Source organism: Schistocerca serialis, chromosome 8 (assembly GCF_023864345.2).
Source record: "Schistocerca serialis cubense isolate TAMUIC-IGC-003099 chromosome 8, iqSchSeri2.2, whole genome shotgun sequence".
NCBI lineage: Eukaryota > Metazoa > Arthropoda > Insecta > Orthoptera > Acrididae > Schistocerca > Schistocerca serialis.
In genome coordinates, this window is record NC_064645.1 from 618,743,374 (window position 1) to 618,887,552 (window position 144,179).

At 42.6% G+C, this 144,179-nt stretch overlaps 1 non-coding gene across 1 annotated transcript; it reads left to right on the forward strand.

Annotated features, from left to right (window-relative positions):
- The first annotated feature begins 116,659 nt into the window (after positions 1 to 116,659).
- Trnas-cga (transfer RNA serine (anticodon CGA)) lies at positions 116,660 to 116,734 on the forward strand. Its single transcript has one exon. It is a non-coding gene; the product is annotated as a tRNA-Ser (tRNA).
- The last annotated feature ends 27,445 nt before the right edge of the window (positions 116,735 to 144,179 follow it).

A 144,179-nucleotide genomic window follows, 5' to 3' on the forward strand; every position in this document is an offset into this window, starting at 1 on the left:
CAAGGAAAGACGTCATGTTATCGTTTTTTTATTGCTTGCCTTTTTGATCTTGTTGCTAGCCCTCATTTTGCGCTCATGACTCTATATGCAGTTCAATGTATAGAGGCTTTCTGCCTATTGATGGAAGTTGACTTACCACCATAAAATAATTATCGATGATGAATTTTAAAAAAATGTTCTTGCTATGAAACGAAAACGTTTTCCTCTCCTTACGATTTATGTAAATGTAGCCACTGCTTTTTATAGGTAGTAGCTCGTTTGGTATTTTAATTTAATTCTGAAAAATAGCTTAAAATTAGTTTTCTTTCATTTCTCGTGCTCTACATTCTGAACAACATGCATTTAAACGTTATTTACGAAGTCAGATTTTCAGTTAACACAGCACAATTATCTTTAATTGTTGAAAATTTACCTTTATGTAAAACCACGCTAGCAGAAATTAGCATTAACTTTGGTTTGACCCTGAGGAAGTGATATCTCAGAATTTAAAAAAAAATTTCAATTTGTTTCGACTCAGAAAGAAAAATATTTAATATCTATACCAGACATAATTTTTTGTAGCACTAAGATACATCTACGATCTCAGAATAACAATTCCGGAGATCATGATATGTTCACATTAGTTAAAGTATTTACACTCGAAGTGCAATTTCTATTATTAAAAGTAGGAAGAGAAATTCATAATAATTCTTGCTTCCCCAATAATTGTTTTGGGAAATACTTTCTCAATTTGCCAAACTAAAATGAGGCAGGGTCTGGTTTATGCTATTTTCAGACTAGGAAGGTCACTTTCAGGAAGCAAGAGACACTAAGAATGGTGGGGCAGGGGGAGCATCAATGATGGGGGAACAACCAAAAGGAGCACACTGCAACATTAGGGCAAGGGAGACACCATTTTTGGGTCATAAGTTACTGTCTTTTTCATGAAGAATGTCTAATGTGAATGCAAGTGTCCTACTCAGCTGCCATGTTCCCTATAAAGTACAATGAATCACTGACAGTTATTGCCTATTAACTGTAATTACAAAAACAGTTTTAGTCCATTGACTGTAATTATCATGACAGTTACTACCCATTATTTACAACCTAAATAAACAAAACATAGGCTAGGGTAAGTGGCCCATTTGTTTACATAAGAGAACAATAAGGTCAGAGGAGATCTTGACAGGTTAAGGAGGGAGAAGGCTAAAGAGAGGTGGGAAGTGGCAATAGGCAACAGGAGGAACAGGTCTAGAACTTTGACAGCTTCACGGTGAATGTGGAAAATACATTTCACCTGTTGCTTCAGTTAGAAGCTTGTGAGCCTTAGGCAGCTGCAGCTGTAGACAGGCACAACAAACTTTCAGCAGCAAATTGAAAAGTATGAATGTAGGGAAATCAGTAATGATAAAGAAAGTATTGTTGTTAGGTAGTTCCCATGGAAGAGGTGTTGTCCAACTTTTGCAGGATGAACTAGGATCTGAATACCAGGCCACCAGTTTTTTTAAACCTAGTGCTGGTCTGGAGCAGGTGACAGAGGATTTACGATCTCTTTGCAAAGATTTCACTAAGGAAGACACCATGGTAATAGTGGGTGGGCCTGAGATCCTGGTTACAGTATAGAGTGTGACCTGGCAAAAACTGTATCAGCAAAGAAGCATACTTGTGTTGAGTTTGTATCTGTTCTTGGGCGTCATGACCGACCTCATTTGAACTCTTCTGTCAGAAGAGTTAATTTGGAGTTGGAACAGCTGCTTATGACAGGTGCAGGGTCACACATTGGTGTGGTTCCTATTGATTCTCTCAATAGGTGGGATTATACTAGGCATAGCCTTCACCTCAACAGGAAAAGGAAGGGTAAACTGGCTGGGAAAATAGCAGCAAAGTTAAAGGGGGGAGACACTGCCATGAGTGATAAAATACCAGTGGTTATAGGGTTCCAAAAATACCCTTTTTTAGGGTAAGGAGAACAGAAAGAAATCAAGTTTTAAAAGAGGTTAGGATTGGGACAAACCTTCAGATTGAGAAAGAAACCAAAAAACGTAATTCTAGATTATTACATCAGCATAAACAGCTGTTGGTTAAGAATTTTCGACAATCAGCAGAAATTTCAACTATACCCAATTTTAACTCAGTCAATGTCAAATATTGGCTATCTGTATTGCATCAAAATATTCGAGGACTGAGAAATAAAATTAATGAATTAATTATCTGATAGATGAATTAGAGTCCTCAAACACAGCTCATCTAATCTGCCTCTCTGAACATAATGTGAGCACTGGTATAGAACTTCTAAGTTTTATAGTATTTAGGTTAGCATCTCACTTTTGTAGAGCAGAAATAGGGAAAGGAGGAGTTGCCACATTCATCAGGAACTGTCATAAATTTAAGAACACAGGCCTTCATAAATTTTGCCTAGAACAGTTTATGGAAGCATGTGCAACAGAAGTAGAATTTTATAGAAAATCCTTAATAATATTAAGTGCATATCGAGCACCTGCAGGTAACTTTAATCTGTTCATAAACCATCTTGAAGCTGCACTGGCCCATTTAACAACCAAAAACAAAGAAATAGTGCATGCTGGTGACTTCAATATAGATTTCCTTAATGACTCTCCCAATAATAACTTATTTGAGCTAGTAACACCATCATTCAACAATTCCCACCATAAAGTTCCCAGCTAGGATAGCCAATAGCTCACAAACAGCCATTGATAATATCTTTATAGAAAAGTCAAATGAACAAAGTTATATTACAAAATAATATTCAATAGCCTCTCAGACCATGACATGCGGCTCCTTCTTTTAAATGTTAATACTGAACAGGATATAAAATCTGTTAAATCTTAACTCATGAGGGTAATCAATAAGACAAAATTGATTATTTTAGGACATTTCTCAGAGACATTCACTGGAGTGATGTTTACACTGCTCATGGCATGAAAGAAAAATATAACACTTTTGCTAATAAAGTGCTTACCTTATTTGAACACTGTCTTCTCCCAAAACTAACCAAGGTTAGAGCAAAGTGTACAAAGAAGCCTTGGATTACTCAAGGAATAGAGGTATCTTGTAAAACAAATCTGAAACAGATCTGATGTTGATGCTATAGCACATTACAAGAAATACTGCAAAATATTAAAGACTGTAATATGGACATCAAAACAAAAATATTACAAGGAAAAGATAGTGATATTTGATAACAAAATAAAGAAAATATGGGATATAGAGAAGGAGGAGACTGGTAGAACCAGATATGAAGAGGGTCAAATAGCATTAAGAGTACATTATTCATTGGTGACAGATGTGTGTAGTGTTGCAGAACTTTTTAACAAACATTTTATAACTGTTACTGAAAAGATGGGATTGTCAGGTTCTGTAGATGCTGCCATGGTATACCTCAGACCATACATTTCAATTAACTTCCATTATATGATTTTTACCCTCACTACCCCAGCAGAACTAATTCCATCATAAAATCTTTAAAACCAGAAACATCTAGTGGGTATGATGAAATATCAACAAACTTAATTAAAGAATGTGATTTTTAGTTAAGTAATGTATTAAGCTATCTGTGTAACAAGTCATTTATCAGTGGAAAATTTCCTGAACGCTTGAAATATGCTGAAATTAAGCCACTGTCATGAAGGTAGATAAAGAAATAACATCAACTATCCCTTTAATTTCACTTTTGCCACCATTCTCAAAAATTTTAGAGAAGGTAATGTACAATCGGCTTTATAACTATCTCATCACAAATAACATACTGCGGAAGTTGCAGTTTGGATTTGTAAAGGGTTCTGCTATTGAGAAGGCTATCTACACTTACAGTAAAAATGTACTTAATTTATTAGACAAAAAATTGCAGACAACTGGTTTATTTTGTGGTCTGCCAAAAGCAAATCACAATATCCTTTTAAGTAAATTAGAATATTATGGTGTAACAGGAAATGCTGCAAAATGGTACAAATCTGATCTCTGGTTGGAAACAAAGAACATTATTAGGAAAGAGAGGTGTATTAAGCTATCGGGCATGATCCAACTGGGAATTAATTACATGTGGGATCCCATAAGGTTGCCTCTTAGGGCCCTTACTTTTTCTTGTGTATGTCAATGACCTTTCATCAGTAACATTACCAGATGCCAAGTTTGTTTTGTTTGTCGATCATGCAAACATTGCAATAAATAGAAAAGCGAGTGTAGTCTTAGAAGGATCGGCTAAGAAAATATTTGTGGACATTAATCACTGGGTGTTGGCCAATTCTTTGTCACTTAACTTTGAAATATCAGATTAGATGCAGTTCAAAACTTGTAAGGGGTGTCACACGACTAGACGCCTAACATATGATGACAAGCAGATAGAAGAAGTGGACAGTGTTAAATTCTTGGGATTACAGCTTGATAATAAGTTCAACTAGGAGGATCACACCACAGAACTGCTGAAGTGTCTAAACAGATCTCATTTGCAATGCAAATTCTGCAGACATACGGGATATAAAAATGAAAAAGCTGGCAAACTGTGCTTACTTTCACTCCGTAATGTCATATGGGATTATTTTTTGGGGTAATTCATCAAGCCAAGCTTAAGTTTTCCAGACACAAAAACTTGCAATGAGAGTTATACGTGGTGTGAACTCAATAACATCCTGCAGAGGCCTGTTTAGGGAATTATGGATACTAACTACTGCTTCCCAATATATTTGTTCCTTAATGAAATTTGTCATTAAAAATATATCACTTTTTCAAACCAACAGCTCAGTTCATGGAATCAATACTAGAAATAAGAATAATCTTCACAAGGATTTAAAATTATTTATTCTTGTACAAAAAGTTGTGCATTATTCAGGAACTCAAATTTTCAATAACTTGCCAGCAGCCATAAAAAGCTAAAGAACCATTACATTCATAGTAAGGGAAGCCTACAGGATCTATTGGTGGCCAACTCCTTCTACACCAGTGACAAATTTCTCAGTAGAACCAACTAATTTATATATATATATATACAGACACTGTGTGTGTGTGTGTGTGTGTGTGTGTGTGTGTGTGTGTGTGTTTGTTTGTGTGTCTGTGTGTGTATGAGTGTGTGTGTATAAGTACAATCTAACTTCTGCACTATTTCAGTGCAGTAATGCGTTCATTGTAAATAAGTATTGTAGTATAAGTATAAATAAAAAACACTTTTTTTATTCTAAATTCAGTGCATTAATGCGATCTTAGTAAATGAGTGTTGTCAAATGATTCTTTCGTAAAGTGTTCATTAAAAAAATGACGATCATTGGGGCTTGTGGAAGGTACATTAGCTTATTTGTTTTAGTTGTAAATATTTGTCATGTATTATTGTTTTTCGGGCGTGTTCTACATCCTGGAGGACCTCCTCACTATGGTTCAATGAGAATGAAAGTAATTCTAAACCTAGCAGATAGGGTACATAGAGTAGAGAGAAGACATACTTCAAATAGATCTAAACATTTAGTAAAACACTTATCAGAACCAAAATACATTAATATAGGGGTTCCACAAGGTAGCATATTAGGACCAATACTATTCCTGATATACATCAGAGAGTTTCCCAGTAGTGTTACTTATGGAAAAATTCTCTTCGCTGATGACAGCAACATTCTAGTCACTGAGAAAACAAGAGACCTCCTTGCAGACAAAGCAAATTAAACTCTCAAGGAAGTTTACAATTGGTCAATAAACAATAAAGTGACATTGAACATAAAGAAAACTAATGCCATGAATTTCAGTTTGAAGAGGTAAAATGACGATGTTCAATTAAATGTAGATGGTACCTCTATAGACTGTGTAACAAATGTTAAATTTCTAGGAATAAATATTGATTCCCAGTTGAAGTGGTGTGAACAGAATATCATCAGCATGTTTTGCCCTTAGAAGCCTATAATCAGTGCATAACATGCAGTGTCTTTTAGTTACATCCTATTCATATGAATACTTAATTCTCAGCTATGGAATTCCGTTTTGGGGAACAAATTCACAAAATATGAACACAATTTTCAAACTCCAGAAAAGAGCCATAAGAATAATAACCAAAAATAGTAGTCGAGCTCATTGTAAAGATCTGTTCGAAACACTGGGGATTTTAGCTGATCTGCGTGAATGCATTTACTAGTCAGTTGTACACATCAAAAATAACATTGGTAATTACTGCACAAATAGCTAGGTCCATGACCATGGAACAAGAGCTAGACTCAACTCACATTTACCAAGAAAAAATAGACATAAAACTTAAAACAGTGTTTTCTACCAAGGAATAAAACTGTACAATAAATTACCAAAAGAGATTAAAGGAATTGAAAAAATACACTTATTTAAAAAGGCAGCTAAAAAGTACCTGTTATGCAATAAATTTTATTCATTGAGGGATTACTTAGACAAAACGGAGTAGGGGTCTGGTTAAAAAAAAGTTGTACACATAAACAATAATAATGATTATAAAATGTCCAAGATTCCACATAACACCTTCACACTATGTTCTTTTTTCCTTCTTTTTTTTACTTTTCTAGAAAATCTTATCGCCAAGCTATGCATAACACAATACTAACACCTCTAAAAGCTTTTATCCATTCTGGCTTTGGAACACTGCGACTGTCTTGTTAAATGTTTCAGGAATTACTGCAACCAAAAAAAAAGGCGATTGGTTGCAGTAATTCCTGAAACCAACCACTAACACCTCTTCCTCTTTCTGAGCACAACATTGCACTCATTCTAGAGGAATGCTGACTCAGTTTATCAGGATAGCAAATGGGAAGTTTCGGTACAGAAAGTGGCCCAGAGATCACCAGTGTGTGTGTGTGTGTGTGTGTGTGTGTGTGTGTAGTGTGTGAAGTGTTATGAGACAATGTGTGTGCAGTGACTGATAGTGAGATAAGAGTGAACAGTGTGGCATTACATTATGTCATAAATTATTTGAAAAAAATTATTATATACCAGGGGTAAATCTAATGATTGTATCTAACTAGAAGTCTGTAAGTGTATGTGTATACAAATTAGCTTATTTTAAATTGATCTAAACTTGTAAATACTTTGACATGTCCTATATCCTTGTAAAAAGAGAACTACGGATGAATAAAGCTACTACTACTACGATCGTTGTTTTCGTTATCCAGAAATATCACAACAAGGAAGCACAGAAACGTTCGAAAATTCTACAACAGACCGACGTCACAGATATAGGACTACAGTTCTGTGCGTCTGGTCGACGACGCATACTGAAAACGGGAATGAGCTGAGCTTTTTTCGTCCAGTCATTAGGAACACGTTGCTCCTCCTGCGACCAATGATAAAGAGCTGTTAGAAGAGGAGTCAATTCTTGGCATACAGTCTGTAAAATTGTATTGGTATCACGTGACGTCCGGTAGCCTTTCCTCTGTCGAGCGATTTATGTTGTTTTTATATTTTCTGTGAAGTCTGTAGACAGAATTTTACTTTAGAATTCTTTGAAGGCTTCACGCATGACTGCCCTTACGCTAATTTTGGCTTTGTCCAGTTTTTGTTTGTCTACCGAGGCGTTGACTAGGGATAAATTTGTAGCGAAGCTCTTCTTCCTTTAGTAGCAGCTTTGTAACACGGCTGCTGAAGCACAGCCGCTCTTTCCCATCGCTCACAACTTGTGTCAGCACATATTTATCTAAAGAGTACTGTATAATATTGTTGAACTGTATTCATTGGTGATTAACATTGTCAGTGCTGGAGATTAAATTATCGTGTTGATCGTTCAGGCAATCTCAAATCAATTTCATGTCGCTCTGCCTAAGCAGTTATATCTTTCTACTATCCTTTATAGAACTATTTACAACCGTACTCAGTGATGTTGTAAAGACCTCAGGATCACATATTTCTTGTTCTTTCTTGATTCTGAGTCATCAGGTTTCTGACTGGTTTGATGAGATGCGCCATGATTTCCTCTCCTGACCCAAATTTTTATTTACAACTACGTCCTCAATTATTTGCTGGGTGTAATCCAATCTCCGTCTTCCTCCGCAGTTTTTACTCTCTACATCTGCCTCTAGGACATGGAAGTTATTCCCTGATGTCTTTACAGACTTGACACATGTCCTGTCATCTTGTTCCTTCTTCTTGTCAGTTGTTTCCATATGTTCCTTTCCTCGCGATTCTCTGGAGAACCTCCTCATTCCTTATGTTGTCAGTCCACCTAATTTTCAACATTCTTCTGTAGTACCACATCGCAAACGCTTCGATTCTCATCTCTTCTGGTTTTCTCACAGTCCACTACTCACTACCACAAAATGCTGAGCTCCAAACGTACATTGACAGAAATTTCTTTCTCAAATTAAGATCTATGTTCGATACTAGTAGACTCCTTTTGACCAGTAATTTCCTTTTTTCCAGTGTTAGTATGTTTTTTATGTCCTCCTTGATCCGTCTATCATGGATTATTTTGCTTCCTAGGTAGAAGAATTTCTTAACTTCCTCTGCTTCTGATATATAATTCTGATGTTAAGTTTCTCGCTGTTCTCATTTCTGCTACTTCTCATTACTTCGTCTTCAATCGATATACTCTCAGTCCATATCCCATACTCATTAGACTATTAATTCCATTCAACACATCTTGTAACTCTTTTTCACTTTCACTGTGGATAGCAATGTCGTCAGCAAATCTTATCAATGATACCCTTTTACCCTGAATTTTAATGCCACTCTTGAACCTCTTATTTCCCTCAATGATGCACAGAGTGAACAATAGGGGCAAATTGCTACACTCCTGCTTTGTGTACAACTTCTCGGTCTTCCAGTCTTATTCCCTCTTGGTTCTTAAACATAATGTACACTGATGAGTCAGAAAACTGTGCCCACCTACCTAATAGTCGGTATGTCCACCTTTGGCTCGGGTAACAGCGGCGAGTCCGCAGCTCGTGGTCGTGCGGTAGCGTTCTTGCTTCCCGCGCTCGGGTTCCCGGGTTCGTTTCCCGGCGGGGTTAGGCATTTTCTCTGCCTCGTGATGACTGGGTGTTGTGTGATGTCCTTAGGTTAGTTAGGTTCAAGTAGTTCAAAGTTCTAGGGGACTGATGACCATAGATGTTAAGTGACATAGTGCTCAGAGCCATTTTAACAGCGGCTACGCGTCGTGACACGGAAGCAGTGAGACCTTGGTAGTTCGCTGGATGTAGCTGGCACCACATCGGCACACACAAGTCACATAATTCCCGTAAATTGCGGGGAGGGTGGTGATGAGCCCTCACACCACTTTGAATCACATCCCAGATGTGTTCCATCGGGTTCAGATCTAGCGAATTGGGGGGGCCAACACATCAATTGGAACTCACCATTGTGTTCCTCGAACCACACCATCACTCTCTTGGCCTTGTCACATAGCTCATTATCTTGCTCAAAAATGCCGCTTCTGTCAGGAAATATGAACTTCATGATAGAGTGTACGTGGTCTGTAGCCAATGATACTTCTTGGTCTTCAAGGTGCCCTGCATGGCTTCACTGGACCCACGGATGCCCACACGAATGCTCTTCAGAGCATAATGGAGCAGCCGCCAGCTTGTCTCCCTCCCACAGTACAGGTGTAAAGGAGCTTTTCCCCTGGAAGACGACGGATTCACGCCCTCCTATTGGCATGATGAAGAGGGTATCGGGATTTATCAGACCACTCAACGCTCTGCCACTGTGTCAACGTCATGTGCCGATGGCCACGTGCCATTTCAGTCTTAGTTGCCGATGTCACAGGGTTAACATTGGCACATGCATGGTTCTTCAGCTGCGGGGACCCATTGTTAGGAGTGTTCGATGCACTGTGTGTTCGGACACACTTGTACTCTGCCCAGCGCTAAAGTCTGACATTAGTTCGCCGCCTTTATCAGTTAGCCCAGCCTACGGTGTCAGACGTCTATAATGAGGGGTGGCTGCCCAGCCCCACGACGTCTGGACGTGGTTTCAGCTTGATTTCGCCGCGATTCGAAGACACTCAGCACTGCACTTCTCGAACACCCTCGTGCAGTTCTTGAAATGCTATTGCCGAGCCTCCGGTCCATCGGATTCTGCCCTTGGTCAAAGAGAGATCGCGCGACTTCTCTATTCTACACACAGGCTGCGCGCTCACTGATACTGAGGGGACCGTCATGCGTCTAACCAGCAGTCATTTCTCATCAGGTGACGCTGCTAACGCATGGACAGGTTTATACCGATAGTAGGTCGGTGGTCTCAATGTTCTGGCTGATCAGTGCATATTACCCGTCTTTCTCTACAGCTTACACATATTTTCCTCAGAACTATGAACATCTTCCACCATTTTACATTGTCGTATGCTTTTTCCATGTCGACAAATCGAATGAACATGCCTTGATTTTTCTCCAGTATTGCTTGCGTTCGCAGCCGCAACGTCAGAACCGCCTCTCCGGTGCCTTTACCTTTCCTAAACCCAAACCGATCGTCATATAACGTTCTTTTACATTCTTCTGTATACTATTCTTGACAGCAACTTGGATCCATGAGCTGTTAAGCGGATTGCGAAATAATCTTCGCACTTGTCGTCTCTTGCTGTCTTCGGAAATGTGTGGATGATGTTTTCCGAAAATCTGTTGGTAAGTCGCCAGTCTCATGTATACTAAAAACCAACACGAATAGTCGTTTTATTTCACTTCTCCGCATGATTTTACAAATTCAGGTGAATGGTATCCATCCGCTCTGCCTCATTTGATCTTAAGTCGCCCAAAGCTCTTTTAATTTCTGATTCTAATACTGGGTCCCCTATCTCGTCCATGTCGACTCCCGTTTCTTTTTCTGTCTCGTCATCAGACAAGTTCTCTCCATCGGAGACGCATTCAAAGCACTCTTTCCACCTGTCAGCTCTTTCCTCTGCGTTTAAAACTGGAATTCCTATTGCACTCTTAACTATGCCACCCTCTCCTGTTGGTGAGCAGAAAGTCTAATGCGTTATTTTCACGAGTCTGTTTCCAATTCGTTGCTCAAGGTACATTTTGGACAAGGCATGGCGGGTGCTGAATGTTCGTATGACGTTCCTTGTACACTATTTCGGTGTGCTACTTCCCAAACGCTGACGGCCCATGTCGCCTTAAAGTTACAATAAGGAAACGGTCTAAGTAGGAAATCCCTTTTTAAGTTAGCTGACAACAGTGTGCACAAGACAACTTTGTCCCATTCACAATTGGAAACACATCACTCCCTGATCAAAAAAACCATAAATGGCGGTTTATGTTTACCTTGTAAGTAGGCTGTTTAGGCCTTTATATTGGTAACGCCACGTAGCGCTCTGTATGAAAATCACTGGCTGTGCTGTGTGCAGTCTGAGGCTGGTTTCCATTGTTGTTTGCTGTTGTAGTGTTGGGCAGCTGGATGTTAATAGCGCGTAGCGTTGCGCAGTAGGAGGTGAGCCGCCAGCAGTGCTGGATGTGGGGAAGTGACATGGCGGATTTTTGAGAGCGGATGATCTGGACGTGTGTCCATCAGAAACAGTACATTTGTAAGAATGGATGTCATGAACTGCTATATATATTATGACTTTTGAACACTATTAAGGTAAATACATTGTTTGTTCTCTGTCAAAATCTTTCATTTGCTAACTATGCCTATCACTAGTTAGTGCCTTTAATAATTTGAATCTTTTATTTAGCTGGCAGTTGTGGCGCTTGCTGTATTGCAGTAGTTCGAGTAATGAAGATTTTTTGTGAGGTAAGTGATTTGTGAAACGTATAGGTTAATGTTAGTCAGGGCCATTCTGTTGTAGGGATTTTTGAAAGTCAGATTGCGTTGCGCCAAAAATATTGTGTGTCAGTTCAAGCACAGTCATGTACAATTTTTCTAAGGGGACGTTTCATATGTCGACCCTTAGCCGAGAATACCTCACTGGAATCTTCTGATTTTTTCTTGTAGTTTGTGTAATTAGTGTAGCTTTTGTTTATTGCAAGCGCGTAATTGTAGAGAGAATCTCCATTGTAGTTGCAGTCTTTCATTGTTGTATAGTAAAACAGTTGTGGCATACATGTAGATTTGCACCAAGTATTTCGCAGCTGCGCTTGCAATTAACTAGATATTATTTTCAGTGCTATGTTAATGTGTTCTCTTAGTTTTGCTCTTCAGATTGTGCTTTTCTGTGTGAAATATTGTGACAATAATGGCGTGTGAAAAACGTAACACTAGGCTCCAAAGTAAACTGAGAATTAATAGTGACGACGAGCGTAGCTTATCAGCACCACTGTGTAGTGAATTAACAGACATTCAAAGTAGTAATTTGGTAATTGAGCATAGGGAAATGGAGTGGGTGGCAAATAATTGTGTAGACGGTGAAACAAGTACTGAACAGGGAAGCATTATCGATCGATCGGTCGGCAACAGCTCGCCTCAGGAATCCGAAATGACCGAACACAATATTGCAAATACTGTAGACTCAGGTTTTGGGTCCTCTCAAATGAGTCAAGACACATTTTCTGCTTGTCAAAATGTGAATGCTGCCGGTGAAAATGCACTGCCAAAAAGCATAGGGAAACAGATTCCAGACACTAATACATTATTATTGCAATTAATGCAACAAATGGAACAAAATCAGAGACAAACACAGCAAAAGCTTCAAAAGTTAGACACAATGGAACAAAATCAGAGACAAACACAGCAAAAGCTTCAAAAGGTAGACACAATGGAACAAAACCTTCGGAAGTTAGACACCATGCTTGAACAAACACGTGAAGATTTAACTACTGAGCTAAATAACATTGAATCGAAATGTCAAAAAGTCTGTAATGACGTAAAAACACAAATATGTGAGCATTTTCAAGCTATTTTTTCTCGGCATGAAAATGCATTATAGAATCATGAAGCAGCCATAAAATAACTATTGTTCGTGAAAATCATGAGATCTTGCAAGCTAAAATTGACTCAGTTGCATCTACCGATTCGGTTACGCAACTTGCAAAAACTCAGGAAAACTTAAAGGTCACAGTAGATACTCTGAAAATTGGTTCAGAAAGACACATGGAGGAAATTAGTTCATTATCAGAGAAAGTAGTTGAACTTTCGGATCAGCTAAATAATTTATCTACGAAGCTAGATGATAATCTGAATGACACAAAACCGGTAGCCTTCAATGACACAGAAGAGTGCGAACAAATTAGGAAATTCAAACAAAATCAGAATCAAAATAATACGCAACACCAAAGAGAAATCCAAGAAGTACAAGATAAATTGACGCAGGTAATACAAGAATTACATATTTTAGAGAAGACTTGTGCTCCAATATGGGAAGTGGGACATTGAAATACGGAACAGCCACTAAATAATAACACAGTGCACTTCGGAAATTATGAAAGAAATTGGCAAGGTACACCGAATTTTGAGATGGAACCGCCGAAACGACGTAACAATGACCGACATGCGACTCGCCGACAAGAAGATTTTGACTATAAGCTGTTTACTACTACACGTAAATTCAAAACATTTAAGAATTCCGGCAACGACATTCATCCACAAGCGTGGCTTCATCAATTCTCTCATTGTTTTCCTCCCAACTGATCATTAGAGCACAGATTAGAATTTATGTGTGGCTATTTAGAGAATGAACCAGCTGTAAGAATGCGATCGGTCATTCACGATTGCCACAGTGAAGGAGAATTTTATCATGCCTTCCTCTCAGCATATTGGTCTCAAGCTACACAAGACCGAGTAAAACATAGATCATAATGATGAAACATTTCGAACAATCTGAATTTTCCGGTCTTGTGAAATATTTTGAAGACATGTTGCACAAGAATCAGTACCTATCAAACCTATACTGCCCCTCAGAACTCATCCGCATTTGCTTAATCAAATTGCCTGAACATTTACGACATATTATTGTGGCAGGACGTTGCAAAGACGACACTGAAGCTTTTGAGGGACTCTTACAAGAATTAGAAATTGACACTGACAATCGCGGAACGCGAAAACAGGAACACAACAATTACAGGTCACATCCGTCGCAATTCCGCGATGAAAGAAATAATAACTGGACACGACAAGGCTATTCTCACGACACAAATCGTGACCAAAACAGACACTACCCGTATGACAACAGTTGGCAGAGTAGTAATAATTACAGGAAAGATCATCTCTCCGCGGTAGTGACTATCACAGAGACAATCAGAGAAACAGACAATATGGGAACCAAAATAATTATCAAGGGAGACAGAATAACTTTAGACGCAACGGTCCAGCACGCAGTTACGATTCAGGGAGAAATTCTTCACCATGTGACCGACAAGAAAGAAACTGTGGAATCTACAGACATGACGACAGACGATATGATCGTAACGACAGACCTGAATTGCATCAGAACTGGCGGGAATCAAACAGGGCAGGGCCCTCTCGACAAGTTGAATTTGTAGAAGTTAGGTCTCCAAATCCCAATAACGACACGCGCCAACAAAGACACAATAGGCAATGACTCATACCGCTGGCACCCACAAAACGTACTTATGAAACTGACGACGCAGCTGCCGTAGCTAGTAATTACGTAAAAATGGAAGACCTTAGGGACATCTTACTCCAGGAACACGACGTAAAACATAACAACATTGCATATCCTGTGATTCACATTACAGTAAATGATGTAAAATTTACGGCAGTACTTGACTCTGGCAGTCCCATTTCAGTAATTAGTGAAACAGCCTTTAGCAAACAAATCGAACGATTGCCCCACACTTCCGTTACGTAAGATTAAATTACAAGGCGCAATCGTTGGAAAAAGTGTAGATGTACGCCAACAAACCAACTTAGAATTCTTTTGTTAAAGCCACAGCTTCTCTATGAATTTTCTTGTTGCTCCATTATTGTCGACGGAAATTATATTGGGAGTAGACTTTTTGAATGAATACAAAGCAATCTTAAACTTTCACGATGCTGAAATAAGTTTAGAGAAAAAAGGTAAGTCAATAGCTTTAAACTTTGAAGATTGGCTCTCAAACCATGACGGAGAAATTAATCGGCTTTACCTCCTGTTAGATAACAGTTCGGAATTTTCGACGGAACTTGACACTAACAATCACTCTGCAAGTACTGACAGGGATGATATCGATGGCGCATTTGATACTAATGAGTTAATTCAGAATAAAATTCAAACAATTGAGAATTGTAATGACACTGATAGGCAAGACCTTTCTGAGATTTTACAAGCACATTCCACAGTTTTTACTCACAAAACAGGAACAATCAAGAGATTTCAATACCAATTTCGTGTTCGTGAGCATATTAAATTTTGTGTTAGACCATACGTAATTCCGGCACATTATAGGGACCGTGTTAGAACAGAAATACAATCTATGCTTGACGAGGGCATTATTAAGTCTGCAGTACGCTCATACAACAATCCATTACACATTGTTGAGAAGGAAAATGGATCGATCAGGCTTGTCTCAGATTCGAGACAAATGAATACTATCATCATTCCTGAAACAGACAGGCCGCAAACATTGGAAGAACTTCTTCAAAATTTTAATGGTGTAAAAGTGTTGTCTTCTATTGATCTGAGATCCAGCTTTTATCAGATCGAACTTCATCCAGAATGTAGAAAATACACAGCTTTCCTTTGTTTCGGCGTTTGTTATCAGTTTCGGAAACTTCCTTTTTGTTTGAACATTTCTTTGGCAGCATTCATTCAAGGGCTAAATTCCATATTACCTGAGTTCTTAAAACGTCACATCACCTTATATGTGCACGATATTCTGATAGCAGCAGCCTCATGGGAACAACATAATCGCATCCTCAACAGTGTGTTACGTATCTTTGCAGAATCTGGAATTACAGTTAACTTATGAAAGTCTGAATTCGGTAGGACAAAGGTGAAGTTTTGGGACATATTATTTCTTCTGAAGGCATTCAGCCGGATCCTGAAAAGTTAGAAGCAATCAGAGCCATTCCAGTTCCATCCACAAAAAAACAAGTCCGAAGTTTTCTAGGTCTCGTAATTTTTTACCGTCGTTTTCTAAATATGCAAATTCTAGTTACACCAAAACTTCGTTCTCTCACTGGAAAAAATACTATTTGGAACTGGAACGAACAAGCACACCTGGAATTCAATTCTTTGAAAGAATCGCTACTTAACACGCCAAGACTAGCTCATCCAGACCTGTCACAAGATTTCTGCCTTAGCACGGATTCTTCTAAAGTCGGTCTTGGTGCCCATTTATTTCAAGAAGCCACATAAAATGACACTACTGTTCAGAAAACCATTGCTTATGCTAGCCGAGTGCTAACAAAATCTGAAAAAAATTATTCCCTTACTGAATTAGAAGCTTTAGCTGTCGTTTGGGCATTTAACAAATTCCGTTTCTTTCTTTCTGGTAAGCACGTAAGAGTATACAGTGATCATCGTGCATTACAATTTCTTATGTCTTCAAAATTAAATCATGATAGGTTAAAACGTTGGGCATAGTTTCTGCAAGAATTCCACTTCACAATAGTCTGCATTCCCGGCAAGGAGAACATTGTTGCGGACGCACTGTCACGCGCACCGGCTGGGCTTGAGAAAAGTACCACAGAAGGCAACCTCGAGAAAAATTTCAGTATTCTTTACATTCAGAAAGTCGCCTTTGAAAACTTCATCACCACATCTTTAAAGGACATAGCTCATGAACAAGATAAAGATCCGATTTGGAAAGACATCAAAAGTAAATGGCATGAAAAGACACACACTCAGATTCGGCATTAATATCTGGTTAGAAAGAACATATTCTTCAAACGCTGCACTGTTGATGACAAGCAATGGGTACTTTGCATTCCAGACGATTTCGTTAATAAGCTCATTTGGTACATTCATTTCAGCTACGCACATTTTGGTCCACGAAAATGTTATCATACTCTTCGAACGACTTGTTATTTTAACAATATGGAAAAGAGAATTCGAAGAGTCTTGTCTATTTGTAAACTTTGTCAAAAGGTGAAACCATCTCCTATCTCACATCGTGCTCCGTTGTTTGCTATCATTCCTTCTAAATTAAAAGAATTTGCTGCTGTTGATCTCTTGGGACCCCTTGTCAGAATGGATTTTCGTACATTCTAGTCGCTGTTGAACTTACTTCAAAATTTGTTTCTTTCACTCCGTTACATAAAGCCACTGGACGAACTGTATCCAACGCCTTTGTTAAAAATTTCTTACGTGAAGTTGGCCACATTGCTAAAATCATTTCAGATAACGGATCGCAATTCAGATCTGCTGTTTGGCCACGCATGCTTCAGAATCATAAAATCAAACCTGTTTTTATTTCATTGTACTCACCACATTGTAACCCATCTGAATGGATTATGAAAGAAATCAATAAGCTTTGCAGACTTTATTGTCACAGAAAGAATCAGCATTGGGACAGATATTTACACTTATTTCAAAATGTGCTGAATGAAATGCCTCATGACTCCACTGCTTTACCACCTACTCTTGTACTGAAGACTGAAGAACCACCGAACAGAATCAGAGAGCTTGTACCTTTCCCGAATACACGTAAACTTCGACACAAAGACGTAATTGATTTGGCTATTAAAAATATAAAATCTGCAGCAGACAAAAGGAGAACACTACACGGTAAAGCAAATGCAAAGAAATTATATATTGGTCAGAAAGTTCTCATTGAAGCTCATTCATTGTCACAGAAGAAGAAACACTTAAGTCACAAATTCTTTCTAGTTTACAATGGACCTTACAGAATCCGACGATTACCACATGATAATTGCGTTGAAGTTGGAACTCTGCATACTAGGAAGAGTAAAGGTTTACACCACATTTCACATGTAAAACCGTTTATTGAAAGATAATCTGCTTTTTAACTTTGTCTTTGCCATAAAACTTTTCACTTCACATTTCTAGTATGCTTTGTCAGACTTAAGAAACTGTTACCATGCAACAATGTTTGAAGTTACATATCCAGTCAACAACCAAGAGAAGTTATTCAAACAGAAATTACGAATGCATTGTTATAGTGAACAGACGACACAGTGTTGTTATTTGCACATTCTTGCTTGTTAGTTGCACGATTACGTAACGACTATCAGGCTTACATACTTAGAACATATACTGCTAATGAGATTTTAATGCAACATTTTGGTTTACTTGAAAAGATACTCTTTATTTGAAGTACATTCGGTGAGATTAAAGGTGACTTAGCATTTGGTTTCTTTGGTAGCTACACGATTATATCATGACGCTACTAATATGTGACACAATTTACATTGTTGCTTTTGCGGTGTATCTGTTTTATATCTGCACAGTTTTTCTGTATTATCCTGGAAAGTAAAACATGTTTTAGTGGTAACTTTTGTGGTATAGCTACAATGAGACAGCCTTTTCCGTAGCACAACAATACGTTACATTATAGTACTTTCTTGATCACGGTAAGGTACGTAATAACTACGATATCCGTACGGAAAGCATTTCACTTTCGTTTATGATGAGGTGAGTACATTGACTTCAGCAGAACTTTGCTTACAGAGGACGATAACTACGACACTTCCACAGAATTATCTTACAGCAAGACGCACATTTAGCGCTACAGGACACGTATTTGAGTGATTAATTTTGTACTTAAAACATTTATTTTTAAAGATTTTTGAATTACAAAGAAAGTTTTCCGTGATACATTTCATTCCATTGTTGTAATCTGTAACACCTGAGTGTATAATTACATTAATCCTCAGGCGGATACACACTTACTTTGTGTACCATGTGTGTGGCAAACACAAGGAGCCCTAGCTAATATGGTATTTGCTTATACAACTTTACACATCGGTACCATATTCCTCTAAAACAGAATTACACAGCTATCTGATTATTTGACAGAGGAACAAACATCTTTTTACTACATCAGTGATACATGTTTACACAGTTGGATAACTTCACACTTATGAAACTGTATTTTGTCTGTACTTTGTGAACTGTTCATATTTTTTTGGAACCATTGTGATACTATGAGAGCTTTGAATGATGTATTTGGTATGGGATCATGATTTTTAAAGTACGTTTGAGGTAGATGACACTATTGAAATGAGCAGAGAATTCTCTTTAGGTTTTGATATTATTGGAGGAAGCTACGACGATTTTGGGATTTGACTGAGGTGCTATGACCATGTGTATTTTGCTGTTGAGGTATGTTTATGATCAATAAGCTGATGCTATATGAGGAATTTGATTATGTACGTACTTATTATGATGAAATATTGAAGAAGTGTCGACGAATATGTATATGTGTAATAAGGTAAGGAATAATGAGTAGTGGTTAGGGACTCTGACTTGTGAAAAATGATGTTGGAAACCAAGAATCGTACTTTAAGAGTTATAAAATGTGTGTAAATGCGTGAATCTATCACAATGCCGGCGAAAATTTTTTGGACACTGTTATATTTATAGGATTTTGTTTCTACAGATTTGTAACGAAAATACTTCGACCTGTGAAATTTTATTTGTATCAAACTGTCACTGTAGCGGAAACTGACGTCGTAAATATTTCTGTAGGTCACTGTAAGCACCCAGCTGCATGACAGTCACCTGGAAAAAAGCCATTAGTTTGTGCTTTTCAGAGGCACAGGTGGAAAAAAAAATTAGAGGCCATTAACCTCGCTATTGACATTCCTTTCTAGAAAGCATCGCAAATACAACACGCTCATTACTTGGAAAGATACTTACATCTGCACACCTGATTATGACAGGCGTCTTTCTACGAGAGTTGAGAGAATTTCTACTAACTTATGAAATGCCACATGACTATTTAATGATATTTTTATGCTTTACTTTGTACATAGTTGCTTATTTCATTTGATATCTGGTTTCCAGCTCTGTTGCAACATTGATTTTATAAAATTAAATTAAATGCATTTGCTAATGTGAACACTTTCTGTCAACAGATCTATTAAATAATAATTTTATGATCCACATTCTTCGAAAAAGGAGCACTTGGAAAGGAAAGAACAATGAGAAGGGATTAGTAACAGTTACTGCATACATAATTTTCTTTTCAACTACTTGGTAATTTTTTTTGGTAGAATAACTCCTTGTGGTGCACCACTTTAATGACATAGGTATTAAGATGTGAACAGACATTTCCCTTGCCTGCATTGTTGTCTTTAGTGTACTATTTTTTCTGCTTGAGCTTTGTCATGTTTAGATATAAGTTATTGCATTTGCTGCTGCTGTTTGCCAGGCATAGTGCTACTGAATTTCACTTTGTATTACTCTGTTAAGCCAGTTTTACTACTGATTTATTTTTCTTGTTGCTGCACATTGCCTTATATTAGTTGTAATATTGCAATTGCTTTGCTAATTTGTATATACTGCTGCTTGCTTTGCCAATTTCCATTTTTTTGCATTGCTGTTTGTGTTAATTGTTTTGTGCTGCTGCATTGCGTCGTCCCTTAGTTTAGCATCTGAGCTCAGTAGATTTAAGTTAGCTTAAGATGGGGTAGGCTATATAAGAGAACGAGTTGTGATGAATTGGAAGAAATGCATTGAGAAGCTATAACAAAATGGTTTGGCCAAAAAAGTAGTGTATAGTGGAGAAAAACTATTTTTGAAAGAGGATGTGAACAGAATACAGAAAGCATGCTTGGACAGGATTTTTGTGGTGGAAACAAATGTTGAAATAAGAGGGAAGATCTACGGAATGAAGTTTTGGGTTGGACTGCAGTACCAAATGTCACACTGAAAACAAACCCTTCCCTGTACTTATGTGTTATTATGCTATGTGAATTTGTGTTTTCCTGTCTTCATGTGTTTAGCTAATAAGAATTATGTTGTAGAATATTTCTAATCATATGTTATTTACTTTGTAGAGATGTTTAGACATTATTTATTCTGTTATGTTTCAATGCTCATATGTGAAATTAATGTTTCGAAAACTATTCTCATTATTTTATATATTTACTTATGTCATAATTCTTGTAACACTGATGTATATGTTTATTTCTATTCTTTTGTAAAGCCTGTATTACTACAAATGTTATCTGTATTATTATGTTTTTAATGATGTTTTCTGTATCTTTGTAATTGTATTCTCATGTTATAAAATTATAATGGACACCAGTTCAGCAAATTAAGTAACTTGTAAGCATTCATTTCAGTGCACATGTTTCTGTTGGTCATAGTAATTCACAATATGTGAGAAGTTGGGACTGTTAGTATTTGCACGTGTGTTAATAATTCAGCAAGGGACTGGATAACAGCATTGCTGGTGCTAAGGACAATTCCAAAAACTTTGTGAGTGCACATGTGGTGGTTTATGGACTTGCTATATTGTCCGCAAGACTCTTTGATGGTGATTGTGCACCTGCACAGTCGAAACAGATGGCTGCTGGCCGTCTCTACAAGGACTGAAGTGGGTCTGCACCTTCGATGGCCCACCAATACCATTATTTCTACAAGGACTGCAGTGGGTCTGCACCTCTGGTGGCCCACCGATACCATACTCTCTACTAGGACTACAGTGGGTCTGCTCTGTCATGACCTACCTACCAATATTCTTCAAAATTTCTACTGACTCTGCTGTGGGTTTGCTCTGTTGTGGCCCATTACCTGTCTGCTTGTCAATTGTCAGCACTGTCTTTCCGTTGGAAGTACAACACTACTTCTTCAAGACTGCATGGAAATCCACTACTTCTGTGTGCAATTTCTTTTACTAATGAGACTTTGTGAAAAAAAACTATTATGATGAATGATCAGGACTTTCTTTATGGACTGTGAGAAAATTTTAGCTTTTGAACAACATTGTATCAATAAGTGTGTGCATTTGATTTCTTTGTTATTGTAATTATGATTATGAAATTTTTTTTCAAATCTGTATTGGTCACTGCCCAAAACAAGTTGTAAAATCTTCTGTGGGGAGCATGGGGGCTATGTAAGTAGAATGTTTAGGCTTTTATATTGGTAACGCCACGTAGCGCTCTGTATGAAAATCACTGGCTGTGCTGTGTGCAGTCTGTGGCTGGTTTGCATTGTTGTTTGCTATTGTAGTGTTTGGCAGCTGGATGTTAACAGTGCGTAGCGTTGCGCAGTGGGAGGTGAGCCGCCAGCAGTGCTGGATGTGGGGAAGTGAGATGGCGGATTTTTGAGAGCGGATGATCTGGATGTGTGTCCATCAGAAACAGTACATTTGTAAGAATGGATGTCATGAACTGCTATATATATTATGACTTTTGAACACTATTAAGGTAAATACATTGTTTGTTCTCTGTCAAAATCTTTCATTTGCTAACTATGCCTGTCAGTAGTTAGTGCCTTCAGTAGTTTGAATCTTTTATTTAGCTGGCAGTAGTGGCGCTTGCTGTATTGCAGTAGTTCGAGTAACGAAGATTTTTTGTGAGGTAAGTGATTTGTGAAACGTATAGGTTAATGTTAGTCAGGGCCATTCTTTTGTAGGGATTACTGAAAGTCAGATTGCGTTGCGCCAAAAATATTGTGTGTCAGTTTAAGGACAGTCATGTACAATTTTTCTAAGGGGACGTTTCAACCTGCATTACATAGTTAATTGCAAGTACCAGTTTGCTTTGGTCAGAAGAGCAATGAGAAAAAATTTTCCAGTGACAAAACAGAAAAAGAAAGGGGAACCCTGCTGGATATGAGGGTATTGCAACTCTTCTGAATTGTTTAAATGGGGAAGGCATGTTTTATATCCGTTTTTCCAAGTATAACGCATTATGGAATCATCACTACTGAAAACTGACGTATGGTGTTCAGTACAACAGAGAAAGATGCAACGGACGAGAGATTTCCACAATGGTGTCGTACCCGCTTAAGAATGTTGTCCTTGTAGATTAACAGAAGTTGAATCAGTTCAATATCAACCTAATAAAAGCAATTTCAGCAGCGTTCAATGAATTCAAAAGTAAAATCTTGCCTACGACTCTGACGAAATATTCCTCTTACCCGAAGTCAGCAAACGGATCGATATAATTTATTCCTGATCCTAGTGAATATAACAGAGAAACTGAAATACTGAATAGCATTATATAATGTATTTTATTTCAGACACTAAAGGAAACCAAAAACACTTCCGAGAAAATTCGCCCAGTGGAGGAGCAGCCAAAATAGGCGAACGCGTTTGTCGGCTTACCTATAGATACTAGACCGTTTCTGAAAAAACGACCGTCAAAGTTGCTGTATCCTACCTGCTCATCAAATATGGGGTGTCTACGAAACCTACTTCCTCGGATCGCTAGACAACAATTCAAGCAAGACGTATTAATGAGTTATTACCGAAAATAAATGACAATACTTAACTTTGAGAAATACGAGGGTGAGTCAAATGAAAACCTTAAATATTTTTTAAATATTATTTATTGTGTAGAAGTGGTACAAAGCGGTATCGCTTTTCAACATATTCTACCCCACGCTCAATGCAAGTCCTCCAGCGCTTGCAAAGTGCATAAATTCCTTTAGAAAAAATTTCTTTTGGTAGTCCGCGCAACCACTCATGCACCACGTGACGTTCCTCTTCATCAGAACGGAACTTCTTTCCTCCCATTGCGTCTTTGAGTGGTCCAGACATATGGAAATCACCTAGGACAAGGTCTGGTGAATATGGTGGTTGAGGGAGACACTCAAAATGCAGGTCTGTGTTTGTTGCAACTTTTGTACGAGCAGTGTGGGGCCTTGCATTGTCATGTTGCAAAAGGACACCTGTTGACAGCAATCCACGTCGCTTTGATTTGATTGCAGGCCGCAAATGACTTTTTAGGAGAACTATGTAAGATACACTGGTGCCAGTGGTCCCTCTAGGCATGTAATGCTTCAAAATGACGCCTTATTCGTCCCAAAAGAGAGTCAACATAGCCTTCTCTGCTGATGGTTCTGTTCGAAACTTCTTTGGTTTCGGTGTTCGCTCTCTTCGTTTCCCGTTGGTGTAAGTGAACCCAGGTTTCGTCCCCAGTAATGATTCTTGCAAGGAAGCCATCACCTTCTCGTTCACAGCGCTGAAGAAGTTCTTCACAAGCATCAACACGTCGTTCTCTTATTTCGGGAGTCAGCTACCTTGGCACCCATCTTGCAGACGCATTGTAAAACTGGAGCACATCAAGCACAATGTGGTGTGCTGACCCATGACTAATCTGTAAACATGCTGAAATGTCATTCAGTGCCACTCGGCGGTTTTCCTTCACTATGGCTTCAACTGCTGCAATGTTCTGTGGAGTCACAACTCGTTGTGCCTGACCTGGACGAGGAGCATCTTCCACTGAAGTCACACCATTTGCGAACTTCCTACTCCATTCGTAGACTTGCTGCTGTGACAAACATGCACCACCGTACTGAACCTTCATTCGTCGATGAATTTCAATAGGTTTCACACCTTCACTACGCAAAAACCGAATAACAGAACGCTGTTCTTCCCGGGTGCAAGTCGTAAGTGGGGCGGCCATCTTTATACTGATACTGCGGCGGTATGTGTGCATCTGCACTATTCTGCCACCTACAGGCCATTCTGCACGCTGTTTGTAGCACGCTTACCAATTTACATGATAACGGCGCTAAATTTCGATTTGTTAATACAAATTTAAGGATTTCATTTGACTCACCCTCATACATGACGGTTGCGGTCAGTGCGGGCTAAGGATGTGCTGTGGCTGCTGGAGGACTGCTTGTTTCTCTTTTTTATGTCCCTCTTAATACATATTGATAGAACAGACATCGCACTAGACTAATCTGTAAACTCGTTATCCAATATGCGGGGTAAAATTCCGCTTTAGAAATAATTTTGTTTGTAATGGGAAACAGGCGCTTTCCATTGACAGCGGGCGTCACAGGAAACACGTGATGACCAGTATTTGTTTGGTCTGACTCCAGCTACAATTGTAGAAACGAAATTGCAGGTATCTGCCGAAACACCAGTGAAAATGTGCCTGACGAGTCTTGGAGGTGACACTCTGCATAATGGTTAGTAGTGGACCCAAAATTGAACCTTGTGGCTTTCCCCTCGCCGTTTCTCCCCAGTCACTAAAATTTACTCTCGTTTCAATGCTGTTTGAATTATTCATCAAAACTTTTTATATTCTGTTAGTTATTAATAATAATAATTATGCTGTATTTGGTCTTTTTTTAATACGATAAATAAAAAAGAGGGACAGTCTGTGTAAACCTATCTAACTGCATGATAGTAAGGACTGTAAAAGAAAAAACAAAATAAATATTCAGTCTGGAAATTGTGTGTTTTACATGTAAAAGACCAATACATTGCTCTACTAACTCATGATAAAGAATATTTAAGAAATGAAAAACTGTTGAAGTTATAAAATGTAGTAAACAACGATGGTATGATCCCTAATTCTGTGATACTATATACTTCGTGATAAAGTTCTTAATTCTGCCATAATTTTCTTTCGCATTGACGAAGTTCACTTAACGCAATTTTATTTCATTTTCAGCATCGAGGTCACTGTCACTAAAATTTGCACAAATATTACACGTAATCACTGTAGCATCAGGGGAATCAATGGACTGACAACTTTCATCGAACCACCACAGACAGGAACAACACTGAACCCAAGCACTTTTATTCTTTCCACAGCTGTAGCTCTCTTAACAAGCGGCGCTGATGTCGTTTTTTCTGTTGTTCTTTGAATTATTTTTTTCTCTTAGACATTGATTTCAGTGGGCTATAATGGTTAGTGGATTATTTGGTTAAAATGAAGGTCGAACCCTATTTCCTGCGTTTTGCATTAGGTATGAAATTAACTAGCTTAATTTCCAGTTTACTAGTGAGGGCAAATGGTCTACCCATTTTGTCAATAGTCACATTGTCTTTTTCACCATCAATGAGCACTACATTCTACATAGTCTTTTTAAGTACTCCATGGAATGGAGAAATATTTAGCAGCTTTGTATGTCGACCACTCTTCTTCCAAAACTTTCTGATGTGCTTCCCGAAGGTCATCAGTTGAAAAGGATTGTCTCCTCTTGCTGACGTAACCCATTTTTGGCTTATCCTTCTTCGCACGTTCCCTTAGAGATGAAGCCATTGTTTCTGAAATGGACACAAAACTTAAGAATTGTTATTGTTTTCCTAAGCAGATGATTCAGTAATAAGTCATTTAAAGCTAACTATGACGATTAAAATTATAATTATGTTCCATTGATAATAAAATTGGGTATAATTCTCTGATTAATTATTAGAGCAAACCACATTAATGAATTTGTTGTAGCAAACGACATATTTCCCTCCGCACAACAAACAATAAATTACATGTTCCGCGCAAAGCGCTGATTCCCCTCCAGAATGTCTTGACCGTGTGAAGACATTCCTGCCATTTGTTGAGGGTAGTTGGTACTATGGGCAGAAGGCTATCTCTCTTAAGGGCGAAGAATATATCTGCTATCACGAATTAAAGCAGGTTAGGTAGGTTTACCCTACTTCGCTAAAGAGTAAATGGAAATGCCGTGTGGCTAGGGCCTCCCGTCGGGTAGACCGTTCACCAGGTGCAAGTCTTTCGAACTGACGCCACTTCGGCGACTTGCGTGTCGATGGGGATGAAATGATGATGATGAGGAGGACAACACAACACCCAGTCCCTGAGCGGAGAAAATCTCCAACCCAGCCGGGAATCGAACTTTTTTTTTGTAACCATATATATTTATTTAAATATATTAACAACGATACATTAAAAAAGGACATTTTATTCTATTAAGGTATTATATTCCTAGTGTTGGTTAACATTACTGTCATTTTATAGGTTTTCGTTTGTATATTATTTTCTTTTTCGTTTTTCTCTTATTGTTGTTCCTTGAACCCTTTTACACGGCCATTTGTCATCTTTTTTTGGGTAAAACATTGCAGGACAGGCATAATAATTTATGTGTAGCATCGACACATTGATTTTGAGTTCATGTTTCTGCATGTCATGCACTTGTGATACCACAGGCACATTGTGCATTCTGGTTTGATCTCTGCCTCTAGTTTGCACTGTTAGGTGCGGCAGTATGAGGGAAACATCGGCATGATAGATGGAGCAGAAGTGGAAGAAAACATTATTACATATACTACAGACTATACATAAAGTGAAAGAGAGAGAAAAATATAAGAGAAGGAGAGAGGAAAGTGTGAGTAAACAATATAAATTTTATGGGGCAAGTAGTAAAGGAAATCATTAAAAAAAATTATGAGTAATTTGCACTTTTCACTAAGCAATGCTTGTATCCTAGACAATGTAGTACAAATAACAAAAAAAAATAAGAAAACTGGTAGTACTACTGCGCATACTTTTGACACTGATTTGGCTGCGAGTATGACAGTTGTTTGGTGAGAAGCACTTTGTATCACTGATTTCACTAAGAAGAAACACTTTATACTACTGTATTTCACTATTTGTGGCGAGAGGAGAAAGCACTTTATCTTTTTTGTTGCACTTATTCACTATCACTGCACGCGTTCTTCTTGTGGTGTGAGTGGTTGAGGTGGCTGGTGGCGGTGCTGAGGGTCACAGGCCGGGGAGGACTCTGGCGGTCGCTGTCTGCAGTGGAATCTGCAGGAAGTTTCTGAAGTTCTCGCGGTAGCGCCTGTGCTGCTGAGCCGTCTTGTACTCCTCCCAGAGGAAGGCTAGATGGTCGGTCTGCCTCCGCACTACGATGTCGTGTGACGTCATGACGAGGATCCAGAGAGTCGCCAGTCGCTTGGGTCGTGGAAATGGATTGCAGTCTGGGTCTGTTATTGCTTCCACTGTGATGCTTCCCGGCGCCGTTCTGTTGATATGGGCCACCATCTGCTGGCACGCTTCCCATATGCTGGTGGCATCCCCGCAGGTGAACCGGTGCTCGAGGGTGTCGCCCATGGCACATACGTCGCACTTGTCACTTGCGACGAGTTTTATCTCCGCCAGTCTTTGGTTGGTTGGTACCGTTCTGTGAACTATTTTGTACCATGTCTCCTTCGCATGTTTAGGCAACACGTTTCTCCGAGACGGGCCGTTAGGTATGACATTCCGTCGCGCTGCCCACTCAGCTACCAGGGGCGGACCGCTAAAGAGCAAAAACGCGCTATATCAACGCAGTGAAGTTACAGTATTACGTGTGGTGCACCGTTAATTTTACGAACTCGGAGAACGGTGTGGGGGTTAGCGGCAGAGCGCTGGGGAACTAAATACGGCTCCTTAATAACGGCGCGTCGCCGGCCCTCTTAGGGAGGGTGTCGGCCGCCCTCGGCGAGCACTCGGCGCCCTTTGTTGCGGGCCGCCTCCCGGCTGCGGGGGCGTGCGGCGTGTCCGTTACTTGTCGCGCCCGCCGGCCGCCGCCATTGTGCGGGGGTGTCGCGTTGCGGCGTCAAGTGTTTGCCTTGCGCAGACACAGCCGCAGCCACAGTGGCAGCCCCCGCCCTGTGCGGGGGCGGCCGGGGGCGTGGGGTGAGGCGAGTGGCCCGCTAACACTGGCGCTGCTTCTGCTGCCCTTCCCTTTATGCCGTCCTGTCGGCTCCTCTCGCTTCCAGCAATCACTTACGTGTATCTACACGCGCTACGTCGAGACCCAAAAACCTGTAGTTTCCATATCCCATAAATTGCGAAAGAAACCACGAAAACCGTTGGGAGGAGAGAAGAGTATTTTTCACTCGTCTCATCACTTTCTGCGTTTACAGTATCCTCCATGGATTTAATCGTCACCGAAGCCGAGTTTCTACAGGCAGCGATAACATGCACATCCATTCCTCAAATGGTTCAAATGGCTCTGTGTACTATAGGGCCATACCCGTGGTCTAGGGGTATCGTCTTTGACTCAAAACGTCTTCGGTCCCGGGTTCGATCCCCACCGCTGCCTAAATTTTGATAAATAATCAGCATTGGCGGCCGAAGACTTCCGGCATAAGAAGTCAGCCTCATTCTGCCAACGGCCTTGTCAAACAGGGCGGAGGAGCGGATAGAGGTTCAGGGCACTCTCTTGTCCTAGGGGTGGGAAATTGCCCCTAAAGGCGGAAGAATCAGCAATGATCAACGACATGAGGATGCAGAAGGCAATGGAAACCACTGCATTAAAGACACGTAACGTGTATCCACAGGACATGTGGCCTGTAATTGAAGAAGTGTCATGATGATCTCTCCATTGGCAAAAGATTCCGGAATAGTCCCCCATTCGGGTCTCCGGGAGGGGACTGCCAAGGGGGAGGTTACCATGAGAAAAAGATTGAATAATCAACGAAAGGATAACGTTCTACGAGTCGGGGCGTGGAATATCAGAAACTTGAACGTGGTAGGGAAACTAGAAAATCTGAAAAGGGAAATGCAAAGGCTCAATCTAGATATAGTAGGGGTCAGTGAAGTGAAGTGGAAGGAAGACAAGGATTTCTGGTCAGATGAGTATCGGGTAATATCAACAGCAGCAGAAAATGGTATAACAGGTGTAGGATTCGTTATGAATAGGAAGGTAGGGCACAGTGTGTGTTACTGTGAACAGTTCAGTGACCGGGTTGTTCTAATCAGAATCGACAGCAGACCAACACCGACAACGATAGTTCAGGTATACATGCCGACGTCGCAAGCTGAAGGTGAACAGACAGAGAAAGTGTATGAGGATATTGAAAGGGTAATGCAGTATGTAAAGGGGGACGAAAATCTAATAGTCATGGGCGACTGGAATGCAGTTGTAGGGGAAGGAGTAGAAGAAAAGCTTCCAGGAGAATATGGGCTTGGGACAAGGAATGAAAGAGGAGAAAGACTAATTGAGTTCTGTAACAAGTTTCAGCTAGTAATAGCGAATACCCTGTTCAAGAATCACAAGAGGAGGAGGTATACTTGGAAAAGGCCGGGAGATACGGGAAGATTTCAGTTAGATTACATCATGGTCAGACAGAGATTCCGAAATCAGATACTGGACTGTAAGGCGTACCCAGGAGCAGATATAGACTCAGATCACAATATAGTAGTGATGAAGAGTAGGCTGAAGTTCAAGACATTAGTCAGGAAGAATCAATATGCAAAGAAGTGGGATACGGAAGTACTAAGGAATGACGAGATACGTTTGAAGTTCTCTAACGCTATAGATACAGCAATAAGGTTCAAATGGCTCTGAGCATATTGGGACTCAACATCTTAGGTCATAAGTCCCCTAGAACTTAGAACTACTTAAACATAACTAACCTAAGGACATCACACACACCCATGCCCAAGGCAGGATTCGTACCTGCGACCGTAGCAGTCCCGCGGTTCCGGACCGCAGCGCCAGAACCGCTAGACTACCGCGGCCGGCACAGCAATAAGGAATAGCGCAGTAGGCAGTACAGTTGAAGAGGAATGGACATCTCTAAAAAGGGCCATCACAGAAGTTGGGAAGGAAAACATAGGTACAAAGGAGGTAGGTGCGAAGAGACCATGGGTAACAGAAGAAATACTTCAGTTGATTGATGAAAGGAGGAAGTACAAACATGTTCCAGGAAAATCAGGAATACAGAAATACAAGTCGCTGAGGAATGAAATAAATAGGAAGTGCAGGGAAGCTAAGACGAAATGGCTGCAGGAAAAATGTGAAGACATCGAAAAAGATATGATTGTCGGAAGGACAGACTCAGCATACAGGAAAGTCAAAACAACCTTTGGTGACATTAAAAGCAACGGTGGTAACAGTAAGAGTGCAACGGGAATTCCACTGTTAAATGCAGAGGAAAGAGCAGATAGGTGAAAAGAATACATCGAAAGCCTCTATGAGGGTGAAGATTTGTCTGATGTGATAGAAGAAGAAACAGGAGTCGATTTAGAAGAGATTGGGGATCCAGTATTAGAATCGGAGTTTAAAAGAGCTTTGGAGGACTTACGGTCAAATAAGGCAGAAGGGATAGACAACATTCCATCAGAATTTCTAAAATCATTGGGGGAAGTGGCAACAAAACGACTATTCACGTTGGTGTGTAGAATATATGAGTCTGGCCACATACCATCTGACTTTCGGAAAAGCATCATCCACACAATTCCGAAGACGGCAAGAGCTGACAAGTGCGAGAATTATCGCACAATCAGCTTAACAGCTCATGCATCGAAGCTGCTTACAAGAGTAATATACAGAAGGATGGAAAATAAAATTGAGAATGCGCTAGGTGACGATCAATTTGGCTTTAGGAAAAGTAAAGGGACGAGAGAGGCAATTCTGGCGTTACGGCTAATAATGGAAGCAAGGCTAAAGAAAAATCAAGACACTTTCATAGGATTTGTCGTCCTGGAAAAAGCGTTCGACAATATAAAATGGTGCAAGCTGTTCGAGATTCTGAAAAAAGTAGGGGTAAGCTATAGGGAGAGACAGGTCATATGCAATATGTACAACAACGAAGAGGGAATACTAAGAGTGGACGATCAAGAACGAAGTGCTCGTATTAAGAAGGGTGTAAGACAAGGCTGTAGCCTTTCGCCCCTACTCTTCAATCTGTACATCGAGGAAGCAATGATGGAAATAAAAGAAAGGTTCAGGAGTGGAATTAAAATACAAGGTGAAAGGATATCAATGATACGATTCGCTGATGACATTGGTATCCTGAGTGAAAGTGAAGAAGAATTAAATGATCTGCTGAACGGAATGGACAGTCTAATGATTACAAGTATGGTTTGAGAGTAAATCGGAGAAAGGCGAAGGTAATGAGAAGCGGTAGAAATGAGAACAGCGAGAAACTTAACATCAGGATTGATGGTCACGAAGTCAATGAAGTTAAGGAATTCTGCTACCTAGGCAGTAAAATAACCAATGACGGACGGAGCAAGGAGGACATCTAAAGCAGACTCGCTATGGCAAAAAAGGCATTTCTGGCCGAGAGAAGTCTACTAATATCAAATACCGGCCTTAATTTGAGGAAGAAATTTCTGAGGATGTACGTCTGGAGTACACCATTGTATGGTAGTGAAACATGGACTGTGGGAAAATCGGAACAGAAGAGAATCGAAGCATTTGAGATGTGGTGCTATATACGAATGTTGAAAATCAGATGGACTGATAAGGTAGGGAATGAGGAGGTTCTACGCAGAATCGGAGAGGAAGAAATTTCTGAGGATGTACGTCTGGAGTACAGCATTGTATGGTAGTGAAACATGGACTGTGGGAAAATCGGAACAGAAGAGAATCGAAGCATTTGAGATGTGGTGCTATAGACGAATGTTGAAAATCAGATGGACTGATAAGGTAGGGAAGGAGGAGGTTCTACGCAGAATCGGAGAGGAAAGGAATATGTGGAAAACACTGATAAGGCGAAGGGACAGGATGATAGGACATCTGCTAAGACATGAGGGAATGACTTCCATGGTACTAGAGGGAGCTGTAGAGGGCTAAAACTGTAGAGGAAGACAGAGAGTGGAATATGTCAAGCAAACAATTGAGGACGTAGGTTGCAAGTGCTACTCTGAGACGAAGAGGTTAGCACAGGAAAGGAATTCGTGGCGGGCAGCATCAAACTAGTCAGTAGACTGATGACCAAAAAAAAACTATAGGACTTAACATCTGAGGTCATCAGTCCCCTAGAACTTAGTTCTACTTAAACCTAACTAACCTAAGGAGATCACATACATCCTAGCCCGAAGCAGGATTCGAACCTGCGACTGTAGCGGTCGCGCGGTTCCAGACTGAAGCGCCTAGAACCGCTCGGTCACAGCGGCCGGCCATCCATTCCTCCACCTGCCGGAAACACCCTAGTGGCTCATTGCCATATCAGCTGGTATTATGGACAGAAAAGTTAATGGCGCTTAACTCAATGGTCTCATCCACCTTCGTCTGTGCTACCTCACCTTGCTAGGTTCAAGCAAGTGTAGGATAGTGCCTTATAATTTGGCTTTCTGTGGTCTTCTACTAGCTTGCGTTAAGACCGTGCAGCTACTGTTTGAAGTCTGGTTGATTCAGTGTCTTAGTGATATGACACGAATAGTGTTTACTGATAGGGAAATAGTTTGCACATTCCCATGATGATGACCGGAAAGTACAGCGTGTGTGTACTAAGAGCAGTACCAGTCACTAAATTGAGGATTTTCGTTAGATTGCTTTACCACACCAGTTTTCGTAGCCCAGGCGGCCTGAATGAAAAGAGTTTTTGGGAGTTAATGGCCGAGATAAATACTGATAAGCCATTGGAATCTCACATTATTCTAGCCAGTAGCAGAACGTGGATAGACATGGACAATGACCCTACTTGCAGGGAGCCACTGATTTGAATCGATAAGGGGGGAAAGGAGGTAAAAATCACAACATAAACAAAAGATTCAGAAACTAACACAAAGGATATTTTCTGACATTACCACAGAACAACGTACTGTTAACCGGGGGTTGGCTCCACTGGACGTCATATAGAAACAGCATTCACCTGTAACTACACAAGTTTACCTGAGAACAATTCAGAGAGATCAACTGAACCATGGGAACTATGTTTCAGCAACAAAATGGGGCGGGGGAGGGGGGGCACAGAGTTTGGTGAATATTACTGCATGGCTGGTGCTGCTGTTCTTCCGTAGTATCGCGAAACACTAGCGATCGCCAAAAGGCAATCGAATACTTGTAACATTGTTAGGCTGTGGTCGAAGAGATGACTATTAAACTTCATCGTAGCACTGTGGAGCGTACCTCCAGGGAAGAGCCGGTCGTGGGCGACGCGGCAGCTGGTGGGCCTTCCAGGAAGACGTTGCTGGAAATGCCGGAGCAGCGATGCTGAGGGGTTTTGTTAGCTGGTCGGCGTCTCACAGCAGTGTGCGTACGGATCAAACAAGTAGTTCTGGTGCCAACATGCCGGGTGGTCAAGCGGCTAGCTGTCGCCTGCTGGGCTACAGAACTCACCGCTACCTTTTTGCACCAGAGTGTTCGTAACCTGACGCTACCTCGGCCATTGGGACGGAGGGCTTCTGCGTTTTGTGGGCCCCTAGAGACCAAGACGGCGTTCCGTTTGAACCTGAATCTTTTTAACGGCCGCCGCCAATTTGAACAATTTATTAATTCCTCTCAAAATGACGGCAGCCAATATCTTGTTGCAGATTACGATCCTCCATATGTAGGGAATTATTATTATATGATTTCTTTCGGTCGGCCGAGCGGTTCTAAGCGCTTCAGTCCGGAACCGCGCCGTTGCTACGGTCGCGGGTTCGAATGCTGCCTCGGGCATGAATGTGTGTGCTGTGCTTAGGTTAGTTAGGTTTAAGTAGTTCTAAGTTTAGGGGACTGATGACCTCAGATGTTAAGTCCCATAGTGTTCAGTGCCATTTGAACCATTTTTGAACCATATCTTTCGTTTCTATAATTACTTAGTGCTTTAATTCGTGGTTGAATCTTTAGATACTTGGAAATAAAACTGAAGTGCAAATTATGGACGGAAGAGCTGTTTGCTCCTTATCGAAAGGTCCTGAATCTGTTACTTGATTTCATATTCATCACTGACTTCTTGACACATCCTTTGTTTACGACCTGCACGTGACGTGATTGGGCGGGTTCGTAACATGAGGTATTACAACCCATATCTCCAACAACATCAGCAATAGCCACTAGATGGCTATGCTCTCATTCTGATTTTGTCCATTCAATACCACACGTCTTCAATCGTTTGTTTGTGTGCCTGTATGTGAATAGGTAGCGTCGTGGCAAAAACGTGAGCTTTGTCTTCAACAACGTAAATACTTTATAAAGTGATTAAATGTTCTTAAACTTTTTTTTTAGGTATCCGTGATCGATTGTCAAAGATCGCGGGCGGCGCTACCATGCCGCCTCGCTAAGAGGCGACAGAATCGCGACTCTGCAAAACAAAGGAGCGTGCACGGGGCGGCGAAGATCCCGTCTGCGAGAAGTGCTCTGTGTGATGTAGGAGGAATGCTGTCAGCAATGGAGAGACCATTGTTGTCCTTGTTATGGTGGTGGTGGTGGTTGTGGTGGTGGTGGTGATTTGAGGGAGAATGCTGCAGGCGTTGTGCGGTTGCCCCCTCGCAGTTGGATAAATGGTGTCCTTACTTAACCAACCTGGTGCACGAAGCAGTGGAGAAACAATGGTAGCCATAAGGGAGTACTTGTCGGATACGGTCGGTTCCTAAAGGTACTGCGCACCGCTGATTAGAAACACCAGAAGGAGTAGTCAGTCACTTCGAATATTAGCCACCTACGGTGGATGCTTGCCGAGATACGCTTGCTGCAGAGAAATAGAGCTACACTTCAGTGTATGGTGAGCGTCACGTTAGGATGCAAATAGTTCATTTTACTGGCGTTAGCATTAGAGGCTCATTTCTGCCCTGGACATTCGGGTGTGTGCCTGGGTTTTGAAGTTAGTGAATTTAACTGGGCCTAAGGCTTTTGTTGGTTTCAGAATCGCTTGTTTTAAGAACGGAAGTTCAGCTCTTTAAATTGTATTACGTCTTTGTTGACACAATTTTGCTTCACACGTTCTTATTGTGTGAGTACACTTGGCGTAGTGCCATAAACTTTCTGTAGTTTTTTATTTTATTTAAATAGTTATGATGTTTGAAGTGAGTTGCTGGCTTGTAAAGCCTTGTGGCTCTCCGCCAGCTGGTCATACTGAGTCGTAATTGAGTTTACACAAGTTGCAAGCGTTAAAATTCTATCTCAGAACAAAGTGTATTTCCTCTTAAAAATTTTCTTTGACACTTTTGGTCGTAGCCCTTTTAGCGAATATTAAGTTTTATTACTGGTTCTAAATTAGCTAATTTAATCTGATTTTTACCCCAAGACTGGCTACATAAGTTTCAAGCAGCTTTGCCAGTGTACGTTTTCTAATATAAGAGCGTTTTAGATTTTGCTTGCACCCGAAATGAGTTAATGTATTCTGCCTAGGCAGCGGTCAGGAAGGCCGTAGGGGCTGTTTGTTTGGAGGCTATACAGTTTGTTGTGTGCCAACGTCAATGTCATATGAACATATTTTTTAAATTACTAAAATTGTTATGGTTGTTAATTTACTCCTGAATAAATCTATACAATTTAAGTGTGTTTCTGTGGGTTTGTATCCACGGTCCTTCCACGACAGAATTGAGCATGGTTAAGTTTTTATCCAGCAGTACTACCAGGACTGCTCACTTACAATCACTCATTTAGCACAGCATATTCCAAAAGTAGGTATGGTGGAACTTAAATAGTGGCAACACTGCTGTGGATATACTATGCAATGGAATTTACTATTGTCGCTGATAGAACACGTTGTTGACATACCTACATTACCTCCGAGCCAATGGACTCGCCCGTTCCACGTCATCGGCGTGCGCACAATCGAGGGAAACAGTCACTTGCGAGCGAGCGGCCTAACGTGACGGTGTCACTGTTTTCGAAACAGGAACAACGGAGCTGGATCAAGACTGAACGCGCCAGAGGTCGTACAGCACGACAGTGTTATCAAGGTCTTCAAGAGACGTGCGGGCAACCGGCATTGCCGTACAGAACAGTTGCACGTTGGGCAAAAGCCTTCAACGAAGATCGGCAAATTGTGGCAGACATGCATCGGGCAGGTCGTCCTAGCGTCTCTGAAGAAGTGCGTGCTGTTGGCCGGCCGAAGTGGCCGTGCGGTTAAAGGCGCTGCAGTCTGGAACCGCAAGACCGCTGCGGTCGCAGGTTCGAATCCTGCCTCGGGCATGGATGTTTGTGATGTCCTTAGGTTAGTTAGGTTTAACTAGTTCTAAGTTTTAGGGGACTAATGACCTCAGCAGTTGATTCCCATAGTGCTCAGAGCCATTTGAACCATTTGCGTGCTGTTGCCGCCTTAGTTGACAGTGATCGCTTCGAGATCTCGCCCATGAAACCGGATTAGCGCATACGACTGTGCTTAGCATCCTGAAGGAACGCTTGGGCATGCGAAACATTGCATCACGATGGGTTCTGCATGACTCGACGGAAATGCAGAAATGGATGCGTTACGACGCTGCTCAGACGCACTTGGAGCTCTATGACCGCGAAGGAGAGGCTCTCTTACGCCGTATCGCAACAATGGATGAGACACGGGCCACATCGTACTAGCCGGAACTGAAACGCCAATCCAACGAATGGCGTCATTATGGGTCGCCGCGAAAGTCGAAAGTGCGTCAGTGCCTGGGTATGGTGAAAGTTATGGTGATTCTCGTGTACGACTGTGATGGTGTTATCCTAACGCATTACGTTCCTCCACTGCAGACCGTCAATGCACAGTATTACTGTTCGTTTTTGGAGCATCACCTGCGCCCAACTTTGCGCAACCTACCCATCATTTTGCACGACAATGCGCGGGCGCAAGCTATGGCTGCTCTGTTCGGTCGATGGGACTGGGAAGTACTGTACCATCCACCATATTCCTCGGACTTAAGTCCCTGTGACTTTGATTTGATTCCGGAGATGAAGGAACCACTTCGTGGCGTTCGCTTCAGAACTGTTCCAGAGATTCGATAGGCAGTAGACCGCTCCATTCGTACCATTAACAGAACAGGCTCTGCTAACGGTATATTACGCCTTCCACATCACTGGCAGCGAATTCTACACAACGCTGATGACTACTCTGAAGGACAGTAACAGGTGCAAACATGGAACTCTTTTGTATCGGTTGTGAATAATCAGATGCAACTATTGAAGTTCCAACCCTTGTAATCTGACTGAGAGTAGCGACTTACTGAAATTCGCTTGACCAGAGAATATCTAACATTGCAAAGGTGTTTTGGTTCAAAATTGGTGGTTCGTAGCGTCGCCAGAATGATTCCCCATGCGAATCTTCACTACTTATACAGTATCTGACAGAAAGTATTCGTACGCCCATATTTAATGAATAATTGAGCACTAGATGTCACGAGAGGCCCAGCCATTAGCGTAAGAGAAGATGGGGAGTACTGATACGTCAGTGGAGACGCAGGAACAGCAAAATGGGTCACTCAGGAAAGCTCAGTGACTTCGACCGATAACTAGTCATTGGACGACACCGGATCATCATATCCATCAGGGACATTTCAGCCATTCTAAAGTTGGCCAAGTCAGTTATTAGTTATGTGACTGTGGAGTGGCGAAGGATCAACCACCTGGGAGACGTCATGTACTGACGTGCTGAAACATTGAGGAGGGTGGTTGTAGAAAAGCGTGTAGAATCAACGGAAGAAATCACTCGTGAGTTGTAAAGTGTTACCAGCAGCCCGGCTAGCACAGTGAGTGTGCGTAGGGGCTTAAAAAGAATGTCGAGCAGCTCCTCATAAGCCAGGCTTTTCTCTGGTCAGCGCTAAGCGGCACTTGACGTGGCGTAAGGAGCGAGGCGACTGGACAGTGGATTAAAAACGAGTCACCCGGAGTGATGAACTATGCTGTGCCTTGTGGCAGTCTGATGAAAGCGTTTGGCTTTGACCGATGCCTGAAGAAACCTACTTGACAAGGTGGACAGTGCCTACACTGGCGTACAGAGGAGGTGGTGTTACGGTATAGGGGTGTTTTTCGTGGCTAGAGCATCGTCCTCTTATTCAGCTTAAGAAAACGCTAAATGCAGAAGGACATGAACACATATTGCAGTGTTTTTTAGTACGTGTAGTAGAGGAATAGACTGGAAACGACGATTGTGTTAGCTTGACAATGTACCGTGTCATAAAACAGCATTTGTAAGACAGTGGTTTGCCGACAGTAACATGACTGACATGGACTGGCCTGCCCATAGTTCCACCTGAACCCAACGGGACACCTTTGTGATCAGTTAGAACGTCGTCTTCGCTCCAGCGTCCACCATCAGTACTTTCTCTGGGTTGAGCTGTTGAGGAAGGATGGGCTGGCATTACTCCACACACATTCACACGCCTCACTTAAAGTGTCCCCAGCAGATTCCAAGCCGCCATAAACAGGAAGAGTCGACTCATTCAGTATTAATGTTAGCTATTAGATGTCCGGATACTTATGAGTAGATAGTATACGTGTACGGTATGACATTCTTAAGTTGTTCACCACTAATCTTGCGGTCGGATAGTATCGGGTTCTTTCTTTTTGTTGTAGGCATTATCATACTTTAAAGAGAAACGAAGTGGATATTCCCAGAATGAGATATTCACTCTGCAGCGGAGTGTGCACTGATATGAAACTTCCTGGCAGATTAAAACTGTGTGCCCGCCCGAGACTCGAACTCTGGACCTTTGCCTTTCGCGGGCAAGTGCTCTCCCATCCGAGCTACCGAAGCACGACTCACGCCCGGTACTGGCAGAAGTAAAGCTGTGAGTACCGGGCGTGAGTCGTGCTTCGGTAGCTCAGATGGTAGAGCACTTGCCCGCGAAAGGCAAAGGTCCCGAGTTCGAGTCTCGGTCGGGCACACAGTTTTAATCTGCCAGGAAGTTTCAAAGTGGATATTTCGTGCAAGTGTTTCAGCATGATCTCCGACTGACGATACTTTTCTGGAAAGGACAACACAACCGGAATTCAATCTTATACGTTTGCCGATCCTGTCTGATAAATCGTTTATGTACAGAGTGGTTGTGATTAAATTTCCGCTACTTGTGCCATTGTAGACGGAAAACTGTTTATCATGTGGCCACATGGCGACCGAACTTTATAGAAATTATGTTTAATCTGTGCGCTGCAGAAGTTAGTGCTCAGAGCCATTTGAACCACTTTTGTGCGCTGCACTTCGTGTCACGACTTGGCGTTAGCCGCCGGTACTGGCAGAGCGATGTAGGATTGAAACACAAGCACCAGTGTGCATTACAAGTGCAGACAGTCAACACAGGTCTGGACGAGGTGAGCAGGACTTTACTCGTAAAGCTGTTGGATCAAAACGACAGCAACAGCTTTGCTGCTCTTCGCGAGTATCTACACACTAAAAAAATACGGAGAGATCCTCTTTCCGCACCGGGGTTGAAGAACATGATTCGGGAGTTCGAATTGAGTGGCAATTAGGGAATCGCTCCTGGTAGAGACCAGTTGCGCCACTAATTGTTGAAGAAGACGCAGAGTTCGATCTCGAAGCAGTGCGTGAGCTGTGTCACGACGAACATTCCATGGTGGGCCGTAGTTTCAGGCAGCATTGTAGCAATCTGTACTGCGATTTCAGGCTGTCGTGGGTGCAGATGGTCGTCACCTGGAACGCAAACATAGTACACAGTTAAAAAATGTTACCATCTCATGTGGAAATTACAATGTGTTCCTTTTAGTGGTTTATTTGTTATTTATGTCCCGCGTGTCCTTAGAAATGTTTCTACAGAGTTTCACGGTCGTATGATCACCTGTTTGGCAAGGGGATGGGGGCTCAAACGGCAGAAGTTTAATTGTAACCACCCTGTATACAGAGAACATTAGAGGTAATTTTAAGATTCAATGGCACACCTTGTGCTAATTTCGTTTCTATAGAGCATTCTCCTTCCATTTCTGGGTTCTGTTAGTCAAATTTTCACCGCGGCAGTGACATATCTCCGAAAATATTATGTATGATCGTGTCTTTGTTAATAGTGCACGATATGGTTCAGAATATAGTACTCTATGGAATCGTAATGTACATGTTTACCACTAAATACTGTTTCCGAGATGTCTTGTCTAAAAAAAGCAAACTGATCGTTTGAGAGAATATTTGCTTACCTCCCGGAACGTCGTAATGTTTAACCTTATACGATATGATCTATGATCCTGCAACAGTGTGTCAGTGATGTTGGTCTGTAATTTTGTGTGCCCGATCTTTTACTGCTTTGGAAGCCGAACTGAACTGCGCTCTTGACCAGTCTCCTGCAGGACTATGTGCTGCGCAAGAGATTCTGGATAAATATGATCGAAGGAAGGGACTCATTCTGCAGCATATTCAGCGTAAAATCAACTGTCATTCGAGTTAATTAATCGTGATTTATTTCCAGTACCAGTTTTGTTACTATAGGTGTTGTAACACCTCCGTTTATTTATCCCAACCTGATCTGATCGAATAGCAGCCCAATATTTATTATTAATATGACCGTGTACCTAATGGGGCTGGTAATCGGAATTGACTGCTACGGAAGTTGTTACTTTCCAGTTCGTCCTGTTCAATACTGTAATAACGAAATGTGTGGTAGCAAGAAAAACACCAACACAGTTTCACTAATTACGAACCTATATTCGTCTCAAAAACACAAGAAAAACGGAGATAGCCACTGTCTTCGTCATACATATCTAATTACGGCTAATCTCAGCACAGGCTTCTTCATTTTCCATTATCGTCACACGCTAATCCATCACTGCATCCAACACTGCAATCCAACACTGCAATCCAAGGTGATGCCGGCGCGGTAGACGCGAAACCAAAATATCGGCACTAGAAATGTCACTGATCACTTTCATAATAATACTTCTTCACCTTCCCGGTATTACTCTAGTACAAAGGGGTCTAGCCACGGCGATGGCGACTCCCTTCTCCATTAAAGCCTTACATTTCAACAAAGACCTCCACACACCTCTACCCGCAACATGGCACTGGCTCAACTCCACACTCGCTCTCGCAACACGACACAATCGATTGTTCGCCCTATCAACCTGTGCCGAGTGCAAATTTATAGCAAGGGCCTACGGACCCCTTACAGTGTCTCTCATCTGAAATATCTGCGCGTGAAAGTAACTGTAGGCTAAATGTACTGTTCTTCTTACAGTTGCGTGTGTTGCTATTAAGATTTCTCTAGCAGTTTTCTTTTAGTCTTTTTCTGTATCTCATTGGTAGAACTCTCTTTTTTCACAACGTTCTCCGAATGGTAGCACAAAACTAAGGTGGGGTCTATGACGTCTTCTGTTACTTTACTTTGTATTGTTGCAACACTGACCAGTGCAAGCTATCATAATCACATTGTTTGCAGTAATCGGCTGACGCAACATTTCGCCATTGCCTCCACCTTAGTACAGTGGTGTGACCAATTGTTCCACAATCAGTATTGTTACCAAAACCAGATGCTCCTGTAGTGTAGCAATAAGGGAGATACAAGTTAGACCGTCAGCAAGAGCGCACCGCTAGTTTCTGCTACTAATAAAGCAGGTACACCGTTCGCTTGTTACATGTTTTTACGAACTTCATATAGGAGCGACTTATTTTCAGTTATCTAGGTAGTTACTACTTTATTTTTTATAATTTCTTGTGTGTTTGAGTGCTTACTAGGCACAAGCTTTTATTTGAATAACAGTGTAGTGTACAGTACCGCCGTTGCTATCGACCGTTGTATCGACCTTCGTATCGTAAATGCTTTTGTTTGTTTGGTTAGAGCCTCAGTGTCGGTTAGACCGTCAGCGAGAGCGCACCACAAGTTCCTGCAGCTAATAAGGCGAGCACAGCGTTCGTCTGTTGTATATTTTTACGAACGCTAAACAGGAGCGACTGCAGTAATGGATAGGAACTGTGATTGTTGTGTACAGATGCGAGCTGTGTTGGCGACTCTTCGCTCACAGCTCGAGGCTGCTTTGGCTTCTGTCACACAGCTTGAGGCTGCTGCCAAGGGGCGTCACTGTGGGAGATGGAACGTAGGGATACGAGGGACGTTGAACACGTCCCATGTCTTCTCGATCGGTTCACTGCTGTGGCCGCTCTGGGTACTGCCTGCACTGAGGTTGACCCCTCACCCGTGGTCGAGTGGGAGATCATTCCAAAGTCCGGCAGGCAGTGAAAAACTTTCCGAGGGGCCGATCATAGGGCCTCCCCGGTTCGTTTGACGAACAGGTTTCGGGCGTTATCTGTGGCTGACGATGTCTCTGAGCCGGATACAGTCGTCCACCCTGGTCCAGAGAAATATTTTCGGCCCGCAAGGTCTTGGCATTCACAGGGGTTGGGTTTGCTAGTAGGTGGGAACTCCAACATTAGGCGCGTAATGGGGCCCCTTAGGAACACAGTTGCAAAAGAGGGGAAGGAAGCCAGTGTGCACTCCGTGTGCATTCCGGGGGGAGTCATTCCGGATATGAAAGGGTGCTTCCGGATGTCATGAAGAGTACAGGGTGCACCCAACTGCAGGTGGTGGCTCATGTCGATACCAATGACGTGTGTCGCTTTGGATCGGAGCAGATTTTGTTTGGTTTAGAGCGGCTAGCGGAAATGGTAAAGACTGCCAGTCTTGCTTCCGAGATTAAGGCGGAGCTCACCATCTGCAGCGTCGTCGATAGAACCGACCGTGGCCCTTTGGTGCAGAGCAGAGTGGAGGGTCTGAATCAGAGGCTCAGGCGGTTTTGTGACCGTGTAGGCTGCAGATTCCTTGACGCGCCATCGGGTGGTGGGTTTCCGGCTGCCGCTTAATAGATCACGAGTCGACTACACACATACACGGGTAGCGGGGGCTGTGTGGAAGGGACTGGGCGGTTTTTTTAGGTCAGGGGGTCTCAGGGAACCACAGAAGGGACGTCCGTCTAAAAGTGGGCAGGTAAAACACAGTAAGATAGTCGTAGAAACTATAGGTATTGCAGTTGTAAATTCTCGTAGATATGTTGGGAAAGAACCAGAGCTCTAAGCTCTAATTCAAACGATTTAACAGTGTTGAGAAAGGATAGCTTAAATATAGTTGGTTGTGAAGTATTTATTGCTATCAGAGGTAGTTTGCCTTGTAGTGAAATTGAAGTAGATAGTTCGTGTGAAATAGTATGGGTAGAGGTTATACCTGACAATCGGACTAAATTATTAATTGGATCGTTTTACCGACCCCCGACTCAGAAAATATGGTTGCTGAACAGTTCAAAGAAAACTTGAGTCTCATTTCAAATAAGTACCCCGCTCATACAATTATAGTCGGTGGTGACTTCAATCTACCCTCGATATGCTGGGAAAATTATATGTTCAAACTCGGCGGCAGCCATCAAATGTCATCCGAAATTGTACTGAATGCTTCCTCATAAAATTATTTTGAACAATTAGTTCATAAGCCCACAACCATCAAAAAGAAACGCAAATTATATCTATTGTAAAAAGCTGATAAAAATGCTCTTAACGCCTTCTTAAGAGACAGTCTTCACTCATTCCGATTTGATCATGTAACAGTAGAATAGTTGTGGAATGTTTTCAAAGAGGTAGTTTCGACAGCAATTGAAAGATATGTACCACATAAATTAATAAGTGATGGTACTGATCCCCCATGTACACAAAACGGGTCAGATCGTTATTGCAGAAGCAACGAAAAAAACATGTCAAATTTAAAAGAACGCAAAATCCCCAAGATTGGCAAACTTTTACAGAAGTTCGAAATATGGTGCGTACTTCAATGCGAGATGCTTTTAATAATTTCCACAACGAAATTCTGTCCCGAAATCTGGCATAAAACCCAAAGAGATTCTGGTCATACATAAAGCACACCAGTGACAAGACGCAATCAATACTTTCACTCCGCGATAACAACGGTGAAGTCATTGATGACAGTGCCATTAAAGCAGAGTTATTAAACACGGTTTTTCGAAACTCCTTCACCAAAAAAGACGAAGTAAGTATTCCTGAATTCCAAACAAGAAAAACTACCAAGATGAGAAACATACAAGTAGATATCCTCGATCTAACGAAGCAGCTTAAATCACTTAATAAAGGCAAGGCCCCCGGTACAGATTGTATAACTGTCAGGTTCCTCTCAGAGTATGCTGATAAAATAGCTCCATATTTAGAAATTATATACAACCACTAGCTCACAGAAAGATCCGTAACTAAAGACTGGAAAATTGCTCAAGTCACACCAGTACCCAAAAAGGGAAGTAGGAGTAATCCGCTGAATTACAGGCCTATATCACTAACGTCGATTTGCAGTAGGGTTTTGAAACATATACTGTATTCGAACATTATTGACACATAGTAAGCACGGTTTCAGAAAATATCGTTCTTTTGAAACACAACTAGCTCTTTACACTCATGTAGTAATAATTGCTATAGACAGGGGATGTCAAATTGTTCCATATTTTTAGATTTCCAGAAGGCTTTCGACACCGTTCCTCACAAGCGTCTTCTAACCAAACTGCGTGCCTACGGAGTATCGCCTCAGTTGTGAGACTGGACTCATGATTTCCTGTCAGGAAGGTCACAGGTCGTACTAATAGACGGAAAGTCATCGAGTAAAACAAAAGTAGTATCTGATGTTCCCCAAGGAAGTGTTATAGGCCGTCAATTGTTCCTGATCTATATTAACTACATAGGAGAGAATCTGAGTAGCCGTCTTCGATTGTTTGCAGATGATGAAGTAACTTACCGTCTTGTAAAGTCATCAGGTGATCAAAACTACTTGCAAAATGATTTAGATAAGATATCCGTATGGTGCGAAAAGTGGCAATTGACCCTGAATAAGGAAAAGTGTGAAGTTATTCACATGAGTACTAACAGAAATCAGCTAAATTTCGATTACGCGATAAGTCGCACAATTAAATTCAACTATACACTTAGGGTTTACAATTACAAATAATCTAAATTGGAATGATCGCATAGCTACTATTGTGGATATGAAACGTCCCCTTAGAACAATTATACAAGACTGTGCTTAAACTGACACACAATATTTTTAGCGCAACGCAATCTGACTTTCAAAAATCCCTACAAAAGAATGGCCCTGACTAGCATTAACCTATACGTTTCACAAATCACTTACCTCACAAAATCTTCGTTACTCGAACTACTGCAATACAGCGAGCGCCACTACCGCCAGCTAAATAAAAGATTCAAACTACTGAAGGCACTAACTACTGACAGGCATAGTTAGCAAGTGAAAGATTTTTATAGAGAACAAATATTGTATTTACCTTAATAGTCATCAAAAGTCATAATATATATAGCAGTTCATGACATCCAGTCTTACAAATTTCAAAATTCCGCCATTTCTTTCCCCACATCCACCACTGCTGGCGGCTCACCTCCAACTCCGCAACGCTACGCGCTGTTAACATCCAGCTACCCAACACTACAATGGCAGACAACAATCCAAACTAGCCACAGACTGCACACAGCACAGCCAGTGATTTTCATACAGAGCGCTACGTAACGTTGCCAATAAGAAAACATAAACAGCCTACTAGTACAGCCAGTGATTTTCATACAGAGCGCTACATAACGTTGCCAATAAGAAAACATAAACAGCCTACTTACATAGCCCCCATGCTCCCCACAAAAAATTTTACAAATTGTTTTGGGCAGTGGCCAATAATGGTTTGATAAAATTTATCATAATTACAATAACAAAGATATTAAATGCACACACTTATTGATACAATGTTGGTCAAAAGCTAAAATTTTCTCACAGTCCATAAAGACAGTCCTGATCATTCATCACAGTAAAATTGCAGTGTTTTTCTCAAAGTCTGAGCAGTAAAAGAAAATGCACATGGAAGTAGTGGATTTCCATGCAGTATTGAAGAAGTAGTGTTGACCTTCCAACGGAAAGACAGTGCTGACTCTTGACATGCAGACAGGTAACGGGCCACAACAGAGCAAACCCACAGCAGAGTCAGTCGAAGTTTTGAAGAATACTGGTAGGTAGGTCATCACAGAGTAGACCCACTGTAGTCCTGGTAGAGATTACGTTATTGGTGGGCCACCAGAGGTGCAGACCCACTGCAGTCCTTGTAGAAATAATGGTATTGGTGGGTCATCAAAGGTGCGGACCCACTGTAGACGTTGTAGAGACGGTCAACAACCATCTGTTGCGACTGTGCAGGTGCACAATCACCATCGAAGAGTCTTGCGGAGAATATAGCAAGTCCATAAACCACCACTTGTGCACTCACAAAGTTTTTGAATTGTCCTTAGAACCAGCAATGCTGTTAACCAGTCCCTTGCTGAATTATTAACACACGTGCAAGCACAAACAGTCCCAACTTCTCACTTATTGTCCGTATACTATGACCAACAGAAACGTGTGCAGTGAAATGTAACTTACAAGTTACTTAATTTGATGAACTGGTGTCAATTACAATTTTATAACATAAGGATACAATAACAAAGGTACAAAATACATCATTAAAGTACATAACAATACAGATACCACTTCTAGTAATACGGGCTTCACAAAAGAATCGAAATAACATATACATCACTGTTACAAGAAATATGACATAACTAAATACATAAAAGATCAGAATAACTTTTGAAACATCAACTTCACACATGAGCATTAAAACAAAACAGAATAAATAATGTCTAAACATCTTTATGAAGTAAATAACATATTATTAATGTAAATTATATTTGAGGATAACAGCATTCCTCATCATAGTGAATGTAGCTTAGTATTAGAAGAGAAAAAATTCTATGAAACAGTACACAGAGACAGGAAGAAAACAAATACACAAGGGTATACAAACACATAGTGGGATAACACAAAAGGAAAGGACAGGGTTTGTTCTCAGTGTAACATTTGGTACTGCAGTCTGACCCAAAACTTCATTCCATAGATCTTTCGTCTTATTTCAACATTTGTTTCCACCAAAAAAATCCTATCTAAGCATGCTTTCTGTATTTATATGTACACATATTTCTTATCTCATTATTTATTTTCCATTATCTTACCTCATCATTAATTTCCAAGAAAATCCTACCTATACCTGCTTTCTGTACTTTTTTCGTATAACTTCTCAATGCATTTCTTCCAATTCATCGCTACTCATTCTCTTATATAGTCTACCCCCTCTTAAGCTAACTTAAATCTACTGAACTCAGATGCTAAACTAAGGGACGAGGCAATGCAGCAGCGCAAAACAATTAACACAAACAGCAAAGATAAAAAATGCAAATTGGCAAAGCAAGCATCAGTAAATATAAAATAACAGACCAAATGCAACATTACAACTAATATGAGCCAATGTGCAGCAACAAGAAAAATAAATCAATAGTAAAACTAGCTTAACAGAGCAATACAAAGTGAAATTCAGTAACACTATGCCTGGCAAACAGCAGCAGCAAATGCAATAACTTATACCTAAATATGACATAGCTCAAGCAGAAAAAATATTACACTAAAGACAACAATGCAGACAAGGGAAATGTCTATTCACATCTTAATATCTATGTAATTAAAGTGGTGCACCAAAAAAATTTATTCTATGAAATAAATTACCAAGTACTTGAAAAGAAAATTATGTATGCAGTTCCTTTGAAGGGAAATGTCTTTGTGCTTCCTCATTTTTTGGGAAGTGTTTTACAAAATTAGTATTTACTGGATCTGTAGACAGAAAATATTTATATTAGTAGATCTATAAAATTCTATTTTAACCAATGCTGCAGTGCAGCTAGAAACTAGATATTAAATAAAATGAGCAAATCTCTCAACTAGAAAGACAATAGATGTAAAATGTTTCTCATCATTTCATTAGGCATTTTAGTAAATATCATAAATTAAGAGCTCCACAGTGTAATTATATGTTTTCAAGTTTGAGCGTGTCGTAATTGCGGTGCTTTCTACAAAGAAATGTCAATAGCGAGGATAATGGCGTCTTTCTTCTCATCCTAAGGGCTTTTCTCAAGGCGGCTGGCACACCTGGCCGCTCACAACGCTTTACGTCATGGTCACTTACCTTTCTTACCGAAATATTTGTGACAGCAGTTTCTGCTACAGTGACAGTCTCATATAAAAATTTCATAGGTCGACAGTTTGCTTTACAAATGTGTAGAAACAAAATCCTGTAAATATAACAGTGTCCAAAAAATTTTCGCCAGCATTGTGATACATTCACGCATTTACACACATTTGATAACTCCTAAAGTACGATTCTTGGTTTCCAATATCGTTTTCACAAACCAGAGTCCCTAACTACTACTCCTTATTCATTACCTTATTACACATGTACATATTCATATTCATCAACATGTCTTCAATATTTCATCATAATGAATACATAGCATAATCAAATTCCTCATATAACATCAGCTTATTGATCATAAACATACCTCAACAGCGTAATACACATCGTCGTCGTAATAATAACATCACAACACCTCAGTCAAATCTCAAAATCGTCATAGCTTTCTGCAATAATGTCAAAACCTAAAAAAAAAATTCTCTGCTCAAATGCAATGGTGTCATCTACATCAAACGTACTTTAAAATCATGATCCCATACCAAATATATCATTCAAAGCTCTCATAGTATCACAATGGCTCCGAAAAAATATGAACAGTTTACAAAGTACAGACGAAATACAATTTCATAAGTGTGAATTTATCCAACTGTGTAATTACGTAAACATCTGTCACTGATGTAGTAAAATAAATGTTTGTCTCTCCCAGTTAAATGATCAGATAGCCGTGTAATTGTGTGTTAGAGAAATATGGTACCGATGTGTAAAGTTGTATAAGCAAATACCATTTTAGCTAGGGCTCCTTGTGCTTGCCACACACAAGGTACACAAAGTAGGCGGTTACCCCCATGAGGATGAATGTAATTATACCCTCAGGTGTTACAGATTACAGCAATGGAATGAAATGTATCACGGAAAACCTTTGTATCGTTGTACTTCAAATATCTTTAAAAATAAATGATTTAAGTACAAAATTAATCACTCAAATAAGTGTACTGTAGCGCTACACTGTGCATCTTGTTGTAAGATAATCTCTATGGAAGTGTCGTAGTTATCGTCCTCCGAAAGCTAAGTTCTGCAGAAGCCAATGTATTTACCTCATGATAAACGAAAGTGAAATGCTTTGCGTATGGATATCTTAGTTATTACACTTATTGCCGTGATGAAGAAAGTACTATGCTGTAACGTATTGTTGTGCTACGGAAAAGGCAGTCTCATTGTAGCTATACCACAAAAGTTACTACTAAAACATGTATTACCTTCCAGAATAATACAGAAAACCTTTGCAGATATAAAACAGAAACACTGCAAAAGCAACATTGTATATTGTCACTCATTAGTAGCGTCGTGATAAAATCGTGTAGCTGTCACATAAACTAACCACTGTGTCATCTGGTATCTCACTGAAAGTACTTTAAATCCAGAATGTATTTTCAAGTAAACCAAAATGTTGCATTAAAATCTCATTAGCAGTACCAGTATATGTTCTAAGTATGTAAGCCTTATAGTCGTTACATAATCGCGCAACTAACAAGCAAGAATGTACACACACAATAACACTGTGACATCTGTTCACTATAACAATGCATTCGTAATTTCTGTTTAAATAAGTTCTCTTGGTTCTTGATTGGATATTTAACTTCAAACATTGTTGCATTTGCTAAAACCTGTTTCACTAATTATGGAAATGGGACTGCCAGAGTCAAGTACTGCCGTAAATTTTACGTCATTTACTGTAATGTGAATCACAGGCTATGCAATGTTGTTATGTTTTACGTTGTGCTCCTGGATTAAGATCTCCCTAATGTCCTCCATTTTTACGTAATTACTAGCTACGGCAGCTGCGTCATCAGTTTCATAAGTACGTTTTGTGGCTGCTAGCGGTATGAGTCATTGCTTATTGTGTCTTTGTTGGCGCGCGTCGTTATTGGGATTTGGAGACCTAACTTCTACAAATTCACCTTGTCGAGAGGGCCCTGCTCTGTTTGAATCCCGTCAGTTCTGATGCAATTCAGATCTGTCATTAAACCATACCGTCTGTCGTCATGTCGGTAGATTCCATAGTTTCTTTCTTGTCGGTCACGTGGTGGAGAATTTCTCCCTGAATCGTAACTGCGCGCTGGACCATTGCATCTGAAGTTATTCTGTCTCCCTTGATAATAATTATTTTGGTTCCCATATTGTCTGTTTCTCTGATTGTCTCTGTGATAGTCATTACCGTGGAGAGGTGATCTATCCCTGTAATTATTACTACTCTGCCAACCGTTGTCATATGGGTGGTGTCTGTTTTGGTCATGATTTACGTTGTAAGAATAGCCTTGTCGTGTATTATTTCTTGTCATCGCGGAATTGTGACAGTTGTGACCTGTAATTGTTGTGCTCCTGTTTTCGAGTTCCGCGATTGTCATTGTCAATTTCCTGCTCTTGTAACAGTCCCTGAAAAGCTTCAATGTCATCTTTGCAACGTCCAGCAAAAATAATATGTCGTAAATGTTCAGGTAATTTGATTAAGCAAATGCGGATGAGTTCTGAGGGGCTGTATGGGTTTGACAGGTACTGATTCTTGTGCAACATGTCTTCAAAATATTTTACAAGACTGGAAAATTCAGATTGTTCGAAATGTTTCATCATTATGATGCTATGTTTTACTCGGTCTTGTGTAGCTTGAGACCAATATGCTGAGAGGAAGGCATGGTAAAATTCTCCTTCACTGTGACAATCGTGAATGACGATCACATTCTTACAGCTGGTTCATTCTCTAAATAGCCACACATAAATTCTAATCTGTGTTCTAATGACCAGTTGAGAGGAAAACAATGACAGAATTGATGAAGCCACGCTTGCGGATGAATGTCGTTGCCGGGATTCTTAAATGTTTTAAATTTACATGTAGTAATGAACAGCTTATAGTGAAAGTCATCATGTCGGCGAGTCGCATATCGGTCATTGTTACGTCGTTTCGGCGGTTCCATTTCAAAATTCTGCGCACCTTGTCAATTCCTTTCATAATTTCCGAAATGCGCTGTGTTTTATTTTGTGGCTGTTCCGTATTTCTATGTCCCTCTTTCCGTATTGGGGCGCGAGTGTCCTCTGAAATACGTAATTCTTGTATTACCTGTGTCAGCTGATCTTGTACTTCCCGGATTTCTCTTTGTTGTTGTGTATTAATTTGATTCTGATTTTGTTTGAATTTCCTAATTTGTTCGCACTCTTCTGTGTCATTAAAGACTACCGGTTTTGTGTCATTCAGATTATCATCTACCTTCGTAGATAAATTATTTAGCTGACCCGAAAGTTCAACTACTTTCTCTGATAATGAACTACTTTCCTCCATGTGTCTTTCTGAACCAATTTTCAGAGTACCTACTGTGTCCATTAAGTTTTCCTGAGTTTTTGCAAGTTGCGTAACCGAATCGGTAGATGCAACTGAGTCAGTTTTGGCTTGCAAGGTCTCATGATTTTCATGAACAATAATTTGCAGTTCTTTTATGGCTGCTTCGTGATTCTGTAATGCATTTTCATGCCGCGAAAAAATAGGTTGAAAATGTTCACAAATTTGTATTTTTACGTCATTACAGACTTTTTGACATTTCGATTCAATGTTATATAGCTCAGTAGTTAGATGTTAACGTGTTTCTTCAAGCGTGGTGTCTAACTTCCGAAGGTTTTGTTCCATTGTGTCTAACTTTTGAAGCTTTTGCTGTGTTTGTCTCTGATTTTGTTCCATTGTGTCTAACTTTTGAAGATTTTGTTCCATTGTGTCTAACTGTTGCTGTGTTTGTCTCTGGTGTTGTTCCATTGTGTCTAACTTTTGAAGATTTTGTTCCATTGTGTCTAACTTTTGAAGCTTTTGTCCCATTTGTTGCATTAATTGTAATAACAATGCACTGGTGTCTGAAACATGTTCCTCAGTGCTATTGGACAATGAATTTGCACCGGCAACATTCACATTTTGAAAAGCAGACAATGTGTCTTGACTTATTTGAGAAAACAGTGAGGACCCAAAACCTGAATCTACAGTATTTGCGAGATTGTGTCCTGTCATTTCGGATTCCTGAGGCGAGCTATTGCCGACCGATCGATCGATAATGCTTCTCTGTTCACTAATTGTTTCACTGTCTACACCATTATTTGTCGCCCGCTCCATTTCCCTATGCACAATTACCAAATTATTAGTTTGAACATTAGTTAATTCATTATATGGTGGCGCTAACACACCGCTTTCGTCTTCACTGTCATTTCTCAGTTTACTTTGGAGCCTAGTATTAAGTTTTTCACACGCCATTATTGTCACAATATTTCACACGACAACACAGAAAAGCACAATTTGAAGAGCAAAAATAAGAAAACACATTAACATAGCACTGAAAATAATATCTAGTTAATCGCAAGCGCAGCTGCAAAATACTTGGTGCAAATCTACATGCATGCCACAACTGTTTTACTGTACAAGAATGAAAAACTACAACTACAAAGGAAATTCTCTCTACAATTACACACTAGCAATAAACAAAGGCTGCACTAATTGCACAAACTACAAGAAAAAAATCAGAAGATTCCAGTGAGGTATCCTTGCAGGGTCGCCATATGAAATGTCCCCTTAGAACAATTATACAAGACTGTGCTTAAACTGACACACAATATTTTTAGCGCAACGTAATCTGACTTTCAAAAATCCCTACAAAAGAATGGCCCTGACTGACATTAGCCTATATGTTTCACAAACCACTTACCTCAAAAAAATCTTGGTTACTCGAACTACTGCAATACAGCTAGCACCACTACTGCCAGCTAAATAAAAGATTCAAACTACTGAAGGCACTAACTACTGACAGGCAGAGTTAGCAAGTGAAAGATTTTTATAGAGAACATACATTGTATTTACCTTAATAGTCGTCAAAAGTCATAATATATATAGCAGTTCATGACATCCAGTCTTACAAATTTCAAAATTCCGTCATTTCTCTCCCCACATCCACCATTGCTGGCGGCTCACCTCCAACTCCGCAACGCTACGCGCTGTTAACATCCAGCTGCCCAACACTACAATGGCAGACAACAATGCAAACTAGCCACAGACTGCACACAGCACAGCCAGGGATTTTCATACAGAGCGCTACGTAACGTGCCCAATAAGAAAACATAAACAGCCTACTTACAGGTAGAGCAAACCAAACACTGCGATTCATTGGCAGAACACTTAGAAGGTGCACAGTTCTACTAAAGAGACTGCTTATACCACGCTTGCCTCTATAGCAGAGTTATTAAACACGGTTTTTCGAAACTCCTTTACCAAAAAAGTCGAAGTAAGTATTCCTGAATTCGAAACAAGAAAAACTACCAAGATGAGAAACACAGAAGTAGATATCCTCGATCTAACGAAGCAGCTTAAATCACTTAATAAAGGCAAGGCGTCCGGTCCAGATTGTATACCTGTCAGGTTCCTCTCAGAGTATTGCTGTGCGGTGTGGGATCAGCATCAGGTGGGACTGATGGATGACATCGAATAAGTACAAAGAAGGGCAGCTAGTTTTGTATTATCGCGAAATAGGGGAGATAGTGTCACAGACATGATACGTGAATGGGAGTGGCAATCATTAAAACAAAGGAGTTTTTCGTTGCGACAGGATCTTCTCATGAAATCACCAGTTTTCTCCTACGATTGCGAAAACATTCTGTTGGCACCCACCTACATGAGAAATAATCATCACGATAAAATAAGAGAAATCAGGGCTCGTACAGAAAAATTTAAGTGCTTGTTTTTCCCACGTGCCGTTCGAGAGTGGAGCGGTAGAGAAAACTTGAAGGCCAGGCAGTTTATTGTGAATAGCAGAGAAATCACGTGGATGTAGAAAGCTGGGGCATCTGCCTGTCAAAACTAGTGACTTGGTGCGAGAGACATTGAAACGGCGACCAATGTGTAGCGTACTTCTGTCTTGTGGCCTACGTAAGTATCATCTACTGTCGTCCACAAATGCAGCCAGCAACGTCCGTCTCCATACAGCTTCGTTCACTTCCATCACTGCCACTGCTAAAATAGCAACCATCGCGCCCTGCTCAAAGCATATGCGTTCCAGTTTGCAGCATCTGACACAGCTCTTCCATGGCCGGGAATGTCTATTGTGCAAAGTGTTTACACTCCCCGGTTGCGGTGAGTCTCAGCGGCCGTAGACGACTATAGGACAACACGTCTCCGCAGAGGACGGTGGGTTCGATGCGGGCGCCTCACATTTGAACGTGGACACGTGAACTTCATTGTAGGTTAAACATAGCAAATAAATTAACTGCTTCCAAGATTAATATGGCTGGATTTTCTCCTTGTCTATCCGCTAGATAAATCCACGCTGTTATAGTATTTACTTATCCAGGCCACAGTATAACAGCTTTCAACACTATTGTTCTGCGTTTGCCGATTCTGACCTCTTTCTTAATTTATTAAAAGTTACTTACTTTATCCCTATTATGAGCGGACTGGCATCAGCTAAATTGCTCTTCAGCTATTCTGTTGCAAAAATTAGAAGGTTTTAGTATAAAAAATTGACATCGTAAAACAGTTGCAGTTTATAACAAGATAATGGTGATGTGTTGAACATCCTCCTTATTATGAGCACTGATATGATGAGAGGTTCTCTTTACGGTGGAAAGGCATTAGGGTGTGAGACGTATTCGTAGGGATATTATAAGAAAAAGATTTATGAAAGGAGATAACATACACTACTGGCCATTAAAATTGCTACACCACGAAGATGACGTGCTACAGACGCGAAATTTAACCGACAGGAAGAGAATGCTGTGAAATGCAAATGATTAGCTTTTTATAGCATTCACACAAGGTTGGAGCCGGTGGCGACACCTACAACGTGCTGTCATGAGGAAAGTTTCCAATCGATTTCTCATACACAAACAGCAGTTGACCGGCGTTGCCTGGTGAAACGTTGTTGTGATGCCTCGTGTAAGGAGGAGAAATGCGTACCATCACGTTTCCGACTTTGGTAAAGGTCGGATTGTAGCCTATCGCGATTGTGGTTTATCGTATCGCGACATTGCTGCTCGCGTTGGTCGAGATCCAATAACTGTTAGCAGAATATGGAATCGGTGGGTTCAGGAGGGTAATACGGAACACCGTGCTGCATCCGAACGGCGTCGTATCACTAGTAGTCGAGATGACAGGCATCTTATCCGCATGGCTGTGACGGATCGTGCAACCACGTCTCGATCCCTGAGTCAACAGATGGGGACGTTTGCAAGACAACAACCATCTGCACGAACAGTGCGACGACGTTTGCAACAGCATGGACTATCAGCTCGGAGACCATGGCTGGGGTTTCCCTTGACGCTGCATCACAGACAGGAGCGCCTGCGGTGGTGTACTCAACGACGAACCTGGGTGCACGAATGGCAAAACGTTATTTTTTCGGATGAATCTAGGTTCTGCTTACAGCATCATGATGGTCGCATCCGTGTTTGGCGACATCGCGGTGAACGCACATTGGAAACGTGTATTCGTCATCGCCCTTCTGGCGTATCACCCGGCGTGATGGTATGGGGTGCCGTTGGTTACACGTCTCGGTCACTTGTCCGCATTGACGGTTCTTTGAACAGTGAACGTTATATTTCAGATGTGTTACGACCCGTGGCTCTACCCTTTATTCGGTCTCTGCGAAACCCTACATTTCAGCTGGATAATTCACGACCGCATGTTGCAGGTCCTGCACGGGCCTTTCTGGATACAGAAAATGTTCGACTGCTGCCCTGGCCAGCACATTCTCCAGATCTCTCACCAGTTGTAAACGTCTGGTCAATGGTGGCAGAGCAACTGGCTCGTCACTATACACCAGTCACTACTCTTGATGAACTGTGGTATCGTGTTGAAGCTGCATGGACAGCTGTACCTGTACACGCCATCCAAGCTCTGTTTGACTCAATGCCCAGGCGTATCAAGGCTTCTACTACGGTCAGAGATGGTCGTTCTGGGTACTGATTTCTCAGGATCTATGCACCCAAATTGCGTGAAAATGTAATCACATGTCAGTTCTAGTATAATGTATTTGTCAAATGAATACCCGTTTATCATCTGCATTTCTTCTTGGTGCAGCAATTTTAATGTCCAGTAGTGTAAATCCTAGCAAATGAAACAGGCGAAAGGGGATACAGAAGTCTAAAAACTGAGATTGGCAGATAGTGGAAAACAGCTAAGCAGCAAAGGCTAGAGGACAAATATAAGGCTGCAGAAGAACTTATAACTAGGGGAAAGATACACTATGTGATCAAAAGTATCCGGACGCCCCCAAAAACATTCGTTTTTCATATTAGGTGCATTTCACTGCCTCCTACTGCCTGGTACTCCATATCAGCGACCTCAGTAGTCATTAGACGTTGTGAGAGAGCAGAATGGGGCGCTCCGCGGAACTCACCGACCTCGAACGTGGTCAGGTGACTGATTGTAACTTGCGTCATACGTCTGTACGCGATATTTCCACACTCCTAAACGTCCCTAGGTCCACTGTTTCCGAAGTGATAGAGAAGTGGAATTGTGAAGGGACGCGTACAGCACAAAAGCGTACAGGCCGACCTCGTCTGTTGACTGGCAGAGACCGCCGACAGTTGAAGAGGGTCGTAATGTGTAATAGGCAGACACCCATCCAGACCGTCACACAGGAATTCCAAATTGCCTCAGGATTCACTGCAAGTACTATGACAGGCAGGAGGTGAGAAAACTTGAATTTCATAGTCGAGCGGCTGCTTATAAGGTACATATCACGTCGAGAAATGCCAAACAACGTCTCGCTTGATCTAAGGAGCGTAAACATTGGACGATTGAACAGTGGTAAAACGTTGTCTGGGGTGACGAATCACGGTACACAATGTGGCGATCCGATGGCAAGGTGTGGGTATGGCGAATTCCCAGTGAACATCATCTGCCAGCGTGTGTAATGCCAATAGTAAAATTCGGTGGTTGTGGTGTTATGGTGTAGTCGTGTTTTTCATGGAGGGGGCTTGCACCCCTTGTTGTTTTGCGTTGCACTATCACAGCACAGGCGTACATTGATGTTTTAAGTACCTACTTGCTTCCCACTGTTGAAGAGCAATTCGAGGATGGCGACTGTATCTTTCAACACGATCGAGCACATGTTCATAATGCATGGCCTAGGGCAGAGTGGTTACACGACAATAGCATCCCTGTAATGGACTGGCCAGCACAGAGTCCTGACTTGAATCCTATAGAACACCTTTGGGATGTTTTGGAACGCCGACTTCGTGCCAGGCCTCAACGACTGACATCGATACCTCTCCTCAGTACAGCACTCCGTGAAGAATGGGCTGTCATTCCCCAAGAAACCTTCCAGCACCTGATTGAACGTATGCCTGAGAGAGTGGAAGCTGTCATTAAGGCTAAGGGTGGGCCAACACCATATTGAATTCCAGCATTACCGACGGAAGGCGTAACTTGTAAGTCATTTTCAGCCAGGTGTCCGGATACTTTTCATCACAATGTGTAGATGCCGCCTATAGGAATATTAAGGAGGTCTTTGGAGGAAAGATTAGCAGCTGTTTGAATACCATGATCCTCAGATGCTAAACGAGAAGTAAACGAAGGAGGGAAATCTGGAAGGCGGAAGGAATATATTTATAGGAGCTCTACATGAGAAATGAACTTGAAGAAAATTTTACAGAAAGGCAAGCTGAACTAGACGAAGATGAGATTGAGGACACGATACTGTAAAATTAATTTAACAGAATACTGGAAGATGTAAATCGAAGCAAGACCCTTGGAATAGACGACATTTCCTAAGAATTATTGAGATCCTTGGAAGAAAACATTATAAAACTATTGCTCCTGTTGTGCAAAGATAGACAAAATACCCTCAGACTTCAAAAATAACGTAATAATGCCAATTCCAAGGAGTGCTCACATGTGCCGAGCAGTCAGTCTAATAAATCATGGTTACAAGATATGGGCACGAACTATTTTCAGACGAATAGAAAATCTGGTAGAATCAGACTCTGGAGAAAATCAGTTTGTCCTTTGTAGAAATGTAGAATTACATGACGCAATATTGGAATGGTTCAAATGGCTCTGAGCGCTATGCAACTTAACATCTGAGGTCATCAGTCTCCTAGAACTTAGAACTGCTTAAAACTAACTAAGCTAAGGGCATCACACACATCCATGGACGAGGCAGGATTGGAACCTGCGACCGTAGCGGTCGCGCGGTTCGAGACTGAAGCGCCTAGAACCGCTCGTCCACACCGGCCGGCGGCAATATTGACCATACGACTTAAGTTACAAAATAGGTTAAAGAAAGGCAAACCTATGTTAATGGCACTTGCAGACTTAGAGAAATCCTTGACAATGAACCTTTCAAATCCTGAAGCTAGCAGGGATAGAAAACGGGAAGTAAAAGGTTATATGAAGTTGTATATAGTTTATACAAAAAGCACGGTGCAGTTGTAAGCTTCGAAGGGTAAGAAAGGGAAACGTAGTTGAGAAGGGAGTGATACAGGATTGTTGCCTATCCTGGGTGTTATTGAACCTGCACAGTAAGAAAGCATTAAAGGAAATCTAAGAAAAATTTGTAGAAAGAGTTAAAGTTTAGTGAGAAGAAATAAAAATTTGAGGTTTGTTGATGACACTGTAATTGTCTTAGAGACAGCAAAGGACATGGATGAGCAATTAAACGGAGTAGATAGCATCTTCAATAGAGAGATTATAAGATGAGAATCTACAAAAGTAAAACAAGAGTAATGGAATCTAGTGAAAGTAAAGCAGATGATGCTAAGGAAATTTGGTTAGGAAACGAGATACTAAGATTAGTAAATGAGTTTTGCTATTTGGCCAGCAAAATGGCTGATGATGGGTAAAGCAGGGAGAATCTAAAATGCAGATTGGCATTCCTATGGAAAAAAGTTAACATTGAATGTAAATTTAAATATTAGGAAGCCGTTAATGAAAGTATTTGTCTGGACTGTAGTCCTGTACGAAATGGAAACGTCGACGACAAGCAAATCTGATAAGAAGAGAATAACACCGTTTGAAATGTGGTGCTATAGAAGAATGCAGAAGATTATGCTGGTAAATCGCGTATCACGTAACTAATGAGGAAGTACCGAATCTAACTGGCGAGACAAGTGCAGTATACTAGGCAATTAATGGTCATAGTACTGTAGCACTATTAATGTATTTTATTTGAAAGTTAAGCGGACACTTTTATTCTCACTTTATCGAAGGTGATGATGTGCTGTAAGCTAGTGAGGTATGCATTTTAGAGCCCATGTTTACTACACTTTTTGGCTTGGAATGGTCGTTCCTGTCAGACTCACTGCGTATCTTGCACACCAGTTGGAACACTTTTGTCATTGCTTGCTCCCCAAGAGATTTCAATAATTCAAATGTGAATGTAGTCTATTCCAGGGGCTTTATTTCTTCTTAGGTGCTTCAAGACTCTGGAAATTCTTCCCCGCAATATCATATTGGTCAAATGATCTACTTTCTATTCCCTGTCCACAAGACTGTCTTTTCATTTCCCTTGTAGTAGTTTGTATACTGTCAGTTATAAGACTGATGGACGTCTCCCCTCAGGAGTACTGGTACTCATGATGCGTATAGAGGAGTGGCAGACGGGCTCCCGCTAGACAGACGGACCCCAGAAGCGGGCAATCCATCCGACAGCTGCGTAGAAATCCGAGACGGACGGCTGCGCCATTAACAGCGGCCAGCCGCGCGTCCCCGCCTGCTGCGCAGCCGTATAAATGTCCGCTTGAGTGCGACTGCACGAGGATTCCTGATCGACTTAGGCTCGATGCACCCAAGGACATCACACACATCCACGCCCGAGGCAGGATTAGAACCTGCGACCGTAGCAGTCACGCGGTTCCGGGCTGAAGCGCCTAGAACAGCTCGGCCAGCGCGGCTGGCGGGAACAGTGGACCTTGGGATGTTTAGGAGAGTGGAAATGTCGCGTACAGACGTATGACACAGGTGTCACCCAATCACTTGACCACGTTCGAAGTCCGTGAGTTCCGCGGATCGGATCGCCCCATTCTGCTCTCTTACGATGTCTATTGAATACTGAGGCCGCTGATCTGGAGTACCTGGCACTAGGTGGCAGCACAATACGCCCAATACTAAACACGTATGTTGTTGTGGTGTCCGGATACATTTAATCACATAATATACCCCATGAAACATGGACCTTGCCGTTGGTGGGGAGGCATACGTGTTTCAGAGATACAGATAGTCGTAACGTAGGTGCAACCACAACGGAGGGGTATCTGTTGAGAGGCCAGACAAACGTGTGGTTCCTGAAGAGGGGCAGCAGCCTTTTCAGTAGTTTCAGGGGCAACAGTCTGGATGATTGACTGATCTGGTCTTGTAACAATAACCAAAACGGCCTTGCTGTGCTGGTACTGCTAACGGCTGAAAGCAGGAGGAAACTACAGCCGTCATTTTTCCCCGAGGGCATGCAGCTTTACTGTGTGGTTAAATGATGATGGCGTCCTCTTGGGTAAAATATTCCGGAGATAAAATAGGCCCCCATTTGGACCTCCGGGCGGGGACTACTCAGGAGGACATTGTTATCAGGAGAAAGAAAACTGGAGTTCTACGGATCGGAGCGTGGAATGTCAGATCCCTTTATCGGGCAGCAAATTTAAAAAGGGAAACGGATAGGTTAAAGTTAGATATAGTGGGAATTTGTGAAGTTCGGTGGCAGGAGGAATAAGACTTCTGGTCAGGTGACTACAGGGTTATAAATACAAAATCAAATAGGGGTAAAGCAGGTGTAGGTTTATTAATGAATAAAAAAACTTGCGCGCGAGTAAGCTGCTACAAACAGCATAGTGAACACATTATTGTGGCAAAGATAGACACAAAGTCCAAGCCCAACACAGTAGTAAAACTTTATATGCCAACTAGCTCCGCAGATGACGAAGAGATTGATGAAATGTGTGATGAGAGAAAAGAAATTATTCACATAAGGGAGACGAAAATTTGATAGTCATGGGTGACTGGAATTCGATATAGGAAAAGGAAGAGAAGGAAACGTAGTAGGTGAATATGGAATGGGGGTAAGAAATGAAAGAGGATGCCACCTGGTAGAATTTTGCACAGAGCATGAATTAATCATAGCTAACACTTGGTTCAAGAACCATGAAAGAAGGTTGTATGCATGGCATGGAAGAGACCTGGAGATACTGGAAGGTTTCATATAGATTATATAATGGTAAGACAGAGATTTAGGAACCAGATTTTAAACTGTAAGAAATTTCCAGGGGCAGGTGTGGACGCCGACCACAATCTATTGGTTACGAACTGTAGATTAAAACTAAAGAATATGCAAAAAGGTGGGAATTTCAGGAGATGGGTCCTTGATAAACTAACAGAAGCAGAGGTTGTAGAGAGGTTCAGGGAGAGCGTTAGGGAACGTTGGCACGAATGGGGGAAAGAAATGTCGTAAATGAAGAATGGGTAGCTTTGAGAGAATGAAATAATGAAGGCAGCAGAGGATCAAGTAGGTAAAAAGACGAGGGCTAGTAGCGAGCGGTTTACAAGGGACGTTCAGTAACTAATGCAAAACATTTTTTTTTTTTTTGAAAGTTGGATCATTTTAATCCGGATGCCAATACACCATATTATTTCCCCACTCTTTTGGCTAAAAAAACCCTTCTGTTCAATTCGACGGCCTTGCGCTACCTTACTGGGAGAGCCTGCATGCCCACATGGTACCACTCTACTGGTCGACATCGGAGCCATCAGCAACGTGCTCATCTTCCATGTACTGCTTCCCGCGGAGTGCATCCTTCATTGGGCCAAACAAATGTTCGTCATAGTCTCCTGTTAGGTGGCGAGCAACCCAACGGGCAGACATCTCTGAGTACCCCAACTGGTGGACGAGTGTGTCAGCACTACCAACAGAGACATCCAGTTGTGGAGCGAGGTGTTTGATTGTAATCCGTCGAAAACACCGAATGAGAGTGTCCGCACGTTCCAACAATGCACACGTCACAGCAGCGTGCGGCCGGCCGGCACGCGGGAGATCGGACAGTTATGTGCGACATTGTTGCAGTGATGACGGACGGCTCGCTCAACGACTCAGAGTGATTTTGTTCTCTGACAGGAGTCCGTTGACGCTCGGCAAGCGCCTATGAATATGTGCAATGCTTTGGTTTCCCGCCAAAAGAAACTTAAAGACAGCTCTCTGCTTGGAACGCACTTCCGTTACAGAGGCCATTTGAAGGATAGTTATATCTACATCTACAACTACATGGATACTCTGCAAATCACATTTAAGTGCCTGGCAGAGGGTTTATCTGTTATTCCAATCTCGTATAGCGCAAGGGAAGAATGAAAACCTATATCTTTCCGTACGAGCTCTGATTTCCCCTATTTTATCGTGGTGATCGTTCCTCCCTACGTAAGTCGGTCTCAACAAAATATTTTCGCATTCGGAGGAGAAAGTTGGTGATTGGAATTTCGTGATAAGATTCCGTCGCAACGAAAAACGCCTTTCTTTTAATGATGTCCATCCCAAATCCTGTATCATTTCTGTGACACTCTCTCCCATATTTCGCGATAATACAAAACGTGCTGCCTTTCTTTGAACTTTTTCGATGTACTCCGTCAGTCCTATCTGGTAAGGATCCCACACCGCGCAACGGTATTCTAAAAGTGGATGGACAAGCGTAGTGTAGGCAGTCTCCTTAGTAGGTCTGTTACATTTTCTAAGTGTCCTGCCAATAAAACGCAGTCTTTGGTTAGCCTTCCCCACAACATTTTCTGTGTGTTCCTTCCAATTTAAATCGTTCGTAATTGTAATACCTAGGTATTTAGTTAAATTTACGGCTTTTAGATTAGACTGATTTATCGTGTAACCGAAGTTTAACTCGTTCCTTTTAACACTCATGTGGATGACCTCACGCTTTTCGAACCATTCCGATATTTCTTCTAAATCGTTTTGCAGTTTATTTTGATTTTCTGATGACTTTATTAGTCGATAAACGACACCGTCATCTGCAAACAACCGAAGACGGCTGCTCAGATTGTCTACCAAATCGTTTAATATGGATAAGGAACAGCAAAGGGCCTGTAACACTACCTTGGGGAACGCCAGAAATCACTTCTGTTTTACTCGATGATAGCGCCGCCATCTATCGGAACTTAATGAAACTATAGGAGCTGAAAGGGAATATTCCGCGACGTCCCACAACAAATTCCTCATTTTTTCAACCGACACTGGCCAAGAAAAAATCTTGTTGTTTTACTTCTTGAATGCGCCACGTATTATGGAGAACTCCCAGCGTTATTTCCTATCGCTTTTGTGTGGAACGTGTTGAGTAATGGAGCCACACACACAACGACAGTGAAGCTGCAAACACGACGCCAGGATACAGTGAGATAACTGTGCTCGCGAACCACTGCGGGTTTGCTGGCATCTCGTCGACCACCGCGAAGTAGCAGTTGTTGTGGGAAAATTGAACAACGCGCACGCGTTCGCAACCGTAGCAACAGCTGCCGTCGGCCTGCCATACATGTAACCGGTTTTGATATAAAACTGTTTATAGAAGATGTCAAGATATGCCCTGAAAAAGAGGACACAATTTGCAAGCAGTAACATGGCAAGATTAAGAAAAGGGCCGGATGACTTCAATGGTGTAGCAACTTTTTGGTGGATCAGGAGAGAAGTGATATTGGTAAGCACCGCTTTTAAACTATACTGCCTGAAAAAAAAATTGAGGAGGAAAGGAAATGAAACTCCACGAGTTGAGTGGGTATGTGATGATACTTCACTGATTAAAGGATCCAGTCAAATTTATAAAGATCTACATCTACATCCATACTCCGCAAGCCACCTGACGGCGTGTGGCGGTGGGTACTTTGAATACCTCTATCGGTTCTCCCTTCTATTGCAGTCTCGTTTTGTTCGTGGAAAGAAAGATTGTCGGTATGCCTCTGTGTGGGCTCTATCTCTCTGATTTTATCCTCATGGTCTCTTCGCGAGATATACGTAGGAGGGAGCAATATACTGCTTGATTCCTCGGTGAAGGTATGTTCTCGAAACTTCAAGAAAAGCCCGTACCGAGCTACTGAGAGTCTCTCCTGTAGAGTCTTCCACTGGAGTTTATCTATCATCTCCGTAACGCTTTCGCGATTACTAAGTGATCCTGTAACAAAGCGCGCTGCTGTCCGTTGGATCTTCTCTATCTCTTCCATCAACCCTATCTGGTACGGATCCCACACTGCTGAGCAATATTCAAGTAGTGGGCGAACAACTATACTGTAACCCACTTCCTTTGTTTTCGGATTGCATTTCCTTAGGATTCTTCCAGTGAATCTCAGTCTGGCATCTGCTTTACCGACGATCAACTTTATATGATCATTCCATTTTAAATCACTCCTAATGCCTACTCCCAGATAATTTATGGAATTAACTGTTTCCAGTTGCTGACCTGCTATATTGTAGCTAAATGATAAAGGATCTTCCTTTCTGTGTCTTCGCAGCACATTACCCTTGTCTACACTGAGATTCAATTGCCATTCCCTGCACCATGCGTCAATTCGTTGCAGATCCTCCTGCACTTCGGTACAATTTTCCATTGTCACAACCTCTCGATATACCACAGCATCATCGCAAAAAGCCTCAGTGAACTTCCGATGTTATCCACAAGGTCATTTATGTATATTGTGAATAGCAACGGTCCTACGACATTCCCCTGCGGCACACCTGAAATCACTCTTACTTCGGAAGACTTCTCTCCATTGAGAATGACATGCTGCGTTCTGTTATCTAGGAACTCTTCAATCCAATCACAAAATTGGTCTGATAGTCCATATGCTCTTACTTTGTTCATTAAACGACTGTGGGGAACTATATTGAACGCCTTGCGGAAGTCAAGAAACAAAGCATCCACCTGGGAATCCGTGTCTATGGCCAGTAAGAGTCCGTTTACCTGTATGACGCTGCACCCCCTCTGTCATGGATGTATGCGCTTATTCGTTTAGGAAGGATGTCGTAAAGCCGTTGTACCCTCTCCCCAACCAACTGGCCCTCAAGTGTTGTAACTGATCCTTGATATCCCGTGTACTCGCTCTGGGACAGAGGGATGGTCCCAACATGTTCTATCGATGGCGGATCGAGGGCCTTTGTTGACCACGGGAGTACCTCAACATCGTGACGTCAGTTCTGCTGCGAACCAGCCACTCCCTGGAACCCATGTTGCGGCGTCGGAATGCTGAGGTAGTGTTACGATCAGGACGCGAGTGTAGCGTGAGGGTGAGTGACCCAGTATACGTCCTGAGGCGTCAGTGATTCTGTAACAACATTCATTGGTCGATCAGAGTTTACGAAGGTGTTATTGTCTTCGGACGTGTACTCGACGACCAGGGACGAGCGCACGTGCTGCGAAGGAGTGGTGATGCCTGTTAGCGAGTCGTGATGTCGCGGCTACAGGTCACTGCCACGTCCGTGTACTGTGCTGGTGTCGGCAGACATTGTGCGATGACCCAGTATAGCTATCATCTCAGTGCTCTCGAAGACAGCCCATCGTGTGCTCGGGTGGAGACTGCCGACTACGGTCCAAGATGCTGGTTGTCACGAAGACTAGGCCCTGGACAGCCACCATGATCGACCAAGACTGCGGCAGATACTCACGCGTCGGCCAGGAGGCTGCACACCTGTTTGGTGTGAAGATGGCAGCTTGCATATCATCCACAATGATCCAGCAATGAAGGAGGGCTGTCCAGTCCTCATCCGTGTCGACCCTGTAGTGGAGGAGGGCTGACCACTCACCAGCCTTCTCATCTGCGATGACCTAGGACAGAAGAGGCAGACCACAGCTTGGTACGCATCAGGCCGGCTGACTGTCGGAGTCAGCTTGTAATGACCTAACATCTGTGGTCAAGTACACGCAAACACTACGGTAGAGGTGAGCCTCTGTTAATCAGCCACCATTACTGGACATCCAGTTGGAACACACTTGCCGAATAACTGGCACCATGCAGGGAAGCCGTACCATACACAACATGCAGACAAGCTACACCCCCCCCCCCCCCCACACACACACACAGTGAGATGATCTATGGCCGATCTACCACTAATATATAACGATCCTGATTGTTCCAGGAATGCAGTGGCTGCAGCAAACTCGGATACATCGCCATCGCCTGCCACGGTAATGATGCACAATACCCATACTAACAAACCCAACCTTGCATGAACTATCGCAGCTAGTAAGCCACTACTGCTCTTACTACCCATCCCACTGTCGCAGAGGTTTTTTTCCCCACGGCACGAGCCTTGGCACTTTTTTCCCTCTACTCTTCAAATTGCTACCCCCATTCGCGTTTCGTCCACAATCTATCACCTGATGGGCCGTGTTAATGCGTAGTCTTACCCAGCCGCACGAATAACAAACATCACAGCCCAGCATCCTGTGATCCACCTATTAAATAACTAACATGTTGACGGAGGTGACAGTAGTTTGCTTTGGTCACCACGTTGGTGCGAGCGTGGAGGAGCCCCATCTCTATTTGTCGGAGTCAGCAAGCAAGCAGCAGACTAGTCATCATCAGTCAGCATGTCATAGTTTCAGTGGGACTCAATAGACTTATTCTTCCTGGTACTAGTGTCCCACACACAGTGGTAGCACAACAGAATGTGTTCTTGAGCTCTGAAAGCCTGTCTAACGCATCGAGCCTGCGCCTATGACATAGTGGATCTGGGTGTGTAAGCGCTTTTCTCCTCGTTTGTAGGACTTGTCAGACGTCCTTGCATCGCTTTGATAATTTTAATAATGGTCGCTGAGCATAGTCCTCCCTGTCTGCATCTGTGTCTGCTTCCCCTCTTCAGGAACGATACGTTTGCCTAGCCTCTCAACAGATACCCCTCCGTTGTGGTTACACCTACGTTACGGCTATCTGTATCTCTGAGACACGTAAGCCTCCCCACCAACGGCAAGGTCCATGTTTCATGGGTTTTTTTTTTGGGGGGGGGGGGGGGAAGATATATATATACACTCCTAGAAATGGAAAAAAGAACACATTGACACCGGTGTGTCAGACCCACCATACTTGCTCCGGACACTGCGAGAGGGCTGTACAAGCAATGATCACACGCACGGCACAGCGGACACACCAGGAACCGCGGTGTTGGCCGTCGAATGGCGCTAGCTGCGCAGCATTTGTGCACCGCCGCCGTCAGTGTCAGCCAGTTTGCCGCGGCATACGGAGCTCCATCGCAGTCTTTAACACTGGTAGCATGCCGCGACAGCGTGGACGTGAACCGTATGTGCAGTTGACGGACTTTCAGCGAGGGTGTATAGTGGGCATGCGGGAGGCCGGGTGGACGTACCGCCGAATTGCTCAACACGTGGGGCGTGAGGTCTCCACAGTACATCGATGTTGTCGCCAGTGGTCGGGGGAAGGTGCACGTGCCCGTCGACCTGGGACCGGACCGCAGCGACGCACGGATGCACGCCAAGACCGTAGGATCCTACGCAGTGCCGTAGGGGACCGCACCGCCACTTCCCAGCAAATTAGGGACACTGTTGCTCCTGGGATTTCGGCGAGGACCATTCGCAACCGTCTCCATGAAGCTGGGCTACGGTCCCGCACACCGTTAGGCCGTCTTCCGCTCACGCCCCAACATCGTGCAGCCCGCCTCCAGTGGTGTCGCGACAGGCGTGAATGGAGGGACGAATGGAGACGTGTCGTCTTCAGCGATGAGAGTCGCTTCTGCCTTGGTGCCAATGATGGTCGTATGCGTGTTTGGCGCCGTGCAGGTGAGCGCCACAATCAGGACTGCATACTACCGAGGCACACAGGGCCAACACCCGGCATCATGGTGTGGGGAGCGATCTCCTACACTGGCCGTACACCACTGGTGATCGTCGAGGGGACACTGAATAGTGCACGGTACATCCAAACCGTCATCGAACCCATCGTTCTACCATTCCTAGACCGGCAAGGGAACTTGCTGTTCCAACAGGACAATGCGCGTTCGCATGTATCCCGTGCCACCCAACGTGCTCTAGAAGGTGTACGTCAACTACCCTGGCCAGCAAGATCTCCGGATCTGTCCCCCATTGAGCATGTTTGGGATTGGATGAAGCGTCGTCTCACTCGGTCTGCACGTCCAGCACGAACGCTGGTCCAACTGAGGCGCCAGGTGGAAATGGCATGGCAAGCCGTTCCACAGGACTACATCCAGCATCTCTACGATCATCTCCATGGGAGAATAGCAGCCTGCATTGCTGCGAAAGGTGGATATACACTGTACTAGTGCCGACATTGTGCATGCTCTGTTGCCTGTGTCTATGTGCCTGTGGTTCTGTCAGTGTGATCATGTGATGTATCTGACCCCAGGAATGTGTCAATGAAGTTTCCCCTTCCTGGGACAATGAATTCACGGTGTTCTTATTTCAATTTCCAGGAGTGTATATATGTATACTATGTGATTAAATGTATCCGGACACCACAACAACATACGTGTTTAGTATTGGGCGTATTGTGCTGCCACCTATTGCCAGGTACTCCATATCAGCGGCCTCAGTATTCATTAGACATCGTAAGAGAGCAGAATGGGGCATTCCGATCCGCGGAAATCACGGACTTCGAACATGGTCAAGTGATTGGGTGTCACCTGTGTCATACGTCTGTACGCGAGATTTCCACACTCCTAAACATCCCAAGGTCCACTGTTCCCGCCAGCCGCGGTGGCCGAGCTGTTCTGGGCGCTTCAGTCCGGAACCGCGTGACTGCTGCGGTCGCAGGTTCGAATCCTGCCTCGGGCGTGGATGTGTGTAATGTCTTTGGGTTAGTTAGGTTTAAGTAGTTCTAAGTTCTAGGGGACTGATGACCTCAGATGTTAAGTCCCATAGTGCTCAGAGCCATTGGAACCATTTAGACGTATACAGACAAGGAGAGCACGTATGGTGATAGGTTAGCTTGACCCGCGGGAATGTGTCACTGAGACGTTGAAGGAAGTGAAGCGGTAAGCTCTTGAAGACCGACGGGAACTATCTAGCGATGGCGATTATCACTGAAACAAATGGTTTTCGGTTACATCGGTTCTTTTCGTTGCCAGTTTAATCTGTCTGTTAAGACCACTCAAAACAACCAGCTTTTGAGATAACCTTCCTTTTTTTTTTGTTTTTTGCTTAATTTTGACGCCCATGAAGATGGATAAATGCTAATAAGGGAAGGAGAAGAAGATTACGACCGATATGAAGTTGAGGCTATAGCAGAAATCGGTCTCATTGTCTCGAGGAATTATTGCGAAGGTGAAGTAAATGAGCGTGGCGACAGCAAGACCGAAAGGGCGCAAGTTGATGTCTTTCCTGCAGCCTCACTTTCGAATTGTATCAGTTCTTCACCTTGAAGCAATCCAAAAATTAGGGTTCAGTTGTAGTGTGTCAACAAAACTATACGTATATTGCTGTTGTTGTTGTGGTCTTCAGTCATGAGACTGGTTTGATGCAGCTCTCCATGTTACTCTATCCTGTGCAAGCTTCTTCATCTCCCAGTACCTACTGCAACCTACATCCTTCTGAATCTGCTTAGTGTATTCATCTCTTGGTCTCCCTCTACGATTTTTACCCTCCGCGATGCCCTCCAATACTAAATTGGTGATCCCTTGATGCCTCAACACATGTCCTACCAACCGATCCCTTCTTCTAGTCAAGTAGTGCCACAAACTTCTCTTCTCCCCAATCCTATTCAATACTTCCTCATTAGTTATGTGATCTACCCATCTAATCTTCAGCATTCTTCTGCAGCACCACATTTCGAAAGCTTCTATTCTCTTCTTGTCCAAACTATTTATCGTCCATGTTTCACTTCCATACATGGCTACACTCCATACAAATACTTTCAGAAATGACTTCCTGACACTTAAATCAATACTGGATGTTAACAAATTTCTCTTCTTCAGAAAAGCTTTCCTTGCCATTGTCAGTCTACATTTTATATCCTCTCTACTTCGACCATCATCAGTTATTTTGCTCCCCAAACAGCAAAACTCCTTTACTACTTTAAGTGTCTCATTTCCTAATCTAATTCCCTCAGCATCACCCGACTTAATTCGACTACATTCCATTATCCTCGTTTTGCTTTTGTTGATGTTCATCTTATACCCTCCTTTCAAGACATTATCCATTCCATTCAACTGCTCTTCCAAGTTCTTTGCTGTCTCTGACAGAATTACGATGTCATCAGCAAACCTCAAAGTTTTTATTTCTTCTCCATGGATTTTAATACTTACTCCGAATTTTTCTTTTGTTTACTTCACTGCTTGCTCAACATACAGATATAGGTATATAGCAATCAAATTTACCTTCTCTTCCAAGGAACACTGGATTTTTTCTTACTTTATGTGATGTTACAAGATTGTTATGCCTCCTCCGTTTTTGATCTTTTAAAGCAAATGGACCAGTGTACTTCACTGGTACCTCATTTTCTAATATACTTTACTTCGACCTAGAGGTGGTGCCATTCTGCAGTGCAGCCGATGTCCGAGAGAGACAGCGAGAAACAACAGTAATGACCAGGCTGGGGCAAGTTTTGGACACTGCAGCTGCACGCACACCGTCTCATAGGCTACACCACGCGCCAACAGCTACATTATTATGTTTGCAGTGCTGCGTCGATTCGTACGTATTGTGTTTGTTGCTAGTTTCTATCGGTAGGCATTATTAGTAAAGTAGTGATTATCGTGTTTCCCAGTTTCTATAATAAGATATTACAAAACAGAAATTTTACTCGGTTTTTTTTTAAGTTTTAATGAGATACCAAAACTTTTTGCACTGCTGCTATGGAAAATTGATAGCTTTTTACCTGTTGATGGCTCTGAGCACTATGCGACTTAACTTCTGAGGTCATCAGTCGCCTAGAACTTAGAACTAATTAAACCTAACTAACCTAAGGACATCACACACATCCATGCCCGAGGCAGGATTCGAACCTGCGACCGTAGCGGCCGCTCGGTTCCAGACTGTAGCGCCCAGAACCGCACGGCCACTCCGACCGGCTACCTGTTGATCAATAAAAAATAAAACAATAAGCCATTATAACCGAGACCAAAGGAATACAGATAAATACCGGTTATTCAGAACCAACGGGTCGATTTTTCCGATCTGTAGAACTATACGGAGAAAGTCCGGTAAGAAAGTTTCAAGAACCGGCTTTCAGTTATGACTCTAGAAATACGCTATAACTCCCTACGTATATCTCCCACAGCGATCGTGAGAATAAGATTAGATTAATTACAGCACTCAGAGAAGGATTTTAACAATCATTTTTACCACGCTCCAGACGTGAATGGACCGGCAGAAACCTTAATGACTGATATAGTAGGATGTACCCTCTGCCACGCACTTCGCAGTGGTTCGCAGAGTATAGATTCACATTAGATCTGCGGAGATCTCCAGTTGTACCCTTTCGGACACTGCCCAGGACTATACTTTTCCAGGTGAGAAAACTTGGGTGTTGGCTGAGCACCTGATTCATCTGGAGTCTGCGTGAGGCCGGCAGGTAGCGGGGGGTGGAGCGCGGCGCTGTCGGCCGCTTTGACACGCCCGCGGCCGCCTGCCGGCCTCTGGGTGGCCGGACCCCCCACAGCCGCGGGCCGCTAATCCCGTCTCACGGCTCGCCTGCTGCCTCCGCCCAGACCCTCACCTCTCTCGCAGGCCTCTGCTGATCCACCTGGCGCTGCCTCGCACTTCTCCAATCAAACAGGAGTAGATGCTATGCAAGGGCCATCCTGCAGGACCAAGGCGAAGCGCTTCCAGCCCATGTTGGTCCCATGGTTTTCCTCTCACTCAGATCAAATAATCCTGAGCAAATATGGAGCGTCATGACGGATACAGGAATCAGTAGCCACTAAATTATTGTAGCGATAGCGGATACCGTAATATCCAAAGCCAACAAAAATATACACAAAATACACTGGTGTCTAGAATTAAAGCAACAAACCGGAATTTTGCGAAGCTGCGTTCATTTTGCCGCAAAACGGTACAAACAGATGATAGTAAAGTAGAAGCAATGTAAAGAATACAGAGCGTAAACTACCTCAACATGCATACCGTAGACAAAAATGTTCTTCGTTTTTTTCGAACTTTACGGATTTACACAAATATTCCGACATTTGTTTAATGCACTCAGTATCGGGCGTGACTACCTCTGGCAGCTACAGGGTGTTTCAAAAATGACCGGTATATTTGAAACGGCAATAAAAACTAAACGAGCAGCGATAGAAATACACCGTTTGTTGCAATATGCTTGGGACAACAGTACATTTTCAGGCAGACAAACTTTCGAAATTACAGTAGTTACAGTTTTCAACAACAGATGGCGCTGCAAGTGATGTGAAAGATATAGAAGACAACGCAGTCTGTGGGTGCGCCATTCTGTACGTCGTCTTTCTGCTGTAAGCGTGTGCTGTTCACAACGTGCAAGTGTGCTGTAGACAACTTGGTTTATTCCTTACAACAGAGGATTTTTCTGGTGTTGGAATTCCACCGCCTAGAACACAGTGTTGTTGCAACGAGACGAAGTTTTCAACGGAGGTTTAATGTAACCAAAGGACCGAAAAGCGATACAATAAAGGAGCTGTTTGAAAAATTTCAACGGACTGGGAACGTGACGGATGATCGTGCTGGAAAGGTAGGGCGACCGCGTACGGCAACCACAGAGGGCAACGCGCAGCTAGTGCAGCAGGTGATCCGACAGCGGCCTCGGGTTTCCGTTCGCCGTGTTGAAGCTGCGGTCCAAATGACGCCAACGTCCACGTGTCGTCTCATGCGCCAGAGTTTACACCTCTATCCATACAAAATTCAAACGCGGCAACCCCTCAGCGCCGCTACCATTGCTGCACGAGAGACATTCGCTAACGATATAGTGCACAGGATTGATGACGGCGATATGCATGTGGGCAGCATTTGGTTTACTGACGAAGCTTATTTTTACCTGGGCGGCTTCGTCAATAAACAGAACTGGCGCATATGGGGAACCGAAAAGCCCCATGTTGCAGTCCCATCGTCCCTGCATCCTCAGAAAGTACTGGTCTGGGCCGCCATTTCTTCCAAAGGAATCATTGGCCCATTTTTCAGATCCGAAACGATTACTGCATCACGCTATCTGGACATTCTTCGTGAATTTGTGGCGGTACAAACTGCCTTAGATGACACTGCGAACAACTCGTGGTTTATGCAAGATGGTGCCCGGCCACATCGCACGGCCGACGTCTTTAATTTCCTGAATGAATATTTCGATGATCGTGTGATTGCTTTGGGCTATCCGAAACATACAGGAGGCGGCGTGGATTCGCCTCCCTATTCGCCAGACATGAACCACTGTGACTTCTTTCTGTGGGGACACTTGAAAGACCAGGTGTACCGCCAGAATCCAGAAACAATTGAACAGCTGAAGCAGTACATCTCATCTGCGTGTGAAGCCATTCCGCCAGACACGTTGTCAAAGGTTTCGGGTAATTTCATTCAGAGACTACGTCATATTATTGCTACGCATGGAGGATATGTGGAAAATATCGTACTATAGAGTTTCCCAGACTGCAGCGCCATCTGTTGTTGAAAATTGTAACTACTGTAATTTCGAAAGTTTGTCTGTCTGAAAATGTACTGTTGTTCCAAGCATATTGCAACAAACGGTGTATTTCTATCGCTGCTCGTTTAGTTTTTATTGCCGTTTCAAATATACCGGTCATTCTTGAAACACCCTGTATATAGGCCTGACAAACGACGGAGCATGTTGTGAGTGATGTCATCAATCTCATGTTGAGGCAATAACGTCCCTTCTTCCTGCAGCGAAGTCTTGGAGAGTGGTTGGTGGATGCTGGCGTGATGCAACCCGCATCTCCAGTGCATCCCAGAAGTGCTCTATGGAAATGAAATCGAGAGAGCGAGCAGGCCACGTCGTGCGTACAGTATCTTCCGCTTCCAAGAAAACATCAACCACGCGTGCTCTATGAGGTCGAGCATTATCGTCCAGCAATACGAAGTCTGGGCGTAGTATATCGTTAGCAGAGCCTGTTGTGTTGATGGTGCGGATGGAGCGGTCTACTGTCTGTCGAATCTCTGGAGCAGTTCTGGAGCGAGTACAACGAAGTGGTTTCTTCATCTTCGGAATCAAATCAAAGTCACAAGGACTTAAGCCCGGGGAGTAGGGTGGGTGGTACAGTACTTCCCAGTCTCATCGACCGAACAGAGCAGCCACAGCTTGCGCTGTATGCGCCCGCGCATTTCGTGCAAAATGATGGGTGGGTTACGCAGAGAGTGTTGCCGGTTCTTTCGCAAAGCTAGTCGCAGGTCATGCTCCAAAACCGAACAGTAATACGACTTAAGTCCTTGTGACTTTGATCTGATTCCGAAGATGAAGGAACCACTTCGTGGCAATCGCTTCAGAACTGCTCCAGACGTTCTACAGGCAGTACACCGCTCCATTCGCACCATCAACAGAACAGGCTCTGCTGACGATATACTACGCCTTCCACATCGCTGGCAACGGTTTCTACACAAAGCTGGTGAGTACTTTGAAGAACAGTAACAGATGCAAACATGAAACTTTGTATCGGTAGTGAATAAATAGTTGCCACTATTTAAGTTCTAACCCTCGTACATAAACGATTTAGGAGATTATCTGAGCAGACCTCCTAGATTCTTTGCAAGTGATACTGTCACTTACTGTCTTGTAAAGTCATCAGATGATCAAACCGAATTGCAAAATAATTTAAACAAGATATCTTTATGGTGTAAAATGTGGCAGTTGAATCTAAATAACGAAAAATGTAAAGTCATCCACATGGGTGTTAAAAGGAATCCGTTAAATTTCGGTTACATGATTGATCACATAAATCAAAAGGCTGTAAATCCAACTAAATACTTGGGGATTACTATTACGAGTATCTCAAATTGAAACAACCATATAGATGATGTTGTGAAGAAATCAAATCAAAGACTCTGATTAATTGGCAAAACACAGAAAATGCAACAGAGAGACTTTTTTCCGCCCCCTCCTGGAGTATTTCTGTTATGTGGAGGGTCCGCATCAGACAGGATTGACGGAAGACATCGGAAAAGTCCAAAGAAGGACAGCTCGTTTTGGTTTATCGCAAAATAGCGGAGAGAGTGCCACCCATATAACACGCGAATTGGGGTGGCAGACGTTAAAACAAAGCTTTTCGCTGCGGTAGGATCTTCTCATAAATTTCAATCAGCAACTTTCCCCTCAGTGTGTGAAAATATTTTTTAGAGTCACATGTATAGGGAGAAGTGGTCATCATCATAAAATAATGTAATGTTGCTGCATTAAGTTGTTCTGAAAGGGGTGCTGATATTTAAGACAATAAAAGCGGGTTAAAAGCTGTGAGCTATCTGGGGAAGTTAACCTTGCATTACTGAGCAACTGTTTCACCAGGTATCCAGTGTAGCTTACCAAATTCTCAAGCAGACTAACATTAATTATAATCTTTTAATAGTCATCTTATGACAACCGGTGATTTTATATATATATATATATATATATATATATATATATATATATATATATATATATATATATATAAAGAGAATTTAAATAAAAAGAAATAAATCAGTTTATATTTGGACATTTATTTTAACATAGATCATTGTTCAGTTAAAATTTCAGCATATTAAACTTGATTCATAACTAAATTGGTGCCTTATTTACGATTGTGAAAATGTGAGTTTCTAATCTTACAGAACACATCAAATATGGAGCCAAGATTGGGAGACTGCACACAACACTGCATTCATAAAATAACACACGAAGAACGTTGAAACATATGCAAGAGGAAATTAACCACAACCAACCGATTCTATTTTCACCCAAAGAAGTTACGCTCGTAGCGCAATCCTGTCCGTCATGAAATTACCACACACTGGTATACTAAATTCATACTAACTCTCTGTCAAATCTTCCCGAAAAGAATAGCTGAAGGCTGCTTTGATGCTTACACCACATGCTTCACGTGGTCAACTTGGTTTACACAAAGAGTGTAACACCACAATAATTTTGATAATTAAATTAAATTACATCGAAACGCAATTTACAAAAGAAACACCTCGAACTGGTTACTATCTTCTTACTATTAACCTGATGGGTCAAACAATTGTATAAGCACGTGGTACTGGTCTCACAAAGTACACCCCACGTGGGTTGAACATAAAGAAAAGTTGCTATATTGAAAAATATTGTTAAGACGAGACGTTATAATCTCACGCACATTCGCATTTAAGATTGATGATCTTAGTTAGAGTTACGGATCATCAACACGTGGTTCCACTTTACTCACAAAGTAGTGACAAAGCAACTACCGGAAGATATTCTGAACCTCACACTCGAATTACACTGTGTTGCAATTTAAGATAACATTAGATATTTTAGATTTAAACCTGAAATAAAGGTGATTAAATTTTCAGTTAGGCTGAACTTAAGAAATCCATTGTCTTACAGACATAGCAGAGAAGCGCTTAGCCGGAGATCTTACCACTTCAGACACTCGCCGCTGACAGACTGTCGTGGGCCCCTACCGAGGGTGCTTCACAGACGGAAGTGACCAGAGAGGCAGCTTCCTATACCAAGGGACGAACAGGACCATACTAAGAATAGAAACCTCTTTGCTTTTAGAAAGCGTAACTACCTGTTCCGACGTTGGTCCTACTGTTCTCTAGCAGACAGGCTTGTCTGCTACCATCAAGCATGCAACTAGAAATACATTTGCTCATTCATCCTTTCACTCAGAAGGGAAGGGGGAGGACAGTATCTTATCATGTCCAATATATAAAATAAAGCGGATGTAGGTTCCGTATGAGACTGTGTGACATGAATTACATATAAACTGTGTTTTAAAGTATAGTAGTGTGACAGATCGTTCTTGTTTATGTGCAAAAGTAACACGTTCCACTGCTCAGTCTCCTCCCATATAGAGTCAGAAACACCACAGTAAATTTAGAAGTGGAATTTATGCCGTAAATGACAACAGATTTAAGAAATTAACATGAAAGGGCTCCAATAGAGACCTTTCAATAAGAGAAGTCAGAGCAGTACACCACCAGCCACAAACAAGAGGATTGCCATGTGCCACCGCCTCCGCCAGACATTCATGGTCCGAAGATGATCTGATAAAAAGATCGAAACCGGTCACCATTAAAAAAGTTAATTGATCAATTCCGCTTCCAGTTTATTTAAAATAATTAACTACTGTGGCGATGTTCAGACACAAGTCAGGACAGAACCAAGCAGCGGCCGTAATGGACACAGGTGCTAGGAAGACACAACTGACGGTAAGAAGCCACGGCGGAAGACGGCTGAAAACCCCACGGGGAAGGTGCGAGTAACCCTAGCCAGAGCGACGTAGCCTTCTTCGAGTAGCCAAGGCGTTACCTGCACGCCTCGGTTCAGTAACGGTCCCTGGACGCGCCACAGCCGGCGCCGGACAGCCAACCCATCAAAACACGTAGTACCCAGGTCTGCCTCCATCCTCCTCGGATTCAGGAACCACCACTCGACAACACAACAACTACTGAGAGTTGTAGAGTACATAACACACGGCTATAACACGAACAAAGCAACTGGGTCAGTGTTCCTTGACATCGAGAAAGCTTTCGATCGTCTCTGGCACAATGGCCTCATCCGCAAACTCACGGACGCTGGATTCCCCGACGGACTCGTATGTCTTGCACACTCATACCTCACCAACAGAAATTTCAACACTGACATTCAGGGTAAACAATCTTCACAATATTATCCAAGCAGGGGTACCCCAAGGTAGCATCCTAGGGCCCCTCTTGTTTAATCTCTACATTAATGATATTCCAACAACACAAAACACGACGGTTGCCATCTACGCGGATGACACAGCCATCCTCGTGCATGGCTGGAAACCATCAAACATTAATAGCAGACTACAGACAGCACTCAGAACTGTCGAGCCTTGGTTGGAGAAGTGGCATATTAAAGTAAACGTCGACAAGTGCGAGGCAGTTCTGTTCACTAGCAGCCCGAAATTATTGCGCAAACATCAAAATTGCAGACCAATAACACTACATGCAAGGCCAATACGCTTCACTGCGAAAGTCAGATACCGCGGTGTTTGGCTAGACCGGAAGCTTACATGGGGGGAACACATACAATACATGACCAACAGGGCAAACGCGAGACTCAAACAACTCTATCCTATGCTCAACAGGAATAGTACACTGAATAGGAGCGTGTCTAGGACATTATACATGACACTGATTAGACCGATGATGACATACGCAGCTCCTGTCTGGGGATACGCAGCGTCCACACACCTGGACCGCCTCCGGAAAATACAGAACAAGGTATTACGTATCATAAGCAATGCTCCCCGATACACACGGACAGCGGGCCTTCACCGAGAATACCGACTCGAGACTCTCCAGGAGGTATTCAAAACACTCGCCACACGACTGTACAAGAAATCAAGTCACTCGAACAATCCTCACATCCTACACCTGGGCAACTACGACCACAACCATGGATGTAAACACAAGCGCCCAAAGACGCTCCTTAGGGACTGACCATCTGTGGTAACTTCGTAACTACGCAAACGACACAATGAGGCGAGCCCCTACACATCAGCCACCGACTAGCTTGGCTGCTGAGCCTCTGCCACGAGAACTGGCAATCGCAGGGAAGCCATACACGACTCACCAACAAACCCCCAACACATATCACACTGTCAGTTCCTTCAGAACCATCGAACTGACAAACTTACAACTACATGGCTACGTTACAGGAGCAGCAGCAGCAGCAGCTGGCCCAGGAGACATCGTCGGCCCAGCAGAGCAGCGCTCACCTCCTCGACAGGACTCATAATTCCATGACAATCTGGCATTGCTTCTACGGTACTGATGCATGATACCCAACCGCTAACATAACCTTACCTTGCACGAGCTGTCGCAGATAGCAAGAAACCGCTACTGCCCTTCCTACCCAACCTGACACTATCGCAGAGGTTTTTTTTTCCCTTGGCACTTGCCTTGGCACATTTTTCCCCCCTCTGCCCTTCAAACCGCTCTTCTTTCAAGCTTGATTCTGCTGAGCTTTCTCGACCACTTCTATCACCCAGATGCGCCCGTATTAATGGGTAACCCTACCCAGACGTACGGATAACACCGCAGTTCCTCGCTCCTGCGATCTCCTCGATTCTAAACACTAACACTGCAGAGGTGACAGTAGACCTTTTGAGTTGGTCACCATGCTTGTGCGAGCGTGGAGGGGCTCACACCTATATTATCCTCCTCCATCCAAGTCCGCTAAGAGCCAACCGAAAGCCACCGCCTCTGCACGCTGCCCCAGACCACTTAAGCCTTGCTTAAGCAAAGATGTAGGCGTGATACGACTATCGATGATCGTGGCACTGCTCAGTAACAGTTTTTTTTCTGAAATTACAGAAGATGCTCTGGAAAAGTAAATTTTTTAGAAATGTGAAAAAATGTTCCATGGTACAACATGGAACCTGGGAACCTAGGAGTATATATTTCATTTAACATACTGCAGTCGAGAAAATCTTGTCAGTACCATCTTTAGTAGTCTATCTGTTACTTATCATTCTATTGTACACAAAAATTCTGTAAGTGAAATGAAAGTAAGTATAAGTGTCGTCAAAAACCAGTTACAATTTAAATACATTTTGAAACAGAAGCTATTGGAAAATAACGCCTTGACAGTACCGTAGTTAATAGTCTGTTACATTATCACACTACTACACACTAATAATCATTAAATGAAATCAAAGTAAATAGAACTGTTATCAAAAACCAGTTACAATTCAAATATATTTTGAAATAGAAGCTATTGGAAACTAACACATATTTCCATTTTTGAGACATAGAAAATTGTAAAGATATTACAGAAACTCTATTCATTTGCAAAAATCACATGTTCCAATGTAGACCTTTTTTGTCTCAGCGTATGAGATGACGTATGAGTGACGAAGTATAGCTTAACCATCTACACGTTACATAACTGCCGGCCGCTGGTGGCCAAGCGGTTCTGGCGCTACAGTCTGGAACCGCGCGACCGCTACGGTCGCAGGTTCGAATCCTGCCTCGGGCATGGATGTGTATGTTGTCCTTAGGTTAGTTAGGTTTAAGTAGTTCTAAGTTCTAGGGGACTTATGACCTCAGCAGTTGAGTCCCATAGTGCTCAGAGCCATTTTTGTTACATAACTGTTTTTAAACATTTACAGAATTTTATTCACCATAAAATTAGATATTCATCGACCTTGCCGCTGTGGATATGGTGGTTTCTGTCACATCACCAAAGTTAAGCATCTTCAGGTGTGGTTTGTACTTGAATGACTGACCATCCGGGTCGCCATATGCTGTTGACATATTGGGGTGTACTCTGATTTGTAGTGCCAGTGGAGGAGCAACTTGTGTGAACAACGGCTAGGAGAACGGAGTGCTGACCCCAAACCCCTCCACATCCGCATCCAATGATACTATTCAGCTGAGTATGACACAGCGGTCGGTAGGTACTGCTGGGCCTTCCAAGGCCTGTTCTGACGGAGTTTCTCTAACTGAAGAAATCACAATATCTTCCAAATAGTTTTAACATACACTCTAAGACTTAAGAAGACGATGCACCACAAAAGTTAATTATTTGAGAAAAAAATGGGTGATTTATTCAAGATTAGGAGCCTCACAAACCGGGCAAGTCACTGACGCGTTGGTCCTTATGCAATCAGTTATTCAGCTTTGCATTGACTGATAGGGTTTGTGGGATGTTCCCCTGAGGAATATCGTGCCGGATTATGTCCAATTAGCGAGTTAGATCCCCTAAATCCCTAGCTGGTTGGAGGGCCAAACGTTCTCAATAGGGGACAGATACGAAGCCAAGCATAGAAATTCTCGTCGTGTGCGGGCGGCCTTATCTTGCTGAAATGCAAGCCCGGGATTGCTTTCCATTAAGGACAACAAAACGGCGTGTAGAATATCGTCGACGCACTGCTGTGCTGTAAGGGTTGTCGCGGATGACAAAAGCGCTCCTGCTATGAGAAGAAATGACCTGTCCTGGTTGTCGACTGTACGGTGGTTGATGGTCAGTTTGGTATCCCGCTGCCGCTCGAAGCGTCTCCAGACACGTCTCTACTGGTCATCGGGGTTTAGTTCGAAACAGGACTCATCACTGAAGACAGTTCTACTCCAGTCAACGGGATCACAAATTTTGAAATTTGTGGTAATGTCTTATGGGACCAAATTGTTGAGTTCATCTGTTCCGAAGCCTACACACTATTTAATTTAACTTAAACTAACTAACGCTAAGGACGACACACACACACACGTACCCATGCCCGAGGGAGGACTCGAACCTACGACGGGGACAGCCGCGCGGACCGTGACAAGGCGGCCTAGACCGCTCGGCTACACCGCCGAGATTACATGGCGAACACGTGTCTGGAGACACCTTGGACAGTAGTGCGACACCAACCGGGATTTCGCCCGCCATCTGGCCCGATAATCAGGAATAATGGTGTGGAGTGTCTCTTCTTTTCATAGCTGTATCCCTTCCGTTGTCACCCGCAGCATCCTTACAGCACAACGGTACTTCAACGACTTCCCACGCACTGTTTTGTTACCCTTCGTGCCAAGCCTTCCTGGACTCACATTCTAGCAAGATAACGCCCGCCCTCACACGGTAATCATTTCTACTGCTTGTCTTCGTGCCTGCCGAACTTGCCTTAGCGAGCAAGGTCGCCGGATCTCTCCCAAGCTGAAAACGCCTGGAGCATTATGGGCTGGGCCCTCCACCCGTCTTGGGATTTTGACAATCTGAAGCGCCAATTGGACAGAATTTGGCACGATACGCCTCAGGAGGACATCCAACAACTTTCTCTATCAATGCCAAGACGAATAACTGCTTACACAAGTACCACAGGTCGACCAACGAGTTACTGACTTCCCCAATTATCGAAGCTCTTTCTCTTGAATAAATCACCCAAATTTTCTGAGATTGCAATCCTTTGTTTGTCTGTACATGTACATCACAACGATTTCCGTCCCACTCAGATAATTCCTTCGTGGTGCGTCTCGTTATTTTTTTTCCCTATTTTCCCTTATAATGTGTTGTACAGCACTTAAATGTGTAGAAATCAAATATTTACAAATTCTGCACAGAACACAATCTGATTCCTCACAACAAGAAAACAGCAGAAAATACATGAAACTGCTTATGGCTTTGTGTAGTGCTTGTTCATCCTTATGATTCTAAAATCGATTACCTAAGTAGAGTACCGAGCAAGGAACATGTGTTTCCCGGTACTTTGTCCTCACGATACCACAACACTCTCCCCTGCAGTAGGGCAGACGTTTGTGGCATCCCTTATCCTGACGGCGCGAAGGTGACTTGCGGCACTGTTTTCTTCTTGTTGCTTGATCGGTTTCCACATATGTTGTCTCGTTTAAGCCCTCTTCGAAGTTTCATTCGGCGAGGAAGAGAAGTGTTAATTTCATTAAAAGTAAAGTTGCTGTCACAATTCGGCAGCTATACACTTTAAAGTTGAGTGCATCGGAAAATATGTCACATTGCTCACGACAACTTAATGAAAATCGCTCCTCGTTATATTTGCTCGTTCTGAAAATGTTTTTAAACGAGTGACTTTCTGCCCAAAATCGATAACTCGTGGGTGCGCGTCTACTGCTTGCATGTAAATCACCGGCTAACCATGCCGCGACTGGATCAGTGTTCTAAAGTCTTGTGTACGCTGCAGATTGCGCATCCAGAAAAAGAACGCTGTCTGTGAACACTGTCCTCTTATAGTAATGGAATTTGTGCTTTTTTCTTCATAGTATTTGCTGTGTCGTCTGTTTTGTTTTCGTGTCACATTGCAAAGGTTACTCGATGGAATGGCATTTTTCGTACTCCAGAGCCAAATATCTGAAAGTAAAGGGATATTTACCTTTTAAGATACCTGGACAAAGACAAGCCTGTGCTATCCGCAAACAAGGACATAAATGCACTGGTGTACAAAACTGCCTCGTAGCACAGCTCTATGAAACTTGGACCGAAGGAAAAAATCTTCAAAATGGCTCTAAGCACTATGGGACTAAACACCTGAGGTCATCAGTCCCCTAGACTTAGAACTACTTAAACCTGACTAACCTAAGGACATCACACACATCCATGCCCGAGGCAGGATTCGAAACTGCGACCGTAGCAGCGGCGCAGTTCCAGACTGAAGCGCCTAGAACCGCGCGGCCACAACGGCCGGCGTGGACCGCTACAGTATCGTACAGAAGATAACTGAAAGAGAGAGACAGTGAGAAGAACGGAAATGTCTCCCTTCTTGAAAGAAATAATTAGAAGTCACCGTGATTTATGGTGATTACAAACTGCTGTTCTATTCCCCCACCAGCGCGGATGACAACTGCTGAATAGTCTTCGATCCGTGTGGATGTCCTCAATGCATCTTAAATATGCTCTACGGAATTTAAGTCGGGGGATCGGGCAGACCAGTCTAGTTTCAGGACATCGTTTCGTTCCGAGGGCTCCTCCAACTGCGTCGCGCATAGTCATCCACAAAAATAAAGTCATGGCTGAATCACCCCTGAAATACGCAGATGGTGAAGGAGTAGAGTATCACAACTACCGTTTCAGATTTGGAGTTCGCCGTCCACTGTGTCCGAGCGGTTCTAGGCGCTTCAGTCTAGAACCGCGCGACCGCTACAGTCGCAGGTTCAAATCCTGCCTCGGGCATGGATGTGTGTGATGTCCTTAGGTTAGTTAGGTTTAAGTAGTTCTAAGTTCTAGGGGACTGATGACCTCAGATGTTAAGTCCCATAGTGCTCAGAAGATTTGGAGTTCAGTACATCGGAGCAACATTATGCATTTTCACAACTCCTGGACCACCAAAACGATCATGCTCTATAATGTTCCCGGATGCGTTAACTGTTCCCAGCTCCTACCATATGGGGCTACGTCCAGAATTCCTATTCAGATTGAAACTGCTCTCATCCGAGAAGAGCCCGCGACTCCACTCCCATTCCCTATGTTCTTGGCATCCTCGTAAACAGTGTTCTCGACGTGCGGGTGTCAATGGAATACGATGTACCGGACGTCGGGCAAAGACATCATCTCCATGCTGTCTCCGAGCCACTGTGGAGCTTGAGACAGCGTGGCTCGCAGTCCTGTTAAATGCGGTTCCAATTGTATCTGCTGTTGGACATGGGTCCCTTCTTCCCCGTTGCACAACGCAGTTGACAGTGGTCAACCATCTCCTCCCCTTCTGGCACCAGTTTCAGTGGTTTTGAACGCTACTTATACACTTGAAACAATGTTGTTAGCAATACCAAACTCCTGGGATACACTCGTCACATTTCGTTCTTCTTCCAGTTTCCCGATGATTCTTCCCGTGTCAAGTCATCCAGATTTTGTCTCCGGGCCTTGTCGTAATGAAGAACATCACCACCGCGCTCCGCAATTGCTCGCTGATATATTGTTTTTTCCCGTTTATTCAAGTGACTCGCGTTGCGGGGCTGGCTCGATTTGAAGCTGTAACCTTGGTGGCCTCATGCCATGCATTGATGTCCAACATTCTGTGCACGACTAGGAGACCTCTGGCTACAAACTCCCCCTCTTTCATTCATTTCCACCGAGTTTTAATATTTTAGATTGGTTTAGGTATTTCATCCTCAAGTTTTGCAGAGTACTGAAGATAAACGATTTTTAATGAACATTTTTTCAACACTGAAAAATGTCAGATCAGGTTTATGAGAAAATATTCATCCTACCTTTTTCTGCACTTACAGAGAAAAGAATATAAAAATGGATACAGTAAAAAAACCTGTTTTTTACCTTCTAAATATTGTTTGATGTGTCTGCAAGGATAGAGTTGCTCGAGAAAGTAAATACTGATGTTTTAAAATGTTTCGACAACACTTTTCCTTTTCTTTCAGTACTCAATTTAACAGGCGACCTTTGTCCAGAACATCAATTACGAATTTTGCTTTGGTCATGATCATTACTTGTTCTTACTGAATACTCTCTTTCAAATTCTAAAGGTGGCAGGCGTAAAATACATGGAGCGAAAGGCTATTTACAATTTGTACAGAAACCAGATGGCAGTTATAATAGTCGAGAGGCATGAAAGGGAAGCAGTGGTCGGGAAGGGAGTGAGACAGGGTTGTAGCCTCTCCCCGATGTTATTCAGTCTGTATGTTGACCAAGCAGTAAAAGAAACAAAAGAAAAATTCGGAGTAGGAATTAAAATCCATGGAGAACAAATAAAAACTTTGAGGTTTGCCAATATTGTAATTCTGTCAGAGACACCAAAGGACCTGGAAGAGCAGCTGAACAGAATGGACAGTGTCTTGAAAGGAGGATATAAGATGAACATCATCAGAAGCAAAACGAGGATAATGGAATGTAGTCGAATTAAATCGGGTGATGCTGAAGGAATTAGATTAGGAAACGAGACACTTAAAGTAGTAAATGAGTTTTGCTATTTGGGGAGCAAAATAACTGATGATGGTCGAAATAGAGAGGATATAAAATGTAGACTGGCAATGGCAAGGAAAGCGTTTCCGAAGAAGAGAAATTTGTTAACATCGAGTACAGATTTAACTGTCAGGAAGTCGTTTCTGAAGGTAGTTGTATGGAGTGTAGCCATGTACGGAAGTGAAACGTGGACGATAAATAGTTTCGATCAGAAGAGAATAGAAGCCTTCGAAATTTGATGCTACAGAAGAATGCTGAAGATTAGATGGGTAGACCACGTTAAGTAATGTATTGAATAGAATTGGGGAGAAGAGGAGTTTGTGGCACAACTTGACAAGAAGGAGGGACCGGTTGGTAGGACATGTTCTGAGGCATCAAGGAATCACAAATTTAGCATTGGAGGGAGACCCAGAGATGAATACACTAAGCAGATTCTTAAGGATGTAGGTTGCAGTAAGTACTGGGAGATGAAGAAGCTTGCACAGGATAGAGTAGCATGGAGAGCTGCATCAAACCAGTCTCAGGACTGAAGACTACAACAATAACAACAACATTTTGTTACTATATTTCGGATTTTTCGTAAAAAAGTAAAGTGATCCTTCATAATGTCTCTTTCGCAGTTTTCAGGTGGCAAACTGCAAAGCAGACAGCTTTCACAAGACATGTGATTTTGGCTTTAGCGTGTAGACGAAAAGATCAGAGATGTAGGCGTTTTCGGGCTTGGCTAGCAGTGGGATGGGTCACCGTCCGGGTTTGCCGAGTGCTGTTGGCAAGTGAGGTGCTCTCAGCCAATTGAGGAGTCACCTGGTTGAGAAGGGAACGACATCGGTCACGAAAGCTGAGTAGTGTGCTCGCCACATGCTCCTCCGTATCCGCAACCGGTGACGCCTAAGGCCTGAGGATGACACGCCGACAGGTCGGTACCGTCGGGCCTTCAATGCTTGCCCGGACGGTATTTGTTTCGTTTGTATGTGTAAATGAGAACGACCACTTGTGACAGGAGAGACTCGGTACAGGAAAAAACGCCAGAGACGCTGCAGGAGACGCACGTGCCATGAGTGGTCGGTTGTGACAGGAAAGCCGGTCGTGTAAAAGGGGCTGCAGCTACCTCGCCCAGTATAAAGGGTGTACCAGAACGCCATCGACAAACTTACAGAGGTGCTAGTATGGACCAAAAGAAGAAAAGCTCTCCAGTAATCTTAAGTGGTATGGGCACTTGTTCATCTTCCATACTGTGATACGAGCCGTTCTACTTGAGGTTCTTTGTTTTCCAAATTTTAGGAAGAGGAGGTATGGACGAAAACAAGAAAAAATCTCCAATAACCATAGGCTCTAAAATTCATACCTGAAGAGCTACAAGCACTCGCTCAGCAGAAGAGACGTGTTTCACAGAACTAGTGGTAGTAGCAGTTCAAATGGTTCAAATGGCTCTGAGCACTATGGGACTCAACTGCTGAGGTCATTAGTCCCCTAGAACTTAGAACTAGTTAAACCTAACTAACCTAAGGACATCACAAACATCCATGCCCGAGGCAGGATTCGAACCTGCGACCGTAGCGGTCTTGTGGTTTCAGACTGCAGCGCCTTTAACCGTACGGCCACTTCGGCCGGCGGTAGTAGCAGTAGTAGTAGTAGTAGTAGTAGTTTTATGCACTTTCACAAGCATACTGGACGAGTCTTGGTACTACAATTTAAGAACAACAAAAACAAACCGATTTGCATATACAGAGATTTACATACTTACTGATATAACGTGAAAGGATGGCACAGGTAGTCGGCCTGGCCTTTTAATAAGAACCATTCGAAATTTACTGGAGGTAATATAGGGAAACTACGGAACATGTGAATCAGGATGACTATATGAAGACTGGTGTCTCCAGCCTTCTGAAAATGAGGCCAATCTGTTTGAAACTGTGCTAAGTCATTCGGTTTAACCACAGTGTACAATACCGTTTTACCTAACAATACGTAACAATACAAAACGCTAGTGTCACACTGTCCATTCATTCCTCATTCCCAGTCATTGCACACACTATGTACACTAGACAAACATTGTTTCAACAACACTACACACGCCATCAGCTGACGTGAGGAGCATTTTGTGTACGACGACTTTTGCCATTTGCCAGCCTGAAAAATCGAGTCAGCTTTGCTCTGTAGCGAGTGTGATGTTGAGCTCACAAAGATGATAGGGTGCTACATTGCAAAGCTTTGGGAGTAAGTTTCTCCATAAAAGAAAAAAAGAGGGAAATAATACAGTGTGAAAGTGTACGTGAAATGATAGATGCTTTGTTATCTTTATTATTATTTATTTATGTTACATTTTTTACCAAAACCCATTCTCTTTATTATCTAAGTAATTTTTCAACTTATAGAACGTATTGTGTAACAGGGACTTTTCAACTGCGTTTTTAAGTAAATTTGTTTCAGCAATTTCTTTAATGTGCTTTGGTAATTTATTGTACAGGTTTATGCTTTGGTGATAGATGCTGTTTTGAGTTTTATGCTGTTTCTTGGTAAATGTGAGTTCCGTCTGGATCTTGTTCCATGCTCGTGGACAGAGCTGTTCTTGTAGTAATTATCAATTTTATTTCTGATGTGTACGAGTGATTATTCAATGACTAACAAAATACGGTTTAAGTTCTCAGTATTTTGAACAGATCTTTACAATGAGCTCGACTATTACGTTTGGTTATTATTATCGCCCTTTTCCGCAGTTTCAAAAGTATGCTCATACTTTGTGCATTTGGTCCCCGGAAAAGACTGCCAGTAGCGAGGGTGAACAAGTGTTCACAGTTCTTAAGGTATTCACTTTATAGCTCATGTTTACTGCATTTTTTTTTTTTGTTTAGTCATTACTACCACGTCTCAAAATACGGGAAGCGAGGAGCTTTCTGTAAAACAAATTGTTTCACAGTAGTGGCGAAGACGAGCAAATGCTAATATTGTGGTGTCACCGCCAGATACCACACTTGCTAGGTGGTAGCCTTTAAATCGGCCGCGGTCCGTTAGTATACGTCGGACCCGCGTGTCGCCACTGTCAGTGACTGCAGACCGAGCGCCATCACACGGCAGGTCTAGAGAGACGTCCTAGCACTCGCCCCAGTTGTACAGCCGACTTTGCTAGGAAAGATTCAGTGACAAATACGCTCTCATTTGCCGAGACGATAGTTAGCATAGCCTTCAGCTACGTCATTTGCTACGACCTAGCAAGGCGCCATTAGCAGTTAATATTGAGATTATAAAACATGTACCGTCAAGAGCGATGTACAACAATTATGGATTAAAGTTAAGTATTCCAGCAACAACGTACCTTATTGGCTATATTAATCCTTTAACTGTTCCAGACCTCACGCCAGCCTGCGTGAGCTTAAACGCGTGCCTTTCGGCTACGGGTCATAGTGGATTGGCTGTCTGGCCAGTCCACTACAAATATATCTTAAGGTAAGTCCCGGCGGAGGTCCGAGTCCTCCTTCGGGCATGGGTGTGTGTGTGTTTGTCCTTAGGATAATTTAGGTTAAGTAGTGTGTAAGCTTAAGGAATGATGACCTTAGCAGGTAAGTCCCATAAGATTTCACACACAATTTTTAAATCTTAAGGTAAGAACTTTAGAGTCCGTGCTTACTAGACTCTTGTTTTGGGCCATACTACCACTTCTGAAAGTTTGTCGGTGGAGTTGGGGTCCACGCTGTATAGGAATACCAGTCGTGCGCACTTGTTGTGGCCACTGGTGTGTATAGCAACACCCGTCATCGGCGGCATTTGGCGTACAGTTTGCTTCGGAGGCGAGGGCGCACATTCCAGCTTTGTCGGCCACAGCCGGGCCGAAACAACGGCCGCCTCTGTGGGCGCTGTGTGGTCCGGCACCGCCAGGAAGCGATCCGCGTGCCTTGCGACGCATCGCTGCCCGCACACAAAATCCTCGCCTCGCTCTCCTACCTGCCGTGTCAGCTGACCCCTGCTGCCGTAATCGCTTCTCCCTGCTGCACTCCTCTTTGTCAAGGCCGCAACACCTGGAGGTGGAACGCCGTGTCTCACGGTATCTGCACCCTTCCATTTTCACTGAGGTCTTCAGTCTGAAGCCTGGCTTGAACCAACTCTCCCACCTATTCCATCCTGTTCGTCCCTGCAGATGTTCAATATTTATGACTGACAATACTAGTTTGACAAACCTTCAGTACACTATCTCACCTATAAACAGATACACTAGTGGCCATTAAAATTGCTACACCAAGAAGAAATGCAGATTATAAACGGGTATTCATTGGACAAATATATTATACTAGAAATGACATGTGATGACATTTTCACGAAATTTGGGTGCATAGATCCTGAGAAATCAGTACTCAGAACAACCACCTCTGGCCGTAATAAAGGCCTTGATACGCCTGGGCATTGAGTCAAACAGAGCTTGGATGGCATGTACAGGTAAAGCTGCCCATGCAGCTTCAACACGATACCACAGTTCATCAAGAGTAGTGCCTGGCGTATTGTGACGAGCCAGTTGCTCAGCCACCATTGACCAGACGTTTTCAATTGGTGAGAGATCTGGAGAATGTGCTGGCCAGGGCAGCAGTCGAACATTTTCTGCATCCTGAAAGGCCCGTACAGGACCTGCAACATGCGGTCGTGCATTATCCTGCTGAAATGCAGGGTTTCGCAGGGATCGAATGAAGGGTAGAGCCACTGGTCGTAACACATCTGAAATGTAACGTCCACTGTTCAAAGTGCCGTCAATGTGAACAAGAGGTGACCGAGACGTGTAACCAATGGCACCCCATACCATCACACCGGGTGATACGCCAGTATGGCGATGACGAATACACGCTTCCAATGTGCGTTCACCGCGATGTCACCAAACACGGATGAGACCATCATGGTGGTGTAAACAGAACCTGGATTAATCCGAAAAAATGAGGTTTTGCCATTCGTGCACCCAGGTTCGTCGTTGAGTACACCAGCGTAGGCGCTCCTGTCTGTGATGCGACGTCAAGGGTCACCGCAGCCACGGTTTTCGAGCTGCTAGTCCACACTGCTGCAAATGTCGTCGAACTGTTTTCGTGCATATGGTTGTTGTCTTGCAAACGTCCCCATCTGTTGACTCAGGGATCGGGACGTGGCTGCACAATCCGTTACAGCCATGCGGATAAGATGCCGTTGGGATCCAGCACGGCGTTCCGTATTACCTTCCTGAACCCACAGATTCGATATTCTGGTAACAGTCATTGGATCTCGACCAACGCGAGTAGCAATGTCGCGATACGATAAACCGCAATCGCGATAGGCTACAATCCGACCTTTATCAAAGTCGGAAACGTGATGGTACGCATTTCTCCTCCTTACATGAGGCATGACAACAACGTTTCACCGGGCAACGCCGGTCAACTGCTGTTTGTGTATGAGAAATCGGTTGGAAACTTTCCTCACGTCAGCACTTTGTAGGTGTCGCCACCGGCGCCAAGCTTGTGTGAATGCTCTGAAAAGCTAATCATTTGGATATCATAGCATCTTCTTCCTGTCGGTTAAATGTCGCGTCTGTAGCACGTCAACTTCGTGGTGTAGCAATTTTAATGGCCAGTAGTGTATTGATGAGGGTTGCCCTCCCCTTTGCCTTTATGACACTTGAACTCTGCCGGGGCATTTTCAGCGAGGCGTCTGAATGTCTATGGAGGAATAGCAACCCATTCTTCTTGAAGAGCAGAAACCATAGACGATGGTGATTTTGGACATCGGGGTCATTTTGGAAATTGAGGTCATTCCAACAGTGTTCCATTGGGTTCAGGTCGAGACTCTGGGCTAGGATTGTTAATTTCCACAAACAATTGCCTCAGAGATGTTGCTTTATGATCAGTCATCACCTTTAAATGGTTCCCCTTCTGTACGCAATACGTAATGCTGTAAAATGTATTCAAATCCTTCCGCATATAGTGACTGCTTCAGCGCAATTAAGGAGCCATACCCTAACCGTGAAAAACACTCCCATACCGTGCGAGCTGGACCGACGGTAGCCATATGGAACTCACGACTGAGTCCATTCGCTGATTTCACGCTACTTGTTAACGACCACCATCCACAATGCTGGGAGTCCCATTCCGTGATTACTCGCACATAAGATCTACCTGGTCCTGGTTTAGTTGTGGTTCTTCCTTCGTGTTTCCACTTCACAAACACACACTTGGGCAGCTTTAGAAAGAAGAAAATGAGCTCTCCAGACCACCCCATTCCGCTGTTACTGCATCTCTACTGACAACATGATACTCCCTGATTCGTTTTATACTGATGTGTCCACCCCTTATGAGATCTAGCGTACAAGACCGCGCTACATACGGGTATCCAGCTGCTTTTGATATGATAGTGTATATCGAAGCGACTCCCACACCGTCAGTAACACTTTCAGCTGGCAATGTGACTTTACAAGGTACTATGTCGAACACCCGCAGAAAAGCGTGTGCGGCAGTTGCATTAGCCATGTCTGGTAAACAAAAGAAAACAACGAAAAAGCGGAAATGGGTTCGAAAATGGCTGAAAGAAGAACCGAATAGTCGCATTTTAAATGACTGACTAAAATCATAACCACGGATTCGAATGATTTCATAAGCTGTTTCCATATGAGCCCTGCATCTTACGACAAATCATTCACGTTGATAAGATATAAAATAAACAATAAAAGTACATTAATAAGATAGACAATCTCAGTCGACCAGAGATTAAGTGTAACTTTCACGTTTCTGGTGACAGACATGTCATTTAAATACTTAAAGTTTAGTGCTGTAAAATCAGTAAACGCAATTAGTAAAGTTATTATTGTAACCTGTGAATTAATTATATCTGTCCTGTTATAACATTTTAGGTACTTGGCATAAGATATTCTTTTACCTTTCGTGATGTGCTGAGGCGACATGTACTTCGCAGACCTCTAACCAGAACTCCACCGACAAATTTTCAGAGGTTGTTCACGTATGCCGAGTAACGGTGTAGTTATGATTTATTCGGTTATTTTTTTACCGGAGTCATCCTAGTTTCTGTGAAAACATCTTCAAAATAGTGAAAAAAGCATGTAATACGCAATAACTAAAACGTACAACGCAAAAAGCAAAGTAATGCAAGAATCCTAGGAAGTAAAAGTACTGCAATGTGGTTGTTGTCTCTGCTGGAACAGCTCTGCAAAGCGTCTTCCATTGCATTCAATGAACCGGCACAGGACGTGCATATCGGCCAACTCGTCGTTAGAAAACCTATCCATAGTACTATTGTGTATCACTGTTAACGCTGCTGGACAATAAAACCGTAGAAACAATCGAGCAGTATTGAATGCAAACTTGAGAGCAACGAGTTAAGAAGGACTTTACTGTTCTCAAAAGCAAGTATCGAGATCGAATGAAAGCAGGGCACACAGTGCATGCGGTCGACATTTGCACTGTTGTGTACTATTTTCAGTACAATACAGATACAAAGGTCCAAACTAAACGCAATAATTCTGTAACGTGCCGCCGGAGATCGTGGGTCTCTTATGCCAAAATACTCAGAAGGTTACCCTGAGCAACCTCTAAAAGTTCGTCGGTAGAGTTCCGGTTCAGCCTGTATATCATCTACTATTCTAAGTACAAGTCTTTTTCTACATTTCTGTATAATCCAACAAGCTAATAAGCCTACTATGTTTCCAGACTAATAAAGAACACAATGCCAGATCGAATCTTCCATTGACTTTCCTAAAATGATAAATAAAATCATTAGCCTTGCATAGACCCAATAAATCTGTTTTGTGTTAAAATAGTTCTTAGAAAATAGAACCTGAGTAATGATATCACAAAGACGAACTGAAAACATAAACAGTGCACTCTAGCTTCGTGTGGATGGTTCAAGATGCTTTGTCAGTATCTGAATAGCGAATATTGTGGTATCATCAATTTTCGACTTTACACGTTCATTACTTATTGGCAACACTCAATATAATTTTGTAATCATCGACACTGCTCGTCGCCTGCCGCTGTGGCCGAGCGGTTCTAGGCGGCTCAGTCTGGAACCGCGCTGCTGCTACGGTCGCAGGTTCGAATCCTACCTCGGGCATGGATGTGTGTGATGTCCTTAGGGTAGTTAGGTTTAAGTAGTTCTAAGTCTAGGGGACTGATGACCCCAGATGTTAAAAGTCCCGTAGTGCTTAGAGCAATTTTTGATAGTGCTCGTCGATATTTCTAGCGCTAACAGCAGGTCAATAAGCCCTCTCAGAAGGTCAATATATTGACGGTTTGACAATATTATCGAACGTACGGGGGCCACTTAAGCGCACCGTGTGCCACATTCTTTGGGAGATGAACATTCGCTGAGCATTGTCATTTTGACAATTTCAAGTTTCTCTTGATGAGTGAGCATGCGTTTTTCAGAAGTTGTGAATAGTCACAAATTCGAGAGCGTGGACACGGAAAATGTCCAAAGAAGGACAGATCATTCCGTGTTATCGCAAAATAGAGGAGACAGTGTTACGGACATAATAAGCGAGATTGGTGACAAGCGTTACAAGAATGGCGTTTTTCGCTGCGTTGAAATCTTTTCACGAAATTTCAGTCACCAACTTTTTCCTCTAAATGCCAAGAATTTTGTCGACTACCGCCTATAAAGGTAGAAATGACCAACATAATAAAATAAGAGAAAAGTTTTACGTACTCATTTTTACAGCGTGCTATTCGAGGGTTAGAACGGTCGATATAAAGTCTACAAGTGGTTTTATGAACCCTCTTCCAAACATTTAAGTGTGAGGTGCAGAGTAATCATGTAGAGCACTGGTCCCTACCGCCCACTAACGGGCGTTCCAGCCTTCACGCTGGGCGGTAGAAGGTGGGGGTTTTGAAAACATTTTAATTAGGCTTTCATAAAATTTTCACAAAAAGTATTTGGCATCTAACTATTGTTATATGTTTCAACTTGCTGTAACTCTGTTTTGTAAATTTTATAAAGTAAAGTTACTTTCCTACTTCATAAATCACCAGTTAATGAAAACCTCGGATGGCTAGAAAATTTTACTATTATGAGAGATGCAAAAGTGGGTAGAAGATCAAAACGGTTGACTACCTCTGATGTAGGTGTAACATACGAGGCGCGAGGAGAGATAGAGAGAATCATGGGTGAAACAAAGCTGTATTCAATACTGTAATTATTCAAAGCGATATAAACGTCGGTGGCAGGTAAGAAGTGGAAGAGCTATCAGAGAAAGGTATTAATTAAAGAATTCGGCGGAAGATAACGTATTAAGAAATTATGAAGGACTCGCTTGTGTTAATACTCAGGAATTAACCTAAACAACGAGTGATTTAAGGTTCGGTAACTTTCATGAGAAATATTCGGAAGTGACACTAGTTAACAAAAACGGTATTGAAAAGGAAATCTGAAATATTGTTGGATCGAAATTGTTCCCCAATACCCTGTGACTGTAATTCCAAGCGCTTCTCATAAATTTTTTACATATAATTCGGACATTATGTTATCTATCAACTTACGGCAGCCAGTGCTGCAGTTATACCAAAAGTTCGAGAAATACGCTTGAGATTGGTAATTGAGACATGGTCACTGCTCTTATTTTTCTCTCATAAGCCCATATGTTACTTCTTCACCTTTAACTAAGCAATTTACTACGATCTTGATTAAATTTCCGACCGCTGAATAAACATTATAAATACGAGGGTGAGTCAAATGAAAACCTTAAATATTTTTTTAATATTATCTATTGTGCAGAAGTGGTACAAAGCTGTATCACTTTTCAACATAATCTCCCCCACGCTCAATGCAAGTCTTCCAGAGCTTACAAAGTGCATAAATTCCTTTAGAAAAATTTTTTTGGTAGTCCGCGCAACCACTCATGCACCGCGTGGCGTTCCTCTTCATCAGAATGGAACTTCTTTCCTCCCATTGCGTCTTTGAGTGGTCCAGACATATGGAAATCACTTGGGGCAAGGTCTGGTGAGTATGGTGGATGAGGAAGACACTCAAAATGCAGTTCTGTGATTGTTGCAACTGTTGTACGGGCAGTGTGGGGCCTTGCATTGTCATGTTGCAAAAGGACACCTGCTGACAGCAATCCAGGTCGATTTGATTGGTTTGCACGCCGCAGATGATTTTTCAGGAGATCTGTGTATGATGCGCTGGTGACAGTGGTCCCTCTAGGCATGTAATGCTGCAAAATGCCCAAAACAGAGTCAGCATAACCTTCCCTGCTGATGGTTCTGTTCGAAACTTCTTTGGTTTTGGTGATGAGGAATGGCGCCATTCCTTACGCGCTCTCTTCATTTCCGGTTGGTGAAAGTGAACCCAGGTTTGGTCCCCAGTAACGATTCTTGCAAGGAAGCCATCACCTTGTCGTTCAAAGTGCCGAAGAAGTTCTTCACAAGCTTCAACACGTCGTTCTCTCATTTCAGGAGACAGTTGCCGTGGCACCCATATTGCAGACACTTTGTGGAACTGGAGCACATCATGCACAATGTGGTGTGCTGACCCATGAGTAATCTGTAAACATGTTGCAATGTCATTCAGTGTCACTCGGCGGTTTTCCTTCAAAGTTCTGTGGAGTCACAACTCGTTGTGCCTGACCTGGACAAGGAGCATCTTCCACTGAAGTCACACCATTTGCGAAATTCCTACTCCATTCGTAGACTTGATGCTGTGACAAACATGCATCACCGTACTGCATTCGTCAATGAATTTCAGTAGGTTTCACAACGTTACTACGCAAAAACCGTATAACAGAGCGCTGTTCTTTCTGGTGCCAGTCGCAAGTGGGGCGGCCATCTTTATGCTGATACTGCAACGGTATGTGTGTATCTGCACTACGCTGCCACCTACAGGCCATTCTACACGCTGTTTGTAGCAAAGTTACCAACTTACAGGATAAAGGCGCGAAATTTCGATTTGTTATTACAAATTTAAGGTTTTCATTTGACTCACTCTCGTGTATTGAAATGGTGAGATGTGTTATACTATGCAAGTATTCGTCCATTACCAATTTATCTCTCCCATGATATGTAATGATCTGTCGTATCAACCCATCTCTTCTTGAATCAAGTTGTGCCACAAATGTCTTTCCTTGTTCAGTACCTATTTATCAGTTATCCGATCTATCCATCAGATCTTCAGTATTCTTCTGCAGTACATTTCAAAAGCTACCTTACCCTGCATTCCTAATTAAAGCTAAGTTAGAAGGCTGCGGTGAAAGCGAAGACAGCTCCACTGCAAATTTAAACGTAGCCAGAACCTCACGGACAAATAAAAACTAAACGAAGCCAAAAGTAGAATGATTTGGACTATGTGAAGCGTTCAGTGAATTCAAAAGCAAAATCCTGTCTCCCGATTTGACAGAAAATGTAAAAAGTTCTTGTCTTACTTTAAATCAGTGAACAGATAGAAGCCGTTTTAACAGACTCTCTGTGGCGTTAATGGCACTGAAACGGAGGACGACACAGAAGAGTCGAAATAATAAACGACGTTTTCCAAAACTGCTTGACAGAGGAAGATCACATTGTAGATCCTCCTTTAAATAGACTCACGAATGATAAAATGAAAGACATGGAAATACGTGAGCAAGGGACAGAAAACAGACTGAGATCGCTCTACACTGGCAACGCTACTGGATCTGACGGCATACCAGCACAATTCTATGAAGAGTAAGCGAAAGAATTTCCCGATCTTCGAGTGGCAGTGTACCGTGGGTCTTTAGAGGAGCGAAGTGTTCCTAGTGATTGGAAGAAAGTCATTCCCGATTAGAAGAAACGTCGTCGAACAGACTTAGGCATGTGTCCCTGATGTCGGTTTGCTGTACAACTTTAAACAATTTTACGCTCGCGTATTACGACATTTCTGGAGACTGAGGATCTCCTCTGTAGGAATCAAAATGAGCTTCGATATCAACGATCGTGTGAAACTCAGATCGCTCTGTTCGTCCACAAGATCCAGAAAGCAGCTGATGCCGGCATCCAGGCAGATGCCGTGTTCCTGAACTTGAGGAAGGTGTTCGACACAATTCCGCACTGCCGCCTGGTGAACAAAATACGAGCGCGTGAAGTATCAGACGAGTTGCGTAATTGGATCGAAGTGTTTCTACTGCACAGAACACAGCATGTCACTCTGAACGCAGAAAAGTCTTCAGGAGTAAAAATAACTTCGGGAGTGCGCCAATGGAGTGTTATAGTACCGCCCCTTCTCGCAATATGTACAGTAATGGAAATAAGTATTCATACACTAGAGCGCGGAAAAGTAAACTGCCTTTATTGACAATACGAAACCAAAAACACTATTTGGATATACACTGTACACATTGGTCAGTCACTAATGCAGCTATGCTGGTATATAGAACGAGAATGAACAAGTCTTTACAAAAAAAAATACAAAAACGTCTGCCAAGTTCTCTACTGCGCTGGGAATTAAGTATTCATACACCAGCAGAAAATGTCACTTCTAACAAAGCCAGAACATGTTTCATACTTCGTTTGCATACCCTTCCGATGTATTACTTCTCGCAACCTCCGTGGCATGGAAAGGACCAATTTTATTGTAGTTTCCGACGTGATACCTTCCCATTCTCTTTCAAAGAGGCCTTACTACGGATGTCATGTTTTCTCTCCTCGTGTTTCCATCTCACTCCACAAGTGTTCGATGGGATTCTGGTGCGGACTCTGAGCTGGTGTTTTAAGAGTGTGTGGAGTGTTGTAGAGCAACCACAGCCGGACAATTTGCGCCGTATGTTTGGGATCATTGTCCTGTTGGAAGTAATAATTTTTAGGAAGACCCAAAGCGTCAACACTCTGTTGTAAGTTCTGTTTGAGAATGTTCATATACACAAATCTGTCCATGGTACCTTCCAGAAACATTAATTTTCCGACACCGCAGACTGACATACAGCCCCATACCATCACTCCACCACCTCCGTGCTTCACCGTGGGTTGAATGTTGTTTCGGTCGAGGTCTGTATTCGGTCTTCTCCAGACCAAGATCCTACCATCATTGTGCACGATATTAAATTTGCTTCCATCACTAAACAATACAGTGCCCCAGAAGTCTGCTGTCTTGGATACATGCTGTTTCGCGAATTCCATCCGCCACTTCCTGTTCTTTTTGCTGATGTAGGGCTTTCGTCTCGGGACCCTGGCTCTATAGCCCGAACGATTGAGAATGGTACGAACTGCCTTTGGAGTGATGTCCTTTCGGAAGTGCTCATGTACATATGCGGATAGTGCCGACGCTGTCGTTTTCGAGTTTTTTCTTGATGGTTCTTAATAGCATTCTGGTCTCTCTTGTTGTAAGCTTCTGTGGACGACCGTGTCGTTCACTGTTTATTACTACATGTCTGTCCTTATATCGCTTAATGATAGATTGCACAGTCGCTCGGCTTCGTCCTATGATGTTCGCAATTTCGGCATACGACTTGTGTTGAAGATATTGGGCGACAACGATGTTTCGTTCCTCAATGGTCGTTTCCTTTCCCTTGCGGCCCATTCTGCTGTTCCACGGTACCTACGTCCGACGTGCTGTTGCTTCACGACCGCCACAAGACTACACAAGTGTGGCATGCACTCCGGGGCTGCGTCAGCCGTTTGTTTGGTTGAAAGTAGTCCGCTGTATGTATACATTTTCCCCTGTCGTAGACCGTGCGGAGTGTAAAATATTTTATTTTCCCAGAATAGATTCATGGCATACGGGAAGCTTCATTACCAAGAACATTGTTGTCTGACGCTACATCATCTTACTTATTCGTGTCGGCACTGAGGGTGATTTACTATCCCAGCACACCATCGTAGTTTGTCACCACCTACTGTATGAATACTTATTTCCATGACTGTATAACTGATCTGGTAGATAACGTCTGAAGTTCCATAAAGCTTTTCACGGACGATGCTGTTGTACACAGAGAAGTCGCAACTCTAGAAAATTGTAGAGAAATGCAGGAAGACCTGCAGAGGATTGACGCTTGGTGCAGGGGGCGGCAGTTGACCCTCAGTATAAACCAATCTAATGTACTGCGAGTACAAACACAGAAAGACGCTTTACTGTATGATTACAAGATTGTAGACGAATCACTGGAAGCAGGTACTTCCATAAAGTGTCTAGGAGTACGCGCAAGTAGCGATTTGAAGCGGGATGACCACTTAAATTAATCGCGTATAAGGCAGACGCTAGACCGAGGTTCATTGGAAGAATCCTCAGGAAGTGTAGTGTATCATCAGAGGAAGTAGCTAAGACGCTCGTTCGACCAATACCTGGATGCTGCTCATCAGCCTGGGATCTGTAGCAGATAGGGTTGATAGATCCAAAGAAGAGCAGCACGTTTCGTTACACGTTTATTTAGAATGAGCGAAAGAGGCACGGAGATGATTGTAGTAACAGGTGTCAATGTGCAGAACGCTTCGAGACGATCCATTTCGACTGTGGACGTGTCGCGAATTGAGGAACTTGCGAAAGAATTGTAAAGCAGAAGCTACATGGTTAGAAAAGCCTCCAGCCCAGAAACATCTTGAAGCATCCTGAAGCAACGACGTAAAATGTTAACTTTCTGTCGACGTTCTTGTAGCAGCTCGTCACTTCACAATGACCACGGAAGGATATGCACTGTCGGCTGTGGCCCATCAGGTGCTGATGGGCTGGAAGCAATTGGGGAGACCCAATCTGAGCGTAGTTACTGAGAGACACGGAAACTCCCTGTCTCAATCTGAAACGTAAACAGGCGATCGAAACTAGCGAGTGTGATCCACATTTTTTTGTTTTTGCTCCATAGAAGTATCCAGCTGAGGCAAGACAAAGTAAACATACTTATGCACGCGCTGCGGGGCAGGAGGATGTGTGCAGCTGCAGCAGACGGCGGCGACGTCCGAAGAAAGTGCGACTGCAGTGTGGGCACCTGGGCAGGGGACGACCGCGGTGTAAGCCTGAAACTGAACTGGATGCAGAAGACTGGTTATCGGAAGGTCCTCCATGAGATGCAGAATGGTGAGCTTGCTTCGCACAGTCTTTATCAAAGTGATCCCAATCGCATTTCCGCGGTTTGATGTGGATGCAGTATGCACTTTGAGCGGAAGACAAAGAGCTGTTACTAATAGAAAATAAGGTTGGCTGCAGAAACTACTTTTTATAGTGGAGACAAACCACCAAAGCAACAAAACTAACAAAGACATGCTTTCCAGCTCCTCTCTGATGCAGGCTCTCGTCGATGATGTTTGGTTTTTAGACCGCTCATACGAATCTGAACGGAAGTTTACCGCCGTCTTAGCAAGAATCCGGTCAGGTCCCGAGATGATGGACATGACTACTGCGATTGCCGAAATTAAACGCGCACGCTTTCTGCCCTGCAAGCTAACTGCACACAGTACGCGGATGTTACTTGGATTAGAGTTGCCCCACATGCCGCCCTTTGGATTCAAACCTCGTTTCACCCATGGTCGACAATATCTCCCATCCTCCTCTCAGGGCTGTTTCCCTGCCTTCGCGTTACATCTTTTCGGCCTTACTCTGTTCGTTATTGTACGATATTTTCCGGCTCGAAAATCCGCTGTAGATGGGATGTCAAATGCAACCACGGCCAGGGAGCCAAGAAGATCTACGGGTAAGAAACAATGTATCATTCACCTGAAGATGGAAAAGAAGTTCAGTTGGGGCAGCAGAAGCGAAAGTCACCAAAAATAGTATTTCATGATTTAATCTGATTATCTCTTTGGCGGATTCCGTAGAAATGTTGGAACACGTGAGGCAATACTAACCTTACGACTTTTTTTAGAAGAAAGATTAAGAAAAGGCAAACCTACGTTTCTAGCATTTGTAGACTTAGAGAAAGCTTTTGACAATGTTAACTGGAATACTCTCTTTCAAATTCTGAAGGTGGCAGGGGTAAAATACAGGGAGCGGAAGGCTATTTACAATTTGTACAGAAACCAGATGGCAGTTATGAGAGTCGAGAGGCATGAAAGGGAAGCAGTGGTTGGGAAAGGAGTGAGACAGGGTTGTAGCCTCTCCCCGATGTTATTCAATCTGTATATTGAGCAAGCAGTAAAGGAAACAAAAGAAAAATTCGGAGTAGGTATTAAAATTCATGGAGAAGAAGTAAAAACTTTGAGGTTTGCCGATGACATTGTAATTCTATCAGAGACAGCAAAGGACTTGGAAGAGCAGTTGAACGGAATGGACAGTGTCGTGAAAGGAGGATATAAGATGAACATCAACAAAAGCAAAACGAGGATAATGGAACGTAGTCAAATTAAATCGGGTGATGCTGAGGGAATTAGATTAGGAAATGAGACACTTAAAGTAGTAAAGGAGTTTTGCTATTTAGGGAGTAAAATAACTGATGATGGTCGAAGTAGAGAGGATATAAAATGTAGACTGGCAATGGCAAGGAAATCGTTTCTGAAGAAGAGAAGTTTGTTGACATCGAGTATAGATTTAAGTGTCAGGAAGTCGTTTCTGAAAGTATTTGTATGGAGTGTAGCCATGTATGGAAGTGAAACATGGACGATAACTAGTTTGGACAAGAAGAGAATAGAAGCTTTCGAAATGTGGTGCTACAGAAGAATGCTGAAGATAAGGTGGGTAGATCACGTAACTAATGAGGAGGTATTGAATAGGATTGGGGAGAAGAGAAGTTTGTGGCACAACTTGACTAGAAGAAGGGATCGGTTGGTAGGACATGTTTTGAGGCATCAAGGGATCACAAATTTAGCATTGGAGGGCAGCGTGGAGGGTAAAAATCGTAGAGGGAGACCGAGAGATGAATACACTAAGCAGATTCAGAAGGATGTAGGTTGCAGTAGGTACTGGGAGATGAAGAAGCTTGTGCATGATAGAGTAGCATGGACAGCTGCATAGAACCAGTCTCATGACTGAAGACCACAACAACAACAACATCTCTTTGGCGTCATTCTATTGAGACTCATGTCACTACCTTACATTAAGTACTATTTACGCCATTTTCAGGCTAATAATCAGCTATTAGGAATAGTACGTTGCTAGGTTGGTTAGTACCTCCAAGTATGAGGGAATTCAGAAAGTAAGGTCCGATCTGGTGCGACATGGAAACCACATTGAAAATTCGATGAAGCTTTGCACCGATGTGTTGGACACTGTCTGTAGTAAGCGCGTCGATCGCGCAACGTCGCTCTCTTCAAATCTGAGCGCACAGTGAGCACGTAAAGATGCCTAGAAAATAGTGCCTGCCGCCAAGTATGAGAGCCTGATGAAAGATTTCGTCTGAACCCATGTAGTCCATAACAAAACTGTCACGCGTTTCCTTCTTCATGACAACACTCAGGCGCACTCTGCAGAGACAATGTAGATGCTCCTGCAGCGATTTCGATAGGAAGTGTTTGGTCAACCAGAATACAGCCCGTAACTGGCTCCCCCTGATTTTCATCTCTGTTCAGAATGAACGGCCAGCTACGAAGACAACATTTTTGCACCGACAACGAGCTGTATACCAGTGTAGAGGATTGGTGGAGAGCACAGTGCTTTCTATGGAGAGAGTATTCGAAAGGTAGTACAACGCCATATAAATGTCTACACTTATGTTCATAAATTAAAGATAATACTGATACATAATAAAACAACGCTTTCGTGGGCGGTTTCCGGGTTTCAATTACCTCGGGGTGTGACCATGCGGTGCATTTCACCTGCAGTCGTCGCACTATGGCGCTGGCAGCAGTCCACATACGCAGAGGTATGTTGGTGCATGTCAGAGTACGGTCCAGTGAGTAAGTGTGCAAACGTTTTCAGATGTGCTAATGGTGACTGTGTGTTGAAAATGGCTCAAAGAACGCATTGATGATGTTGTGAGAGGTAGAATACCGACGGGAGGCTGGTCAAACACAGCAGGTCGTAGCACGGGCCCACCGTGTGCCACGAAGAGTTATCTCAAGATTATGGCAACGATTCCAGGCGCTACAGTAAGGGACGTCAACAGTTTACAACACCACAAGAAGACCGATATCTCACCATCAGTGCGCGCAGACGGCCTCAGAGAACTGCAGGTAGCCTTGCTCGCGACCTTATTGCAGCCACTGGGTTGTCTCCAGACACACCCAATCTACAGACGACTGAACAGACATGGTTTATTCGTCCAGAGACCTGCAAGGTGCATTCCACTGACCCCTGGTCACAGGAGAGCCCGTAAAGCCAGGTGTGAAGAACACAGTACATGGCCTTTGGAACAGTGGTCCCAGGTTATGTTCACGGACGAGTCCAGGTATAAACAGTGATTCTAGCCGGGTTTTCATCTGGCGTGAACCAGCAACCAGATAACGACCCCTTAATGTCCTTGAAAGCGACTTATATGGAGGTTGTGGTTTGATGGTGTGGGGTGGGAGTATGATTGGTGCACGTCTTTGCACCAGTATGTCCGCCTTTTCAGGGGTGCAGTGGGTCCCACCTTCCTCCTGATGGATGATAACGCACGGCCCCACCGAGCTGCCATCGTGGAGGAGTACCTTGAAACAGAAGGTATCAGGCGACTGGAGTGGCCTGCCTGTTCTGCAGACCTAAACCCCATCGAGCACGTGTGGGGTGCTCTCGGTCGACGTATCGCTGCACGTCTTCAAACCCTTAGAACACTTCAGGAGCTCCGACAGGCACTGGTGCAAGAATGGGAGGCTATACCCCAGCAGCTGCTCGACCACCTGATCCAGAGTATGCCAACCCGTCGCGCGGCCTGTGTACTTGTGCATGGTGATCATATCCCATATTTATGTCGGGGTACATGCGCAGGAAACAGTGGCGTTTTGTAGCACATGTGTTTCGGGACGGTTTTCTCAACTTGTCACCAATACCATGGACTTACAGATGTGAGTCGTGTGTGCTCCCTATGTGCCTCTGCTATTAGCGCCAGTTTTGTGTAGTGCCACGTTGTGTGGCACCACATTCTGCAATTATCCTTAGTTTATGAGCAAGAGAGTATGTTGGTGCGGCAGCAATGTAGAGAAGTAGCTGAAAGGTGTAGATAAATGCCGCAAAAAAAAAAAAAAAAAAAAAAAAAGTTGTTGGATTTCACAGTGGTTTCCATTTTGCGAGTAATCGGCCCGTACTTTCCGAATAGCCCTCGTACATGTGGCGTGAGCAAGCCAGTAACGTTTAATTTGCCCTGGACAGCAAGCCAGGTGTCGATGTGTTACACGCGGACGCAAAATGGTTAGTCTATACCGACAGGAGTTGCCTACTTAGTGGTGCAGTTATGACTGTGCAGAAAACATCAGGTAGTAAATTCTGCTACGAATTTGTAGGAAAAGTGTTCGACACAGAGAAAAAAGAACCAATACACTCATTTGTGTACATATTAAGGTACGACATATAAAAATATCTGCAGTTATATTCGTTACAGCTTCTACATACAAGTTGAACATGAACTCCTCTGACAAACTTCCAAAACGAGAAAAAAATGTTTTTATAATCGTTGGCTCTAAGATGCATGCCTAAATAATTGTGAGTACTTTTTCATATTCGCTGTTGTCAGACACTTCTGCTGAAAGCCCTTTGGTCTCTATACTTTGACGGATGGACTTAATAGACAAAAGCAATAAAAAAAATTCCAGTAAACAGGGATCTACAGCGCATACTTTAAGAACTATCAGTACCTATTCATCTTCGCTACTGTGAAAAACATCTACTGAAGAAGTGCTCATAGCCCTTAAGGTACACATTTTAGAGCTCATGTATACTGGACATTTTTTGAACATTTTTTTGGTCTATACTGTCTCCTCCCAAAACATGGAAAACGGCTTACAGTAGAAGCCATTCGTTTCACAGTATCGACGATGAGCAAGTGCGCATAGCTCTCAAGGTATACATTTCAGAGCCCATGCTTACTGACATTTTTTTCCTGTTTACGTCCAAACCATCATATCTGAAGGCGTCCCAGTGTTCTGATTCACCCTGTACGTGGTTATAGCACTGTCGGACATACAGAGCTATAAGATGTAGATGTAAGTGCGCAGGCGCGGCGTTGTGTGTGCAGTCTAGCAGTGCCCAGTAACGTTCTAAGAAGAGGGGAATGGTGAAAAATAACGAATATGGCAGGAGGGGCTCCACGGAACGCTGGTATATCCCTGGCGGAGCGCGCGGGCGGATTTAAAAGCCGCGCACGGTGTGGTCCGCGTACCCTCAAAGCGAGCTCTGGGAAGATGAGGCGGACGCGGCGTAATCCGGCGATGAGGGAGACGCCGGTGCTCTGGCGGGGCAGTAATTTGGAGTAGTGCCCTGGGCGCGGTAGGGGGGCGGGGGGTTGTCGGGTCGCGTAATTACGGAAAGGTGGCGGGATTAGGCCGCCAGGTGCGCAAAGAGGGCAGCCGGGCGTCGGGGGCCGGCGCTGTTTTATCCGCGACGCGCTAATGTAATTGATTCGGCCCGCAGGCGCGCGGAATCTCTTAGGCCTCGCCTCTCTCCAGCCGACACCTGCTTCTTTCGCTGCCGATGCGAAATTACAGCCCCCGCGCCGCCTCGGGGCTAACGTGATTAACGAGGCCGGTTCCCTGTAAAAGAGGGCTCTCTGTGTGCACCCCGTGTGTCAAGGCGGGGGCGGCGCTATCCGTGGCGAATGAATTGCTTCGGCCCTTCTCGCGCCTACCTGCCTGCCTGCCTGCCGTCCTTCGATTCACAACGTTACCAGTTTCGGCAAAACACTGAATGTTCCATAAGGCCATTAAAATGTTTTATATAGGTTCATCTCGCAAAATTTACAGCGGTACAACATTTTCCTCTCTCTCCTCACTGTCCTTATACATCAACATTTGCCGGCCATTGTGGCCGAGCCGTTCTAGGCGCTTCAGTCTGCAACCGCGCGACCGCTACGGTCGCAGGTTCGAATCCTGCCTCGGGCATGGAGGTGTGTGATGTCCTTAGGTTAGTTAGCTTTAAGTAGTTCTAAGTTCTAGGGGACTGAATGACCTCAGATTCTATGTCCCATAGTGCTCAGAGCCATTTGAACCATTTGAACATCAACATTTACGTAGATACTCCGCAAGCAACCTTACGGTGCGTCATTTCCTTTCCCGTTCCACTTGCAAACAGAGAGAGGGAAAACGACTATTTATATGCTTCCGCGTGAGCTCTGATTTCTCGTATCTTATCTTTGTGGTTCTTATGCCTAATGTCGAACTATCAGTTTAATAAGCCACGACTGCAAAATACTAACACGAATTCTTTACAGACGAATGGAAAAACTGGTAGAAGCCGACCTCGGGGAAGATCAGTTTGGATTCCGTAGAAATGCTGGAACACGTGAGGCAATACCTACCCTACGACTTATCTTAGAAAATAGATTAAGGAAAGGCAAACCTGCGTTTCTAGCGTTTGTAGACTTAGAGGAAGCTTTTGACAATGTTGACTGGAATACTCTCTTTCAAATTCTGAAGGTGGCAGGGGTAAAATACAGGGAGCGAAAGGCTATTTACAATTTGTACAGAAACCAGATGGCAGTTGTAACAGTCGATGGGCATGAAAGGGAAGCAGTGGTTGGGAAGGGAGTGATACAGGGTTGTAGCCTCTCCCCGATGTTATTCAATCTGTATATTCAGCAAGCAGTAAAGGAAACAAAAGAAAAATTTGGAGTAGCAATTAAAATCCTTGGAGAGGAAATTAAAACTTTGAGGTTCGCCGATGACATTGTAATTCTGTCAGAGACAGCAAAGAACCTAGAAGAGCAGCTGAACGGAATGGACAGTGTCTAAGATGAACATCAACAAACGCAAAACGGTGGTAATAGAATGTAGTCGAATTAAATCGGGTGATGCTGAGAGAATTAGATTAGGAAATGAGACACTTAAAGTAGTAAAGGAGTCTCGCTATTTGGGGATCAAAATAACTGATGATGGTCGAAGTAGAGAGGATATAAAATGTAGACTGGCAATGGCAAGGAAAGCGTTTATGATGAAAAGAAATTTGTTAACATAGAGTATAGATTTAAGTGTCAGGAAGTCGTTTCTGAAAGTATTTGTATGGAGTGTAGCCATGTATGGAAGTGAAACGTCGACGGTAAATAGTTTAGGCAAGGAGAGAATAGAAGCTTTCGAAATGTCGTGCTACAGAAGAATGCTGAAGGTTAGATGGGTAGATCACATAACTAATGAGGAGGTATTGAATAGAATTGGAGAGAAGAGAAATTTGTGGCACAACTTGACTAGAAGAAGGGATCGGTTGGTAGGACATATTCTGAGGCATCAAGGAATCACCAATTTAGTATTGGAGGGCATCGCGGAGGGTAAAAATCGTAGAGGGGGACCAAGACATGAATACACTAAACAGATTCAGAAGGATGTAGGTTCCAGTAGGTACTGGGAGATGAAGAAGCTTGCACAGGATAGAGTAGCATGGAGAGCTGCATCAAACCAGTCTCTGGACTGACGACCACAACAGCAACAATGCGTAAAGTATGTTGGCGGCTAACAATTGTTTGGCAGTCAGCTTCAAATGCAGGTTCTCTTAATTTTCTCAATATTCTCGAAAAGAAGGTCGCCTTCCCTCCACGGATTCCCATTGGAGTTCCCTAAGAATCTCCGTAATACTTTCGTGTTGTTCGAAACGACCGGCAACAAATCCACCAGCCCGCCTCTGAACTGTTTCGATGTCATCCTTCAATCCAACCTGCAGCGGATTCCAAACACTCGAGCTGAACTCTAGAATAGTTCGCACCAGCACCCTACATGGAATCTGCTTTACAGGTGAACGTTTCTTTCCTAAAATTCTCCCAATAAACCGAAGTCGACCATTCGCCTTCCCCACCACAGTTCTGAGATGCTCGTTTCATTTCATATCGCTTTGCAGCGTTACGCCCAGATATTTAAACGACTTGACTGTGTCAAGCAGGACACTATTAGTACCGTATCCGAACATTGCAGGTTTCTTCTTCCTACCCACCGGCATTAACTTACGTTTTTCTACATTTAGATGTAGTTGCCATTGATCACGCGACTATAAATCTCGCCTAAGTCATCTTGTATCTTCCTAGAATCACTCAACTTCGACAGTTTACCGTACACCACAGCGCCATCAGCAAACAACCGCAGCTTGCTGCCCACCCTGGCCGCCAAATTATTTATGTATATACAGAACAACAGCGGACCTGTCACACCTCCCTGGCGATGCCCTTGTCGCTGATGCACACTCGCCCTCATGGGCGACATGCTGAAGAAGTCTTCGAGCCACTCACATATCTGGGAATTTATTCCATATGCTCGTACCTTCGTTAACAGCCCGCAGTCGGACACCGTGTCAAATGCTTTCCGCAGATCTGCCTGTTGCCCTTCATCCGTAGTTCACAGTAAACCGTGTGAGAAAAGGGCAAGCAGAGTTTCGCACATGCGATGCTTTCTAATACCATGCTGATTCGTGAACATAAGCTCCTCAGTCTCAGGAAAGTTCAATATGTGGTGTCACCGCCAGACACCACACTTGCTAGGTGGTAGCCTTTAAATCGGCCGCTGTCCGCGTTAGTATACGTCGGACCCGCGTGTCGCCACTGTCAGTGATTGCAGACCGAGCGCCACCACATGGCAGGTCTAGAGAGACTTCCTAGCACTCGCCCCAGTTGTAAAGTCGACTTTGCCAGCGATGCTACACTGACAAATTACGCTCTCATTTGCCGAGACGATAGTTAGCATAGCCTTCAGCTACGTCATTTGCTACGACCTAGCAAGGCGCCATAGCATTTGATATTTATCTTGAAGTATGTACAGTCAAGAGCGATGTACACCAATTATGGATTAAAGTTAAGTATTCTGCCAGATACGTACCTTTTTTATTAAACTCAACTCTTATAACTGTTCCAGACCTCACGACAATCTGCGTGAGCTTAAAAGCGTGCATTTCGGCCTCCTCTAGCAACACGGTGTTGGCTCTTCTGCCAACACTTCACATGGCGCCGAGGATTTTGTGTTTGTTGATAGACTGATTTCATTGTGTCATGGCTTCGCCACAATCTCCAGATGTACTGTCCGAATTTTATCGCTTGCAGAATAAGCAGACACAGGCCTTATTGGATGCCCTTGGACAGCTCATCCAGGGTCAACGTGCACAGCCGCCGCTCCACCGCTCCCGCAGCCACAACACGCTGTTGCACCACCTTTTCGTCCTTTTGATGCGGCACTGGGAATTTGGACGGAGTGGTCACGCCAATTTGGATTCCATCTCGCCGCCTACAGAATTCAAGGTAACGAGCGGCAGCCTTTTTTGTTAACATCCGTCGGGGTGCACACGTACAGTGTGATAGTGAAATTATTTCCCCGACGCGACGTAGCAACTTTGTCCTACGACGAAATTTTGTCGGCATTAGATGCATATTTCAAAGAATCAGTCAATGTCGTTGCAAAAAGGTATACGTCCTTTCGTACAAAACGTACGGCCGGCCAAACTAATCGGGAGTGGGTTGCAATCTTGCAAGGCCTTACTAGGGATTGTGCTTTTGAGTGTGAATGTGGACTCCCTTATTCAGGTACAATGGTACGTGATGCAATTGCACAGAACGTTTCTGATGTTCGTATAAGGGAACAGATTTTGAAACTAGTCAATCCCTCCCTTCAACAAGTAATGGACATATTGGATCGGCAAGACACACTTGACTTTGCTCAGGAATCATTTGAAACTTCGCCAGCCGTGTGTCACGTTACCGGCCCGCCGGGCGAGCTGCACGGAACAGTAAACAGCCCTCGCGCCCGTCCGTGCAGCTGCCGCCAACCTCCCCACGGCGGGCGGAAGCCTTATAACACAACCGTACGCCGATTTGCGGGGGAGGAATGTGGTGTCACCGCCAGACACCACACTTGCTAGGTGGTAGCCTTTAAATCGGCCGCAGTCCGCGTTAGTATACGTCGGACCCACGTGTCGCCACTGTCAGTGATTGCAGACCGAGCGCCACCACACGGCAGGTCTAAAGAGACTTCCTAGCACTCGCCCCAGTTGTACAGCCGACTTTGCTAGGAAAGGTTCACTGACAAATACCCTCTCATTTGCCGAGACGATAGTTAGCATAGCCTTCAGCTATGTCATTTGCTACGACCTAGCAAGGCGCCATAGCATTTGATATTTATCTTATGAAGCATGTACAGTCAAGAGCGATGTACACCAATTATGGATTAAAGTTAAGTATTACATCCACTACGTACTTTATTTGCTACTATTAATTCCCTTAACTGTTCCAGACCTCGCGCCAGCCTACGTGAGCTTAAGCGCGTGCCTTTCGGCTTCACCTCATAGTGATTTGGCTGTCTTGACAAGTCACAACACAATATATTCGAACTGAGAATATGTTCGAGGATTCCACAGCAAACCAAAGTTAGTAATATTGGTCTGTAATCTTGCGGGGCAGTTCTTTTCCCCTTCTTATATATTGGAATCACTTGCGCTTTTTTCCAGTCACTTGGGACTTTTTGCTGAACGAGAGATTCACAATAAAGGCAGACTAGGTAAGGGACCAATGGCTTAGAGAACTCTTTGTAAAACTGTATTGGGCTTCCATCCGTACCTACGCCATGGATGTTTATTGCTATGTTGTCCAATCGGGAGTATGTTCGATGGTCAAATGATGGTATGTTTCAAAGATCCTCCTCTGTGAACTATTTCTTCAACGTGAAATTTAAAACTTCAGCTTTCGTTTTGCTATCCTCAACTGCCATACCAGACTGGTCAACAAAGGACTCAATGGAAGCCTTATATTGACTTTCAGGGTCACCTGCTGGCCTTTATTTGTGAACCACTACGGAAATAATGCTCCGCCGTTCTGGCTTCAGATGGGCCAATTGACACCGCCCGACCGCCGTGTCATCCTCAGTCACGTAGTCATTTGGAAGGGATACGCAGAGGCGTGGGGTCGGCATACCGTTGTCTCCCCATTATTGGCTTTGCAGACCTTGGTGCCGCTACTCGCTCAAGTACGAGGACTATTCGGAAAGGTTCGATGGAACGCGAAATGGAAAACCGATAAAGCTTTGCACAGGTTTGTTGGGCAGTGTCTCTGGTATGCCCGTAGATAGCATCATGTCGCTCTTCCCAATTCTGAGGGCACAGTGAGCGCGTAAAGATGCCTAGAAAATAGTGTCTCCCGTGAAGCATGGGTGCCTCATGTGAGATTTCACCTGATTTCATGCAACCCCACATAATGTAACTGCCACGCATTTCCTTCTTAATGAAAATTCTCGGCCGAGTACTAAAGTGGCAATGAGTGTGCTCAAGCAGAGTTTTCGATGGGACGTGTTTGACCAAGCACCATACAACCCGGACTTGGTTCTCTCTGACTTTCATCTCTGCTCAAATGAACAGCTGGCTCTGAAGACAACATTTTGGTACTAACAACGAGCTGTAGTCCAGCATAAAAAATTGTCGGAAAAAAAATTCAAATGGTTCAAATGGCTCTGAACAGTATGGGACTTCTGAGGTCATCAGTCCCCTAGACCTTGGAACTACTGAACCATAACTAACCTAAGGACATCACACACATTCATGCCCGAGGCAGGATTCGAACCTGCGACCGTAGCGGTCGCGCAGTTCCAGACTGAAGCGCCTAGAACCGCTCGGCCACAGCGGCTGGCTGTCGGGAAACACAGGAGGCCGCATTCTATGACGAGGGTGTTGAAAAGTTGGCTCAACGCTACATCAGATGTCTAAGTCGGAGCGACGACTATGTAGAGAAGTATCTGGAAGGCGTAGCAAACTGTTGCAAATAAAATAGTTTTGATTTTCACTGTAGTTTCCAATTCGCGACGGGCGATCTTTCCCTACTTTCCGAATAGCCCTCGTAGCTCAAGTGGCTCAGGAGGCTGAGTTGACCAGTTCCCCAGACATTATTGGTAATTGAACCCGGGTCTTCCGTATAGCATTCAGCCACCACTCAGCTGTGGAGGCTAAAGACTACGTAAATAAATGCAGAATAAACATTGAGAGTAAACTCAACACAGACGAAAGTAACGAGGAGCAGCAGAAACATGAAAAATTTGACTAACGATAAACTCAACATCAAATGTATGGCCATGAAGTAGATACAATGAAGGTACGCAGCTATATTAATAGCAAAATAAGTGACGAACACACAGCCGACTGGTACAGGCGTTATGTCACTATGGTGCCAGCTGCTGTTCATGTTGCTGCTGCCGATGCAGTAGGATGCGCCAGACCCATATGCCGAACAAGATGGTCTTCCCTCAAGGGCGTGCCACGTTGCTGAGCGGAGCCCGGTCTTCTTGCGACCATACATTCCCGTGACCACCGCTGCCAGAAATCACGTACAGTGACTACATTCCTGCCAAGTCTTCTTGCAGTATTGCAAAGGGAATATCCAGTTTCTCGTAGCCCTAGTATACGACGTCATTCGTACTCAGTGAGTTGTTGACACTGGCGTGTTTGTCACCTTAAAAGCATTCCTGACTCACATCTACTCACCGCGTCCATTCTCAAAGGTAAGTAAGGCCCATGGCCGTCACAGCGCGTATTTAAAGCAAACCTGATTTGCATCCCCACGGTGGCGCTTCTAGCACCACTCTTATGCGACTGGAGCGAAATCTGAATACAGATAATCTTTGAGATGTGGAAACACACCTACCTACATTCGCTTACGTCGCGCAACTCCTCCTTGGTATTCCGATTTTATTCCTTGAGTGTACTTCCATATTCAAAGGAGAGAGTTGGTCACATGGAGGGGGCGGGTGGTCGGGTGGCAGCACTGCTCATACTGATAACTACATCAGTTCCAAATGCAATGAAAGTGAAATCAGTCAATACCCGTTAAGTGGTGAACATATCCACAAATTTTGAGAAATAACTGACTGGCACTTCATGGTGTAAAACTTTCGATTTCAGTTCGTGTATGTAAAACGCTAACTAAAGGGAGCCATAGATGGAAAATATGGTAGCTGAAAACAGAGTTTGGAATAGACACGACAAATAATCGAGAACATGGTATGTAACTTCCTGGCAGATTAAAACTGTGTGCCCGACGGAGACTCGAACTCGGCACCTTTGCCTTTCGCGGGCAAGTGCTCTACCATCTTTTGTTTTTTTTTTTTTTTTTTTTTTTATACTGCGATGTTGTTTTTATTTATTTAGTTTCCATAAAGATCACTCTGTTAAAAGGAACATGTAGATCATTTCATGGTATAGTATGTGCATTATATATGGAGCGGTGAGAGAAGCGTGAAGTTCATCAGCAGCTGTCAAATGTGCACACCGACTGCACCCGGCACGTCCCAACTGCGTGGGGGGTCGAGGAAGACTGCCTGAAGATAGTTGGCAAAGGTTTTCCGATAGTGTGACCATCTATGAACCTCATTGTGGGCTTGCTGCAAGAAATACCAAAAGTCGAGTCGCGACTTGGCAGCATCCCCATAGAGGTACACGATCGTCCAACCTTTGACCCAGATGATCGAGTGTGATTTAGTCGCCGGAAAGTAGTCACTCTCTGGATGTAAGAAGGAAGCAGGTGTAACATGTTGCGGGGTCACACGGAGGTAGCAAGCCACCATCTGTCTTCCTAGGAGCCATACGTCCTCCACCGTGATACAAGTTAAGCGGTGATGGTCGTCATCCACTTGGCGACATTTCGGGAACAGTGGAGTGTCCAGTAGTCCAATTGCATGGAGTCGTTGGTTGGTGTTGAACTTGCCACAGGCGACAGAGAACCACAGTGCCCGAACGAAGGTAGAAAGGAATTTTTGGTGCACATGTCTCCAAATCTTCGGCCAATGCAACTTGGGGTGTTTGAGTTCAATGACATTACGACTTACCCGTCGTAGCAGCCAAACATAAAATTCCTTCGCGCATGGTGGTCTCGTGCGCGGAAGCTCGTCTCTGATATAACTAAGTTCCACGATAAATGTTGATACATGCGCAAAATGTGACGTAATGTTGCCCACCGCCACCGGAGGTGTGAGGGACGCTGGAACTAGGAGATCCAGTAGGCGGGATGCAAGGGAATCACGCCCGCTACGCCATTGCTTGTACATAGTGGCTAGAAGGAGCGCCGTCGCTCGGCAGTGAACATTCGTAAGTCCGAGTCCCCCCTTGTCCGTAGGGAGCGTGAGCGTTGCGTATCGCACCTTGAGGGGCGATCCAACCATCACAAAATAGCCTAGTGCTGATTGAAGTCGACGTCCGAGCGTGAGTGGTAGGGGCAGGATCTGCGAAATATGCACCATTCGAGAAACCACATAAGTGTTCAGATATTCGACTCGCTGCAAAGGATCAAGGCGCCGTAGGTGATGTTGTCGGACCATGGTACGTGTTGTCTGTAAAATACGTCGGTAGTTAACTGCCGCAGTATGTTTTACAGATGAGGTAAAGTCTATGCCTAGATAGCGGAATCGTTGCACATAAGGAAACGGACTGATTTCTTCCGGTGTAAGGCCCCTTCCAACCGGCATTGCTGCCGATTTGTTCATGTTCACTGCACTACCCGCCGTCACACTGTGGTCCAACAACAGTTCAAGGACCGTCTTCACCTCTTCCTCGGAACGAACGAGCAGCAGGAGGTCGTCCGCATAGGCACGACATTTGAAGGTGTAGCCCCGCAGTTCCATCCCAGAAAGAGAATTTGTTAGCCTCCCAATTAATGGTTCCAACGCTATCGCGAACAGCAGCATCGAAATAGGGCAGCCCTGGCGAATGGATCGTCGAATTTGAATGGGCCCTGCTATACGCCCATTAACCTGTACCAAGGATTGTGCGCCCCCATAAATCCTTCTAATGAGACCAGTAAAACGGTCTGGAAATCCCTTTTGTTCCAGTACAGCGTACAGATAGTTGTGGCGCACCTTATCAAAAGCACTGTCAAAATCAACCGCCACCATCGCCGCTTTAAGCCGGCACTCCTCCGCCAGCGCTATCACATCATGGCATTCGCCAGTAGCTGTTTGCACATTCACCGATCCACCCGGTGTCGTCTGTTCTGGAGAGAGAACGCTACGAATTAACATACGACATCGGGACGCCAGCAACCGTGCAAAGATCTTATAGTCGGCATTAAGCAGGGTGATGGGGCGATAATGTGTGACCGTAATTCCTGGCTTCGGTTTATGTACTGGCACCAAGAGGCCTTCCATAAAAGCCGGTGGAATAGGCGCATCGGAATTTAACATCTCGTTGTACATTTCCGTCCATCGCGGTGCCATTTCGTTGCGAAATTCTCGATAAAATTCAGCAGGAAGTCCATCAATGCCTGGGGACCGATTCAACGCGCCCTTTGCGATCGCATCATGTACTTCCTCACAGCTAATGGCTTCCAGTAAGGTTCCCGCGGCTTCCACCGTCAGTGTACGGGAGACGTACGTGGCTATACGTTCGAGGTCATCGACAGGGGCTGCTTCTTCCTGATAGGTGTGTTGGTAATGGTCGACGAATGCAGAGACAATGTCCGCTTGACGCGTCACTCTTCGGTCTTCGCGGGTAATTAATTCCCGTACCAAAACGCGTCGTCGGTGCTTTCGTTCATTCACGACGTGGTGCATGGAAGGAATCTCGTGCATTATCGTATCGTGACATCTGGCGCGCACCATGGTTCCCTGAAGGTGTTTACGAGCTAAAGCCACTAGTTTAGCTTTTATCCTTTTGCGTTCGATCCAGACGTCCTGTCCCGGCGGACCATCGTCCAGGTCGCGCAGCGCTGCAAAATAAAAGTCGGTCGTACGGCGACGCCATTCTGCCATCTCCCTGCTATATGAGATGAACGTACGGCGAAGCGCCGGTTTAGCACACCATCTGAGCTACCGAAGCACGACTCACGCCCGGTACTCACAGCTTTACTTCTGCCAGTATCTGTGGCTAAGCCATGTCTCCGCAATATCCTTTCTTTCAGGAGTGCTAGTTCTGCTAGGTTCGCAGGAGAGCTTCTGTAAAGTTTGGAAGGCAGGAGACAAGATACTGGTAGAAGTAAAGCTGTGAGTACGGGCCGTGGGTCGTGCTTCGATAGCTCAGTTGGTAGAGCACTTGCCCGCGAAAGGCAAAGGTCCCGAGTTCGAGTCTCGGTCGGGCACACAGTTTTAATCTGCCAGGAAGTTTTATATCAGCGCAAACTCCGCTGCAGAGTGAAGATATTCTGGAAACATCCCCCACGCTGTGGCTAAGCCATGTCTCCGCAATATCCTTTGTTTCAGGAGTGCTAGTTCTACAAGGTTCGCAGGAGAGTTTCTGTAAAGTTTGGAATGTAGGAGACGAGGTACTGGCAGAAGTAAAGCTGTGAGGACCGGGCGTGAGTCGTGCTTCGGTAGCTCAGTTAGTAGAGCACTTGCCCGCGAAAGGCAAAGGTCCCGAGTTCGAGTCTCGGTCGGGCACACAGTTTTAATCTGCCAGGAAGTTTCATATCAGCGCACACTCCGCTGCAGAGTGAAAATCTCATTCTGGCAACATGGTATGTGTTTGCTACTCTGAGATGAAGAGATTGATACAGGAGCCGAAAACGTGACGAGGTAATGTCTCAAAACTGTTGACTCTAGTGATCACACTCATGCCGCTCGAAAAATGGTTCAAATGGCTCTGAGCACTATGGGACTTAACTTCTGATGTCACCAGTCCCCTAGAACTTAGAACTACTTAAACCTAACTAACCTAAGGACATCACACACATCGATGCCCGAGGCAGGATTCGAACCTGTGACCGTAGCAGTCGCGCAGTTCCAGACTGTAGCGCCTAGAACCGCTCGGCCACTCTGGCCGGCCTCATGCCGCTGGAGCAATCACAGATAATGTCTATTTTTTCTACGCTTTATTTAATGGACTATCATGTAATATATTAAATGTTATCTTTCACGACGACTGGTAGATATTGTTGGTATTTTTTCTATTATTCTTTATTTCGTCTGAGGCGACTAGAGTTCGTTCGCTGCATAACATCGACTGGCATAGTTGCGCCTCACGCGTAGGTCAAAGATGTTAAGATGATGAGTTCCACGACGCAACATAGATGCCGTTATTTTTTAACAGGTATTTTTTCCAGATCGTAAAACTAATCATGAAATATGGCACTAGGAAATAACCCGTTCGTACCTCTCCCGCTAATGTAAATGCCTTCTGTGCTGCGACTAACGATTCCGTCAACAATCGTCCTCAGATTCCGGGGCTATCTGATTTTCGAAATAATTTTTTTTTCTCTCACCAAGCCGTCAACAATTTTTCTATCTCCGTCGGTGAACGTTAGTAAAACATAAGGAGATCTTACACTGGCGACCGTTCACATAATGTATACATATTTATCATATTTATTATAAATGTACAAAACAACAATACTATCATTACATAAATGTTTGTTTGTTTCATGCTATGTGCAACTGAGTGCGTGACACCGAGCAAACTACAGTAATAAGGAAATATTTTCCAATATTCTGAGATATTAAAGCCAGAACAGAAAAATCTGGAAAAAAGACGATTCTGAAATATTTTCCCGACAGCAACAAACAGCACGTCAGGTAACGAAAATCAGTTCTCATTCGTAGCACTTGTTAAAGCTAAATGTGGCAGTGGAATTGATGTTTTACGAGACCCACTATGCGCTGCACATAGAATTTCGTTTCTTCTCTAGCAGTTTCAAAATTTATTATTTTCGTAGTAATTTTTCATTACATAAAAGTTTCACAAGATGGCGGAAAGATTATTAAAGAAGCACGCAAACACGATTAGCCTGGTGCAATTGTTTTGCAAAGAAATATTTTTAGTAGCAGAACTTCGACCATAGATACTAGTAGACTGGCCTTGCTGTGCAGAAGCTATGGGGCTAGTGTGGCTCCAACATAAACCACGTAACTGTTGGCAAAACGTGGCGGGATTTCAAATCAGCGGTCTGCCATCCTATGTTTGTATCGTATTTTCTCCACATTTCTCAATTCACTGCCAAACGCTTCCAACAAAAACTACTTTTTTATTAGTGAAAAATTATGCCAGAACTACATTTGACCTGGATTTGTTCAAAGTACCATTTATAAAATCTAACAAATACACTCCTGGAAATTGAAATAAGAACACCGTGAATTCATTGTCCCAGGAAGGGGAAACTTTATTGACACATTTCTGGGGTCAGATACATCACATGATCACACTGACAGAACCACAGGCACATAGACACAGGCAACAGAGCATACACAATGTCGGCACTAGTACAGTGTATATCCACCTTTCGCAGCAATGCAGGCTGCTATTCTCCCATGGAGACGATCGTAGAGATGCTGGATGTAGTCCTGTGGAACGGCTTGCCATGCCATTTCCACCTGGCGCCTCAGTTGGACCAGCGTTCGTGCTGGACGTGCAGACCGCGAGAGACGATGCTTCATCCAGTCCCAAACATGCTCAATGGGGGACAGATCCGGAGATCTTGCTGGCCAGGGTAGTTGACTTACACCTTCTAGAGCACGTTGGGTGGCAGGGGATACATGCGGACGTGCATTGTCCTGTTCGAACAGCAAGTTCCCTTGCCGGTCTAGGAATGGTAGAACGATGGGTTCGATGACGGTTTGGATGTACCGTGCACTATTCAGTGTCCCCTCGACGATCACCAGTGGTGTACGGCCAGTGTAGGAGATCGCTCCCCACACCATGATGCCGGGTGTTGGCCCTGTGTGCCTCGGTCGTATGCAGTCCTGATTGTGGCGCTCACCTGCACGGCGCCAAACACGCATACGACCATCATTGGCACCAAGGCAGAAGCGACTCTCATCGCTGAAGACGACATGTCTCCATTCGTCCCTCCATTCACGCCTGTCGCGACACCACTGGAGGCGGGCTGCACGATGTTGGGGCCTGAGCGGAAGACGGCCTAACGGTGTGCGGGACCGTAGCCCAGCTTCATGGAGACGGTTGCGAATGGTCCTCACCGATACCCCAGGAGCAACAGTGTCCCTAATTTGCTGGGAAGTGGCGGTGCGGTCCCCTACGGCACTGCGTAGGATCCTACGGTCTTGGCGTGCATCTGTGCGTCGCTGCGGTCCGGTCCCAGGTCGACGGGCACGTGCACCCTCCGCCGACCACTGGCGACAACATCGATGTACTGTGGAGACCTCACGCCCCACGTGTTGAGCAATTCGGCGGTACGTCCACCCGGCCTCCCGCATGCCCACTATACGCCCTCGCTCAAAGTCCGTCAACTGCACATACGGTTCACGTCCACGCTGTCGCGGCATGCTACCAGTGTTAAAGACTGCGATGGAGCTCCGTATGCCACGGCAAACTGGCTGACACTGACGGCGGCGGTGCACAAATGCTGCGCAGCTAGCGCCATTCGACGGCCAACACCGCGGTTCCTGGTGTGTCCGCTGTGCCGTGCGTGTGATCATTGCTTGTACAGCCCTCTCGCAGTGTCCGGAGCAAGTATGGTGGGTCTGACACACCGGTGTCAATGTGTTCTTTTTTCCATTTCCAGGAGTGTACATCGAACGCCACTCTGGTGGGCAGCGGCACGAAATTACTATAAACTATCAATTATAGTAAAATGTCGTTAAAATTCTTTTAAACAGTAAGAGTGGGCTTGTGTCAAAACTTTAAACATTGTATTCGCCACGTTTCGAGCGATAGCCACTTATAAAAGAAAATGGGCTATGGGAATTATGTCAACTACAGGTGTCAAAATTGTTTACTTTAGGAGCAGGTCCATTTTAGAGTATCAATTTTAGGTGCACTTCAAAGGTTCAGTTCCCACTATTTTTACAAAAGTTTAAAGTATCAGTTTTTAAAAAAATCATATTTTAGATGAAAGGTGCGACTCTGCAGTTTCAGAAAATAATTTTGGAGCCTAGGTTTAAAATTGACAAACACTGTAAATACAAATTATAGGTATACATTGTAAATAATAGCTAACCTATCAAAACACTTCTCCGCGAAGTGCTTCGAGCAAAGGCGCGTATGTGCAAATGGCTTAAAGTTTTTCCGTTTCAGGGCCTGTATACAAAGCTGCCTTCGGTTTTCATCCTTAGGGAACCTATGAGTAGGATCGAGAAAAAATTACACTTACTTCTGTAACCGAATTATCACAGATACTTTCCAAAATGTAATATCAGTCTGACTTTACAGGCATCACCTTCAACACTTTAATTTACGTGATACTCCATTTCAAGTGTAAAAAACATATAAAAGTCACTTCAGCAGATTTCAATAAACGCATCTGCACTATCATAGAAACACTTACACGTGAAATGTAATGCCATTTCCCCGACAAAACGCTGAGTACAGCCATAAGCGCAACACGAAACAACCGTGTTTTGCCAACATTCACGTGACTTCAGCCCAGAGATGTTGGAGCCACGAAAATGACGTCAGGGCCAGTCTATTATATTTATGGTCGAAGTAGCAGAAGTAAGTTACAGCTAAGCGTTTACATAGTGAACATAAGACAAATAAGAAACAGAAGGTTACTCTATTTCCGAAATTCATACGCTTTGTTATGGTTAAAACTAAATTTGAAACAACAACCATGGAAGTTTCAGAGGAAGAGAAAACTGTGGTTAGTATACCTGAGATTAATGTTGAAAATGTTCAGGTTAACGGTAGTGATACTGTCGCGCCACCAAGTGACTCAACGTCACGGCCAGTGAGCAATACATCTTCCGAAGTATCAAGCCCTACACCTCTCCCTTTTGTACAAGTATATTAAAGGACAGAAGATTTACTCAATCAAAATATTTATGAAAACAATCAAAAGCCTGATAAAAGATTTGATGAAAACAATCAAAAACTTGATAAACGATTTGACGGAAACAATATGTCTTGACAACACTTCAGCGTCATTATAGGTTTTGAGTAACAATATTAGAATTCTTACTCAGATGCAGAACACTTTGAAAACAGACGTTTCGAATTACCTCACTGAAGTGATATGCGACGACTTAGGGGGAATAACTAATGACATTTCAACACTGAAAACTACAGTAAAAGACATGCCAGGACAAATTAAAAACCTGACAAAGGATATTGATACAACGCGATTAGGACACTCAACACTATAGTCCACAGTTCAACAGGTAGTCAAACAAGTAGGTGATATAGCCAAAAAAGATGAAAAACGAGTTGATGATTTTTTACGAGAGAAAGAGACTTTAATTGATAAGAGGTTAGATACAGAACTATAGAAGACTGTTGAGGAAACTAAATGAGCTAGGTCAAATACAAAGAACATTTGCGAAGGATGTACCTAAGTGGAAAGACCGTGTGCAAACACAAACAGCAACACAACTGAAGAAATTAGAAGAATAATGGAACAACATTAAGGAGCAAGCAAGGAATGACAGTAGCTACACAGGTAACAGTAATGATGAATCTCTTAATCCAGTTTCTCGTGCAAACCTGTGGGACAAGGAACAGTAGCTAGCACAAGCATAGTACCACAAAACGCTCTTATATGAAATGTGGGGGCAGACACCATACTTTCATCAATTATACTAGAAGAGAGACTTCTAAAAAACCAACAGTTTCAGGTGTTCATAGCAGAAAAGAAACCTGTTCATCCAGTTATTTTCGTAAAAGCTTCTCGAAGCGTGTTGTCTACAGCGTGGTCCGAACAACAAAAGATCCAGTATGTATCAGATTTTATGCAAGGTGAGGCCGCGCTTTGGGCATCGAGACAGTAGAGAGCTGTCACATATTAGCAAAATTTGAAAATCCATTTCTTGCAAAATTTCTCCCCCGGGCATGGGTGTGTGTGTTCGTCCTTAGGATAATTTCGGTTAAGTAGTGTGTAAGCTTAGGGACTGATGACCTTCGCAGTTAAGTCCCATATTTCACACACATTTGATTTGAACCTGATTCGCGTCCCGCGTTTGTTCACAGCATGCTCTGCCGATGTCAGTGTCTGCCCGGGCCCGCGGCAGCTCTCCGAATCGTAAAAGGAGACGTAGGAATAAGGACAGGTATCATCCTGGCTACTCGAACCACGGTAACGGCAACTGCAATGTTCAGAATAACAGAAGTCAGTGGAGACCATAGCCAAATAGTCACTCACAGTACAGTACGAATAGGAATTTTCAGAATCCGCAGTGGCAGTACCACTAGGGAAACCAGTCACAATTTAAGTAGGGAAGAAACACTTATCAACAATCGGATCCGACCCGAATTCGCATGGGGAGTCGCAGTGGGAAAATCCAAACTTTGCAGTGTGTATAATCGAGGTCACCGATAATACGCATTGGGCAGCTACGAGTAAGTCAAACTAGAATTGGTCAAATTATGTCCCCCACCCCCACCCCTCCAATTCCCTTTTTTGACATCCATGTTGAAACACGTATGTTGTGTGGCGGCGATGGCGAGGCATTGCAGAGTCTCTGACCAGAGAGCTATTTGTCGTTCCTAGTCTGCGCTTGACCGCGCGAGAGTTGCGAGCAGTAGTCAGTGGGCTGTCTGTGAGCGGTAGTATGTCGGTAGCAGTAGGCCAGCGTAGTCTGTGGGTAGTCTGTCGGCAGTAGTGGTCTAGTACGGTCGCGAGACAGTCGCGAGCGGGAAGCAGTCGCAGGCGTCGACATGGGTCTCTCTGGTCAAGATGCTGAATGAGGTATATTGTTAATTAAGGTAACTAAGCTGCATTGCGCACATCAGATAATGTAAAGTTTATTCATTGTAATTAATTTTCAACAACTGCTCCAATAATAATTTTGATTTCAAAGCAATTTCTTTAACAAAAGAACTATTTTATTGAACGAACGATTTCGTTCCATTTCCTCTAAAGAAAACTTTCAGTTAAATTTCAAAAAAAAGAAAATAATAATACTTGCAACGCATTTCCTCCAAGCCGTGGCCAACAATGAGAGCAGAAATTTGACATGCAGTTTCAATGAGGTAAGAAATTAATTCTGATTTTTTTGCACAGGGCCAAAGACTGATATTTTGGTCTAATTGAGTTTACATTGTGACTGAAGTTTCATTAGCATTGAATTATCTTTCATTATTTTTGTGAGAGCTTACACCTGTGTCAGATTGCGATTTTCACATTTTTATTGTCATTGTCAGTAGAATTCATTGCTAGGGAGGTTACGCTTGGCTCCCACCCATTTATTATTTCTGACTTCAAAATTTTCTGTGGGGAAGTTACACTTGGCGACACCCAGTCCAGGATCGTATTTCGTTGAGAATCTTTTGAAAAACAGTCAGATATCTGCTCTTATTTCCTTAGATATAATTAGGATTTGGCGCAACGCTTTTACTAATCTTGTGACTTTCTTTCTACAGGTCAACGGCAATTCGTTGCTCTGTTGTATTTGTGTGTTGCTTTTTGCATTGTGCTTATTTGTTTTGTGAATAATTGTGACTATTGTAAAAATGCCGCGAAAGACTGTGAATAGTGTATCGCGAGGTATTATGAATGAAATTACCGACTCAAACAACTTTACCGATAGGACTTGTGACACGCAGTGTAATGATGACGATCCTGCGTTCACTGACAATCAGTGCATTCCAACCAATGATGATGTCTTTTATATTAATGATGAACAAACGAACTCAATTGTCTCGTCTGTTAAGTTGACGACAATTGATGACGCGGGACGCTCTATTGTAATTAACGCTGCCCAACTTAACACACCCGATTTGGAAAATTCAAGTAACGTTCAGAGAAATTTTTCTAATGAAAATGGACAGTGTACTGAAAGTACGACGGATCTATTTAGTTCCGAAATAGTGTCTGACAGTGTACATCCGACTGATAAACCTTTTTGTAAATTACAGAATGACCAAATGGTCACACAAAACACGACAATTGCAAATACACCGTCAAACAGTACAGAGACTGGAGTAGGTAATGTTACCTCGGATCAATTAATGGCATTGTTGCTACAAGTTCTTGAAAAACAAGACAACCTTAAAGAAGATTTCAAACAACTTAGTGATCAGAACATACAACAGAATGAAAAATATGACAGCCTTAATGAAAAATTAGATAACAATGATGTAAATTTCAAACAACTTAGAGAACAGAACAAACAAGATAACGAGAAACTCAAACAATACCTAAATGAAAAATTAGACGACAATTGCAGACAGTTAAATGAACAAATTAGAGCCGTTGCCGCACAGTGTCATGACACTAAGGAACAGTTGCGCGGGGGAATTGAGGCTTGTTCAAAAAAAAGTAGCGAAGAAATTAGGTCTGTTGCTCAGGAATTAAGGGAAATGCAAACAGCCGCAACAGAAACACTTATAGACGAAATTAACGGAGTCGCTAGACAATGCTCTGAAAAAGCTACACAATTACGCGACGAGTTTAAAGCAATGACAGCAGAACTTTCGCGCACAATGGATGAAAAGATTGACGCGAAATTCGAACAGCAGAACACTCAAATTAACGAACGTCTTAGTCTCCACATACAAAACAGTGATACGCGTTTCCGCAAATTAATTCAGGATCAAAATAAAGTCAAACGTCAAGTCATGGAAACAATCACTGCTCAGAGACAAGAAGACAAACGTAAAATGTTTGCGAAGGCAAAAACGTATGTAGACAATAATATTGCCACAGTGTCCGACGAAATTAATACCATCAAACAGTCGAACACAGAATTACGTGACGAAATTTCGGATCTTAAATCGAAAACAGACACATACACAACCGATTTTCAAACAGTGACCGACAGACTCGAACAATTAGAACTAACACAGGATTCCGATGTCGTCAAAACTGACGTTAAAAAACTGAACGAAACTACACGTAAATTGCAAAAACAGATTAATGCCTCTGACACTAAAACTGATGAGCAGGTAAAAATACTGACTGAAAAATATGATGAATTGGCCAGTCGTATTGACGTTATAGAAAGTGGTAATGACAACAAATCAGACGATACTACACCGGTTTCATTCAGTCAAACACCGGAATTCCAAAATCTACAACAGACAGTCAATGAGATCGGTTCAGCTAATAACTCATTACGGAGAAATTTGTCAGATTTACAGCATGAGCTAACAAAGATAAAAAATATTTCAGTTAATAACACATCACAGCAGACACCTCTTGGCGAACATCTGTCAGACTCGCGCAGCGCGTATAATTTGGGTAATCTACAGAGAGTACGGGATTTAGATTCCGAACAATCACAGTTCAACAGATTCTCTTACAATCCTGAACCTGTTCCATCACACAGAGACGATAATTTCGATTACAAACATTTTCTGTCAGTAAGAAAATTTAAAGTGTTTAAGAATGACAGAACACAGATTCATCCGCTAGATTGGATTCAACAATTTAGCTTTGCTTTTCCACCGACTTGGCCCGTAACACACAAAACTTGAATTTATTTGCAGCTTTTTGGAAGGCGAACCGGCAACTCGTATGAGACCGATCGCGAGGCAATGTTACTCGGTAGAAGAATTTCAGAATGCCTTTCTGTCAGCGTACTGGTCAAAGACGACACAGCGCGGAATTAAAGATCAACTAATTAGTTCACCAAATTATGAAAACACAAATTTTCCCAATGTGACGCAATTTTTTGAGCACATGGTCCAGCAAAATCAGTATTTAAGTGAACCCTATAGTGAATCCGCACTCATTCAATTATGTATCTCTAAATTACCACGGTCATTAAGAGTGTCACTTTTAACAGGTCAGCAAAAAGAAAATATTTCAGCATTCAGAGATTTGTTACAGCTCTTGGAAGTACAACAATCTGATTATTCTTTTGTAAACAAAAACTTTTCGTATAATAACCAAGGTCAACAAACTTACAGTAATTATGATCAGGGACGTAATTTCAATAGGAAAAGTAACAGACGTTTTAGGAACGACAACTACCAGAACTTAAATCACAGACAAAATTCTGATTATCAATATCGTCAAAATTTTCAGCAACAGGAACCACCTTTTAGTAACAATAGACGTTTTCCACCACAACAGCATGAAAGTCAAGCGGTTAGAATACCTAACCAACAATGTAATGCACAAGGTCAACCAAACTTTAATGTTTCGCCGCGTGAACGCATAGTCCCTGGTACAACAAATAGTAACGCACGGCAGCAAAGGAACAACTACGTACAGAAAACACAGTATTGCAATTCCTATCGCAATGCACCGTATAGGAATGACTATTACGACAGACGTAAAAATGATGAGCACAATTATCAGCGTACATATAATAATAGTCGGTCTTACCAACAGCAAAATCATCCGCAAGAACATATTCTAATGAATGAACCCGACAGTAGGTATCATCCAGAGCGTAATACGTCTGGAAGAAGTAATAGAACAGTTCAAATAGTAGAAATGCCACAACATCCTCCTGATAATAATAACACGTCAGATAGAATCTGACTAGATACTGTACAGGTCGCATCTTCCAGTAACACAAGCACTACTTTTGACACGCAAAATGTTGTTCACGAAAATGTAATTACTTTTGACGATATAAGAGATACTCTTTTGCAGGAAAGACCATTTGTTCAGAAAACTATTTCACATCCTGTTATCGAAATTAAAATTGGTTCATCGAAATTTTCAGCAGTAATTGATTCTGGATCACCTATGTCTGTTATAAATGAGGAGACTTTTAACGAGTGTAACAAAGAGAATACCTATCCGACATAACCACTAGGCAAAACAAAAGTGAAAGGAGCAGTATCGAGTAAAGGAGTAGACGTTAAATTACAGACGCATTTATCATTTTGTATTGCAGGTCATACTTTTCACTCTAATTTTTGGATTGTTCCTTTATTGACAACAGACGTAATTTTAGGTACTAATTTTCTCGTACAACACGATGCAGTGGTTGATTTTCAGAATTTTTATTTAATGTTAAAGGATGAAAATGTACAATTTGCTTTAGAATTTCAGCACTCACTATCTGCGGAAGAACAAACAATTAACCGCACAGAGGTCATTTCCGCAACACGTAATATAGACTGTAATTCTGCATTGTTCACAGACACGTACGTTCATAACTATAATACTCCAGACGAAGATGACTACGACGTAATACAGATGATTTCCGATAAAGTTAAACAAAGCAGTGCAACTACAGACGACGAACGAACGCAATTACACAAAATTCTTTTAGAACAAGCTCCAGTTTTTGACAATGTTCCTGGTACTATGTCCGGATTTATGTATGAATTTCAAGTCAAACAGCACGACACATTTAAAGCAAAGCATTATCCCATTCCATATGTCCACAGAGAACAGGTTAAAAAAGAGTTGCAGGATATGCTTGATCAAGGAATTATAGAACCGGCAGTTAGTCCGTACATAAACCCGCTACATACTGTTAAGAAAAAAGATGGCTCACTTCGCCTCGTACTTGATTCACGTCACATCAATGACATAATTATTAATGAAACAGATCGACCACAGACATTAGAAGAACTACTGCAGAAATTTCATGGTACGGCTATTTATTCTACACTAGATTTGAAATCGGGATTTTGGCAAATTCAACTTCATCCGAACTGCAGAAAATATACAGCTTTTCTCTGTTTTGGCGACTGTTATCAATTTTGTAAATTACCGTTCGGCTTAACTATTTCTTCTGCAGCTTTTATTCGCGGTTTGAACACTATACTTCCGACAGAACTTAAAGACAGAATTACGACGTACGTAGACGACATTCTTATTGCAGAAGCTAACTGGTCTGAACACAATGTGATTTTAGAACAACTGTTGCAAACTTTTCATGCACAAGGACTCACAGTTAACCTCAGTAAATCGCACTTCGGCAAAACTTCTATAAAATTTCTTGGACACGTAATTTCAGCAGAAGGCATTGCGCCTGACCCGGAAAAACTTCAAGCTCTACGTGACATTACTGTTCCTACGACAAAAAAACAATTACGCAGTTTTTTGGGCTTAATTAACTTTTTTCGTAAATTTATTCATCACTCTGCTTTAGACACACCTAGATTATGCCAATTGACAGGTAAAAATAGTATTTGGTCTTGGGATAAGCAAGCACATTCTGAATTCGTGAACCTGAAACATGATTTGTTGAATGCTCCACTTTTATCGCACCCAGATCTTAGGCCGGCCGGTGTGGCCGTGCGGTTAAAGGCGTTTCAGTCTGGAACCGCGTGACCGCTACGGTCGCAGGTTCGAATCCTGCCTCGGGCATGGATGTGTGTGATGTCCTTAGGTTAGTTAGGTTTAATTAGTTCTACGTTCTAGGCGACTGATGACCTCAGAAGTTAAGTCGCATAGTGCTCAGAGCCATTTGAACCATTTTGAACCCAGATCTTACCAGAAATTTTTCCATTGCCACCGACAGTTCTAACACCGCTTTAGGCGTACACATTTTCCAGGAAATTGAAGAAGATGGTTCTACAGTAATTAAAAACATCGCATTTGCAAGTCGCATTCTGTCACCTGCTGAGCGAAATTATTCTGTTACAGAACTTGAAACATTATGCGTTGTATGGACTTTCACGAGATTTAGGCATTTTCTTTATGGCAGACATACCACCGTTTACACAGACCACAGAGCGATACAATTCTTACTTTCAGCTAAATTTACGCACGACAGGTTAAGTAGATGGAAACTTTATTTACAGGAATTTAATTTTACGATTGTTCACATTCCCGGCACACAAAATGTTATAGCAGACGCACTATCCCGTTCTCTCAGCAACAATCAGCAAGACATCGCAACCAACTTCTGTAAAGCAAATTTTAGCGTTATGTACATTCAACAAGTTGCATTTGAAAATTTTATTTCGTCGTCATTACAGGACATAGCACAAGAGCAAAATAAAGACAACGTGTGGAAAGAAATTAAACACCTTTGGCAAGATAGGAATAATGTTACGATTAGAAACCATTACACTGTACGCAATGACATTCTGTTTCGCCGCTCTCATCCAGACAGCAACAATTGGTTATTATGCATTCCTGACGAACTTGTTAACAAATTAATCTGGTACACTCATTTAAGTTACGCACATTACGGAGCAAGAAAATGTTTTCTTATACTGAGACAGAACTGTTATTTTACCAACATGGAAAAACATATACGACGAGTTTTAGCGTCTTGTAAAATTTGCCAGAAAGCTAAGTCAGACACCACTTCACATATTCCTCCTTTATATCCCATTGTACCTGTTAAATTAAGACACATGGCCGCTGTAGACATTCTTGGTCCGATTCCGAGAACTAATAGAGGTTTTTGCTACATCTTTGTCGCTGTTGAACTCACTTCAAAATTTGTTACTTTCACTCCGTTACGCAAAGCTACTGCTAAGGCCGTTTGGAAAGCATTTGTAAAACATTTTCTATTTCATGTAGGGCATGTGTTGAAAGTAATTTCCGATAATGGATCACAATTTCGTTCTGCTACATGGACACGTATGTTACGAGCTAGAAACATTTCTCCGATTTATATACCCAAGTACCATGCTTCTTCGAACCCCTGTGAAAGAGTAATGAAAGAAATTGGTAAACTGTGTAGAATATACTGCCACAAAAGACATATTGATTGGGACACACACATATTTTCATTCCAAGATGTAATTAATTCCATTCCAAACGAATCCACTATGCTATCTCCGTCTGTTATACTGAAAAATGTTGAACCACCTAACAAAATCACAGAATTAGTAAACTTCCCTACAAGTCGTCGCCTACGACACCATGAAATAATTAACATTGCACTGAACAACATCAAACGTGCCGCAGAGCGCCGGAGAAGACAGCAAAAACAGGTTTGTACACGCCGCGACTTTCACGTTGGACAGAAGATATTAGTACGTACACACTATTTATCCAGCAGAATAAAAGGTACGTGCAGTAAATTTGAACTTCTATACGCAGGTCCATATCGGATTCGCAGCATCCCTCACCCCAATGTTGTACACGTCGAAACTTTGAGAACCAGAAAATCGAAAGGCAATCGCCATATCTCAAACATTAAACCGTTTATTGAATGAAACCACTTTATGATGTAACATGCTATGATGCCATTTACTAATCTTTATGACCACTTATGCAATTATATTCACATGACTAATTACTGATGATTATCGTATTTTTCTTGGCAAGTGCCCGGCAAGGTAAGGTTAGCAGGTCGCTTTTCTTGTTATATATCAGACTGTGCACATTTTTTTCCAGAGACATTTACGTATTTTATGACTAATTATGCAATACTATCTAATGACATGTTAATTTCATTACATTTTTTCCATTAAAGGCTTTAATTATCGCCTCTATTAACTACACTACATACAAGCTGAACACAACGAACATCACATTTTTTCTTTCTTATATATATATACGATTATTTCATGTTTTGTTCGTATGCATTATGAAATGGTGAAGACATAGCAAACACCAGTCGACTTTGACATTTTTTGCCTTATGACATTTCAAGATCGTGACTGTTTTACATTTTTTGCTGCTGCATTGTGATATTCTGTGTACATTTTTGCATTTGAACACTGTCAATGTCTTTGACATATTACGTTTTCTGTCATGTTATGCTGTACGCTTAATTATGTTACCTTAAACCAGTCATTATTTAGTGAGTATATGATGTAAATGCACGATATTAATCTTTGTTCATCATTTTCAGAAAAAATAACGTGTAAAGGAAATAAATTACACAGAAATGGGAACTTCACCTACGGAATGATCGAAAGAAGATGCAATAACTTTATGAGGAAGAGTAAATGGATCAGAATTAACAAGCATTAACAGGAATATACTATACACATCGTAGAATAGCAGTCTTAACTAATTTTTTTCTTTCAGAATACAAGGCGATTGATGCAGGCTGTCAGACAGAACTACACATCTTAGTTTTAAGTGCTGAAATATGGTAGAGATAAGGAATAGTTGTGTAATGAATAATGAAGTGATTTTTGCAGATGATAATGAATGCTGATGAAGAGTAATGATGAAGGATATGCTACTATGAATAATGAAGTTTTTCTTTACAGGTGATGATAATAATGAAGTTATGATAATATGGATAATGAAGTTTTTCTTTACAGATGAGGATGATGTTGAAGTTTATGTATTTATGCTATGTAGTTATTTAAGTATTTGTTGCAGTTTGTTTTGACAGTATGTTTTATATCGTATGGTATGATGACTGAAGGTTTTGGAAAGGACAGCTATGGAACACATTTTATACACATTTCACTACCTGTTAATTCGAAGTTCACTACTTTTCAGCATAGTATGCGTTTCTTCTTTCAGCTCAATAATCCATTTTGTATTTTTTCCAGGAGAAGCCTTTCATGATAGTGAAAGGGTCCTGTAGCCACCTTTCATTGCCAACTCTCGTAGTGGTCAAGTCGGCAAAGAGGTTTCCGCTACTTGAGAGAAATCCACCTGCGTTAGGTTGGTGGCGGAAATGGCATCCTGGGGTTTTCCGGTCCACGCGGAGCGTGGAAGAGGCTGGAGAAGCGGGGGCAGTCTGCCGCCGGTACGGGAAGGGTACACAGCTGTGCTCCAGTTGAAGAAGGGTGAGTTGGACTGACCGCGTGGCGCGTTGTCACATAGAGAGGGGAGCTTTTAGCTTTTGGTCACGAATTTCGTCTTATAAAGATTTACTTGCTGGGTTGCAGCAGGGAATGCAAGGCTTTTGTAGACTCTCAGTCTGATTCCCAATGCAGTCTTGACTTTGATCCGTGAGAGGAACGCAGCACAAGGGAGTTGCATATGTTGAAGTGCCCTCGGTTCAGTGTGAGTGTTTATGTGCCTACAACTGTGTGTGTATGCTTCTAATCTTTTCCGGATCTTGGTAATTTTTGTGTATTTGTGAATTTTCTTTGTCTCATGTGATTAAAATTTGGCCACGGTCCATAGAAATTGTCTCCGCGGACCGAGTGGGCACGCGAGTCTGTTATGAAACGTATAGTATTTCACAAGCAATTGTACATAGTTAGCTTGCAACAGCAGTCTATAGATGCACTACATCAATGTTTTAAGGAATAAATAATTTTGCCTTCAATCTTATCTTGTGTACCGATGTTACGTCGCCGTTACCTTCGCCATTTACCTTGTAGTTTTCCTTGTTGGCCCACCTATAGCGTTTCCATGTGCACAGGTGTAGTGATTAGTGTCCCTTTTTTTTATCTGAAACAAATGCTCTGGAAGAGATCGTGTTTTCACGAATCTTGCTGCAGGCTGCACTTACGCATGGTGTTCACGACCTATTTACTTTACTCAATATTTGATTCACGGGAAGAATGCCTGGATAATATTAATAACTACATCCCATTCTTTATCAATGACTTTACAATGAATGTTCTTTTGTGAGTTTTTCTTATTAATAAATTAAGTAATTTTCCGACTCAGTGCTACTTCTTCTTTGTCGTGTGGCTAGAGTTGGTGGCGACCCTATCTTTTATATTGATTTCAGTGCCAAGTAGCATTTTCTTATTCAAAGTGCGCGTGGCTCTTTTAGCTATCAGGATACATTCAAAGGGCGCTTCATGCTTCTTGCACATAGCGTCCTTTTATTCACGCCACTTACAATAGTTACTAAACTTGTTACTTATTAAGCCTATACTAGTACGTGCATTTTTTTTACCCACTTGTGTCACAACCTTGCTACAGCTGACTCATGACGAATGACGTTACACATTTTTCATTTACAGGAACAACCTAGAAGCAATTTTTTTTCTTTTTTTCTTCTTGCTTTCCCTTATAATTACCCAAAGCAATGCATTGCTAACTATCTAGCACAGAAACAAAAAAAAATGTATTATCAGTCCCAAATAATGTTACTAGTTTAAGAGAATTCTGAATAATACTGATCAGCTCTGAATAGTATGTCACTTCAGTAATGACTTCTTAATGATACAAAAAAATATATAAAATAATGCTTTGTAACTGGCTAGTAACTGCCACTGTTTATTGTAATGAGACTACTTATAATGCCCATGATTATTAATGCTATGACTGTAATTAACTGATTTTTAATAATGACTTCTTAATGATCTGAATAACACTGAACGATGAACAATGTTTTATACTATTCAATACTTGCTGGCCACTGAGTGCCAATAACTAATGTCACTAAATGAATTATGTTATTAATTATGCCATTAATTAGCTACTGTTTACAATGATGATTTTTCATGTTTCGCTACCTGGCCAATGAGTGCCAATACTTTGTATAACTCAATGTATTATGTTAATGCTAGGCCAATAATTGACTCTTTTTTTTTCAATGAAGACTTCTGATGAACATTATTCTGTCATACTAAATATGCTTTGTAACTGGCCCAAAACTGCCGCTGTTTATTGTAATACGATTACCCATGATGCCAATAATTTAATTTTATGAACATTATTCTGTAATACTAAATACATGGTGCAGAAATGTTCAATAACTAGGCTATGAATGCCGCAAACTACTAATGTAATTCCTAATGAAGACTAGTATGTGACTTAATGTCCTTCACCTTCTGACCTCACTACCCTGAATTACTGCAATATCCATTTGTCCTGTACATCCTCATGATCATGGAGCACTATATTTGGTTTTGCACTAATTCTACGTTGGTGTGCCTTGTAAGAGCGTGGTGTTGACACGACTTGCTGTCCACCACCGTGAGCGATGGAGACGTTATTATGGTCCCACTGTTTGGTGTACCTGATGTACTGCCAAAATGATAACAGGAAATATTACTACGACATTTCGGTGTCTTGGATACGCTGATAAATACTTCTGGGAAAAGAACTGCAAATTGTCTCACTTGGTGTTGTACTTCTGTGGAAAGATATGGACTTTTAGTGCAGCTTCGTGCAACCTAAGTGCTACAACCATGATGCAATCCTTCCTATTCCTTCCCTAATTCTTGTAAAATGAAAAAGTCATATACAGTGCGTGTGTATTTTTTTGCCATTTATTAATACATTTTGTGATTTGCTGATATATTCTCAACTTCACTTCATGTACACTCATGTCAGTTGTCAAAATGATTTTTTACCTTTGCGTTTATTTGTTATGAGAATGTTCAAAAGATTTCAGTGCATGTGCACTTATGTGTTAATATGTTTTCTACTGAAATGCAGTGCCTGTGCACTTTTCTCATTTTTCAATATGATTTGTACTCATTCTGTATACCTTTTATGATTTCCTGATATGTTCATTGCTTCAGTGCGTATGCACTTATGTCATTTGTTACTCATTGTATATACCTTTCGTCATTTGCTGATATGTTCTCAACTGCAGTGCATGTGCACTCATGTCACTTGTCAACATGATTTTTTGCCATTCTGTTTATTTGTTCTGAAAATGCTAAAGAATTTTTTCAGTGCGTGTGCACTTTGTTATCTGTCAAATAATTTGTATATACAGTTTTCTGATTTGCTACTATGTTTTGTACTCACATTTTGTCTTTGTCTGAAATGTTTTGTGCTCGGTGCATGTGCACAACATTTAATTCATGTACTACATCTAAATATTCTGTAAATTGTAGAAGTTGATTAATTAAAGAAAAAATTTTGCCGCGCTTGGCAAGTCCAAATGACTCACCATCGCTGCCAAATTTTTGCCCCCCCCCCCCCCCCCCAGTGGAGGGTTATGAAACACGTATGTTGTGTGGCGGCGATGGCGAGGCATTGCAGAGTCTCTGACCAGAGAGCTATTTGTCGTTCCTAGTCTGCGCTTGACCGCGCGAGAGTTGCGAGCAGTAGTCAGTGGGCTGTCTGTGAGCGGTAGTATGTCGGTAGCAGTAGGCCAGCGTAGTCTGTGGGTAGTCTGTCGGCAGTAGTGGTCTAGTACGGTCGCGAGACAGTCGCGAGCGGGAAGCAGTCGCAGGCGTCGACATGGGTCTCTCTGGTCAAGATGCTGCATGAGGTATATTGTTAATTAAGGTAACTAAGCTGCATTGCGCACATCAGATAATGTAAAGTTTATTCATTGTAATTAATTTTCAACAACTGCTCCAATAATAATTTTGATTTCAAAGCAATTTCTTTAACAAAAGAACTATTTTATTGAACGAACGATTTCGTTCCATTTCCTCTAAAGAAAACTTTCAGTTAAATTTCAAAAAAAAGAAAATAATAATACTTGCAACGCATTTCCTCCAAGCCGTGGCCAACAATGAGAGCAGAAATTTGACATGCAGTTTCAATGAGGTAAGAAATTAATTCTGATTTTTTTGCACAGGGCCAAAGACTGATATTTTGGTCTAATTGAGTTTACATTGTGACTGAAGTTTCATTAGCATTGAATTATCTTTCATTATTTTTGTGAGAGCTTACACCTGGGTCAGATTGCGATTTTCACATTTTTATTGTCATTGTCAGTAGAATTCATTGCTAGGGAGGTTACGCTTGGCTCCCACCCATTTATTATTTGTGACTTCAAAATTTTCTGTGGGGAAGTTACAATATTTTCAGACCACTGCAGTGCTTCCAGTAGTAAAACGTAAAGAAAACTATCAGCAGAGACAATGCTTGTGGATGTAACACTAACACAAAGAAATAGTAAGAAGAAAGTAAGGCTATAGATCGGAAAACAAGATTAAAGAACAAAATCACAACAACACAAAAATACTGGTGCTATTCTATCTTTTGTATAGAACTCAAGTAAAACAAAAAATTAGTACACTTATGTGGCAAATGAGGCATGATTATAAAAAGGAAATTGGGCTAGGATACATTTGTGACTAGCAGATAACAAGCGAGGAAATGTAATTGTCAGGCAAGACAGCATATTGATCATTGTAGATTAGGTTAAATAATAGAGGAATCCGGAGCCTATAGCCACGGACCTCGCGAAGTATTTTACTACAGGTTGATCAAGAAGAGTGGACAAAGGACGGGAAAAAAATGGACCTCCTTAAAGGAATAGAATGGAGGAAGCAGATTTCTCTTTGTCTTTGCATAAATATACCTAATCCATCCAACTTTGAATACTAATATTACTCTTGACGCCAATAAGGACCAACTGTTCGACACATACAGAAAAGTATGAATACTGTTAAGACAGTATTTTAATTTTACCCTTATTTTTAAGAGGAATATTTAAGTGCGCTTGTCTACTAGAGGGAAAAATCGCTTCTGACTTACAGGAGAGTATAATCACAAACCATTTGAGAAGAACCAGCAAAGTACTTTGTTTTATAGCGAGGGGCAGGATCCAAACGTTTATACATTTTTTTTTGCATGCAAAAGAACGAAGAGATATAAATATATCTAACAGTACGACAGGAGCTCAGATTTAGCACATACTGTTTTTGTTTATTAGGTGTGATCTACGCAGAAAGCCGTGGAAGCCAAGTTATCAGAAAGGTAAGTAAAAGACACAACTAAATGAACATGAACCACATGTATAACTGACACAACCAGATCAATGGACACGGTAAACCTAGTAGGAGAATAACAAACGGTAGGCATTTAGATCTAAAGCTATACATTTGAAGATGACAGTAACTAAGAAGAATTAAGAAAAGAAAAGTTAAATAATCTTCTCTGCTCTACATTCGTACATGATATAGATTTTTGTATTACTAGTAGTGTTTGTATTTAGATTTGAAACTATCAATCGGTAATTACTGCGAAGTTGTGCTCTGAGTATCGTGGAAATGATAGTCCCCCATCAGCCGTCCCTCCACAGTAAACTTGCGGTAAAAACAATAATTCACATCTCAAATTTGAAATGTTCCCAGCGGTTGACAGTACTCCGAAATTTTGATGTGAAAGTGACCAAACAATTAAGCAAAACACATTTACGATGAGGAAAATGAGTACTACAGATTTAAAAACGGTGCTTTCCAGACGACCCGCTTGTACACATGATTCGTGTTTCGGTATGCTGAAGCACAAGGCAGCCTCATGTAGTCCATTTTTGCTTACGCCTTGAATAATAGTGAGAGGGAGCAATACCCCAAACAATTGTATTGTAAATAATATATTATAAATAAATGCATATGCAGCCGGTGATGTTCTCAAACAAGTAAGGATTGTGCTCATGAGCGAGGGCATCGACGTAGACAAGGGGCGGGGGTGCTGGGGGAGGTCCAGAGAGCTGCCCCCCTCCCCCCACCCCCCCATCACCTAAAAGAAATTGCACGCAGCCTTGTTGCCGCATACTGAAATTCAAAGATATTTTGATTTTCAAGATTTTAAACATGGCTGCAACAGCAACTGTTGAATTTCTTCACACACTTGTATCGATAGTTCATAGGCGAAGTAATGGTGCTAAACTGTTCGCTTTGACCCTGTGCCCATAGTCATGTTGTACAAATGGAGAAGATGTCTCAATTATTGACGACGCCTTTGGCACAATTGTTTTATTAATCTCCATTACATGATGTAATTTCAGTAAGTAACTAAAGATTTTGTGCCTGTTTTACTTTGTTAATTTCACTGTTACTTAAGCTTTTGTTTCTCACTTCCGATGCTATGGCTTTTCTAATGAAAGTGTCTTCCTGTTCAGGATTTTTTACTTCTGATGAAGGTATATTTATATGTACCGAAACCTTGGTCAAGAAATTTTAATAAATTTTTATCCTGCAACTGTTTTTGGCTGTCATCCTATATCGTGAAGATTTTGATTTTCAATCACACGACAGAAAACGGATACATCCTATCGATAGTCAACAAGGCGACTGCTACAAATAAATTAACGATATATCGATAGCTCTATCAGCTATCACACATTGCACACTTCAGCCAAGACCATCTACTGCACATTGTTGGCCTTACTTGATCTCAGTTGTCATTTTATCACTTCATTTCTTACTTGCAGTTGAATTTAATGTAAGCGATGTTTATTTCTTTTGTTCTGTGTGTTGCGGTGACAGTTTGTAACTACAGGTAAGTAACAAGAAAGAAGAGGCTAAACAATTTTCATTCGTCCACTACCGTTATAGCAACTTAAAAATGTGTACATCCTACTATAACAGCCTAATTTCCTAAAAATATCAGTTTAATATTAGGACTGGAGTCGTTATTTGCAGACTGGTAGAGTTTTGGGGTTGCAATATTTCGGTATTTCACAAGGCAGCGGAGCGGTACACATAACTAAATAACATGAAATTAAAAATAATGCATGAAAATACACTTGGATTTGCTTGTGTCGAACAAAAATCGCGTTGATCAACAAAAATGGCACTCAAACGACGATGGTTGCATTAAAAAAAATTGATCAAAATTCTATCATTAGTAGCCAAAATGGCAAAATATCGTTCAACCTGGTCACTCATGGGGTAATCAATTATGAAAAGTAGTGCTGATGAAGAACGGTTTAGGGCGCTGCAGTCATGGACTGTGCGGTTGGTCCCGGCGGAGGTTCGAGTCCTCCCTCGGGCATGGGTGTGTGTGTTTGTCCTTATGATAATTTCGGTTAAGTAGTGTGTAGGCTTAGGGACTGATGACCTTAGCAGTTAAGCCCCATAAGATTTCACACACATTTGAACATTTTTTTGGGAGGTGTTTGTGGAGAGTGGAAGGGATATACATACATACATTAATCCTCGTTCCATAGATGGAGAATACGACATTTTGTAATGATGTGGAACGTGTCACTTTAACATATGTGATGACAGCACATTCTATGGTTCGTTCGTTTCTAAAACATTATTTCGGGGGGATGCTTGAATTCGTTCGTCCAAGCCGACTGCGCCCAGCATCCCCCCTACCCCTCCCCCTCTTCCTCACCCCGCGCCTTCCACCTCTTTCATCCATAGTACATTTACGATCTTGTAACATTAAGTTTCCACATCTCCATGACCTGGTTGCAAAACTGCCACAATATCTCGACGAACATATGTGCGTGAAAGACGTTTTCTCGTTACAAATCTAAGAAAAGTCGCGATTATGTGGCAGTCTGATCGAATCTGTGAAACTGTCTGCCTCTGTTCCTACGCTGACAGTTCGCACCAGATAAAAATTATGCCTTCAGTGCAGCGAAAATAATTCAGTAATGCTGAAAATTTGTTTTATTTTTGATCTGTGCTGTTGATAAATGTGAAATATAAAACCAAGTCGTACGCAGTGCGACTGCATTGCCATTTAAATGAGGCGCGTTCGCAGTGGCCCCGTCATGGTGTGGCGGTAGGGGAAATGTGCCAGCCGGAGTGAGCGCTATACGGCACTTGTCCCAAGGCAGGGCCCACGAGCCGAATTCTTGGCCACCCCTGCCTTAACGTGTAAACTCGAGAGCGAAAAACAGTTTCTGAATTTCTGTTTTCATCTCACTGTAGATGTGTTGCAAATAAATGTAGGGACTGGATGGCCTTAGCTGGTTATGGTATACCTCGCTTTAACGACGAACTGAGGACATTATCAAGGCTAGTGGTTACACGGTATAGTCGGGATGTGTCCGGAGGGTAACTTATTTTTTGTCCTTTATGTTAGTGTTTTTGTCACCATTGTGTGCAGTGCGTTTCGTAATTGTGCTCTGCATTGTTCTAAAGGACTTGTGGACATCTCTTCAGGAAATACGTTCAGACTCTTTAAGTTTAACGTTTATTTGGTTACATGAGTGAATTGCAAGAATGTCTTTTAGAAATTATCTAACTACTGATGAGATTAGTGACATTTCTGGGTAAATGCGACAGTCTGGGTCCAGGTCTTAATGGAAGACTCAGAAAGAGGTTCTTTTTCTGCGTTACGGTGAGCAGAAGTCAGAAACCTGAGAGATTTGCAACGAAAGGAAGTCTACGAAGATTCTCTACATTTCACATGGGCTCTTCTGGAAACGTAAATGGTGTCAGGTTTCGTATCGCACCTCCGACAGAACTTAATGAACGAAAAAGAAACAGTCAACTGGGAATTTTATTTTGTGGAATTCTGTACAATGAATTGGAGAAAAAGGTGATACTGATGATTCATTGCAGCGGCAGTATATTCAAACAGGAGAGTATTTCCGTTTTCCGATGTTGTAGAGGTAAACATACATATCTGGATTGGTTTAATCAGTGAAAAGTGTGATGTGAAAGAATTTAGGGCAGCTGTATATTTCATTTCGCCAATTTTTAAAGGTTCCTGAAAATTAGTTTCCTTAAGAAGTGAAGAGAGGCCGGAGCGCTCAGTGTGTGGTATGGACTCTGAGTGTCCGTTTAACAATTTTTAATAAATTGTATTCGTAATCAAACTCTGGTTGAAGTGACATAGAGTCTAGGACTCTCTACATCTGTAATAGAACGCCAAGTCACACCAACTATCCATCTTGCTGACATCTGGCGCCATCTATGAACTATTCAGTAAATAACAGGAACAACACACCCGCCATGATGTTTAAATAAGGAGAAAAATAGTACAAAAGATAAAAACATTTAAATCAAATACGAGGGTTGGAACTTTAATAGTGGAAACTATTTATTTACAGCTCGTACAAAATAGATGCGTGTTTCAAATTTTTACTGGCCTTCAAAGTAGTCATCAGCATTGTCTTAGGCTGTGTTCCAGAAATGAACAGCTTAGAGACAGAAGTGATGACACTTTCCGCAGGACCTGACCATCATTTTGCAGGACAATGCTCGAGCACGTACAGTGCAAGCTGTTACTGATTTTTGTGGCTGATGGGGCTGCTAAGTGCTATACCACCTACTGCACTTCCCTGACTTAAGCCCTCGTGAGTTCAACTCGATTTCTAAACTGAAGGAAACACTTCACGGCATTCGCTTCAGATCTGCTACAAATTTGTTGGGCAACAGACCGCGCCGCTCAAACTGTCAACACAAATGGCACTGCTAAGAGTATCCTACGACTTCCACATCGCTGGAAACGGGTCATAACAATGCTGGTGACTACTGTGAAGGTCAGTAAAACGTTGAAACACGTATCTATTTTGTATGAGCTGTAAATAAATAGCTGCCACTACTAAAGTTCCAACCCTCGTGAATTCTAATAGTTGCAGCATATAGCACGTGCCACCTTGAGTCTTGTAAAAATTATAAAAAAAAAGGATTTACCCATCTGACGTTACATATGTGTTTTAAAGAATAACTAACAACTGACTCATAAAGAGTTGAACTGTAATTTTTTATATCTTCTATGTTTACTGGCAAATGCGGAAATAAGTCGGACAGCAATGTAATTCATTTTACTCATATTTTATTTTATGTATTTCCCATGTAAATTTGAAGTTTTTGCTAGAGATCATAACTGCTATCCTTTGATTGCTATATATTACGTAGTTCGTATAGAGGGCGCCATACAGCCAACCAATGTTTTCTCCACATAGTCTACCTTCATTATACAGTAGTATTCAAAGAACTGTGACTTACGCCCGTACAACAGGAAACTGACATGCATTGAGACTAGAAAATAGTGGTCTGTAATCTAATGTACAGGGTGATTCAAAAAGAATACCACAACTTTAGGAATTTAAAACTCTGCAACGACAAAAGGCAGAGCTAAGCACTATCTGTCGGCGAATTAAGGGAGCTATAAAGTTTCATTTAGTTGTACATTTGTTCGCCATTTCAGCCAATAAAGTTTTTGGTCCCTTTTTCTTCGAAGGTGCTACTGTAACTGGACTACAGTATCTGGAGATGTTAGAGAATTGGCTGTTCCCTCAGCTCGAACAAGAAGCACAACAATTCATATTTCAGCAGGATGGAGCGCCACCACATTGGCACTTATCTGTCCGTAACTACCTGAACGTCAACTACCCGAGGCGATGGATCGGCCGCCAGGCAGCCCGTGACAGAGCACTTCATCACTGGCCTCCAAGAAGCCCTGATCTTACCCCCTGCGATTTTTTCTTATGGGGGTATGTTAAGGATATGGTGTTTCGGCCACCTCTCCCAGCCACCATTGATGATTTGAAACGAGAGATAACAGCAGCTATCCAAACTGTTACGCCTGATATGCTACAGAGAGTGTGGAACGAGTTGGAGTATCGGGTTGATATTGCTCGTGTGTCTGGAGGGGGCCATATTGAACATCTCTGAACTTGTTTTTGAGTGAAAAAAAACCTTTTTAAATACTCTTTGTAATGATGTATAACAGAAGGTTATATTATGTTTCTTTCATTAAATACACATTTTTAAATTTGTGGTATTCTTTTTGAATCACCCTGTATAAGCCATATAGATTATACCACGAGTTGAAACTTTTTATAGTATCGCCTGACCATGAACTTCTTGTATTATTTAGCATTGATAATGGTTAGGCACTAGCTGAAATCTGAATTTGCCAAATAAAACTTGGAAAAAAGGACGACTGATTGCTGTGCTGTGTCATTTATAAATACCGTTTAATAAGTCTGGCAACCATTGGTGGCTACTGGATCCAGACTATCCCGCTACCCAAAGTAATTACCTACCGAGTGACAAAGAAAATACACTGATGGGAAAAAATCGCCACACCACGAAGTTGTGCGACATACACGAAAGTGGGTAGGAATTTTTCTACATCTGAAAGATGATGTCTATTCAAACGTCACGCCAGTAACAAAAGCGTGGCACTGGTAGCGCCACTATGTGGATGCAAATCAGGTTTTCTTTAAATACACGCTGAAACGGTCGTGAGCGTCAGTTACCTTTCAGATTGAACGTCATGTGTTGGCGTTAGTCAAGAATGCCTTTAAGGTGACAAAGACGCCATTACTAACACTTCACTGAGTTTGAACGAAGTCGGTAATAAGTCTACCAGAAGCTGATGTTCCTCCTGCGATATTGCAAAGACTTGACAGGACTGCAGCCGGTGAACATGATTGCTTGCAGCGGTGGTCACAAGAAAACTTGGACGGCCTCGTGGCACTACCGAGAGGGAAGACCATATTGTTGGGATTATGGCTCTGTCACATCTCACTGCGTCTGTAGCAGCAATTTGAGGAGCAGTTGACACCACACTGACACAACGAACTGTTACAAATCGGTTACCTCAAGAACATCTCCGAGCAAGACGTCACTAATCCCAAGGCACCGCTTTTTGTAACTTTGTAAGGTGGCTATAATTTCGCACCTTACAAGCACTCATCCACATACTTTGCCGTGATCTACAACCACATCAGGTATTATTTGATAGTAGTACATCATATATATGAATATACAGGGTGAGTTACCTAACGTTACCGCTGGATATATTTCGTAAACCACATCAAATACTGAAGAACCGATTCCACAGACCGAACGTGAGGAGAGGGGCTAGTGTAATTGTTTAATACAAACCATACAAAAATGCACGGAAGTATGTTTTTTAACACAAACCTACGTTTTTTTAAATGGAACCACGTTAGTTTTGTTAGCACATCTGAACATGTAAACAAATACTTAATCAGTGCCGTTTGTTGCATTGTAAAATGTTAATTACATCCGGAGATATTGTAACCTAAAGTTCACGCTTGAAACCTCCGACCGCTGCAACATACATCGCGTTTCTACAGAATGATCTGCCAACGTTGCTCGAAAATGTCCCACTGGAAACGCGTCGACGTATGTGGTATCAGCATGATGGTGCACCTGCACATTCCGCAATTAACACTAGGCTGACCCTTGACAGGATGTTCGACGGGCGTTTCATAGGACGTGGAGGACGCATAAATTGGCCATCCCGTTCTCCTGATCTTACACCTCTGGACTTCTTTCTGTGGGGTACGTTAAAGGAGAATGTGTACCGTGATGTGC